Raw genomic sequence first — 138,630 nt, 5'->3', positions numbered from 1 at the left:
TGGAGGGCTCTCAGTGGCCACACAAGGCAACCCCCAGCTGGCCCAGAATCCCCTCTCCATAAGTGGTCATCCAGCCTTTGCTTAGAGACCTCCAGTAAGGGCCAACCCATTGCCCCCTGAAGTAACTTGTTCTGCTTCGGGATGGTTCCAGTTGTTAGGAAGTTTGTCCTGTTGTGTCTCTGTCTGACTCTTCATGACCCCATTTGGGGTTTTCTGGGCAGAGATGCTGGAGTGGTTTGCCATTTCCTTCTCCAGCTCATTTTACAGATGAGGAAACTGAGGCAAACAGGGTTAAGCGACTTGCCCAGAGTCACATAGCTAGTAAGTGTCTGAGGGCAGATTTGAACTCAGGAAGATGAGTCTTCCTGACTCCAGGCCCAGTACTCTGTGCAGTATGGCACCGCCTAGTGGCTCTAGTTTGTCATGACATCAAGCTAAAATTGGCTTTCTCTGTATCTTCCGCCCATCCGGGGATACTGGTCTTGCCCTCTAGGGCTAGGCAGAGTAAGTCAAGTCCTTCCAGGCCCAGGATGCCTAAAGACGGTGTCCTACACCCTCTAAGTCTTTCCCTTCTCCAGGCATCGATAGATCCTCATCTGGCAGATCTGGGGGCCCCCACTCTTCTCTCCAGACCATCCGCGTGTCCTTCCTAAAGGGTGTAGCCACAAACTGGACAGAGTGTCCTAGGTGTGATGAAATGAGTTAATATCTAGAAAGAGCTTTCCAAGCCCTAAAGCTCCATGTAAATGCTGGTTATTAATCATTTATAGTCATAATCTGCCCAGGCAGGGGTGTTGGGGTCAATGCTTCCCTTGTTCTGAGCACCCCCATACCCCAAAGAATCAATAATCTTGTGGATGAAAACGTTCCCTGCAATGAAGCAGAGTGTCTGCCCATCCCACGCTGCTCTTGTCTGTGGCCTCTGAGAAATTCAACCCCGTGAGTCCTCATCACATGTGTGTGTGGGGGGGGGCGCAGCTTCCCTCTGGTTTTCACCAGGAGTCCCCAGCTGTACATCAGCAAACACCTGGGCACTGCACCTTGCTCCATGGACCCTCAAGTGGACTCTACTTGGTTGACAGCCACACTGTCATCAAGGCTGCAAACCGCTAAAACCGCCAGGTATTTTTAACCTAAATTAGCTGTGTCTCCCCACCTCTTCCCTGTCCTGGGCCTGTTAGATTCCAGCTTCTTAGATTCAGGCCCTTGTTCTAGTCACTGGAGATGTTCTCAGAGCCCAATTCTGTCCTCAAAAGCTCTATCAACTCCTGTTGTCCCCACCCCACCCTCCTTCCTATTTTTCCTACAAGTGAGAGCATGAGGGGCCTGAGCTCAGGGCTCTGACTAGCCAGGGTCCATGGCTTTGCACAGGCCACGCACACTCCAGAAGAGGGTTCCCCCTAGACTCCCCTGCCTTCTCACACAGGAAGTCACCAAAGCACATTTGTTCTATTCCTGACCCCACCCTGGGTCTGCAGGCTGCCATCTCTTTCTCAGGCAGCGAAGTGGGGCAGTGGACGGAGCACTTAGCTTGGCGTCAGGGAGACCTAAGTTCAAATCCTGCCTTAGCTGGGTGACCCTAGGTATGTCAGCCTCAGTTTCCTCATCTGTAAAATGAGAGAGCTGGCCTCTAAATCAATGATCCTGTCCCTGCCTCCCGCTTGGATGTCCCAATGCCAGCCCTGCATCTGCCAGGAAGCAGTACACCTCAGCTTCAGTTACACACAGGAAGTCTCCATTACCGAATCTCCAGGTTCGAAGGTATCCCACGGGCCACAGGTCCAGCCTGCATCTAAACAAGGATTCCCCTTCACTGGCGCCTCTGACTGGAGATCTCCAGAGACGGGAGCCCCTCTCAGGGTCTGCCACACGATTTTTCTCCTCTGCCCTCCTCCTCCATTGCTAATGTCTCTTCTTAGCTCCCTGTCCTCAGCCTCCCCGCTCCAAGCCTCCCTTCTTCTACCTACTGGGACGCCAAGCTCCTTTTCAGTCCCATCTCCAGCCTGAGGGACCAAAGTCACGAGTGAGGGGCTTGGTCCCCTCACTTCCCTCCAGATACCCCGACATCTCCTAAAGACCCAGCTGTTCCATGGTGTCCATTTAAAGTGCAGCACTTCAAAAATCCTGTCTATACCTTCATAGCTACTTTCTTTGTACTGCCCATGGTGAACCCATCCTCCCAGAACCTCCAGGATATACAAGGGACTCCCTTGCTCCCAGACTCTCCCCTCCATTGTCCCTTCACACCCCATTGTGGCTCATACTCTGTGCCCTTCCCACTGGAGAGAAAACCCTTGAGTGTCCCAGGACATATGGAGGAAACGGGTGGGGAACACCGGGGCTGAAGGCCTGAGGACACTGGGTGGAAGATGTTCCACTTGAAAACTGATTGAGGATACAGTAAATATGAAATGCAGCAGAGGGTCTCCTCTTCCCCTACTTCAACCCTTTCACCTATGCCTCCTCCATGAACTCAGCCCTTGACCCTAGCATGTGATGTTATCTAAATATTGGAGTTCTTCCATTGGACAATCCTCAGTTTTCCCCCTAGTCTTCTGCCTTTGGTTTTCAGCTGGGCTTATCCTATCACCTCCTCCAGGAACCCTAGTCACTGGTCACAAGGCTGAAAGGAAGGGGCATAATGGCCCAGATTCCTCAGGCCTGTCCAAGTAGCCAAGCAGGCTCTTCTTGGCTGGTCACCATTTCTCCAGGTGTCCCTCTCACGGTCAGCCCCTACCCCACCTTTATTAAATGGCTTCATCCTCCTGGCTTCTGTGACCTCCTCCAGCTTCCTCACCATGACTGTGGTTCTAGGCTTTGTGAGTGGGGCCCATGGGCTCCTTCTCTGCCCTGGCAGGTTTCATATCCCCAGAGCCTGGCATGCTGCCTTGCTCACAGCAGGCAGGGCACACCTGCATTAATGTGGGTTGGATTGGATTCCAAATCAACTTTCATTTACAATGGGTATAACTTTGCTCCATGGCAAAGGGAGGCAGAGAATGTGAGCGTCTCTGAAGAATAGAAAAGAGAAAGCCCAGAGATGACAAGGGTGAGGTACCTGGCAAGCGGGTATGAGCAAGCTTCAGCAACAAGCATTTCTTATCAAGGAAGAAAAGATGAGCTGGACCCAGAGCTAGGCCAAGGATGATGGGCAGCCAGCCAGAGTGTCCCCCTGCTACCCTCATAATGTCAGGGGAAGTCAAGGAAGGCCCCCAGAGTATTGAGAGATTTCTAGGATGAAGTTACCGGAGCTGTGATTGGAAGAGTCCCCCAGGTTGGGTAGACATGGAGGGAAGGGAAGGAGCTTCCAAAGCAATGAAAGCAGAAAGCAGTGGAACTGTTTGAGTAGCATAGTGTTTTTATAATTTCTGAATCCAGAATTTCCTTAACCATTCTACAAGTCCTTGTTTGATTCTAAAAATAAAGATGGTGCTCTATGATTGGGCTGGGAATTGGGGGACCCACAGCACCTCAAGAAGCCGTCTACTAAGACATGGAAGGGTCTGTAGTTCTTTGATAGGAGACAGGAAGGACTGGGGTGGAGATCTTTCAAATTGCTGAAGCATTCAGGCGTCATTTTTATTTGTCTTTGAAAAAAGCTTTATAAAAATCCTCATAAATTGAATAGTAGGATAGTTGGTTTATTTTCCATTACAAACAAAGCTTTTTCATCAGAATGCCATGACCACAATGCTAATAATCATAAACCCATTTGCTAGGTTATAAACTGTTAGATGAGGCTACTAAAGTCTCAGTGGCAGGGGCCCACACAGGACTTAGGAGAGGGGGGAATTCCCAGAAAGGGGAAACAGGGTTATGGGGGATTCCCAGGGAACGGAGTTAGTTTGGAGCTCCCAGCTCCTGGGAAATCCCAAACACTTCCTCTCAAGCTGCCCTGGGCCCACCTCGGCAACTCCCTGTCAGGGAGCCAGGCTGCCTGGCTTTTCCAAGGACCAAGATGCCAGGACTTCAGGACAGCTCTTTCCTTCCCTTCCTGACCTCTGACCTCTCACTGAGGGCAGCTTTCAGGCCTCTGCCCCAGATATAACAGGCACCTCCACCCCTCTTTAAATCTGTGACTCATCATTGGGGCCTTTCTCTACCAAATGTCTTTTTGCTTCTGGGAAAGACCCAGGCTCCTTGGCCTCCAGAATCTGAATGCTGGGGCTGGAAGGGATCTCTGAGGTCCCCCAGGTCAAACCCTGGTGAGGAACAAAGACCCAGAGAAGTGATGGGATTGGTCCAAGGTCACACAGAAAGTCAGTGACCCAGCTGGGACCAGAGTCTGGGACTTCTCATGTTCCAAGTGAGATGAGATGCCCCAAGGAGGAAGTAGGGGCTGCCTGGAAACAAGAGGGTTTGTGACTTGGGCAGGCAGTGAGAATGCCTTGTGGCGGCAGCTCCCTTCTAAAGGATTGGGCTGGGGGGGAGCGCTCTCTGAACTTTCAGCCAAATTGAGGCATTTGTTCTGGTCCCAAGTCTTCCCAGCCCCTATCCCTACCTACAATGGGTTATAGGATCAGAAGAATGAGAATCTAAGTCTGTGGGCCTTGGAGTTGGCAGATGTATTTAAAAGCAGAATTGCTGTTTCCTGCCCATCAGGGCACATTTTGCCATATGAAAATCTCTCTCTCTGTCTGTCTCTCTCTCTGTCTCTCTCTCTCTGTCTCTCTGTCTCTATCTCTGTCTCTGTCTCTCTCTCTCTCTCTCTCTCTCTCTCTCTCTCTCACACACACACACACACACACACACACACACACACACAGAGTGAGCTTAATCTCTGTTGGAAAATATGTACAAGGGAGACAGGAGGAGAAAGCACACCCCTTGTCCCCAGAGGAAGCTCAAGCAGGATTGGGGAGATAATACTTACTCAGATACATGTTTGACACTGACCTAGCGCTGTGTCCCTTAAACACCCAGTTGGGCAGCTGGCCCCGTTGAGCTAAAAAAGCCAAAGGGATCGAAATGACTCCAAACATAATATTTGAGTCAGCCACCAGGTGGCGCTCTGCTTAAATGTTCCCTTCCTCACCCGCACATCTGTGGCGACAATTAGGATTTCTTCTTTTTAATCTCAATTTCATTTTGAGTTTCTTTACTTTCTTTACTTCTCTCCTGCTGAGCCACTCATCCCTTGTAATAAAGGTTTTAAAAGCAAAACTAACCAACACAGACTCAAGGCATGTCTGGCTTTCCATTCCCATGGTCTACAGTGAAGCGGGGGCAGGGAGGGGGGGGGCATTCTTTGTGACCTTTGTCGCTTCGGTGGGTCTGAAATGACACGTCAGACTTGTTTTGATTTATACTTGCCTTATTATGAGTGATTTAGAACATTTTTTCATTTGGCCGTGAAAGGGTCGGCCATTCTTCCTTGGAGAATTCTTCGATCCTACCCTTTGACTACTAATTCCGCTGGGGAATGGCTCCTGGTCTTACGTCCATGAGGACGGCTGGATGGCGCAGTGTATAGTGACTCTGGAAATTTTCTAGCTGTGTGACCCTGGGATTAACCTTTTTTGCCTCAGTTTCCTCATCCACAAAAAATGAGCTCGAGAAGGAAATGGCAAACCACTCCAGCGTCTTCGCCAAGAAAATCCCAAACGGGGTCGTGAAGATTTGCACACAGCTGAAAACAGCTCGATTTCCATCCCTGTATTAGGATTAGGATGCGCTACCCCTTCTAGCCACGAGAGGGCGCTCTGAGCCCAGTCTGCTCCCTTCAATGGCCACTGGCCAATTTGCCTTTTACTTTGGGTCATTGGAGAGCTGTTCCCCCTCCCCCACCCCGACCTGCTGCCCCCGGAGTTCACGTCTAAAGGGTGATTATTAGCATTAATATTAAATAATATTTTAAATAGCAATGGATTCAGTTGTCTTGCCTCAGTCAATAAGTCAGTCAACAGGCATGTCTTCCCTTGGAATCATCTGCCTCTCTCCCCTGCCCCCAGCCCCAGGCCCAGGCCCATGATCCCAATGAATCCTGGCAGGAAGCATATAGGTTCCCGTGGTTTAACATGAGTGAAAGTGAACCCAACGCATTCCCCCCCCCACCCCACCCCCCACCCCCCCGCAGCCAGGAGCTGCCGATGGGGCTGGGGCAGGGGCTAGGGCTCAGATGGCTATCTCCGTTGGTTTGGGCTTCTTCGCCCCACCCATTCCCTGTGCCCGGAATTCCCCACACCCTCCCTTAGTTAACAGGAGCAGGGGGAAGAGAAGGATGCTGGGAGGATTCCTCAGGGGCCAGGAAATGGAGGAGCCCAGACACTCGGGGCGAGCTGCTCACTAGACAGGTGTTATCCCAGCAGGGCATGGATTTTGGTCATCCCATCTTCTCCCCCTAAGGTTCACTTGGACAAGGGTGGTCCCATCCATGGCTCCTCCCTCCTGGCTTCAGTGGTGACCCATGCCCTCCTGGAAGCCCCATGATATAAATCACCAGCCATGGCCACTGCCATAGGGTAATGGTGGAAAAGTCCCAGGTGCTAATTAGCTTACTCAACTCTCAGAATTGCCCCGGTCCTCAAGGAATCCAAAGAGTCAGAGTCGAGGAAGCAAAAAATTCCCCTGGGTTACCCATGGAACAGTAAGACATCAGAGGGCGATATCTGACTAGAGGATGACCTCAGGGCTCCCAGAGGTGGCCCATAAGGCTATTCTACTCTAAGGAGAGCAAAAGCAGGAAAAAGAAGGGGTGACCGGCCAGTCACTTAGCACTGATCTGTGTGCCACGGGCCAGCCTCTAAGCTCCATACTGAGGTCCCAGAGACTGAAGCAGAACAATCCCTGCCTTCAAGGAGCTTATACTCTCTTAGGGCCATACAAGATGCCTAGGGAGTGATGGGCAGGGGCAACGAGTCTGGTTGGGAGTCCTGGGGAATAAGAAAGCAGTCCTGGGGCAGAAGGTTGTCACGCCCTTTCCGGGAGGCATGGGAATTTGGATTCGATTGTTTCCTGAGAAGGAGGAGATGGGAGGAGTTGGTGAGGCTGAGTAGAAGGAGGGCCAGAGGCCCACACTCCCTAGGCCCTAATGTTCTGGTACGTGGGGTTAGGGTTCAAAGGCTCATAGACCAGAGCTGGAAGGACCTCAGTCCTGCCACCTCATTTTATAGACTAGGAAACTGAGACCCAAGGAAGTTAAGTTATTTGCCCAGGGAAACACTAAATATCTTAAGAGGTAAGATTTGGGGCTGCTAGTTTTCATGGTAGATAAGAGCTGGGGATCTGACCTAAGACACTTCCTAGCTGTGTGACCCTGGGCAGTCACTTAATCCCATTTGCCTCAGTTTCCCCATCTGTAAAATATGACTGGAGAAGGAAATGGCAAACACTCCAGTATCTCTGCCCACAAAACCCCAAATTGGGTCAAGAATTGGACACATCTGAGAAATGACTGAATAGCAACCACCAACCTTCCTCTGCCTCTATTTACTGCCCTCTCCACTATAACACACTGCCAGAGGATGAAGCATGTTCTCTTCCACAAACGAGGCCCTCCCTCTCATCTCTGGGCATTTTCTCTGGCCGTCCCCCAGGCCTGGAATGCTCTCCCTGCTCAGCCCCAACTACTGACCTCCCTGGCTCCCTTCAAGTCTCAGCTCAAATCCCACCTGCCGGAGGAAGCCTTCCCGGTTTGATTATTCCCAGGTTATCCTGCATATCACTCGCTTTTGTATATATTTGTTTGGTCGTTCTATTGTTGTCTTCTCCCGTTAGATTTCAAGCTCCTGGAGGGCAGGGACTGTCTTTTGCCTCTTTTTGTATCCCTAGCATGTAGCAAAGTATCTGGCACATAGTAGGTGCTTGATAAATGTTTGTTGATTGATTGGAGGGGCGGAGGGTCTGGGGTCAGTTAGCTACAGAGAGCTGAGGTAAAGATTGATTCACTCAATCTCTAATCTGGACAGATGAGCCTCAAAGACAGATGGAGCCTCCAAGCAGAGTGGGTGGTTCGAGGATGGGGCAGGGAGGAAGTCAGCTAGGGTGTAAGAGGCCATTTGATCTTTCCTTGGCCACCAGCTACCACGACTCTTCATCCTGGGTCTCCCTGTGAAAGATGTGGAATGGGTCCCCAGGCTAGTAACATCATGTCATGACACGGCCCATCCCCAGAGGCTGTCCCACAACTCCACCCAATGACCCTGAACCCTGAATCCTCAGGGAAAAGGAAGAAAAGGAAGAGGGAAATGTGGGGAGAAGGAAATATGAGAGAAGCATTAACGATGATGACGAGAACCTGGAGCTGAGTAAGAGAGCAGGTGTGTCTCCACTGTATGAGAACAGCAGGTCAGGGGATTCCTGTGGGGAGAACATGCATTTCTACCCCAATGTTGGTGCCTGGGACAAAGGCCCAGCCACCCACCCCTAGTTGTACAGCTGGAGTCCTGTCTCTGCTGCTTCCTCTTTGTGTGACCTTGGGCCCATCACTTTACTTCTTCATCAGTAAAATGAGGGAGTCGAACAAAATAATCTCTTCCAGTCCCAACTGTGCTTTATAATTAGTCAATCAGCAAGCATTTATGAGGAGCTCGCTGGCACAGTCCTAAGTGCATGGGATACAGAAGAAAAGGCAAAGCATTGTCCTGCCCTCGAGGAGCTTAGGGGAAATATCCTATGTGTACATACAAGAAGTGGGCAGTATAGATGGGAGATGATCTCAGAAGGCAGATACCAGCAGTGGGGAAGAGGCTGAGGAAGGCCTCCCGCAGAAGGCAAGATGTGAGCTGAACCCTGAAGGAGCAGGGAGATGGAGGTGAAAAGGAAGAGCATTCTAGGCAGGGGTTGGGGGGAGCCTCTGGAAGTGCTTGGAGTTGGGGAGAGGGCGTGTCTTGTGCAGGAACAGCATGGAGGCCAGGGTCCCTGGATCAAAAAGGGCTTGCTTTACAAATCAAACAGAGGATTTTGTAGTTGATCCCAGAGGTAAGAGAGTCATTGGAGTTTATTTAATTCCTTGGAAGTGACGGGGCCAGAAGGGAGCTTTGGGATTATCATTTTGATTAGTCCAGTCAAGGATGGACTAGAGTGAGGAGAGGTTTGAGGCAAGGAGACCCACCAGAAGGCTGTTGTGATGGTCAAGGCATGAAATGATAAAGGTCCGCAACCAAGATAGTGGCATTGTCAAAAGAGAAGGGGGCATATGAGATTCTGCAAAGGTAGAAACAAGATGGCGACCCAATGGAGAGGAGAAGGGGAATTTGGGAGAAGAGCCCTTAGTTTGTTAGCCTGGGGGAACTTAAAGATAGTGTTGTCCTCAACTGTGACAGAGAAGTTGGGAAGAGGGAAGGACTTGGGGGGAAGTGCAACTTAACGAGCTTCTTTTTGGATGTGTTGAGTTTGAGGTGCTAAGGGCCATCCTATCTGAGACATCAAGGTGGTGGGGGGCGGAGATGAGCTAAAATGATGAGATGTCATTTCACAAATGGGCCTCTTTGGAGGCTCCGACCAAAAAGCTTATAAGGTGAGAGGAGAAGGGCCATTCCAAGCCTCGGTGCCAGCCTTGAAGGCTAGACTCCACCTCAGAAGCTCCCTAGTCACGTGTCATTTCATTTATCTGCTTCCATTTCGTCATCTGTAACAGGTTTAAATGGGATCACTTTTGTCAAGGTCTTTGAAAACTTCGAAGTTTGCTTTCCATCCATTCTACATTTCTAAGTGCCTGCTAAGTTAATGGATCCTCCCCCACTGGACTGTGAGCTCCTTGGGGGCCTCTACAGTAGTTTGTTTTTTTCCTTTCTTTCTTTTTTTATTTTTTTTTTTTTGTTGCATCCCTAGAGCTAAGCAGAGAGCCTGGGACACAGTAGGTATTTCAGTGTTTGCTGACTCCCTCACTGACATCAAAATTCTACAGAAACCCCATCTCTGATTGTCACCCTTATTATTAACCCTCTGAAATTTATGAGAGGGGGGGAGAAGGGGAGAAGCAGGGGATCTTGGGGGCAGAGTCCAGTCATTGCCCTCCCAAATCCTCGTGAAGCCCTCCACAGGGCACAACATTCCCACTTGGGACCTCTGCTAATTAAAACTGGTCTCTGGACAGCAGCCTAAATGAGCCTCCCTGGAACGCCGAACCTTTGTTCCTACATCTGCCCTCTGGGGTCAAGCAGAGAAGTCTAATCCATCTTTCTGAGCCCAGCAGTCCTTCGAGCTGGCTCTCTCGGAATCTCATCTTCTCCGGAAGGCTAATTGTGAAGCTAACCACTCCCGATTCCTTCGGGGAGGCTTTGTGAGACACGTGATTTAATAGGGAGAGAACTAACTGCCTTTGGAGCCAGGAACACCGGGGTGCCCCAAGCACTCTCTGTGTGACTTCACCTCTCTGGGTCTCAGTTACCTCATCTGTAAAAAGAGAAGTGGGTTGGACTCTATGACCTCCAAGCCCCTTCCGGCTCTGAAGCTCCGAGCACCCTGCTCGCCCCTCCAGGCCAATAGGCAGAGAGACTAGACTTGGGATTTCATCAGGAAAGGACAGGCATGGATGAGGAAACTCATCTGCTATGCTTATTGGCACCTCCTCTGCAATGCCTAGTCTTGGGGGGTTGCCTGGGACATGAGGAGGTTAAGTGACTGGCCCAGGGTCACCACGCTAGCCTCTGCCAGAGACGGGATTTGAATCGTGGCTGACTGTCCTTCCGTGGGGCCAAGAAGTAGCACTGCCCTCAGGCTGTGGTTCACCCAGGGCAGAGGGGACGGCAGGACTGTGCCCTCCCTCCATCATCAGGACACATCAGACTGCTATAAATGCAGCCTCAGCCCTAATTAGCTTTTTTTGGCCTCTGAGTCCCGTAGATGACTCAGATGTAGCTCAAACAGCTGTGGTTTCGGTTTCACTTCTCAGGCCTGCGATGGGTGAGAAGGGAGGAGGCAGAGGAAAAGTTAGCTCATAGGAAGATCATAATATTTAGTTGGAGGAGGGACTTTGGAGATCACCCAGCCCACAGCCTTTATTTTACACGAGTGGAAACTGAGGCCCACAGAAGGGAAGTGACTTAACATTGACTCACACTTATAGAGTTATAAAGTTGACAAAAGGGCTTTCCTGCCAACCCCTGGGTGCGGCAGGGAGGGCATTATTATCCCCATTTTATAGGTGAGGTAGCTGAGGCTCTGAAAGGTAAATCACCCACTTGGCATTCAAACACAGGTCCTGACTGTAATCCAGGGCTCGAAATGGGCTCTTTCTCTGCATCCTGGACTTGGCCTTCCTGGTCCCAGAGGCCAACCAAGATGGCACTCCAGAAGGGCTGCATGGAGTAAAAAGCTGGAGGGCCTTTGGCAGGCTTTCTGGGGCTCAGTTTCCTCACTTGTAAATGAAAGGGTTCACAGACTCATAGATTTAGAACTGGGAGAAACCTTAGAAGTTCTCTCTCAGATGGAAACAGACTCGGAGGGAGGCTGGGTTTTCTCCAAGGTCACATATGCCCACATTTGAACTCAGATTCTTTGACTCCACATCCAGCCTTCTTCCCATTGTTCTTGGGGGTCATCCAGATCATGTCTCAGATCCCTTTCAGTTCCAAATTTCTGGTTCTATTCACTCTTGGCATTCGGGTCCTTATCGGGAAGTGGCCAGCAGGAGGTGCCTGGTTTTTTCTCAGCAATCAGAGAATGCTTTGGGGAAGTGTGTCCTCTGAGCATCTCAAATTCAACATGTCTAAAAATAGAACTAAATTTCTTTCCCCTGAAAACCACTCCTCACACCCTGTAGGGAAAGTATGCTGCAGCGTAAGGATTTCTGGATGCCGGCTCAAAAGACCTGGATTCAAATCCTAGCCTGGTCACTTACCCAAGTGTCCTGGAGCATGTCACTTACACTGCTGGCCTCTAATTTCCCCATCTGTAAAATGGGGGTGGGGGTGGGGTGGACCAGATGACCTTTCAGCTCTGATCTGTGACCCTTTTGTTCGACCTTGAGTTGGTCACTTAACCCCCTGGGACTCAGTTTCTTCATCAGTAAAATGAGGTTAGCCTCTGGTCATCCTTCTAGGTCCGAACCACTTCTTACATGTGTGATACGCCTCATTTGGAGTTAATGTTATTTAATAAAGTGGTTTTCCCCTCCTCTTTCCGCATTAAACCTACTCAAGGACCACGTTCAGAAGTACATTTGTGCATGGGACATTTGTCCTTCCCCCGCTGCACTGCTGAGCACAAGTCCCGGGATGGGTAAATTGTAAACGTCTCCTAGGAAACACTCCCCACCCCCCCCCCCGCTCGGGGCGGGGGGGGGGGGCCTGGGTGAGGGGGGCGGGCCACCACGGAGTCCGGCCCCGGCCCGCTCGACCGCAGGCGCCCTCCTCCCAGGCCGGGCGCCGCTCCGGCCCCGAAGACTTTCCGCCCCCATCCTCGCCGGCTGGCAGCTCCGGAGCCGCGGCGTTCCAGGCGCGATAGTCACCGTGGAGACGGTGACGTCACAGAGGCATAGTGATACAGGAGGTTCGGGGCGCGGCGGCTGGGGACCCGTTGCTAGGAGACGTCGGGAGCGAAACCAGCCCTTGGCAGGCGGCCCGCGCCGCCGCTTCCGCTGTCCCCGGGCGCCTGGACACGCCGTTCTGTCCTGTCCTGTCCTGCCTGTCCTGTCCCCGCGCCGCCATCCCTGGGCCCTGGCAGCCTTCGTCATCCGCCCGGGCGCCGAGCCCTTGTTTGGCACCCAGCGCCGCATTCCTGCCAGGACCCATCCCCAGCAAGGGACAGGACGTCCAGGGAGCTGGGTTCAAATGCTGCCTCTGCCCCATCCTGGCTGTGTGGTCCAGGGCAAGTCACTCTCCTTTTTGGGCCTCGGTGGGCCCATCTGTAAAAGGAGCAGGCTGGATTATAGCATCCGAGCTGGAGGGGGCCTTGGCGGCCATCTGGCCCGCTTTACAGAAGAGGAAACAGGCCCGGAGCCGTAAATGACTTGACTTAGGCCACCCAGGTAAGAAACAGAATCAGGATTCAAACGCAGGACCTCGGACCACAGTCCGAGAGGGAAAGTGTTCCTGCCCCATTGGAAATCTAACTGATCTCTTGGAGAGTCAGCAAAATGCTAATTAAGCCGAGGCTGAGATCCCCCCCCTCCCACCCATCCCTTCCGTGAAGTCTGGAGACCAAGACTCGATAAAGTGTATTGTCAGGCTGCAAAAAGAAAGACAGACAGAAAGATGGAGAGAAAGAAAGAAAGAGAAGAGAAGAGAGAGAGAGACAGAGAGAAAGACAGAGACAGAAGGAGAGAGACACAGAGAGAAGAAACAGAGAGAGGGGGAGAGAGAGAGAGAGAGAGAGAGAGAGAGAGAGAGAGAGAGAAAGAGAGAGAGAGAGAGAGAGAGAGAGAGAGAGAGAAGAAAATAGGAAGTGAAGAAATGAGTAAAGAGGTAGGAAGTGAGGCCCGAAGTTTGTAGAAAACAGACCCAGCATTGGTCCAGAACAGGGAGCTGGGGAGCTGGAGCAGATCTGTTTGTAGGTTAGAGGGGACTTGTGCTTCACCGGAGCAAAGGTTTGGAGGTAGAAGGAATCAATCTTCAAAGCCAACAATCCCCACCCCCCCCCACCCCCACCCCCCACCCCCATTTACAGATTTGCAGAAATTCGGGCCCCACTGAGGTGAAGTAAGTCACACATGGTCATACATGGGATCATAGAGGGCGAATCCAAAGGGACTTCAGAGGCTATCTCGTTCAGCTGTCCCCTTACAGATGGGGAAACTGAGGCTCAAGGAGGCTAAGGGACTTGGACATGTGGTGTTTACTCAGCTACTTATTGAGGGTCATAAAACCATAGATTTAGAATTGGAAGGGGCCTCAGATTTCATCTAGCCCAAAGAAGGAAGGAAGGAGGGAGAGAGGGAAGGAGGAAAGGGGAAGAAAGGGAAGGAAAGAAGGAAGAACATACTGTGGTATGATAAAAAGAGCTGTGCAGTCAGAAGGAACCGGGTTCAAATGCTGCCAGATATGTACCTGGTAAAGGAGTAATGTTTATTAATAAAATATAACACAATAAAAATATAACGTACAAGGATAAAATGTATAATCTATGAATGTAATAAAGTCTGGTAGTATTTATTAATAAGCACTGATGAATGTTTGTTGCCTGACCACTCGCCCCCTTTCCAGCTCCCTTTTATCTCTTGTCTTCCCACTGGAGAGTGTGAGCACCTTGAGGGCAGGCACTGCCTTTCTTTTTGTACCTGTGCCCTCAAGCACTTAGCACAGTACCTGGTACATATTCAGACTTTAATAAATCCATCTTGCTTTGCCTGGGCCTCAGTTTCTTTGTCCATTTGTAAGATGAGATGGCCTGTGAAGCCCCTTCAGGCCCTAGGGCAAGGATTCTCAAATTTGGGGGTCTCAAGACGTCTTTACAACTCTTAAAAATTATCGAGGACCTCAACGAGCTTTTGTTCATAAGGGTTGTATCCATCAATACTTACCATGTTAGCCATCAAAACTGATCAATTTAAAATACTTATTCATTTAAAAATAGCAACAGACCCCTCTCATACTAACAAAAATAAGGTTTTTGTGAAAAACACCTTCTCAAAAAATAGAAAAGTGGCAGTGTTTTGCATATTTTTGCAAATTTCTTTAAAGTCTGGCTGAAGAGAGGACACCTGGGTTCTCCTATCTGTCTCTGCATTCAGTCTGTCCTGATCTGGTCTAATGGGGGAGACAACATACGTATAAATAAGCCACAGTCAGGATAAATGAGAGATAATCTCTGTGTCTCTATACATTTCTGTGTCTGCTGCTTTGTCTCCCTATCTCTCTACTGTCTCCAGGTTCCCTCCGTGTGTCTGTCTACTTGTCTTATCTATGTCTCTTTCCAGGTTCCTTTTGTGTCTTGTTTTTTACCTTTATCTCTCCAGATTACTTCTGTCCCTATCTCTCTCTGTCTCTTTCTGTCTCTCTCACTCTCTCTCTGTCTCTGTCTGTCACTCTATCTCTGTCTGTCTGTCTCTCTCTGTCTCTCTCTCCTCTCCCTCTCTGTCTCTCTGTTTCTGTCTCCCCTCCCCCCATCTCTAGAATGACTCTATTATAACTGCATCTGGTGTTTTGTCTGGTCTGCTTCTCCCTGTCTAGAAGAGGCAGGGTGTTTGTTGATGGAGCCTGATGTCTCAGAGTGCCTGGAGATGGTATGGAAACACATAGGAAAATGTGTATGCTGAGAAAGGTGAAGAAATTTGGAGAGGATGAGGATGGTAAAAAAAAATTTTTTTTGATTTTTCTCCCCATCCCCCACTTTGGGGGCAGCTGGGTGGAGCAGTGGATAGAGTTCTGGACCTGGAGTCAGGAAGACTCCTCTTCCTGAGTTCAAATTCAGCCTCAGACACTTACTAGCTGTGTGACCTTGGGCAAGTCACTTCACCCTGTTTGCCTCAGTTTCCTCATCTGTAAAATGAGCTGGAGAATAAAATGGCAAACCGTTCCAGTGTCTTTGCCAAGAAAACCCCAAATGGGGCTGCAAAGAGTCAGACACGACTGAAAATGGCCGAACAACAAAGGTCTATCGTTTCTTTCTTGCTAATATCTCTAGGCTTCAGCTGTTTCTCCAGGACAGAAAATTCCAAACAGATAGCCCTGCCTCCGGTCTCTTCCCACTCCAATCCCTCCTGGTGCCCTGAAAAGAGCCTGGGAATTCTTATATCCTGGCTCGATAAACATTAAGCCCCTACTACATGCTAAGCCCTGAGGGGACAAAGAAAGGCAAAAGACAGTCCCTGCCCAGGAGGATATCACGGGTTTGGGGTGGGGGGAGACAACGTGAAAAGGGATGGGCAGGCAAGTTATAGACAGGATAAATAGGAAATGAGGGGCGGAAGGAAGGCCCAAGAATTTCGGGAATCAGGAAAGGCTCCCTGCAAAAGGTGGGGTGTTAGCTGGGACTTGAGGGAAGGTGGGAGACCTGGGTGAGGAGAAGAGCGTTCCTCAGTTTTATCAGCCATAAAGTGAGGGGCTTGAGAGGCCGCTTCCAGAGGCCACCAAACCCCTCCACCTTAGCATTCAAGGCCTTTTGTGTCCTAGCCCCTGTGTGCTGCTTCCGGGTTCTCTCCCACTCCTCTGCCACAGAACCCCTCCAGGTCAGCCAAACAGGTCATACTCCTCACAGGGGTCTACACACCCCAGGTGATTTCTCCTGGGAGGTTCCCCACACCTAGGGCCATAGAAAGTCAGAGGGGAAGGGTCCTTATCCACCCCACCCCCCATTTTATAGGTGAGGAAGCTCAGGCCCAGAGAAGTTAACTCTTTTGGCAGGAAGGGGGCAGGTGGCACAATAAGAATTCAAACCCAGACCTTTTGACTCGCAAAGTCCACATTTTTCTGGTCTTACGCTTCTTTATCTCCTCCTGAAACTGAGCCCTCCAGGTACCCTTGTTACAGAACCGGGCCAGGCTGGTGTATTTTCCCTTCACTACCCACCCTTGCTTCTGCCCTCATCATTCAAGGAAAGGACTTGGACATCCTCAGAAGGGAGTGGCAACCCACAGAACAGCCTGGCTTCGTGGAGAACAGGTCAGGCCAGACTGACCTCACTGCCTCATTGTCAGGGTTACTAGACTTACCAGCCTAGACCAGAGATGCTTAGATGCAGCTTTTACCTAGATTTGCAGGGAAGCATTTGACTAAGTCTCTCACACCAGCTTTCTAGAAAAGATGCAGAGGCATGGGCTGGAGATTCGAGAGTTAAGTGGATTCAGAACTGGTTGGATGGGCCCCCCAAAGAATAGTCCCTAATTACCTAGATGTCCTGTTAGCAGAAGGAGGTCTGCTGGAGGGCCCTGGAGGCATAGATTTAAAACAAAAAGGGACCTCAGAAACCATCTATCTCATTTTACAGAGGAGGAAGAAACATTGTAACTTGCCCAGGGTCAAAGAGCTCGTAAGTATCTGAGGTGGGATTTGAACTCAGGTCTTCCTGCCCCCAGGCCCAGTGCTCTAGCCACTGCACCACCTAGCTAGCTGACTGAAGGAAGAGCTCAGAGAGTAAGTTGATGAGTGAAGGCAAGAACCAACAGTTAGCTAAACTTTGAATCTCCCTAGAGCCTTGCACATTGCTTTGCACACAGTAGGCTGCTTCATAAATATTTGTCAGATGAATGAGGGAATGAATAAAGGTTTTAATGCACATGAGTCACAAGTATGCCTTGAGAACAGTAAAATCCTAATGGAATCCTGGTTGTGTTAAGAGAGGCCTGGAACTCAGTGTCCAGAACCAGGGAGGCCACAATCCGGCTGACTCTCTCCTGGTCGGACCACATCGGGACATGTTCAGCTCTACGGGGCCTAGGTTAGGAGAGGTGTTGCTGTGGGGCCATGAGTCAGAGGATGCAGACAGACTGGATGGGGAGATAGGGAATGCAAGCCTTTCCTCAGTTCATCCCAGAAATGGGTGATGGAACTGAGGTTTGCTCAGTCAAGGAAAGGCTTGGGGGAGACCTGAGGAATCTTGCCAACGGTCTGAAAGGCTGTCATTTTTGAGAGGGATTAAAGGAGATGGCTTGTCCTCCGAGGCCAGAATTAGGAGCACCTGAAAGAAGTGACCAGAGTGGCAGAATCCCTCCTGTGAGGACAGCGGCCCCAACGGTTTGAGCTGGGATGTCCAAAGCCTTCGGAAGAATGGTCGTTGGCTGGGATGTTGGCGTGGGCATTCATAGGCCCTGGAGGTGGGAGGAGGGAGCTTCCGTGGCTCTGGAACAAATAGACCAGGTGGGTGATTCCTCTTGTTACATCAACACCATTTCCAGTTGAACCCCCAGATTCTGCCCCCATAGAGTGTTTCCCTGTATCAGAAAAAAACAACCCAAATAATTGAACTTTGAATCCTGTGAGTCCATCAGCCAGCCTAGGACCCAGGCTGAGCTCTGGTCACCTTCTGCCTGGGTGGGCCTCTATATATCCCTGAGACATGGTTGCCTCAACTGTAAAATGTGGGGTAGGCCCCATCTCCTCTGCAGGCCTTTCTAGCTCCAAATGCACCACCTCTTGCTCCTCCCTCATGGCCTCACTCGTTCTGATGGACACTAGAGACAGTCATGACCAAGGGCTAAGGTCCCTGCACGTTCCTCCCCTGACACACCCATATCTCCATTCCCTCAGCAAGCCTCCCTGTGGCTGCTGACTGGCCAGTAGTGACCGTATGCGTAGACATGTGAGAGGGACACCTATGTCCTGTCACTGAAGGGCTTTGGGAAGGCCCCTCTCTCCTAAATCTCTTCCTGCACTGGGGCCTAAAATTCCACCATTATAGCTTCATTCCTTTAGCTACTGCATGCCTGTTTCCAGGCTCCTCTATAAAAATCTCCCACCTGCTGTAATATTCCAGCTTCAACAGCCCAAGTTCAGTAGGTTTATCAGAACCTCCTTTCCTTGGGTATCGCTTATATTCTCAATGGCTGGGAGAGGGGCTGGAGGGAAGGATGGAATTTTGGGACTCAAAATTTAAAAATGAATGTAACAGATTTTAAAAGCAGCTCCCTTCCTAGAGAGCATAGACTCAGGGCAGGGGCTGAGGAAGGCTTGCACTGGAGAGAGGCGTGCCGCCCAGCAGTCACCTAGAGCTTGGCCCCTGCCAAGCCGGCTGGACAGGTTCCCCCAGTTCTCAGAGCTGGTTCCACACCCCACCTGACCCTGCTGCCCTCTCCCTCATCCTCATCCCTAGGAGCCTAGAATCCTTAGCTCCCTCCTAGTACCAGGGCTGCCCAGTCCACAAGGTGGGGTGGATTGGGCCAGGGCACCTGAAGGAAAGAAACCGGGGCAGGAACAGGTCTGTCCACAAACTCCAGGCCCTGGGGCTGGGGATGATTCCAGGAGCCAGTATTCGATGGTAGGAAAGGGCAGGGCAGCAGCGAAGGAAGAGGCCTAGACGTTGCTCCAGGAGACCAGGGTTCAGATCCAGCATCTGATACTTACTCAGTGTGCTTCCCTGGGCAAGACACTGCACACCATAACCCTCAGGCTCCTTCACTGGGACAAGGAGATAAGGCCTGAAGCTCCTACCTCACAAAGTTATTGTGAAGGTCAAATAGATCGTGGCTGTCGAGTGCGACCAAAATGCGATTTTTAACAGCTGTCGTCTTATGAAATATTATCTCCCGATACCTAAAACACACTTAGAATGACAGCTCACGTCTGACAAAGGAGGCAGTCCTGGGGGGAAATGGCATTCTCCCCATTCCACAGCTGAGAAAACAGAGGCTCAGATTTGCCCAGACACACCTAGTTAGCAAAGGTCAGGCACAGGATTGGAATTCAGAGCTCCTGGCCCCAAGACCAGCACTCGTGATGGTACAGGCCTTACCAGGGCCCTGCCTGTGTGTCATCCTAGCAGGAGCCTGCATGGGTAGAGAGTAGAAACCGAAGGGGCCTCTCAGAGCAAAGCAGTCCACAGGGATGCTCTCAATTCTGCATTCATTCCATGGCAGGAGCTGAGAGCCCTAGTGTTAGCTTTCACTCAGACCCCAGGCTCTTCCTTGAACTCTAACACTGATCCTAACACATAATATGGACTCTAACACTGCAAAGGATGCAGCTGTGGACCTTGGGCTTGCCCACCTAAGCAGGTAGCACGCTGTCCTAGAGAGAGGGCTGGGAAGCACACTGGCTCTGGTATCAGAAGAGCTGAGTTCAAATTCTACCTGATTCTTCTTAATAAATGTTTATTGAATTATTATTAAACTTAACCTCTGTTTGCATTGGTTTTCTCATCTATGAAATGGGGTGATAACAGCATCTCCCTGCCAGGGTTATTGTGAGAATCAAATGAAATACTGTAATGTGGGTCAGGTGCCCAGCACACCTGGTACTACATCATACATGCTACATAAATGTTAGCTGTTACTATTAGTATTATGAGGAACTTCTCACCCCCAACCCTGCCTCCACACACTTCGGACTACATGAGGGAATTTTCTAGGATTTCTTTTTTAACGTTATAACAAATTTCCCATCTGTCAACAAAGACAGTCAGAATATAAAAACTAGGAAGAAGAAGCTTACCTTTGCCCAAAAAGGGCTGGGGTGGGGGAAGGGGGGGAACCAAACAGACTGAAAAACAGCAAATAAGCAAAGAAAACACTTTTGTTCCCAGTCCCCTTCTAGGTCTGCGGGAAGTTCTGCAATTCCTGCCAACTTTGGTCCAGTTTTATGATTTATTGACAAAGGAGAGAAGACTTACATAAATTCAGAAGAGAAACAGGGCACGCTTGCCCAGCAGGGAGAGGGCCCTCGTGTCCAGAGCACTGGAGGTTACACTCTGGTGGCACTTGGCCCGGAGTTGTTCATTTTGGGCACAATGTAAGTGTGGCTGGAGCTTGGTAAAGTGGACGGTGTCCAGAAGAAGCCACCCAAGATGGCGGAGAGCCCCAAGCACAGACCACACAAGGATGACTGGGCACTTAAAGGAACTAGGGAGAGAGAGGCTGGGGAAGACAAACGTTCACGGCCATGTTCATGGTCTCCAAGTATCTGTGAGTTTTCTGCTTGGTCCCTAGGGCGGAACCCGGAGGAATAGGGAGGAATTTCAGAAAGGCAATTTTAGGTATGATGTCAAGGCAAACATCCTCCCAGTCCCAGCTGTCCCAGAGAATGGGCTGGCCTGGGAGGTGATGGGCTCCCCTCACTGGGGGTCTTCAAGCCAAGGCAGATTGACCTTGTGTGGGCGAGTTCTGGAAGAAATTCCAGCTTCAGGCCCTGGGTAATCTCTTAAAGTTCTAACATATCATGTTCTTATTAATACATCCATGATTTCCTCCATGGGGGAGCTCCCTCCACCTACGTGTGTGGCAATCCTCAGTAACATATACAATAAATCGTAGAGAGTTGCCCAAGGCTCCGTTGAAGGGACTTGTGCATGGTCAAGGACAATACGTCAAGGACTTCTGATTTCCTCTTTATGGGATATCGAACAAGGAAATTCCCCTTGACTTGCCTAGAACTTAGAGTCTTAAAGAACCCCCAAACATTTACTGATAATAAATAATAAAGAAATTTATTTTCAAACAATTCTTTGGCATACGTATAATTTTACCATTTATTAAAGATGAAAGCAAAGCTGCTTACTAATGAGATGGATAGGCTTGCTTATTTTTACATAAAGAATTACATCTGGGAGGAATGTTTGATACTGGAGGAGCAGAGCATCTTTAATGGTTTTCAGAGTCGATGGACATTTTGATTTTATAACCATCAATGCTGAGAATGCCACTTCGCATAGATACATAGTATAAGATGGCAGAAGTATGTTTAGGGCCATTTCAGAAATTGTGGGAAATTCTGTTCTAATCCCAAATCAAAATTCACTTAACATTTTTTTTAGGAAACTGAAGTTTTAAACCTGCACCTCCTGACAACTTGGCAAATGCTTCTTGAACTTTTTTTTTTGAGGGGGGATGGCAGGGCAATTGGGGTTAAGTGACTTGTTCAAGGTCCCACAGCCAGTAAGTGTGTCACGTGCCTGAGGCCAGATATGAACTCAAGTCCTCCTGACTCGGGGCCGATGCTCTACTTACTGCACCACCTCGCTGCCCCCTTTTCTTGAACTTTTAATGGCAGATGACTGATGTTTTTGATTTCAACTGAGTATGGTTTATGAATCCCACTTAGTTTTTTAGAATCAAAATTTGAAGGGAAGCATTTCTGAAACTATGTCTCCAGGCACTTCAGATGGTCAATTATAACTCTTATAATTAAATCTCTGGGAAGGTTATTTTCAATTATAAAATCATCTGTAGTTGTAAACATTTTTAAAGAACCATTTTCCACCCTATTCTTCCATATGTTAACTTTTTTAGTAAAACTTTCAATTTTATCTTTTAACATAGGGATTACAATTTTTTCCTTGAAGCGACACGTTTAAATCAAGTTTTTGAAAAGATCTGACAACACAGTTTTGAAAGCCGTAAGTCATTATGGAAAAAATTAACAAAATCAGGTTTCTGCTCAGTCAGAGATATAACAATTTCATCTTTCAATTTCAATAATCTGTTTAAACTGCCCCCCTTGAGAACGACATTATTTGACATTTTTTTTCATGTCAGGTTAGGTGTACAACAGCCTGGTAGTGAAGACCCTGACACATTGACATCAATATTTTTACCTCTTCTCTCTAAATTTAGCCACTTATCCATAACCAAAAAATATTTTTGTCCCAAAATAGAAATAAATATTGCTAATAATTTCTCAAATAAATACTAGCTTTAGTTTATGAAATTATATTTGTTTGAACTTAATTTTAAAAATTGATGCTCACACATAGACATACAGAGGTGATGGTGGAGAAATATTATTAAAGGGCTTTTGTCTTTACTTGCTGCAATTAAATACTTATGTTTATGTAATAGGAGATAACAGCAATTTTTAAAATCAAACGTTCTAACACAATCCAATCCAAAGATATAATCATGGGGCAGCTAGGTGGCGAAGTGAGTAGAGCACTAGCCCTAGAGTCAGGAGGACCTGAGTTCAAATCTGACCTCAGACACCTGACATATATACTAGCTGTGTGACCTTGGGCAAGTCACTTAACCCCAATTGCCCTGCCAAAAAACCAAAACAAAGATATATTCATTTGATACTTACATGCAGAAGAATGATGGTAGGAAAATATTAAAAGCCTCTATTTTCTGTAATTAAACTATTGTTTCTGTAAAACTTTGTATGTACAGTAAAAATGCTGCAATTCATAACATACTAGTCTCGAAGCTGAGCCGAGGTGTTTCTGGCAGTGTGCATTGGTGTTGTGTGGCACGATGGCACGTGTGCATGTTGTGTGTTCAGAACCAAGGTTGCAATGAAGTCACGCCAGACAACATGGGTAAGTGCTGCCAGAAACACCGCGGATTCATTACACATTTGATTTTGAATTAATTTTTGGTCATTGGGTGTTCAGAAACCTTTTATTGTTGCCAAAATTTTCATGACCCCCATATTCAGTTATGTAACCCCCATGTGGAATCCTGACCCACAGTTTAAGAAGCGCTGCTTTAAACCAGCAAGTCACATTGTAGTATGAATACATGTCCAAATTATTCAGATAAAACAATAACTCAAAACGTGTCTCCCAATGAGACAGAAAAAAATCTCACAGAGACTGACATCAAATTCCGTGCCTACCATTCCTGCATAGATCTCATTCTATACCTCCCATAGAATTTGCTTAAATTTGATCATTTCAGGTGATCAAATCCAATTAGAATGATATGAATTCTCAGTTTTTATTCCACCAAAACCTGTAATTTGCCAAATCCACCTTTAACAAAATTGTACCTATAAAGAACTATGATTAATAAAACCAAAATGCCAACCATAGACATCACCCACTAACCAAGTTCCCCTTCTCCCATTTGAAAGAAGATTCAGATCCTCCTCGATTTCCTGTATAGCACCTGTTGCAATGAACTCATTTTTAGCCATGTGGCTCCCTTCTTTGCTGCTTTAGAGAGTTTATACTAAAACTTGGAATACAATCACAATTGCTTTGAGCCACCATATAAGAAAATTTCTAACATTTAGATAGAACTTTGTGCCTTAATTTACATTTATCTCTAGCTGTTCCCCAGGCTTCTTTATGGTTGAGGTAAAGTTGGGTGACATTTAGGTATAGAAGCCATGGTATATATTCTAGAGTCTGTTAATAGGCACCAGAAAGGGAAGTTGAGGAGAAAGCTGACTTTTTCTTGGAATTTCCCTTGGTCCCCGGAGAGGTGGCACCAGTCTGAGCTGCTGCTCCGAGATGTCCGTAGGGCTAATGGGCCTTCCTGACTTGTCCCTTCTCTGCCACTGCTCAGTCCTACTTCCTCTTTTGACCTATACTTGTTCCCATACTGCCTATTCTTTCCAGTCATTGATGTCTCTAGACCCTAGACATCTCTCCAGGTATGAGAAAGCTCTTCATTTTCTACAAACTCCTCGAGGCACGACCATATGCTTCAGTCAACAGAAGCAGGGATTGGATCATAGATTATGAATTGGAAAGGGCCTTGGAGGACAGCTCCAGAGTCAGGAGGACTTGAGTCCAATCTCTTCATTTTACAAACAAGAAGATTGATGTTTATAGATCCCAAGTGACTTCCCATGGTCACACAGTAAGCATCAAAGGCAAGACTGAACCCACGTCTGTCCCACTCCCAATCCAGCATGGTCCTCTGGGAGATTCAATGTCATCACCCATAAAGCATGAGCCCCTTTCTCATAATGCCCCCAACCAGGTCCCATAGAACGATGCCCTCCTTACATTCTGCACTAGAACACTTGGACTCCCCCTATGTCCAAAGGCCTTCTCCACTGGACCTATGATGAATTGTCCTGAGGATTCTTTTTCTCTTACCTATGGAGTTTCTTCCCAGGAATGTAGACAATCACTGTGTATTCCCTGAAATCATCCTGCCCAAAAATTGTTTTTACATGTAATTGGGGAAAAAATGTGAAAATAAAATCATCCCACGCAGACTCCTAGGTATTTATAGGACTTGAAAAATCACAGGAATAAAATAAAACTCCCCAGATTCTGAGCCAAATCCTGGCCTTAGGAGTTCCATTTGGTTCCTTTAATACTCAGCTCAAACACCACCAGGCCCCCTCACAAATGCTCAGGCTTCCCCCAAAATTACCAAATGAATTTGGGGTAGACGTGTGGACATGTTGACTCTCCCAATAGAATTGAGAACAGGGACTGCTTCCTGTTTGTTTTTATCTCTCCAGTACCTGGGGCCTAATGGGTAATCATTCTGGCATTTGGATGTGTAGCACCTAGCACTGTGCCGGCATGAAGAGAACGCGTACTAGCATACTACGGTGTCATCCTTCAAACCCGTGTTCCCACTATGGCCTCCCTCTAGCAAACAACAATACTGAAAATAACAAGTTGCATTTATTTAGATCTTTTTAAGGTTCGCAAGGTACAAATTTTATCCTCAGACAACCCTGGGAGGTAGATGCTATGATGACCTCCATTTTACAGATAAGGAAACTGAGGCTTCAGGAGGTAAACACAGGGTGACACAACTAAATAGTGTCTGAAAAAGAATACAAATTCGGGTCTTCCTGACTCCAAGTCCCAGGCTTTTTATCCACTGTGTTAAGTAGCTGGTGAGGTGAAATAGGGCCTGCCCTCACGGAGCTTACATTCTACTGGAGTCAGAGTGGAGGGAGGAGGAATAACAGTTACATAGAAAAGTAGATGCAAAATATATGCAAATAAAAATGTGAAATATTTTTGTAGGAGGAGGACCCTGGTAACTTCAGGGCCCGCCCAGGGAAGGTTGCTTGTGGGAGGGACCTCCTGTGCCTGAGCAGGGCTTTGGCAGAAGCCAGGGATGCTGGGAAGCCGAGCTAAGGCCGACCCTGACCACCCCTGCATGGTGCACATAAAGGCAGGGGATGAAAGGTGATCCATACATAGGGGGTAGAAATCAGTTCAAGCTCCCTGGAGTGTGTAGATCGAATGAGGAGCAGTCAGGGGCAACGAGCCCGGAAAGACTGGCTGGAGCAGATTGAGGAGGACTTTAAATGCTAAACAAAGGTGATTGTACTTTAGCTGAGAGGTAAGTGGGAGCCCCTGAAGCCTCTGGAGCAGGAGAGGAGATAAATCCAGGGCTCCCCTCTCCAAATCCAGTGCTCTTCTATCACAGCTTTGTGGACTCCACTTCCTTTCCTGGGAGATTTGGATTTTAACAGGCTTAAATCCTCCAACTCAAGGCCTGAAGTGAAAGAGATGTGTTTATGTAGATTGGGGGTCCAGGGAGGTCATCCTGATCCCTTGGAGCCATACCTGGCAGGTGCTTGCTGACTCAGTGTAGGCACGAAGCTGTCCCTGGGAAGGCGCCTGCATCTCCAGGCTCTTATCAGTGCAGTTCCCCAGCTAGGGGCAGGAAGGCAGTGAAGAGACAGCCTGACTTCCTCCTGGATCCCGGGAGATAACCTACCAGCATGGTTTCTGCAAAAGCAGAAGGTCATGTGGCCTTCTGCTCTTCACCCCTGTAGGGGTTGGAGGTGGGGGAGGGGAGCAGGAGAGGTAGGGGGAAAGGAGAAACCAACAGTCTAATATGGACTAGACCTCTACTGAGCTCCAACCTCTGATCTTGGGATCTCAGAATGGAGGCCCAGCCTCCTGGCCTTGGATTCCAACTTCACCTGGAGGGAGCCTCCTCCTGGGCCATACCTTCTAAGAGTGAGTCCTAATAGCCCTTGGGCATTCCATTGCCACAAAGGTTTCATCCCTTAGGGAGGCGGAGCCACTCACCTGGTGGTCAGGAGAGGGAACAGGACTACCGGCCTAGCTGTATCCAGCCTGGAGCCCTGTTCCTCTCTGGGCCCAGGTCTCCACTCCCTGGACCCTGATGAGTCCGAGCTCTCAGCCCTTTCCCGGCACAATCTCCCAGGAATGGGCATCATCAGAATGTCCTAGATCTAGGGCAGGAGCGCACCTTGGAGGCCAGCTAGGTCCCCAAGTGCAGTCCTTTGACTGAATCCAAACTTCACAGAACAATCCCCTGAATAAAAGGATTTGTTCTGTAAAACTTGGACTCAGTCAAAAGGCCGCACCAAGGACCGAAAAGGCCAGAGGTTCCCCACCTCTGGAATAGACCTTTCACTTCTGGTCAGAGAAGCAAAGGACCAGAGTAGGAGGACTTATTCTAAAGTCTGTCAGCTTGATATATAGATAGATAGATAGATAGATAGATAGATAGATAGATAGATAGATAGATAGCTCAATAGATACATATAGATGGAATGATAGATCAATAGATACAGATATAGAGATAGATAGATAATGGATGGGTAGATAGTTAGATGTATGGATGAGTAGATGGATGGATAAATAGATGGATAGACAGACCAATGGATGAATTGATGGATGAATAGATGGAGGGATAAATACATAGACAGATAGATGATAGAGGGATAGAGATCGATATTTGGACAGACAGACAGATATTGCAATGTAATTGGTTTCTTTTGTAATACTGTGTATTTTATTTTACACATTTAAGAATGTGATTCTGAGAAGGAGTCCATAGGCTTCCTCAGATGCCAAAAGGCACCATGAAGGTTATGAAGCTCCAGACTAGAGGTATGAAACCAAACCTGCATCCTCTGATACGCATCAATTTGCTTTGCTGGAATATATAAGTATATATGCATACATATATATGCATGCATGCACGCATATGTATATGGTCCATATGTATATACATATCCTTGTATATTAATGTGTTTGTGCAAGCACAAATACATCGGCATATTCACACATATAAATACATGTACCGATATTTAAGTGAGTCACACGCAAGTCAAGCCATCGCCTGCGATTTCATTGGTCCTGTTTGAAACAAAGGACAAACACCAACAATAACAACACACGCAGACAGGCGTGTGTACGTCTGTATATGCCTAAGTGTGTGTGAAGGAAGACTTCTACTGGAGGCAGTAGTGGGAAGGGAGGGAAGGAGGCTGAGCGTGCAATGACAGGGATAGGGAAAGAGATGATTAGTAAAACATTCGGTAACGTACGGGTCTTAAAAGCTTTGCTATTCTTGGTAATTGCTGAATTCACAATAAAAAACAAAATGCACAGAAGAAAACGAGAAGCTTCAGGAGTCTTCCCTTACCCAGATCTTGGACATATGGGTGTCTCTGTCTTTCTCCTTAGTTTTCAAGCCCTAGTCATGATCCGTTTCTTAGCCAGTCCTTTTCTTGTTCTTTTGTCTACTGAAATGGCTGTGTGTGCTGGGGATGATGGGGAGTGCAATAAAAGACAATGTTGGCATGGTTTTCCCAAAGTGTTCTTGTGTCCCTGTGAGACGCGGGTGCAATTATCATGCCCTTTGCACAGATGGGGAAATGGAAGCTCAGAGCTCAGTGGAGGGACCTTGTCTAAGGTCATTTAGCTCGGAGAGAGGCTGGACTGGCACCCAGTGCCCCGAGCCCCAGTCCGGGGCCCTCAGACCAGTACCCAGTGCCCCGGTCCGGGGCTTTCACCCTTGTCCCTGGCAGTCTCTTTAGGGAGAACAGTGTGGTGTGTCCAGGGGGGCACTGTGCCAGGGCTGGCTCAGAGCCATCCTCGCCTCGGCCCACAGCAGAGACCCGCTCCCCAGGAGTACATGAGGAAGCTCTGGCCGGCTGCCACTTCTCCCCCGCCTCCCTCTGCTGCTTTTCTTCCTGGCTGACTTCAAAGTGGAAGTATTTCTCAGCCGCTCCGGCTCTGGCTTCTTAGGGAAAGACAAGACCCTCAATTCCCAGAAATTGCCGGATGTGAAGTCACCAGAATCGCTTCCAGGAATGTGTCTCAGGAGGGGAAATGGAAGTGCTCAGGACCAGTCCTCCCCCGATTACTGCAAGGTTTACAAGTGGCAGCTCTTAGTGGGCTGGGCGGGGAATGGGGCCCGCCTCTCCCCAGGAAGGACAGCCAAGGGCCGAGGAGCAAATGTTTCTGAGAAAGGAGAACTGGCTGCCTTTGGGGAGCTGCCTCCCCTTCCTGGGAAGTGACTTGAAAAGGGGCCAAACTGGTGTCTTCACCCCTAGTGCAGGATCTCAGCATGGCCCTTCAGGGAAGGACCTGGGCTGGCCACCCCAGCAGGCCTGGGGCCTGCCCTGGGTACTACAGATCCTGATGTGCTGGAGAGAGGGGGTCACCACCAGGTCATGGAGGCCCTACTCTTTGCACCTTCTCCCCACCCCCCTCCCACCTCCCGCCCCGGGCCCATGGAAGCTCCTTGAGGCCCCTGATAACTTAGTGCCTCTTCTAGCCCAACATGTTTTCTTCTTACTGGACTTAGATTTTCAGTGATGTGGGAACTCTCTCTGGTATTGAGAGCCCACAAGGGTTGCCCAGACTTTGCGAGTTTAAGCGACTTACTTACTGTCACACAGCCTGTGTGTCTAAGACACAACTGTCTGTGCCTCCTAGGAGAGCTCCCTAGTCACTATGGCACACTGCCTGGCCCATAGGAAGTATATAATAAATCCTTATTAAATACAAAAAGGTATTTAATGAATGCAAGGAAGGAAGGAAGGAGGGAAGGAAGAGGGAGGGAAGGAAAGAAGGAGGGAGGGAGGATGAGGGGAAGGAAGGAGGGAGGGATGGAAGAAAGGAAAGAAGGAGAGAGGGAAGAAGGAGGGAAGGAAGGAAGGAGGGAGGGGTAGAAGAAAGGAGGGAAGGAGAGAGGGAAGAAGGAGGGAAGGAAGGAGGGAGAGAGGGAAGAGGGAGGGAGGGAAGGAAGGAGGGAGGGAGGGAAGAGGAAAGGAAGAAGGAAGGAAAGGAGGGAAGGAAGGAAGGAGAAAAAGAAGAAGGAAGGAAGGAAGGAGGGAGGGATGAAAGGAAGGAAGGAAGGAAGGAAGGAAGGAAAGAAGGAGGGAAGGAAGGAAGGAGTTGAAAAACTGGAATGTTTAACATGGAGAAGAGAAGCTTTGGTGGCAGGCACACACATGGTGGCCATCTTCAAGTATTAGAAAGGCTGTGTAAAAGGGATTTGATTTATTCTTCTTGGCCTCAGAGGAAGGAGAGGCTGATTTAGGCCTGATATCAGAAAACACTTCCCATCCCAAAGTGGAATCAACTAGCATTTCTTAAGCTCCCACTATGTGCCAGTCATCATACTAAGTGCTGGAGGGGGCTGCCTCCAGAGCTGGTGGGTTGCTCCCCACCTCACCTTGGAAGTCTTCCAGCAAAGACTGGGTAGCCAACTACCTGTCAGGTGCATCCTAGAGTGGATACCTCTTCAGGTAGGACCAAATGGCCTCTGAAGTTCCTTCCAACTCTCCAATTCTGTGGTTCTAGGTTGCAGCCCTCAGACCGCTTCTCTGGGCACCCCAGTGGTTCTTGGGAGCTGCTGCCCTTTGGAGTCTTGTCTTTGGCCTCAGGGCATGTATCTATCACTGCCTGCTAAACTTCCCTGATCTCTGGACTCTCAGCTGGTGGCCCAACTCCCTGGGTTCTGGGACCTGCTTCCTCCCCAATCCTCCTGATGTGGGTGTCCTCTTCAGTCCCTGCCTCCATCCTGGCCCAGGCTGCTCTGGGGTCCACTCCTCCTTCTCTTTCTGTGACCTTTTCCCACCATAGGAGTGAAGTTCTGGGGAGAAAAAAGAACACCCAAATGCAGAAATAGTGCAGCAGGATACAGTGATGAGAAAGGTTAAAAAATTATCTGAGCCCAGTGTCCTTGGTCACCTTACATTCATGACCCTCCTAGGCAGGAGTACTGGCTCCCTAGGGACCTTGTGCCCATAGCCCATCCCCTCCCACCACCTCGTTCCATCCCTTGGGGAGCTGGTCCAATCTCAAACTGACTCATGGTCCCAATGATTGGCCAGGCTTGGGGACACTCCCAATACCTTTCTGATGCACCCAGGACTATCCATCTTCTACCCTGCCCCGAGGAAAGACAAGGACATACAAGGAGATGGGAAGAGAGGATTTCCCATCACCTAACAGACGGAATACACCACGGCTCCATAGAACAGTCAGTCCAACCCCGGCTCCAGCCCCGAATCCAATTCCTGTCTTGACTCAGAACAGCTGTAGAAATAGAGCTTCAGGCAATAACCAACCCAATCCCTCTGTTTTATGGAGTTTGAAGAAACCAAGGTCTGAGGTCTTGTCCAGGGCCACCCAGCTAGCAAGGGTCAGAGATCTGAGCATAAGAACACAGATTTAGAACTAGAAGGGACAGTGGAGACCATCGAGCCCAACTCTCTCATTTTACAGCTGAGGAAACTGAGGCACAGGGAGGGGAGGAGAGAAGTCACTTATTTGTCCAAGGTCACAGGGATGATAAGAAGCAGAACCTAGGACTTTGTCTTCTGTCTGAGGTTGCTTCCAAATTATTCTTTATATATCTTGTTTGCATGGAGTTGCTTGCATGTTGTCTCCCCAGTTAGGTTGTGAGCTCCTTGGGAGAAGGGGCTGGGGATTGTCTGTTTTGTTTCACTTTTTGCCTTTCTTTGGGTCTGCAGTACAGTGCGTGGCATGCAGTAGGTGTTTAATAAATGCTTCTTGACTTGTGCCTGGACACATCTCACTAGGACGTGAAGGGCTCTGGCTCTGGAGTAGGAGGACCCACCTCGGAGGTTTACCACCTTGTGGCATTGAGCATCTTCATCGAGAACTAGAACTTCTAATTCTGTATCTATGATGTAATCCTATCAGCACCTCAGTCTTTTACTCCCTGTATGACCTTGGACAAGTCACTTTAAGAAGTGGCTCCTCTGTCCCTGGGCCTCAGTTCATTTGTAGAATAAGTAGCTGGCTTCAATGACCTTTGTCTTCCCTTCCAGCTTTTGAACCCAGGCCCTCTTATATCCTGGCATTTTTTTTCCATTATAGCACGCTGCTCTCTCATTTGACCTTGAATGGAAGGAGATGACTTTTCTGCCCTGGGGCCACTTTCCTGACCACCTTAGACCACACTGACCTCTCCCTCTTTTGACTTGATTCACGCACTGCAACCTATTTCAGGATATCCTGTGCTCTTCTCCCAATGTTAGGTGGAGGGGGGGTAGGAGGCCTGTTTAACAAAGCAGAGGATGGTGCCAGAGACAGGGTCATGTTGCCCCCAGGGGACAGAGGAACGGGCAGGGATCCTGGGACGGGAGTTGGGGCAAGACTGGTTGGAGGCCCGGTGAGGGTTTGGGTGCTGAAAGGGCTATGACTGGAGCAGGGAGGAGTTTGAGCTCACATGCCAGTTAAATGCCTCTGCATTTTGGCCCAGAGAACCCTGAAGAGCAGGTAAGTTCCACTCAGGCTTGGCGGCTGGCTGGAAGACACTCCCCTTCCCGCCCCCCACGCACACACAGACGTTTCTGCTGACAAGTGTTTGAGAAAAACACGTCATTATCGCAGGTCAGAGCTTCCCCCTCCAGTTACACAAGCGACTTCCTATCACTGAAGTGACTTCACCAATGTGTGTGTGTGTGTGTGTGTGTGTGTGTGTGTGTGTGTGTGTGTGGAATCCCGGACAGAGAAAGACCAATCTGATCTATTTATAGGCAAGGTGCTTCCCACTCTACAACAGGAAACCGGAGGGAGAAGCCAGGGATAATCTGCCTTCATCTCCCAGAATATTAGGGCCCAACTTTCATCACCCACCTGCCCATCTCCCTCCACCCCCACCCCCAGCCTGGGGAGCTCTATGTACCAGGAAGCCTGTGTCCCAGTTCCCTCTGATAAAATCTCACACTGACGCCAGCCCTGGACTGCACAGCCTGGCAGAGGCTAGAAAGCCAAGGTCTAGGCTGGAAAGATTCCTGAGCTTATCCCAAAGGGCAAGTTTTTGCTTCATTTTAAGGACCAGTGAAAACACAGAATTGTGTTGATTATAGATGGAACTGAGGACTGGTTGTTTACAGGATGAGATGGGATAGGATGGAATGGAATGGGATGTGATGGGAAGGGATGTGATGGGAAGGGATGGGAAGTGATATGATGTGATGGAAGGGGTGTGATGAGAAGGGATGGGATGGGATGGGAAGGGATGGGATGGGACAGGATGTGATGGGAAGGGATGGGATAGGATGGGATGGGATAGGATTGAGGAGAGCTGAGAGAACTGAAAAACCTGCTGGGCCTGACATTCTACCCAGAGACCTTCTTTCAGACAATCTCAAAGCTGCAAGCATCCTCTGAGGCCATTCATCTATCCCTGAAGTAAAATTTCTTCTCATACATCTGTGACAAATGGCCATACACCTTCTGCTTGCAGACCTCCAGTGGCAAGTACTCACCAGCTCCCCACTTGGGAAAAGCCCCAAATCTTCTCCCAATATCAAATCTCAACTTATATCTTTGCACCTCCCACCCAGTGATTCCAGTTCTGCCCTCTGGGGCTAAACAGAACAAAACCATTTCTTGCTTCCACCCCAACCCATCATTCTCTCTTCCCCAGGTTAAATACTCCTATTTGTTTGACCACTGATTGAGTGACAAAATCTCAAAGCCCTTTGCTATCCTGACTGTTCTTAGAATGCCTTCTAGCTTATGATGCCCTTCATAAATGGACTGCCCCAAACTGACCACAATACCACAAGTGTATCCTGACTATCTACCACGGGACTTTCACCTCCCTAATCCTGGACATCATCCGAGTACATTGGCTGCCCTACTATACTGCTGACCCATATTGAGCTCCTGGTCCATTGGAAGCTCCAGATCTTTTTCTAATATGTCGATATCCAGCCCCAAACCTCATTCATCTTATCATTGTAAAGTTGATTGCTTGAACATCAGCGTAAGACTTCATGCCTACTCCATTACATCTTCCTTGATTTGACCCAGGGTCTGAGCCTGCCCAGATCTTTTGGGATCTTGGGTCTGTCACCGGAGCATCCTCTTTCCATCTCAGCTTTGTGGCATCTGACAATATGACAAACAGCCCATCAGTGTCTTAATTCTTCATTGACAAAATTGTCAAAATGTACCGGCCGCAGGATCAATCCCTTGTCTCCAACACTAGACGCCTCCTTCCAAAGCAACAGCCAGCTACGAATGCCTTAGCTCTGACTATTCAGTCCCACCGTCCCATCTGTACTATCTTCTACGCTCAGTTGAGGTCCAGCAAGGTTAACTGTTTTGTCAAAGCTTGCTGGTTAAGGTTAAGATGAACCTAACTGGAGCCTTTTGTACAGCTAGGTGGCACAGAGCACCAGGCCTGGAGTCAGGAAGACTCTTCTTGAGTTCAAATCTGGCCTCAGACACTTCCTAGCTGTGTGACCCTGGGCAAGTCACTTAACCCTGTTTGCCTCAGTTTTCTCATCTGTAAAATAAGCTGGAGAAGGAAATGGCAAATCCATTATCTTTGCCAGGAAAACTCCAAATGGGGTCACAAAGAGTTGGACACAACTGAGAACAACAGAAACATGAGCCTTGATTTTCTTAATGTGCAAAATGAGGTGGCTGGATGGGATGCCCTCTGACTCTAGACTTGGGACCTCCAAGACGTCTTCTTGCTCTAAATTTATGATTTTTGGTCCCATCCACTGCTGTCTCCCAGCCCTGGGGAGGAGGAGGAGGAAGAGGAGGAGGAAGAGGAAGAGGAGGAAGAAGAGGAAGAGGAGAAGGAGGAGGAGGAAGAGGAGGAGGGAGAAGAGGAGGAGGAGGGGGGATCCCAGGAGGAAGGTCACTTTGAGGGTGTTACTGTCATAGCCATTTCCCCTCTCCCCCTCTAAGTCCCCTTCTTCCTCCCTCAGTTGCAGCCACACTGAGAAGTTGCATCACTGCCTGGGAAGGGGGCTGAGAGAGGGAAACTCTCTTGAGATGAGCTTGGAGAGTTCCTGGGTCAGAAGCCTCAGTCTTTAACTCTCTCCAGCCTCTCAATAAATCAACCAATGTTTATTAAGCACCCACTGTATGCCAAGCACAGTGTTCTCCTCATTTGCCTCTCTTCCTCTCTCTTTAAGGCACCAAGGGTGTTACCAAGTACCCTGGCTAAGGCAGAGTCAGAAGACCCAAGTTCAAGGCCCTTCTCTGAAAGTTATAATTGTGTGACCTCCCTTGGCAGGTTCACCCTTGAGTTTCAGTTTCTTTCTCTGAAAAATGGGATAATACTATCCGTATCTTCCTTACAGAGTCCGTAAGATTGCAGATTTAGAGCTGAACTCAGAAGTCACACCAATGGTGTCAAGCTCAAATAGAAATAGATCCCTGCCAGCCACATAGTGACTTAGAAAATCACAAATTAAACATTATCTATATTGTATTTTTATTTACTTTGTCAAACATTTCCCCATTGCATTTTCCGACAGCGCTCCAGAATTTTGTGTGGGCAACAGACACTTCTGTTGGTCCAATCCCTTTATTTTACAGAAGAAGCAGAGAGTGGAAAACTTCAAGTGACTTCTGCAAGGTCATACACAGGGACTAAGTGGCAGAACCAGGATTGAACCCAGGCCCTCTGATTCTGAATCCTGGGAAGGGTGAGATTTTTGACAAGTTTTTGTGCTTAGGTGTTAAGATCTGAAGCTCACAGGTGGATTTCAGAAAAACCTGCAAGGACTTACATGAACTGATGCTGAGTGAAGTGAGCAGAACCAGAACATTGTACATAGTAACAGCAATGCTGTGTTCTGACCAACTTCTCAGCAATGCAATGAGGTTGGACAGGGCTGTCCAACCTTAGGTTTTTATTGAAACAATAGACAATATATTTTGATTTGCCATTTTAGTGAGAGCTGTGCGGTAGCTCGGCTTCAGTTACTGAAGCATTTCTGTAAACTTCTGTGCTTGCAGGTGGGCCACATAAATCACACTTTGGGTGCACTGCTGCATTTCGGACAGCCCTGATCTAAGACAATTCCAAAAGACTCATGATGGAAGATGCCATCCACACCCAGAGAAAGAGCTGTGGAATCTGAATGCAGATCGAAGCAGACTCTTTGCTCTGTCTTTTTTCTTTCTCATGGTTTTTCCCTTTCATTCTGATTCTTCTTTCACAACACGACTAATGCAGCAGTATATTTAGTATGATTGTACCTGTATAACCTATAGCAGATTGCATGCCATCTCGGGGAGGGGAGAAGGCAGAGACAGAGGAAAAATTTGGAAATCAAAATCTTATAAAAGTGAATGTTGAAAACTAAAAATAAACAAACAAACAAAAAGATCGGAAGCTCACTCCAGCACACCTCTCTCCAGCTCTCTAAACACCAGGGAAATGCTGTTTTCTGACTTTCCCCTCCATTCTCTGTCTGTTCCCCTTCCCTCTTGGGTGTGTCTGTCCCTTCACTAGCCCATCAGGTTGGGTGTCCCGTAACAGCCTGACCACCCCTGCCTGGTGATTCACTGCTTGGCCTGGCTGGTGGAGACAGTGTCTGTCCCTCCACTGGCCCATCAGGTTGGGTGTCCCGTAACAGCCTGACCACCCCTGCCTGGTGATTCACTGCTTGGCCTGGCTGGTGGAGACAGTGTCTGTCCCTCCACTGGCCCATCAGGTTGGGTGTCCCCTAACAGCCTGACCACCCCTGCCCGGTGAGTCATTGCTCAGCCTGGCTAGAGGCAACTGGTCCCCAGCCCTTAGCTCCTGAGCAGTAAGAGTTGGGAATGTTTGCTTTCCACAGACCTGAGGCTTCATATCTTAACATCTTTGGTCATAAGCTTGGTGAAGATCGGAAGCTGGAAGGTCTTCAGGATAGTCCCCTCATTTTAAAAATAAGAAAACTGAGGGACAGAGAGATGATGAGATTTACTCCAAGGTCACACAGTTAGTAAGCGGCAAAAGCAGGATTTGAACCCACCTCTGAGTCTTGTCCTCTGTCCACTGCTCCAGTCTCCTTTCCCTGTCCACTAATTAACAGGGATCTGGAGAGGCTGTGTCAGCCAGGTATGGACCCACTGTTAATACAAGTAAGTACCATCTATGTAGCAATTTACATACAGTGTCTTATTTGACCCTCACAACAGATTACTCTGTAGGTGCTATTATCTCCATGCTACCAAGGAGGAAACAGACACAGACATTTACAAATGATTTACTCAGGGTCACACAGCTAGTAAGCGTCTGAGGCAGGATTTGAACACAGGTCTTCCCGACCCCACTCCATTACACAGTCTCTTTGGTGAGGGGGAGTCTTACCTCTTCTAAGTAGCTCATGCTAATAACATTCATTCTCATTTCAGATGCTTTTTATATTTTCCTGTGGCTTTCCCCATCTACTCTCACTTGATCTGGCTTACCTGTGGTGGGGAAAGCAGATAATAGAGCTGCTAATATCTCTAAAGCTTGAGGTGCCTGAGGACTGGCAGCCGGTTCCCACCCCCCCACCCCGCCGCCCCGAACTGTCTCCCTCCAACATCTCTCATGTTGAAAGGATCAATAGTTAGTTGAGCTGGACAGAAGCTCCCCACCAAGTGTGGTCTGACCCTGTCTCCAACCCAGGGTGGGTGAGATCCCATAGGAGAAAGGAAGTTATCTAGATGATTCCGTTTATGAAGGAGCCAAAGGGAAGGTATGAGAAAGCAGCTTCATTTCACAGCTCACGCCATGACAGATCAACTCCTGGTGACCTTGAGCAAGTCTCATTCCTTCTCTGAACCTCTCTTTCCCCATCCCTAAAATGGGGATGTGAGTAAATGCCTCTGCTTCCTACCTCATGGCTATTGAGAGGATCAAATGAAATCAGGTATGTAAGATGCTGTATAGATGTCAAGGAACATAGGCCCAGAAAGGGGAAATCACTGACCCAAGGTCATCTAGAGGTGCAGACCACATACAGACTGACGTAGGACTTCTCCAATTAGACACAGTTCTTTCTATGAGAGGGCACTTTGGCTTCCATCTTCTCTTGTCAGCCTTTGTAGCATCACACAAGTCTTCCTGGGTGGTCAGATTTTGAGCCTTTTACCATCTACACACCCTCCTATGGACACTGTCCAGTCTGCCAAAGTGACTACAAAAACGTAGACTCCCTTGAACTCCGGACTTGCTCAGACCAGGGCGGAATACAGTGATGGGGTCATAGGACCCCTGCTCTAGAGCTGGAAAGGAGAAATCTTATTCACACAGAGCCAAGATTCAAACTCAGGTCCTGTGACTCCTGGGTTCAACCCTCTTTCCATTGGCCCACTCTGCCTCATCACTTCCTGTGTTCCCTCTTAATGCAGCCTGGGATGGAATGAACATTTTTGGCTGCCAAGTCACACCGTTGACTCACACTGAGTTTGCAGTGTTCTCCAAAGCCCAGCTCTTTTTCAAACAAACAAATGCCTGAAACACCATTCTTAAGATGCCCTTCCTCCCCCAAACCCAGCCCCTTCAAGGAACAAACCTCTTTCCCAAATCCCACCCCCAGTAACTCTCACAAATGTGATACACCCAACTCTGCTTTCTAAAATTAATGAATGGATGGTGATCACCAGGCTCTACTTCCAAGAACATCCTCTCCATACATCTTTCCCCCACACTCCCCATGTTACTGAATCATTCCCACACCATCATCTCCCCAAATGCAAACTACCTCCAACACCATTCCTCCCACCCCCTCTGACAAATCATCCTCCTATGTTCTTGGAACATCCTCCCCCTGCCCCACTCCCCTCCACACACACACACGTTGGAACTGCCCAGGCATCAGGAGATAGCGGAGATCATGATGAACATCTGGGGAACATCTGGGGAGTCCCTCTCCTTGGGGTGGGGGAGGGGAGGAAAAGTCTGAACGTGTGCAATTCTAGTCCTTAAGGACTTTCCCCTCAGCTCCCCCCCCCCCCCGCCCCCAACCTCCTTCTCTTCCTTTACCCAGTCCGGCCGACCTCTCTCTGCTAGCTGATTTTGTACACCACGGAAGGAATCAGTGTCAGTCCCACGCCGTGGCTAACATCCAGCAGAACCCTGCTGTCTCCGCGGCAGTCTCATCTCCCCATTCAGACTGTAAGCTCCCAGAGGGCAGGCCAGAAACCTTCCTCTTTGATCTTCCTGTTTCCTCCCTCCATGAAGCCCGGCACAGGGTTAAAGGCACAGCAAAGGGAGGAAGGAGGCTCAGTAAGTGGCTGGTGGATTCTAGTAGAGTCTCTAATGGGTCCCTGCCAGAGCCCACAGATTATCTCCCTAGGACCGCTTTCTGCAGGGATGGCCTGAATAAAGCACTCCCCCCCTTTTTTTCTATTAGAATGCGAAATTCTCCATCTAGGAGAGGGAGGGAATGGAGCTCCAAGGCTTTGGAGAAAGTGAGATTTGGCAGAGAACTGCTCCAAAGATGCCCAAGGGAATGTCAGAATCTAACCTCCTCAGTGTGTGGCTGAAGGGGAAAGCCGTGGGGGGCGGGGTGGTAATCAGTATCTGGGGCAGAGAAGGTAGTTGAGAATGCCTAAGCTTCAGGGCTGGCAGGGGCCTTGGAGTCAAGCCTGCCGGTCTAATCACTTCATTTTATGTACAGATGAAGAAATTAAAGCCCTAGAGGTTAAGTGAATTGCTCAAGGTCACCCGAGTAGTAAGGAGCAGAATTTGAACTCAGGTCATAAGACAATAAATCTAGAGCTGAAAGGTCCTCAGAGGACAGTTAAGTGGTTTAACGGATAATGTACTAGACTCATAGTCAAGAAGATCTGAATTCAAATCCTGCCTTAGACATGAGCTGTGTCATCCTGGGCAAGTTAATTATCCATTCTGTCCCTTAGTTTCTCCATTTGCAAAATGAGAATAGCAGTGATGGCTGTCTACCCTCCAGGGCTGTCAGGAGGGCCGAATGAGATAACCTATGGAATGTGCTTTGTAAACCCTAAAGCACCAGATAAACGCTAATTATTATTAATTATATCTGGTCCAGATGATTCAACTGAGGCTGGAGAGGCCGTGGCTTCCTTATTACACTTCCCTAGGTATCAGGCAGCACTTGAATGTAGGCCCTGGAGCCCAAATCAGAATCCCTTTTTTGCTGTCTCAAGCTCTCGGAAACAGTTATTGGGAAAAGGGGGGAAGGAAGGAGGACAGGGTGACTGAGAGAAGGAGGAGCAGAGGGTCTTGAGAGGGGGAGGGTAGCCTTCCAACAACAATCTAGTCCAACCACTGCATTTTACAGATGAGGAAACTGATGCTCACAGGGGTCAAGTGACTTGCTTTTAGGTCACATAGCCAGCAAGCGGCAGGACCAGAATTTGAACCCAGGTCCTTTGGCTCCTAACAGCATAATTTCCACTGTCCACCACTCTGCTTCCTTGTCTTGTCCCACCTGAAGCGGTGGGCAGCCTGAAGGGCTGTCCCTGAAGTGGGCCAGATAGAGGCTGGTGGCAGTCTTTGATTTGGGGACACCCTTGACTTCTGTGGGGTTGTGGCTTTGGGGTGGGGAGGGAATCTCTAAGGTCATCCATGAGGATACTCTCTCCACCAGTGCAAATAGTGATCCTTCTCCTTATCCTCCTAGGCACCTGACCATTTCTTTCTATAAATTGGAATTTTTAGTTTCAAGGGACCTGAGTAGCCAACACCGCCCCCCCCCCCCACCAGTCCTTCCTTGCTCAGCTACAAAAACGAGACCAATTCTACCATTATGGCCACTGGACAGGGCCGTGACTGTCTCTGCCTTTGGAGTTCACCTCCTGTGACTGTGGAGACAAAAGCTCCCTTCCCTGACCCCCCTCACAGATGTAGACTGTATTTTCACCATAGGACCTGAGTTCTTGTCTTTGTTTCTCCAGCTCCCTGCCCAGTTCCTGGAGCATAGTAGGTGCTTAATAAATGTTGGTGGATTATTTAAGCAATACTGGATAAGTGGACGTTAAACCTCTACTTGAAATTCTGCCTAGAAGACACGGCTGATGCACGGCCTTCCCATGGTTCCCTTACTATCTTTGGGGTACCAAATGACCCCATCCTTCTGAAGGCCAACACAAACACAGAGCTAGACATGGGCTGCTGGGTAGTGTCTGGAGAACTGTCTGTTGGAACATCTTTGAGGAATCCCAGCCTTAAGAAAGGATTTTGGCTCCTCTATGTAAGGGGGGGGGGGGGCGCACGGGGCGGAGAAGACCAGAAGTAATTCAAGGAGAGGGGTTGATTTCTTCAGATCTGTCTTAGATGGCAAACCCCTGCAAATGGGTTTCTAGCATTGTGATTGATAAGTCTGTGTCTATGTCTCAAACCTAGGAACTTTATGGAGAAATTCAAGACCTCCTGATTTTGAACTAAAATTCACGGAAGAGGGATTGCTGTTGTTATCAGAAAAGCGTGTGATAGTGAGGAAAGAGGACTAGATTTGGAGCCAGAAGACTTGGGTTCAAATCTTAGCTTAGTTTGGGAAAGTCTTAACTTCCAAGGTCTCAGCTTCCTCATCTGTTTTCACTTTCAGAGACATTCGATGGGTCCATTTGTGGACATAGTCAGGCCCTGGTCTGGCTCTCAGGAAGCGTTGCCTCTAGGATGGTCCCTTGGCATGGTGGGTCCCCTTGTTGTCATTCTTCTTCTGCACTGGCATTCACTTCTGGAGGCCCAGCGGAATCATTCACCAGGGGCAGCCTCCCTGCGAGGCAGACCTGTCCGTTCACTGTGTGTGTGTCTGGGGCGGTACCCCAAAGCTCCTTTGTTGGACTCTTGGCTTCACTAAGGGTGTCCAGACCCCATTCTGGAATCCCTGCCAGCTTCTGGCCTCGCAGAAGCCTCCAGGAAGCCATGTATGCTGGAGGAGCCACGTTCGGTGTTGGAGGCGGGAGGTTGGGTGCCATGGACACAGACAATTCCCCATTGTATCTGTTCCTGTCTACTTGGCCCTTCCTTGATATGTGGGAGGGGTGGCATAGTGTGGCCAGGCTGAGGTAACCTTTAAAGAATTAATTATCTGAAAGAATCATCTAGTTAAGGAAGGGACCTTAAGAGGTCATCCAGATGAGGAAACTGAGTCTCAAGGAGGGGGAAGTGATTTGACTAAAATCACAAAAATAATAATGGCAGAGATAGAACTGGCATTAGGTCTTGAGGCTCCAACCTGACATTCTCTCCACTGCCAGACTTGCAAAGGGCGGTAGAGACAAGGTCCCATTAATCTTACTGAGTATAAATGACTCTGCAGACGGTCACCCAGTTAGCAAACTTGACAGCAGAACTGGAACCCAGGCCTCTGCCGGCTCTAGCTCCAAGGAGGTTGGACTAAACGACCTCTAAGGTTCTGGCAAATCTGAGATTCTCCAAAGGGCCTAGTCTGGGTCTGGTCTCAAGCCTGGTTCCGTGAGTGACCAATAATGTTAGTAAGGGACACATTCCTACTGGTAAAGCACGAGGCCCTCATCTGAAAGCCCACAAGGACCACAGATGTCACTGGCCCTATTTTATAGAAATTGAGGCTTAGTGAGTTTGAAGGGTTTATCCTTGGACCCGTATGTAGGCAGTGCCTGAGGCAGGATTCGAACTGAGATCTTCCTGACCCATGCCCTGTTGTCTGTCCAAGGACTGGACCATACATGCGGGTTTCCCCCTTAATATTCCCCGTACCCCACCCCACCCCCAACACCCACACTGTGATTTGGAGAAGAGTCAAGAAAGCAGAGACCCATGGGACAGATTTAGTGGGCCAGGCTGGATGGGGAAACTGCAAATTATGAAATAAAAGATCTTTGTTCTGGGGTGGGAGTTACAGCCAGGGAGGGGGGCCGAGACCCAGTTGAGGTCAGGCCTGGGGCGTCTTCCTTTGTGAGGAAGGGAACTGTACAGCGTGAGCCTTCCTCTCTTGGAGACTGAGCAGCTAGGATGTGTGCCCTGACTTTGCTGGCCTGAGCCTTGGGGGTGGGGGGAGAACGAGGAGAGTGGGGGGGGGGAGGAAGAGGGGGAGGAGGAGGGGAGGTGGAGACTTGGAAGGGGGAGGGGGAAGGGGAGGGGAGCTGGGAGGTGTAGGGGGAGGGGAAGAGGAGATTTGGAAGGGGGAGGGGGAGGAGAGGTTGGACAGGGAGGGGCAGTCCTGCTCGCTTCATGGCATCCTCTGCCCAGGTAGGTCTACCACAGTGAGGCCAGCTCTTTCAATTTACTGTTGAGGAAACTGAGGTCCCAAGTAATAATTGAAAGGATTTGACCCTAGGTCCTTGGACTCCACACCCAGAACTTTCCAGCCAACGACAGGGCCTTGGGCTATAAAGTTTTAATCTCTTCAGGGTATTGTTTCTTAATCTCTTGGTTCTTCGGTCACCCTACACCCCACCCCCGCCCCCACCTCACCCCCACTGGGTAGCCAGGTCGCATTCATTTTACCTCCCCAGCAGCCCTTCTTTGAGGTCTTTACCTGCTTTCTTCTGGAGACCTGGGCTATCCTCCTAATTGGGTTCCTGGCTTCTAGCGTCTTCTTTCCTCCCAGTGCAGCCTCCCACGTAGCTGCCCAAATAACGTTCCAAAGGCCCAGGTCTGGCTACATCTCTGTCCTGCTGTAGAGTCCCCAGGGGCTCCCCATTATTTCCAGAAGAAAACACAGAATCCTCAGCCTGGCCCTCCCCACGGTGCCTCTGCCATGGCCAGCATGCGTCCCCTGGACTTATATTGACTACACACACACACACCCCCTGTCTTCCATGTCTGAAAGGCCCTTCCTCCCTCACTTCCATCCTTTGGAATCTGATTTCCTTCAAAGTTCAGCTCCAATATTACCTCCTCCGCCAGGCTCCGCCTGATTTCTTCCAGCTGCTTCTATCTCCCCCTCCCTCGTCGCCCTGTTCCTAATGTATTTGTTTTGTATATACAAAATAACTTCGTGTACGTTTGTACACACACATTGACACACACCTGTCATCTCCCTGGTTAGCGGGGACTCTATGGCCTCTCATCCTGCCTCGGACCCTGCTTAGCTGTATTCTGTTCTGGTTTATGGTGGAGTACGACCATTCGTGTCACTTAACCTCCCAGCCTCAGTTGCTTTATCTGTGAAATGGAGTAGATAACATAGCACCTTCCTTACGGGATTATAGAAGACCAAATGAGATAACGTCAAGTAGAGTTAACAAAGCATTTATTAAGTGCCTACTGTGTGCCGGGCAATGTGCAAACGGTGGCATTTGAGCTGGGATTTGAAGAAAGGCAGTGAAGCCAGGAGGCTGAGACAAAGGCAGAGCATTCCGGGAGGGCAAGACCTAAAGCGCGCTAACGAGGCATTCTCGGGCTGGCCAACGCTGGTCCCAGTCCACTTGGACGCTGCATATTGGAGTCCGCCGAGCGCTTTCCAGGTCCTCGGGGCCACGCTCGGCGCTGGGATTATTGCCTAAGGCTCCGTTCGGCTCCAGTCGCAAACTCTGCCAGGGCAGGAACTGTTCCTGCTCGGTGTTAGTAGGCTCTGCACGTAGCAAAGGAGCGAGTACATCGAGGCTTAGCTCACTTACTCTCTGCCTGCTCAGTTTTCTTAGAGTGTGTGTGTGTGTGTGTGTGCGCGCGTGCGTGTGCCCGCGCGCGCGTGCAACCCTCCCAGAAGAATGTGGGCTGTTGGAGGGCAGCGCTGGGGTGGGTGTTTTGCCAGGATGCCATCAGCACCAGACCCAGGATCTTGCAAGAGAAATGAGTTGAGGGCGATGTTAAATAATAGAAACTCCATCTCCCGCCCCATTTCCCTAACCCCCGCCTGCCTGCAGGCTTTCTTAGTATGCCACGAGCCGGCGGAGTCGAGCGGCAATGAGCCGGCCATACAATTCACAGGTGTCCATCGTGGTACCGGGCAGGGCAAAGGAGGCACCTTCCACAGTAGCCCGGCAATCAGCCCCGTCCAGAATAAAGGGAAGCCAAGAGCCCTGGAAACGTTAACCACGCCCCCCCCCCCTCCCGTCCAACTCCCAGGCACCCGATGGAACACACCAATCTTGCACAGGCTAGATAAATAGGCCACCCCCCTCCCCCACCCGGGGCTGCTGGAGCTCCTCGGGTGTCACCCGTGGGGTGGGGGGCGGAAGGGAGGAAGATTGGCCTCTCCAGGATCTCTGAGCCTTTCCCGAGATCACGGCCTACTTGTCCCCTCTTCTCCACGGGAGGGGCTGTCTGGTCGCAGGGTGTCACCCAAAGTACTTTTGATTAAATGTTTGATTAAATTATCGCCTGGCTGTTAGCCTCCTGGAGCCTTTTCCCGAGGAGCCCCAGGACACAATCCCGGACCCACTTGCAGCTTCTGTTTACACGGGTCAAAGGTCCAAGTCACTTGAATTTGATTTCACCTTAGCCTTTCTTTCTTTGCTTTGCTTATTTTTCACCTCGTGTTGGATGCACGTGTTGGGCAGATCCTTTGGAGAAAAGTGATTGCTAGCTAGATGTGGTTTCGAGGTTAGGACCCTGGACACAAGTCGGGAAGACCTGAAGTTAAATCCCACCCTCTGAAGCCCCAGCTGTGTGCCCCTGGGCAAGTCACTGAACCTTCTGGCCAGCACTTCCCTTATCTTTGAAAGGAGGGGCTTGGACTCTGTGGCCTCTCAGTTTCTTTCCAAATCAAGGTCTAGGATCCTTAAGACCTAAATTTGGGAGCGACCTGTGAGGTCATCTCCTTGGAGGGAGTGGGGATCCCACTTAGGTAAGACTTGAGCCTCTTTGGGACCATCACACTTTTTAGGTCATTCCAGGTTGTCTTCCCCCCAGAGACTGTAAAGTGCTGCTATCTGGGAGCTCTGTTGTCCTGTTGTCTTTATCTCCCTAGGGTTTAGCACTTGTCTGAGACTTAACTGGTGTTTAATGAATGCACATTACCGCCATCACCGATTTAGAATGAATAAAAACCATTTAATAAGCTCTTTCCCAGTTCCCAGGAACTTCCTGGCCTCAGGTGGCTTATGTTCTAACTTCAGAGGACAGTTCCTATAGAACAAGGACAGCCAGGGAGAGTATTTTGGTGACGGTGAGTGGAGCCCTGTGGGAGTAACTTGACACACCCTTTTCAAGAGTGATAAGGGTGTGGGTTTTGGTTAGGGGTCCAGATCTAGAAGTGTTCAGGGAGGGGAAGCATGGCTGGGGCAGGGGAAGATTACAAGAATGGCCCGATTCAGTTGTTTGTCCTTTCTTTCCTTGTGGATTGGAATTCCTCTGAAAAATCAGCAGCCTCACTCTCTCTGAGTCATCCAAGACAAAAGTCAAGACGACTGGTGATGGCCCAGGAGGCAGTGGATGACCTTGGCGTCTTAACGTCTGACCAAGCTCTAAGCACCCTACATTACCTGCTTCAACTGCCTTCATGGCCTCTGGAACAAATTGTTCCCATCGGCCCATCCTGCAGGGGTGGGGAGGGGGAAGTCTTCGCATGCTTGGAATAGATACCCCAAGACTCACTGACTGGTTTGAGGCCTGTTGGTTACTCTCCCTCTGTTTTAGCCTGTCGGCCACTAAATATCCGAAAAGAAAATTCTCACCACCCAAGTTCTTGGCATTGCCAGATGGCTCAAAACCAGAAATGGGCACCATTTTATTAATGGAAATGGTATTAAAGAAGAGGCATCACCATCAGCTTTGTCAACTGACCCTAAGAACGGGGAATGGGGGTGGGGGGACTTTCTGCCTAATTTGTAGTAGAAAACTCCAATAGGTGCAGCCTTTCTATGTAGAATGTGGGTTCTGAGAGTTCAGATCTCTATGACCTTTATTTTGCATCACCAGGGCTTACAGAATGCTTGGCACATAGTAGATGCTATATCAGAGATTTTTGGTGCCATACACCCCTTTGGCATCCTAGTGAAGCCTAGGGACCCCTTCCTCAAGAAATAATAGTTTTAAATGCATAAAATAAAATACATGGGATTGTAAAGGAGACCAATGATGTCGAAATAGTTTTCTATATAGAAATATGCTAGTTCTATCTGTATGTCTGTCTATCCATCTATTTACAGGAAGTACAGGGTAAGAATTCTTCCTCTGAATAAAAGCTGTTGCTTTCTTTCATAGTCATGGAAACCTTCCAGTTTATATATTCAACACCTTTGAAGTCGAATCACTTAAAACCTGGGAATTACCCCCTAACCAGAGCAAAGGTCAGAGTCCAATAAAATGAAATCAATTATGATGAATGATAAATATAACCAAAACTAACACATATTATTAGTACTAATTCATGACATTTCATTTAAAGCCCTCTGAAACCCAGGTACAGCCTATGTTCCCTTTGGCTATTAATTAAAGCCCATCACCTCTATAGGCCATAAGCAGACCTACTATTCTGGGTGGCAATCTGGATTTGGAGTCTGGAGGAAATGGGTTCAAATTCCACCCCTAGTACTTTTTAGTTGTGTTATCTTGGGCCAGTCACTTCACAGGTTTAGGGATAATTGTACCAGAATGGCCATTCTTCCTCAGGTTGCTGAACAACTAAGTAACTCTTCTTTCTTGGCATCACACTTAGCAAGGTAAACTCCTTGAAGCCAATTCTTTTGCTCCGAGGGGCTTCTGAAAGTGAGTCCAGCGTGCAGTAAGAGCTTAATACATGCTTGTTGATTGATCAAGTGTCCTTAATTGGATTTTCTAAGTCTTAAATCCTGCTTAAATGTCATCTTTTGGTAATTATCACCCAAAGCCATCCACACCTAGTTCTCAGTATCTAAGGCAAGGATTCCCACTGCAGACCTCTGACATCGTTTGAAAGGGGGTGGGTGGGGGTGAGGTCAAAACGATTTTCATAATAATACCAGGACGTTTTCATTTCTAATGTGGTACATATTGGTAGAAATAATCCAAATTAAAAACATGTGAAGGAGGTCTCAATTTTCTAGAGCGTAAAAGGTCCTGAAACCAAAAAAATTGAGGATTTCTGCCTTCCTGTTGGGGTTCTTGGTTTTTGTGGCTTTTTTTGTGTGTCCCCCCCCCCCAGGCTGGTGACCTCTCAGAAGAATATTTTTAAATGCATAAAATAAAATACACAGGATTACAAAGGAAACGAAGTATAGTCAAAATATTGGGGGGTGGGAGTTCCTGGAGCCCTGGTTAAGAACACCCTGTGCTAGGAGCCTACCGGGTTAAGGTGGAATGATCTCCTGCCATTGGGCACATGGAAAGGGGCATGGAAATTCATGACTGAGTTGAGTTCTAGAGCAGGTGCTAACTCCTGGCAAGGGGTGCTAGGGCAGCATGGAGGGCAGCAAACTGATGATGGGTCAGGGTAGAACCAACTTGGGAAAAAAAAAGTCATACTCTAACCCGAGGTTGGAGAATCAAGTTTGGAGTCACGAGGTTGTGACACAGTGGGCAGACTGTGCCCCCTTTAGTCCCCACATCTGGCTCCTCTGGCCCCAACTTTGGGTTCTTCCGGTCTTGTCTCGGTGGGAGGTTGGAGCTCCTCAGCTTCCTCAAATAGAAGTAAAATATTGGGGGAGGGGCAAAAGGCTCGACCTGAAAAACCCCTTAGGCAGTTTCCTGGAGGGTTGGGGAGGAGAGAGCTTGGGAGGAAGGGAGAAAGCGACCGAGGCAGAGGGGCCGTCCCCCACCTGAGGCCCTGGGGACTGAGAGCCCCAGGCTCAGGTTCAGCCTCTGGCTCCCCCTCCCCCACCCGTGCCCTCAGCCCGCCGACTTTAGGAGACCTAGGCCCCGGGTTTCCGGGGTTTCAGGGGCTCATAGCACTGCCAGCCTCCGAGCCTCGAGATACTCGCCCGGCCCCTTCCCCATATTTGCTGTTGGTCATCCCTAAGTCTCCATTTCTGTAAAAGGGGGGTGTCTAGTTTGGGGACCAGAGAGTCTTATGAAGGGGGTGGGGGTGAAGTGGGGGGAAGGGGACAAGCAGGAAACTGTGGCTTGGAGGGGGAGGGAGGAGAGGCAGAAGGAAAAGAGAAAACTCAGAGAGACCCAGAGACAGGGAGGTGAAGAGAGCACTTAAGGCTGGCTGGGAGGCGGGGCCAGGAGAAGCTGGACGGGGCGGAGCCAGGGCGGGGCCGGGAGGAAATGGACCGGACAGGTCCAGGAGGAGCTGGAGGAGGAGGGATCGGGGAGGGACGGGAGGGGCAAGCAAGGGTCGTACTAGATGGGGCCCAGAGGAGCTGAGCGGGGCGGGACCTGGAGGAGATGGACGGGACGGGTCCGGGAGGAGCGGGGCGGGGCGGGGCCGGGGCCAGGGCCGGCCCCTCCGGCCCCAGGCGCCTGGGCTGGGCTGGGCTAGGCTGGGCAGGGCCGGGAGGCTGTGCGCACGGCTGCCGGCCCGCCCGCCGGCCTGCGTCATAGCCGGAGTTTTCCACTGACGGAGGCAGGAGGAGGAGGAGGAGCCGCGGGGGCAGGAGCGCGCAGCTGAGCTGCGGGCCGGGCGGGCAGACGGGCAGACGCGCGGGGAGGCGGGGAAGGAGAGCCACGGGCTGAGCGCAGCCGAGCCGAGCCGAAGCCTGAGCCCGAGCCTGAGCCCGAGCAGCGGCCGCCGCGCCCGGCCCGGGGATGCGGAGCTGAGCCTGCCGGTCCGGTCCCGTCCAGTCGCGTCCAATCCCGTCCCGGCCCTTGCCGCCGCCTACGAGCAGCTCTCCGGGATTGCAGGAGGTTAGCAACCCCCCCCCCCCGGCCGCAGCTGGGCGCCGGATCGTCTACCTTTGCCTTTCCCTCTCCCCGCCCTCTCCCCTCGGACCTCCCTTCCCCATCACTCCCCCTCCCCCTCCCCCGGGACTGCAGCCCTGGCGGGCGCCTCAGTACTCAACCGGACAGCCGCGGACGGACGGCGAGGGAAGGTTCCCGTTGAGTCCGCCTTTCGCCCCGCCCCCTCCCAAGTTTCCTGCCCCCCCCCCCAACCCCCGTTCCCCGGCCCGCCCGGGGATGGATTCCTGGGCGGGCAGGAAGCTGGAGTAGGTAGGTGGGGGAGCAGGATTGCGGGGGGGCCCCCTCCCTGGCTCCGTCCCGCGGGCGCCAACCGGATCTCAGAGCGCTTAAGACTTCGCTGGCCGCCGGGAAGTGAGCAGGCTCAGGGCGGGAAAGAGCGAAGGGGGGAGGGCAGGACTGTCCTGTGGGGAGCCCGAGCCCCCCCGAGCTAGCCCGTCTGAGGCCCCCGGGGCGGGGGCGGGAGGAGCCTGGATCCCAGGGAAGCCAGCCAGCCGGCCACCCGCCCTCCGTCGTGCGGGGCCCGGTTCTCCGGGGCAGCGTCACCCTCCCACTCTGGGGGCTCCCCCGCACGTGGGGCTCTCTCGTGTCACTAGTGGGTGCGGGTGCCAGGTGGGGGGGGTTGCGCAGGGTCGTATAGGGGGAGCAGGAGTGAGTGTATGTCTTTGACTGTGGGGGTCTGGGTGACAGCGGCAGCGGAGTCGTCTGTGTCACTGTGTGGGGCTCGGAGTGACAGTGACTATGGATGTGTCACTGTGTGTGTGTGTGTAGCTCTGTATGACTGTGTCTCTGGGTGAGTCAGACTTGCACAGGACGTCAGAGCGGGGAGGGACATTATGGGTCACCTCCCGACTCCCTGGCTCGGACGAATGAGGAAACTGAGGCCTCTGCCAGAGGGGTCAGGGGGCCAGCCTGAGGTCCGGCGGGCCGAGCGGTATGCCAGCGTCGGGCCTCTTCCATTAGGAGTTTGCCAACCTTTCGGAACTTCTGCCCTGGCTCTGCCTCTGCGGATGACAGTCTGACCCTCCTTTGCCCTCCCCTCCTCCCCACCCCCTTGGCTCCAATCCAGTTAAGGCCGGAGCCTGCCCCTCCCTTCTTTCCCCTTTGACCCACCTGGAGTGTGGGCCCATCCTTAGACACCCAGTCCGGGATCCCTTCCAGTTCCCCTCCAGGTTATACCTGGGAACTTGGGGGCTGGCCTTGGCCCAGGAGAAGGAGCTTGTGCCCCTCCCCCCTCCCAGGACTCCTGGATCCTGGGAGAGGGGGAGGGGAAGCTCGAGCAAAAAGAGAGGGATCTTGGGGATCTAGCACGGTGTCTGTCCTGGGGGTACACCTGCCTGTCAGACTCGGAGGCCCCCCCGCTGAGCCCTACATTCTTCTAGGCTTACAGACTCCTGCAGACCCACCGCTTCTATCCATTTGCCTAAACAGGCCATCTTTTCTTTATGGGTCTGATTGACTCTTGACTTTGACTCCTCCCCACCCGCCAGGCATGCTCTAGGAGCTTCATAAATGCTTGTCTGTGGATCTGCTCATCCTGGGCTTCTTACCTTCTTTTGTATCCTAGAACCTCTTCTCCAGTCATCAGCATCCAGCTGCTTCAACCGCATAGGATTGCCGAAGCCAGCTGATGAGACTGGAGTATTTTAAAATCAAGTGTCTAGCCTCTAAGTTAAGACCTGGGGAGCCCGTCAGATTGCTTTAGCCAAAATACCTAATGCTGTTCATCTGCCCCAAGGGAGGCAGAGAGTCTGTTTAACAAGCATTTATTAAGCACCTCTGGTGTCCTTGCCTTGGAAGAATTGATGATTGCCTAGGGGATCAGGAGAGGATAGACCGAGCTTATAAGGCCACCCTTCCTTTTACAGATGAGACCCAGAGAGGGGTGGTCCCAGTTCCCACAGAGATGTGAAGGTCAGAAGCAGGCTTTGAACCCAGGTCCTCTGTGCCCTGTGCTCTTCCCAGTGCATCACACTTCCTCCCAAGGGAGGCAGGCACAGTATAGCCGAGAGTATGCTGTGGGCACCAGGAGGCCATTTGAAGAGAGGATTGAACAAGGATTACTCCACTTCCAGCCGAGCAATCATGGAAGGCTTCCTGGGGAGGGGGGACCTGAGTTGACCTTTGAAGGAAAATCATAGCAGTATATGCATGTGTGTGTGTGTGTGTATACCTGTATGTATGTATATGGAGAGAGAAAGAAAAGAGAGAGAGCCACTGTACTGGAGCTTGGGCTGGAAGGGACATGTAGAGGTTGTAGAGTCCACCCTCTTTTTTTTGTTTGTTTTTTCTGTGACTTGCCCGGAGTCACACAGCTAGTTAGTGTCTGAGGCCGGATTTGAACTCAGGCCTTCCTGACTGTCACTCTAACCACTTTGTCACATAGGGAAGGATTTCGAAAGTCAAATTTGTTTTCCTGGTGTGGGGTCGGCCCATGTTAATTAATGTATGCAAATAGGAGAGGGTCAGGGCAAGACTGAAATCTGTCCTAACAGCCAACATTTATTTCTCTAGTGTTGATGGTGACATTTTTCCCTGGAAGCCACGGAGAGTTTATCAGGGCAGTAGTGACCGAGTCCAATCTGGGCATTACCAGCCAGGGAGATGACAAGCACCCGGGGTGGTGAGGGGCCTTGAAACCTTTTCTTATGCAAAAAACTTCGCCTGTAGAACCTGAACACGAGACTTGATAGCATAACCTCATAGCTGCCATCTTCACGGATTTTCACAGGGAGGAGGGATCCGCTTGTTTTGCCTGGCAGATAATAAGATAACAACTGTAAAAGACAATTCTGTAGCACTTTAAAGTTTGTAAAATGTTGAGCATGTATTATCTTGGGCCACTCAACGAGACCTTGACTAGGTAATATAGGAATTACTGCATCCATTTTACAGACTGACTCAGGAAGACTGAGGGACCCTCCCCAACCAAGGCTATTGAAGTACTCAGTGTTGGGGTCAGACTGGCTCCAGTCCAGTATTTCACTCTGCTTCTCTTCAGGGGACCCTATTCCAAATCTGTAGCATCTCCTTCGTTAAAGCTGTCCTAGACTGGATGAAGTTGCCTTGATATAAGTGGTGAGCTCCCCATGGTGGAGATGTTCTGAGCTGGTCAGAGGTATTGTAAAGAGGATTCCTGTTAGATTGGATGACTTCCAGTGAGGTGTTAGACCAGAGGAACTTCTGTGATTCATTTTGCATTTGAGGAAACTGCCCAGGAAAGTTGTAGCTTACCCAAGGTGTGGTAGCCAGTCAGTGGTGGAAACAGAGCCGTGTTTAGATGCACAGTAGGACAGGGGTTCCCTTGGAGAAAAGGAAATGGATCCCTGAAGTATGTGTATGGGGGGAAGCTCAGGACCAGACTCCAAGGCCTCAGTCACCCCTGTTCTCACTCTCCCACCCTCAATTCACATTCTTAGTGGTGTGGAGGATCAGGGGAGGTGTTAGGGAAGAAAAAAAATCGCTTCAGCTTTGGGGGAGAGGCCCGTAGAGGATGGAGATTCCCCAGAAGTTCTGAATTATAGAGCTGGAAGGGAATTTTAAGAGATTTTTTAGTCCCAAACTTCTTATTTGACAGGCAGGGAAACTGAGGCCAAGTGCTTTGGACAAGGTCACTCAGCGAGCTAATGGCAGTTAGAACTGGATAATAATGCCAACCTCCCAACCCTTGTTCCAGTGCTCTTTCTACGACTCTATCAAAACTAGTCCCGCTGTCTCTGGTTCTGGATGTTTCTGGAATCTGGTGAATTTTGTGCGTGTGTGTCTGTCTCTGTGTCTTTTTTTTCCACCAATCACACTGGGGACATTAGTGACTGCCCTCCCGCCCAGGCTCTTGTGTGGGACCTGCCCCTTCAAATTAAAGGCTGATACTCCTAATGATGGGGTCCCTCAAACACCCTTTTTACCAGCTGCGATGGGGGAGTGAGGGACAGGGTTTTGGGGCTTCCTGATCCCTTGGCTGTGGACAGAAGTAGCTTTGGAAGTTTAAAAGGACAAATTCCTGAAATTCCTGCCCAGGCCCCGGGGAGGAGGGGGGATGGGCTGCCAGTGGGGATGGGGGGAGGGGAGCAAAAAATCATAAAGCATCTGCTCCTGGTGACAAGTGATGGGTCCAGACCCACAAGAGCTGAGTTCAGATTCTGACTCTGCCTCTTAAAAGCTCTGAGACTTTGGGTAAGTCACTCCCCAGGTCTGTGAGTTTCCTTATCTTTAAAAAATCAGGGTTTGACTAGAGGAGGTCTTTATACAGTCATTTCTGGCTCAGTGACTGATCCTGGGCCCCCTCCCCCTTCCTGGCCCTTCTGGAGGAGGCTCTGTGGGAGGTGCCTGCAGGCCAGGGCTGGGATGGTCAGGAGGGGTAGAGGGCAGGGGCCTCTGAGGTCTGGAGGCCAGAATCCCAGAATCCCAGCCCAGGCACCCTCTTAGATGCCCTTTGCTCAGCAGCTGGGGCTTAACCGTTCTGATGCCAAGGCCCTTCTGGCAGTTCATGAAGCCCATGGGCCCTTAGTCCCCTTGGCCCGGGTTGAGAATCTTCTGCTTTGGCCCAGGATGGAAATGGAATCTTGGTCTGAATATGGGTGAAGCTCTCCCTCTCCCTCTAGTCACTGTCCTCCCACTGGCTGGGCCTGCTCAGGAAGCAGCTTTCTCCTCTCACTCTATGCCCATTAGGTGCCCATGGTCCATCCTGCGGATGGGCCTTTCCTTTTGTAATCCTATTTTCCTTTCTCTGTGGCCTTGGAAATCATGGGAAGAACAGCTAAGTGGGAGGCCCAGGGCTGCCTGGCACCGTGCCACCACCCCCCCCCCCAGTTCCTGATATATCAGTCTCAGTTGGGGGGGGGGGTCTCTCTTCTCTCTTCCTCTCTCTCCCAGGCTACCTCTTTATTCTAGGGCAGCCTGAGTCTGGATCCAAGGTGGGAGATAAAGCTGCCTTCTCCTGACTCCAAGGGGGGCTGGCTGGCCTGTATAGAGAAGCCTTTCCCAGGCCTCAATCTTAGCCCCTTCCCTCTAAGATGGCTCCCAAGTTAACCTGGGTGTCCTGTTGGTACAGAATTGTTTTGTTGGATATCCTCTCCCATGTTAGCCTGAGAACGCCTTGAGGGAAGGGACTGTTTTTTGCCTTTCTTTTGTATCCCCAGCACTTAGCACAGTGCCTGGCACATAGTAGGTGCTTAATAACCCTAGCACAGGGCCCGGCACATAGTAGGTACCTAACCTTAGCACAGTGCCTGGCACATAGTAGGTCCTTAACAACCCTAGCACAGGGCCCGGCACATAGTAGGTACCTAACCTTAGCACAGTGCCTGGCACATAGTAGGTGCTTAATAACCCTAGCACAGGGCCCGGCACATAGTAGGCACTCAACCTTAGCACAGGGCCTGGCACATAGTAGGTGCTCAAAAGCCTTCACAAGGGCCTGGTACATAGTAGGCACTCAATAAATAACAGCACAGGGGCTGGCACATAGTAGGTACTTTAATAAATGTTTATTCACTTTTCCCTGAAACTGAGTCTATAGGGGTCCCTCATGTTGCTGCCTGCTCAGCTGACATCTTTGACATCTTAGCCCCTCTGTCAGACGTTTCCCCACCTACCTTCCTCTCTCCAGGCAGGGGGACCCTGCACTTTCTGCCTTTACAGGGTGACTCATGCCAGATGCACCCTATTGTCATGTCAGAGGAGACACCTAGACCTGCCATCCAGAGAAGAGCCGTTTGAGGGTTCTTGGGTGCTATCCTGTGGGAATGGGAAAACACCTGAGAGCTGACAGTTGGCTAGATGGTCAGTGGGGGCCCTTTCTGAGGCAGGCACTGGGGGCACTTGGTCAGGAGGCCAACAGGGCAGAGGATGAGTGTCAAGTATCAGGCCAGGAGATTCGGGGCCAGGCAGGGATGTGGGGGGAGGGGCTTGGGGGCTTGTTGTTGTTTGCGGTTTGGTAGTTGAGGGGAACAAGAACAAGGCCAGCAGCCCCGGAAGCAGCTGTGCCCATCCCTTTGACACACAAGCTCCTTTCGTTCTCATAACCCCCTCAGTGGGGGAGTAGGAAGCCAGTGGGCAGGGATTAGCATTCCTATTTTACAGGTGAGGAAACTGAGGCCCACCAGCCTGGTTGGGTGGGTGTGATTAGTAGGAGGTCCATCAGATGGTTAGGAAAGGGGGCTGGGGTTTGGAATTCCAGAGCCCTAGCACTGATGGCTCAGGCTGGGGGAGCAGGAACGCTTCTCAGCCTGAGCTGCTGGAGGCTTCGCCCCTGCTAGGGGCAGTAGAAAGAGGGGAAGGCAGGTGGGAGGTGAGTCAGGTGGAGGCCGGGTGGCTGTGTGAGCCTTGCTCGGGACCAGGCACTAGGGCCATAGGCGGCTGGAAGAAATCCAACCCCCACCCTCTCCATCTGCTCTGGCCAGAGACCAAGGAAGTGCAAGCTGAGGCAACCACCTGCAGCCTGGGGCTGGGGCCCCTGGGAGCCAAAGATGAAGGGGAAGGAGAGGATGGTGGGAGAGGGGAGAGGAAGGAAGACAGGAGAGGCTGGGAGGTGGGCCATTGGCCCTTGATGGGATAGAAGGCTAGTAGGGCAGGTGGGGAGGCAGCTAATGGGCAGGAGTAGGGGTCTCAGTCATGTCTGACTCTCTGTGACCCTGTCTGGGGTTTCCTTGCCAGAGATACTGGAGGGATTTTCCATTTCCTTCTCCAGCTCATTTTGCAGATGAGAAAGTTGAGGCAAACAAGGTAAAGTGACCCGCCCAGGGTCACCCACCTTATAAGTGTCTGAGGTCAAATTTGAACTCAAGATCATTCTTCCTGCCTCCAGGCCAAGTGCTCTATCCACTTTGCCACCTAGCTGAGTCAGGGTTTAGGAGGCTGGAAAATAGGAAGGGATGAGATGGAGGTAAGGGAAGGGGGGTGGGGCTTTTGCTGTTCAGTAATGCTTCTAGATTTCATGTCTGGGGCCCAGCTCTTCAACCAACTCGAGATTTTGGATGTTCCGTAGCTTGGTTCCCTTGGTTCATTATCCACACCCAGGTGCTTCCTGTATTTTAAACTGTATTTCAGAAATAAATACCCCATTCTGAGAGATGCCTTCTTCTAAGCCAGCTGTTCACTTTCCAAACCCACCCTTCTCTTCTGACGCTCCTACCTTTTAATCATCAGCAGTGATGAAAACACCACCTGTGCCCCTATAAGCTTCAGCTTTTTTGGCCTAGTGATTAAATAGAGCCTCGGCCATGCTTTTCTCATTTCTTCTGATGGTCTCATTTGGCTACCATGTGAACTACCAGAAGTGGATGGTGGTCCTTAGGAGCTTCCCATCATTCCCTGGGAAGATGCCCCAACACAGGGAAGAGTTAGGATAGCTCACCAGCACAGCACGCATAACCTTCTGGCACCCATGCAGCTGCCTTCTTTCTTAGAACATTGGACTGCTGCTCTTTAAGGTGTCAGGCCCCTCTTCTTTGGGAGGAAGGTTGCCTCCCCAAATCCAGTGGTCCTCTTTTTCTTTAACATGTGAAATGGGGTTAGGAGTCCCCTCTGATGCTTAACTTTCATCTTCCATTCTCTCTTCACCTGGGGTTAGGGCCTGACTTGTTGGTTATTAGTTGATGCTGGCAGAAACACAAAGCTCATACCCATCCTTTAGGATCCCCCCTTTTCCACCTAGTTGTCCCAGGTTTCTCACTTCTTTCCTGTTCTTGTAGCTAACTCTTTCCTAATGCCCTTGGCATTAGTGATTCCTCCTCCAGGGAGGTTGGGAAGGCATTATTCTATTAGAGGAGGCCTTGTCTTATGAGAGGCTGCCAGTATGTGGCACTGCCTTGTGCCTCAGTGAGGTGTAGATTCTTGTGAAGTCTCTGAGACAAACAGAAGCTGCCCTCGGGGCAGGCCTCATGGGGAAAGTCCACTTCGGCCTTTTCTTAACACTGTCTACCTCCACTATCCTCACCCTTCCATCAGACTCCTCCCCACCGAGGGTCTTGTGCCTACTCTGTGCTAAGAGCTGAGAAGTGTTAGCTGAGAGCCCTCAGGCTTAGACCTTAACCAAGCTGAGAATGCCAGGGCTGAGTGTGGCAAGGGTGACCAGGCCTGGATGGAGCCAGGCAGGGAGATGCTGAGCTCTGGAAATCTGGATTGAAGAGTTGGGGCTGAGTCAGAGAGGGAACTGCCTGGCCAGTCTCTCTCTCTCTCTCCCTCCCTCCCTCCCTCCCTCTCTGCCTCTCTGTCTCTGTCTCTCTTCTCTCCCTCTTTCTCTCTTTCTCTCTCTCCCTCTCCCCCTCACCCCCCCACCCCGTTTCTCCCGATGCATCCGAGTCTTCTGTCAGAGCCTTCTGCTGAGGTGAACAGTTACTAATAATAACTTTACTCTATCACTGCTGGCAACCCAGCAACAAAGTGTGTGTGTTGGGGGTGGGGGGGTGGAGAAGAGAGGGCATGTAACTTGGAGGGCCGTGGGTTGGCTAAAGATATCACACAGACACACGCACACACACACTCCCACACACGCAGGCTGTGCTCACGTACTCACTCACACCCACCCATGTGGAGGGTGAGTCACAGACGGGCTCATCTTCCAGGAATCCTCCCCAGGCAGTCTTGCCATTCCCCCTGTGAGTGAAGAGGGAAGGGAGGCCCCGGCCCTATCCCTGTCAGGTTAAATCCCCATTTGTTGGAGAGACAGAAGGATGCTGATTCTCGGTTTGGGGTGCAGTGGAGGAGGGGGGGTCCTGATGATGGGGTCCTGTTTCTCAAAACTTTTCCCTTAGGGATTCCTTCTTCCTTGCAAGCAGGCCTCACTTTGAAAAGTTCAACTTAATCCAGGGCCCTCTAGCTTTGGGGGGGCTCTGGGTGTGGAAGGTGCCCAGAGGACAAGAAGCTCTAGGTGACCTGAGGTGTCACAGGGCCCCAAAGGCTCCTCCCTCATTTTACAGGTGAGGACACTGAGTCATAACTAGGTTAAAGTCACGAGTGGGGCAGGGAGCCAGAGCTGGAAATGGCCTCCAGGCTCACCTGGTCCAATTGTGTCATTTTGGGGATGAGGATGCTGAGGACTGGGACATGCTGTGCCTCACTCGTGGTCACCCAGCTCTTGGCCCATGTCTCCCACTTGGGAGCCCTTGGATCGCTCCCCAAGGGCTGGTGCTGGGGCAAGATCAGCGGGATCAGTGCCTCTGCTGTCTCAGCTAGCGCCCTACCATTCTCAAGAGACCGCGACCCTCCCTGTGTTTCACATCTTGGCTCTACGTGTCCTTGTAGGTGCAGGTGCCAGAATGAGCGGGCTTTTGAAGAGGAAGTTTGACCAGCTGGACGACGACACCTCGGCCTCCTCAGCCTCATCGTCCTTCTCACGCTCCTGCTCGCCGACCTCGTCCTCTGAATCCTCAGGCTGGGACTCTGATGAGGAGTTCCACCCAGCTGCCTTTGTGCCCAGGGACCTCGTTGGTGAGTGTCCCCTTCCTCCCCCTCCTGGATGTGGGCCTGGATATGGGGTGGCCACAGAGCCTTTTCCAGAGCCTTAGAGTTGGCCAAATGCCTTCCTCCTTGGTGCCAGCCCAATGGAAGAGTCAGTGCCATCTTACATCTCCCTTTGACAAATGAAGAAACTGAGACTTGGTGCTTGTTCATCAGATCATAGATTGTTTTGAGCAGGGGTTCTTCATACTTTTTGTGTCATGGACCCTTTGGACATCTGGGGAGGCTGAGGGACTTCTCAGAAATACATTTTTAAATGCATATAACCTGTGTAGGATGATGGATAGATACCATGTATGCAGAAATACAGGTATCACAGTATTAAAGAAAATGAACAGTCCCCAGGTTAAGAACCCCTGATTTAGAAGCTGGAAAGGACCCACCGGGTCATTGGAGTCTAGCCCTCTTGTTTTATGAGTAGGGAAACTGAGTCTGAGAGAGGAAATGGCTTGCGAGTTCATGTAGGTAGGAAGTAGGCGACAATGTCAGAGCAGTCTCAGGAGCCGGGTCTAAGGCCAGGCCTTTGTCCTAGCCTCTGTAAGCCCTGAGGGACGAGGGCCAGGTGGCCATTGGGAAGGGCTCCCAGAGGAGGCAGGGACAGGGGCTCAGGCCTCTGGGCCAGGACTGAGAATCTCCTTTCACCTCCAGCTCCGTCCATCCTCAAGAAGACGCGGCACTCGGCAGCGGGGAATGTGACCTTCGCTGGGGTCACTGTCTTCTACTTCCCAAGATGCCAGGGCTTCACCAGCGTGCCCAGCCGAGGAGGCTGCACCCTGGGCATGGTGAGGCGGCACCATAAATGCTGCCACTTCACGCTGGAAGAGTTTGCACAGGAGCAGGCCCACTCACGGAAGGAGAAGCTCCGAATGAGACTGCGGGAGGAGAAGCTGGAGGCCCTGAAGTGGAAGGTAGGGGGGATGCTCGATGTGCGTGCCCACCCACATGCACCATGCAGCGCAGCACACGTGTGCAAGCCTGTGCACACTATATACCCTGAATGTTTGTTCAGAAGTAAATGTCAATGGGCCTCTTGCCTGGTAGGAGGGTTGCTGCCCTTGCGGCTGTGGCCCTGGCAGAGGATTCCCTCTGATGTGCCAGGGCAGCCTGACACCTCCTGCCTTGTCCCTTTGGACTCTGGGTGCAGAGTATCCTCCACGCCCGTGCTTTCTAAATGCAGCCCAACAACGCCTTCACTTTTGGGCCGCTGGCTCCTCTCGTTGGCTCTCACTGAACTTCCTGTCCATAAAACTGCCCGGTATTTTTCAGATGGACATGATTTTCTTCCATCTTGAATTTGTGAAATTGGTTTTTTGAACCCCAGTGTGAGCTTTTCCTTTTTCTCATCAGTCTTTTCTGCCCCCCCCCACCCCCCGCCTGCCTCATGCCTGTGACGTGGGGGGCTGATTTTGTGACATGCTGTTTGCCCATCTTGCCCCCTTCCCTCGCCCCCTCCAGCTCAAGGCCAGTGGAATGCAGGAGCCAGAGGAGATGCCCCAGCTGCCAATGGAGGAGGCTGACGTGGAGGTGACTGACGAGGAGCTGGACAGTGGGGCCTTCCTGCAGCCGTACTCGGCCCGCCAGCGGCGTAGACTTCTCCGGGCCATGGGCGTGAGGAGGATCGACCGGGAGGAGAAGCAGGAGCTCCAGGCCATCCGGCTCTCTCGGGAAGACTGTGGCTGCAAATGTCAGGACGTGTGTGACCCCGAGACCTGCAGCTGCAGTGTGGCTGGGATCAAGTGCCAGGTGGGCCCCTGGGGGACCTGGGGGGCAAGGGGAGCAGGGCTGAGCCTGGGGTTGGGGAGGGGCTGCCATCCCTGGAGTTCTCATCCTCATTGCTTCTCTCTCCCTTTGGCTGCAGATGGACCACACGTCCTTCCCCTGTGGTTGTACCAAGGATGGCTGTGGGAACCCGGAGGGCAGGGTGGAGTTTAACCAGGCCCGAGTGCAGACACACTCCCTCCACACCCTCACCAGGCTGGAACTTGAGAGCAGACAGGAGAGCTCAGGGTCCGAGGCTGAGCCGGGCCAGGGCTATTCTGCTGCCTTTGCCTGCCTGGGGGACGATGCTGAGCCCCTGGGGCCTCCCCCGCCAACCCCGACCTTTCCATTCCCCCTGGGCATGGAGATTCTGGGGGACAGCAGTTGTAGCAGCGACATGACCGACTCCTCAGCATCCTCGGCCCCCAGCGAGGACCCCTCTGAGGGGAGGCCCTACGCAGTAGCCAGCCCCTCTGACAAGCGGCCGTCTGACCCGGATGATGACAGCCTGGCCCGGATCCTGCATTTTAGTGATTCCAATGCCCCAGAGGAGGAAGATGAGGAAGAGGTGACAGAGGAAGGGGGCATCCCCCCTGGCATCGCCCATTGCCAGGATAACCTCAGCAGCTTCTCCTCCATGGACCTCTTCAGCACAGCATCCGATGGCTACCCCAGCCACATGGCCAGTGTCGTCTCCAACTGCCTAGATGAGAACGCCAACCAGGATGCCCTTTGCTACCTGGATGGCCTCCCTGGCCGGCCAGCTGCAGGCAGTGGCTCCTGCTGTCCCCTCCCTCCCTCCACAGACAGTTGTAAGAGTTACACAGACCTAAGCCTGTCCTCTTCGGATTCCCTGGATCTATTCCAGTCCTTCTCTGACTATAGCCTGGGTCCCCTTTACCCCTCGCCCAAGGACTCGGAGAATGGGGACAATCTCTCTGTGCCACAGGCCGCCTTCTCCCCCTCCAGTGACCCCACTGCCTGCTTTCTGGAATCCCTCATTGGCCTGTCAGAGCCAGTCCCGGAGATGCCTGTCCCCTTCTCAGACAACCAGCTGCTGGAGGATGCCATTAAGTCCTCCCTCATGGAAATGGTGAAGGTCTAAGAGGGCCTGGGGTGGCTGAGGGACCTTGAGGCAGGGACATCGGCATTGTCACTCAGGGACTAACAGAGCTCTGTCGGAGCCGAGCTGACTGTATGTCTGTGGCTTGGGCGAATGGTCTGTACCTGTCCCTACAGGCTGTTTGTGTGATCCTGCAAGGCTGACGAGGCAGACCTCTTACCTATTTATTGAAAACTGAAGGGACAGGAGTGGCCACTAGAGCCTAAAATAATATAAGTCTTATTTAAACTGATCGTACGTACCTCAGATGTATTAGGCGGACGGCACAGTCCCATTATTTTTGTATTAGGATACATCTGTATTTATTATTTTTGTCTCATGCTCTGTACAGAGGAGAGCATTGGAGGTTTTTGGCATGAACTGAGCAAGGTACAGCGGGAGGACCCTGACCGACCGCTAAGAGCCCTGTGTCTGAGACTCCACGCCTCTTCGTTCCCCTCCAGCCAGTGATTTTTAGACAAGAAAAGGCCTTTGATTTAAACTTTGTGAGCTTTGCTGCCCCCATTCTTAAAATAGAGACTAAGAAACCTCCGGGGCTGAATCAGCGACTTCTTCAGTCAGCTCACCCAGCCGTCATTGTCAGGGCTGTCTCAAGGTCATGGGCACCATCTAGGCTCCGTGCACACAGGAAACTCCTCCTTTGGAAACTGAGTAAAGCTGAACAAAGCCCTTGTAAGTTATTTCCTGTAATTTATTTAGAAATTGACGAGGATTGGCCCCGAGCCCCGAGATGATCGGCTCGCCTGTGGCTTGCCGGGGTCCATCTGTCCTGCCATCTGCCGCTGAGAGCTGAGTCGATCTGGAGAATCCAGAATCTGGAGAGCTGCTTGCGCCTGGGATGGGGACCCTCTGGGTTCCTGGGTGGCTGGGCTGCTCAGCCTTGGCGGGCAGTCCGTGTTTCATATATGTGCTAGTATGTTATGATCAGAAGGATCAGCCTTGAAAGGAAACAATCTCTCTGCCCCCCAAATCCCTACCCCAACCAAGCAAGAGAAGTCATTGCTGAGTTAGCTATGGGAGACCCTTCCCAGAGATCCTCCCCTTTGGATTGGTCCCCTTCCCACTGAGCCCCCTGAGTTTGTTCCAGCCCCCCTTTTCTCTGTCCTTCCTTGGCCCACCTGTGACGTGACAAGGGGCCAGAGAAGAAGGGGAGTCTGGAAGGTCTGCTTTGTGAGAAAGGGACTGACCTGTGTGTGGATCAGCTGGCCTAGGTTGGTGACCAGCCTAGCCTTCTCCAGCTAGCCCTCACACTCCCCCACCCTGGTAGATTTACATGATTTTCAAAATGTAAAATAAACATTTTTCCAGGCTGTAGCTCATTTCTTCTGTTTGCCAAAAATCAGTGTTTCCTTCCTTGGTTGGGTGCTCGGCAGTAGATGGAATGGGCAGGTTCTGCCCCTGCCCCAAAGGAGTTCTTGGGTATCAGGATCACTTGGGTCAGCTGTCCCCTGTATATATGTCATGATTATTTTGCTTAAAGGTACAAGTAAAGAAAATGCTTTATTTTTCACGATTCTGTTTCTCTTGATTTGTCTCGCCAAAATAAAACCCTGAAGTTTGGGGATGGCAGCTGTCTCCCGAGCCAGGCCCTGGGGGTGGCCAGCAGAGACAGCCACAGAGGCAATGCTTAGGATGCCATGTCATTCAGAGAAACGTGGGCAAGAAACTCAGAGCCAGCTGGTGCCAGCTGCTGCATCCCAGACTGTTCTCCAAGGTACTTGATTATCTGAAAGTCTGCCCCAGCACCCCTGCCTTTGAGGAGTGGCCCCCCTGAGGTGGGGGCCACAGACACCTCCCTTGCCCACTGGAAGCCCCAGTTGCTGGGCCTAGCGTGGCAGGAACAAACCTGTTCTCTCACCCTAAAGGCAACTGAGGAGTTGGTCAGTAAGAGGAGAAATCACTGAAAGTACCACCAGGGGCATTTTTGTCCCTTGAAAAACACTGGGGAGAGTCCAGGCCCCAGATGCTTTTTCCAAGGGACTTCTTTACAGATCAAGGGCAGGTAGCCAGATAGTCTGAGTAGGGGAACACAAAGCCTCTGCATATACCAGACCAAGGCCCAGTAGAAGCACAAGCCTGAAGGAGGACCTATTCCTTGCAGAACTGTTGGAAATCTGCTAGCCTCTGGTCTCAGGGCTCTTGAACCCGAGGCCTGTTTTCCAAACATCCTTTTCTCTGTCCCTCCCTTGGATCTCAGCGCTGATGGGCAGGAAAATGTGGCATTCACTGCTGCTGCAGCCCTTGAGCTCCGGGCTCAAGGAAGCTGCTGGGCCCAGCCTCCCCCAGGAGCAGGTGGCCTGGGTCACCATGCTGGCCTCTATGTGGCAGGGATAGGCAGGGAGAGGTGTGTTTGTCAAGAAGCCCGTTTGGCCCCAAGCTGGGCTGGTGTCAAGGGAAGAGGGCCGGAGCTGGAGGCCGAGTGCCTGGGCTCATTTCAAGGCGTCTCTGCTTTACTACCTTCGTGACCTTGAGCTGGTCGATGGGCCTCTGGGTTGGACTTTGAGCCTCTGCCCTTTCCCCTGGAAGGTTCAGAGGCTGGGATTGCCAGGGGAGGGCTGGGAAGAGCAGGCTGGGGCTCAAGCAGAGGGTCACAGGATTAAGGACTTCACAGCTGAGTCATCCAGGCTGGGGCTGCCAGATGTGGGAAATGGGTTCTTCCAAAAAAGAAAAATGGTGATCCCTTACTTCAGTGAAATTGGTCTGTTTGCATTTTACACTTTAAAAAATGTGATTCTGAGAAGGGGCTGTGAGTTTAACCAGACTGCCCAAGGTGTCTGGGACACAGAAAAGGTTGAGTCTAAACGCCTCAATAGAGGAAGAAGCTGGCCCAGAGAAGGCATGAGATTGCCTGAGCTTGCACAGCTGGTGAGGTGGGGCCGATGCTTTTCTGTGTGTGTGGAGGCTGGACCTCCAAGAGGGCAAGTAGCCCAGCTTAGTCAACAAAGGCTGATGAGGCCCTTCTGTGCCTGGTCCTGTGCTGAGCGCTGAGTTACAAAGAAAGGCAAACGACCCTTGCTCCCAAAGAGCTCCCATTTTAATGGGGAAATTTGTTGTCCTTTTATAGTCATATCTGACCCTCCTGACCCCCTTTGGGGGTTTTCTTGGCAAAGATACTGGTTTGCCATTTCCTTCTCCAGCTCATTTTATGGATGAAACTGAGGCAAACAGGGTTAAGTGACTTGCCCAGGGTCCCACAGTTAGTAGAATTTGAGTATGAGATGATGAGTCTTCCCGACTCTAGGCCAGGCTCTGTGCACCATGGCACCACCCACCTTTACATGCCAATAACCACACACAAGATAAAAAGGAGGTGAAGGGGTGTTGTGTGGACAGGGACCTCCCATGTGACTGATGAATTCTAGCCAGTTACCACTGCCACCAAATCTGGCTCCCCAGAGCATTTTAACGTAATTTCCATAAACTGAAGCCTGTCTGGAGTCAATGAGCCTTCTGTAGGGAAGGCCTGGGCAAGGCTGCTGGACTCCTGGCTCCCCCGTATCTCCAAAGGCAGGTCTACTTGAGATGCCCCCTGCTTTCCCTGGGGTGGGGGTGAGGTGTCTCAGCCATCTTTCCCCTCTCCTCTTCATGCTCTCCTGGCCTTACCTGGCCACCCGTCAAGGTCCCATCCTCCCAGAGGACAAGCCCTGGTTCTTGATGTCCTGCCTTGGCTGGGAAGGACTTCTTTGCTTCTGGGGATGGCCTCTGCTGCCGGCAAACCTAGATGGGAGCCTGGAGCGAGGCTGGCCTCTCGCCCCCAGGAGGTCTCCCGGCCCTGGGAGCCAGAGACCTGGGCTTGGGAGGCCCAGAGGATTCCATGGTCACATAAACTTAGAGCAGCTCACAGGGAAGAACTAAAGAGCTCTTCTGGCTACAGCTCCCAACACTTCCTCCTGCCTTTGGTCAGATAGCTCCGTGGCCCAGGGCAGACAGTGGGTGCAGCCTCTGTTGGCCTGTTTAGGGAAACAGGTTGTAGCTAAGGAGCTACAAAATGGGGTTATGATAGCATTGAGAGGATGGAAGGATAGAGGGGGAATAAGCCTGCTATACAACAGGCCATGCACTAAGCACTACAAGTATCTCATCGGATCCTCCCCTTTTGAGGTTGGGACTGTCACCCCCATTTTAGGGTTGAGAAGACGGAGGCAGAGGTTAGGTGACTTGTCCAGGGTCAGACAGTATCCGAGGCTGGATTTGAACGTGAGTCTTCTTGAGTCCAGGCCCAGCTCTATACTCATAAAGTGTTTTGCAAACCTTAAGCACAATATAAATGCTAGCTAGCCATCATATCTCCTTGGCACGTTCACTGCAGAAGGTGGCCCGACAAGGAGCTTTTCTTCCTTCCTCCCAGATGACAAAAGTATCCACCCCCACCCCCCCCCCCCGCCCCCAGCAGTCTGAGGAGGGGTCCACGTCCTTGCCCTGCCTGCCTCTTTGGTTTGGATGGGGTTCAGCCTCTTAGGCCTTGGGGACCAGTGGAAATGCTGGCCCTGCACACACACTTATCAAGGGCCCTGGAAGTTCCTCTGGTATCTTGACTCACCTGTTTTCTGAGCTGTAAAGCCATGGGGTTTTTGTTTTGTTTTGTTTTTGGGGAGGCATTCGGGGTTAAGTGACTTTCACAGAGTCACACGACTGGTGTCAAGTGTCTGAGGTTGGATTTGAACTCAGGTCCTCCTGACTCCAGGGCTGGCTGTAATGCCTTAAGAAACTTCGGGCATCTCCTTCCCTTGTCCAGTGAAGTTCAATTAAACAGACATTTCTGGAGTGTTTTGCCTGGGAGAGGCCCTGCTACATGGCTGATAGGGCAATCCAGCCCCTTTGCCCCCGTCTCTCACGACCTCTAGCCTGGCCCTGGCTCTAAGAGCTCCGCTGTTTCCCGTGCCTGGCCCAGCACCCTGTCCTGCCCCACCTCCCCAAGTGGCCATCCCCGGATCCTGGGGACCAGACCCGAGCAGTGCTGTCTTTGTGGAGTACTGCTTCCCTCTGGTGGCGAACTCAGCTAATGACAAGTGAAATCTGCCTTTGGGGCTGATGAGACACTCCTAGGGTCTTAGGTGACCCAGAGCTGGAAGAAATTGAATCCAGCCCCCTTGTTTTGAGGATGGGGAAACTGAGGTCTAGAGAGGTTGTTAAGTCACATCAACAAGCATTTTATTAAGCACTTACTGCAAGCTAAGCTCACAAGGCAAGGGGGTGGGGCAGGGGTGGGGGGGAAGATGAGCCCTGCCCTCACAGAATCTACTTTCTATCGGAGGAATCCATCAAAGGGAACAGAAAATGGGTTGGGGGTGGGGAAGGCAAAAGTAGATCTGGAAGGGCAATGAAAGATGGCTGGGAGGCTGGGGAGGAACTCACCAATGGGAGAAGGGGGCAGAGGAGGGACCCTCCAGATTGGGAAGGCAGTTGAGAACCAAGTCTGCGTCTGCAGGGTCAGAAACAGCAGGGAGGGAAATGAAGGACCCACCATCTCAGATCAGAGAGGCTTATTCTGGGACCCACAAGCCCCTTGAACATGGAGAGAAAACAAGCATACCTTTCCTTATACCACTCTGGTTTCCTCTGTAAAACCTTTGCATTTCGCTTTTTGCATTTAAAAGCATCATTCTGAGAAGGTGCATTGGTTTCACCAGACTGCTGCCGAAGGGGTCTCTGACGGCAAAGAGATTCAGAGCTCCTGTGATAGACAATAAGATGTTAGGGCAGAGAAGGGCCTTTGGGGTCACTTAGTCCAGCACTTTCATTTTTTTTAAATTAAATTTTATTTTTTTTAATTAACAAGCATTTAGTTTTTCATTTATCCTCCTCCACCCTGCTAAAGGAAAAAAAGGAAAAAGAAAACCTTTAGAACAAAGCTGCATACTCAAGCAAAGTAGATGCATTGGCCCTCACTGGCCATGTCCAAAAATATGTGCCTCACTCTAAGTCTACCAACCCCTTTTTAGGAGGCGGCCAACAGGCTTTGTCCTCAGTCTTCTGGACTCATCTCATCGACCAAAATTCTTAAATCTTCCAAACTTGTTCCAGGAGTGCAGGGGCGCCTGGGAGTCTGTGATTCTGGATGACACCTGAACCCAATTTTAGTATTCATTATCATCGGGACCTTTGAGGGTAAGTCTCTTCCCCCTTCTCTGGAACTCAGTTTTCTCATCTGTAAAGTGGGGGCATTGGAACATTGTAAAAATAAACAGTTTGGGAAGACTTAAGCATTCTAACCAATGCAAGATCAACCAGTCAATACAATGACAAGGATGTGGCAGATTCAGGGCACAGAGTGAGGCAAAAGGTCTGGATGCACATTGTGCTCAGGAAGTTCTGAAGGTCAGCACAGACAGGTTTCGCATGTCCCCTGCCATGCCATGCTGGTAGCACCAAGCTAGTGGGCTTCTTGCTTCATGGCTCTGGAGGGTTGGGCAGACATTTGAAGGCGCTTTACAAAGCTTAAAGTGCTGTATAAATGCTATTATTAGCTTTTGCTAGCTATTATGAGCTGAACCCTGGTGTGGATAGCAGATGAGAATGGCAGAGCAGACCAGGACTTGGAAGCAATGAGATGTGGTGCTTGTAGTGACAGGCCCCAAAAGAGCTACACTGGCATAAGTGCGGGAACTCAAGTAAATGACCATTATCATCCTGTTTCTCTGGTTTGTGAGTAAATTTGGTCTTTGTTTTTAATCTTTGTTTTGTTTTCATTAAGTAAATGAACTTCCTGGTTCTCTCTCTGTCTCTGTCTCTCTGTCTCTGTCTCTACCTCTGTCTCTGTCTCTCTGTCTCTGTGTCTCTGTCTGTCTGTCTGTCTCTCTCTGTCTCTGTCTGTCTGTCTGTCTGTCTCTCTCTGTCTCAGTCAGCCAGAAGGGAGAGGAAGTGGACTTCCACTTGAGAGTTTGGGCTTGAGTTTGCCTTGGGGCTTCTACCTGGGAAGAGTTTGAGATGTCACATTTTATGATACAGGTGGCTAATGTTATTCTGATTCTAGCAAGCTTTAACTAGTATAATTAAACAGTTTAGCTATGACCTTGAGTTTTGATGACAAACTAGCTGAACCTGAGATAGGTGTGACTGGACACCTAAGTAACCAGTTGGGCTGTAGCAGGGGGAGGTATTGTGCCAGGACACCTTCTCTGGCCTTCTCTTGACTTAAGAGAACCACATACTAACATTATCTAGGTTTTATTGTATTTTACTTATTTTAAAAAATATTTCTCAATTACATTTTAATCCGATTCTCCTTTTGGACCAGAAGGGCCAAGGCAAATAGGGGAAAGCAGGGCCCTTTTAGGGAATTATTTTCATTTTAAAGGAGAAATGAGAGGAAGGAGCCCCAAACATTTCACCAAACAGCCTAGATTTGGACTGGAAATAAGATGGATTTGTTTTCCAGAAGGTTCAGCCCACCCCCACACTGGGGTCCACCCCAAATGGCTCCTGGAAGGTCACTGCAAAAACTCATGTTAGATAGGAGTGCTCAGTGATGCCTGCCCCTGCCCTTCTGAAACTCCATTGTTGTTTTTCCTTGGGACCCATGATGAGGGTCCTCAGACCACTGTGTTTTCTCTTCCTTTATCTTGGTCTCCCAAAGAAGCCTCACTCATAAGTTGTTCTTTGTAGGCATCAGCCACCCTGATTGGGGAATGTCTATCCTGTGCCCTAGTCGGTTTCCTGTTTGGGCCCACTCATCCTCAGCACACATGCTCACCCTTATGTGTACCTAGTTCATATCCTGCAGCCAAAAGAAGGCATTTCTCGTGATATTTCAGACACTGGGGCCCTTTGCCCTCCTAAATATCCTTTTGGGGATGGTCTGTTCCACCTATGTGGAGGGAGCACAAAGGGCCTATACATAAGGAAGCTTTGAGGGATGCAGTGGGTCCCAGGCCTGAAGAGCCCCAGGAAGTGGTTCCAGACACCCTCCCCCCTTCTCAGAGGTGAGGAGGTGATCAGCGCATCAGGTCCCGATCCAGCATTGTCTGATGGTCTCCCAGCCCAAGGCCCTCATAGTTACAGTACCCCATTCCTACAAGATCCCAAAGCCCACCTCTCTCCCTTCCCAAGCTGGCCAGGCTAAGTCCTCCAGGCTGTAGAGGAGAGGGGATGATGCCCTCCCCAGCAGGATGGCTTTAACCAGCCCCCTGTGCTCACAACAGCCAAAGCCCCACAGCCCCGGCAGCCACCATGATCCAGGGACCTGGTACTCAGGAGCCCTGCTGGAGCCGGGCCTGGGGCAACCTGAGAGATGGAAGTGTTCCAGAGCTGAGGCTGCTGGTGGCTGCCTTCAATGCCAGTGGAGGCTTGCCTGCCTCTGAGGCCTGTTGAGGACTTCAGATGACCAACGAACTAAGACTTTTCAAGGAAGGAGCAAAGTGAGCCCTGGACCACTAAGTGATTTGGGATCCACTTTGTGTTTAGAAAAGATAAGATGATCTCCCCCTCAGGTTGGCTCTGATAAATGAACTTTTCATCATGGGCAGGTAAAATAGCAGCAGCAGTGTAGAAACTGTCCTGGACCCGGAGCCAGGAGAGATACGGGTCTGACTCTCGCCACTGGCGTTTGCTGTTGAGAGACCAGAAGAGTCCTTTTTTGGCATCTGGAAGATGGGGACAATAATCCTCCCAGCAGCAGAGTTCTTTGTTCTGGACACCTGAAGGAGCTACAGAAACCCAGGTGATTAACATTGACGGGTAACATGGCAGGAATCATGGAACTCTAGATCAAACAAAGACACAGATGGGCAATCCAGAAATTGGGCTTTTAGTCATAAAGCGTTCCTCAAAACTGTGTGTGAAGCAGGTCCCTGGGAAAGCAAAAAGATGAAAGACTAGTTTTTTCCTGGGAAGGCTGTTATTACTGGGGTGGGGTGGGGGATGGAGGGGGGATAACCAGGCCTGGCCAAGGACTAGGCATCTGATAAATTGTAGGCAGGACCAACACTGTGGGTCTAAACCACCATATCTGGAAAGCTCTGAATCGGTTTCAAAGGGTCCTGGATCTAAGGCAGGAAGAAACCTTAGGGACCATCAACTCCAACTGCTCATTTTACAGCTGGGGAAGCTGAGTCCCAGGGAGTATCCTGAGTCATGCAGGTAAAACACATCAGTGGCAGGATGTGGGTTCCCAGAATCTGGAATTGGGTTCTGTCCTGGGTACCATACTCCTTTCTAATAATTAAGCTCTGCCTCGGGTCAGAGGATGTTAGACCTGGAACCTGGGATGGACCTTGGAGCCCCCCTATTCCATATAGGGAACATGTATTCCCTATATGGAATATATAGATAGGGTTAGATAAGGCAGTAAGTTAATGGGGTTAGATAAGGAAACGGCCCAGAGAGCCAGGGGTAGGTGGGGGGGACTGCCTGTGAATGAGAAGCAGAGACACAAATAGCCTTCGGATTGCCTGGCTCCCTGGCCAGTGATCTCTCCACTACAGCACGAAATCTCCCTTAAAAATGGTCCCTGTACATGAGGGGGCCCCTACAGTAAAGATGCATCAAGTCACGGCTTCATCACACCCTCATCACACCCACGTGTATCCTAAAAGTGACCCCAAATCAAGATGCTGCCAGAACAAATGTTCATTAACATGACACAATCAACACTAGTTACATACATAATTCACAGTCATTTTATTGTCTTCTCAGACTTTAGAAGCCATCTGAGGGGATGGCTTAAAGGCGCTGCTTTCGGTTGAGGGAAGCCTAACCTGCTTAAGTGACTTTGCAAACATCACACATCTGGTTAGCAGCAGGACCAGGATGGCTCCCCAGTGCTCTGACCTGTAATCTAAGGTCCTGTCCACTACAGCCCCCCTGCCACCTGCCTTAGCAGTATCTTATCGAATACTTGGCCCACACATTGGTGAGAGAAGGCAACCCAGGACAGTGGGCACATGGCACATGCAAACAGCTTATGGCTGGAGGAGCCTTCCTTTTCCCTATGGCCAACAGAGGCCAAATAGTGATCTCTCTATATATTTAATTCACTGCAGCATCAAACTACCCCAAGGACCCAAGGACATAAGTGGTGAAGGTTTGGAGAAGGTCTCAATGGTCCTCTGAATTAATCTCCTCCACTTCCCCAGCCCTCAACAACATGCAGGCACAGAAAAGCAGCACAGGAGGGCAGGCTGGGAGTAGAGAGAGGACAGGTGGTCCCCTTCAGGCCTATCGGGCTTTCCTGCTCCAACATTACCCCTTGGCTGAAGTGGTGGGGAGCCCCCTGCCTTCGGGGGCTGCCTCTACCCTTCTGGACAGCTCTGATTGCCCTCACAGGCAGCCAGGTCACTTCCTTCTTTCCAACTCTCCCTCCATCCTCCTGGTTCTGCCCTCTGGCCTCTCCCCCAACTGACCACCCCTGGCACACTTGGGGACAGCTCTGATGTTTCCCCACCCACCTGGCCCTGCTCCAAAGTTCAAACTCCCTTTCTTTCAACTAAGTCTCCATCCTCAGATCACGTGGTTGAGTTGATCTGAGGTGCATTCTGTGTTTAACACACCACTACCACCCTGCCAGAACTATTTTTCTCCCTCCCCCATTGCTAGGAAGGAGTGGATGAGAGGCCTGACACTTGAGAAGAAGGTGAAGGTATTGACAGGCAGGGGGCACCTAGACCAAGGGCTGCTTAGATTATACTTTCTCTGTTGCATTTCCAGATGTTTCACACTCAGAGCACATTCTGGATGCCACAGACAAAGTATTTTGGCAGTGGCCCTGGGTGTGAATCCCAGCTCTCTGATTTGTCCCCTGGGTGACCTTGGACAAATCGCTTAAACCTTTCTGGCCTCTGGTTTCCTCAAATGAAAAAGGAGAGTGTTGGGCCAGATGACCAGATAAAGGTCTCTTCCTCCCATCTATGACCCTGTGACCACATAATAAATTAAATGCAAGAAATGAGATGAAACTTTAAATTTTTGAATCTTGGACTGTGAGGAGACCTTGGGGCATTATCTAGTCCAATATCTCCTCCCCTCTGTCTTTTTCTTTTTCTTTTTTTTTTTTTTTACAGATGGATAAACTGAGGCCCATAGAGAGAAAGGGACCTGAAGCTCCAGGTCAGAGAATCAGGTCTCCCCACTCTTAATCCTGTGATCTCAAAAAAAAAAAAAAGGTTTAGATCTCCTAGTGACCAATTTTTTTTTTCACCTAGTGGAAAATACACCCATATTTTAGTACAGAATGAGAAAGATCATGTGGTTTTTGAAATTGAAAATTCTAATGGTGCAGGTGCCCCCAGAGCAGCTTTGATGAGGGGAAGGTCCTGTCTTTCTCCTTCCAACAAGGTCTCTGTACACCCCAGCCCCCACCTTTGTCTAGGCCAGGCCTCGTCCAGCAGGAAGATCTATAGTCCCCATTTCAGTGCCTACTGGTCCCCAGTGCCCAGCCCCGGCTCCAGCTAGGGCCGCAGGGACCCCTGGGCTTTTTCCAGAATGTCTTCTCTGATCTTCGGGTAGTTGGGGTGCTCCTTCAGTACCTAGGGACCAAGAGAGGGGGAGCCACCATCACAGGGGGTTCTAGGGACCAAGGGAGAGGGAGCTGCCATTGGGTGAGGGGGGAGTTTGCCCACTGGACGAAAGGCAGGAATTGGCCTTAGATCAAAGAGGCAGCTTACACTGTGGCAAACCTCGATGGCTTCCACAAATCTTTTGTCTTTCAGGTAGTTGAATGCAAGTTTGAAACCTGGAAAAGAAAGAGCAAGTGGTCCTGCCTGGTCACCAGGAACTGTCCACAGTCTCCCTGATCCTGCCATCCAGGCTTTGTGTGGCCCCTGGAGGGCTCAGGCTGGCCTGGCTCAGCCCTAGCCTAGCCAGGCCCAGCCCAGCCAGACCCAGCCCAGCCTGGCCCAGTCCAGTCTAGCCAGACCCAGCCAGACCCAGCCCAGCCAGGCCCAGCTCAGCTAGACCCAGCCCAGCCAGGCCCAGCCAGACCCAGCCCAGCCAAGCCCAGCCAAGCCCAGCTCAGCCAGGCCCAGCCCAGACAGACCCAGCCCAGCCAGGCCCAGCCCAGCCAGACCCAGCTCAGCCAGGCCCAGCCCAGCCAGACCCAGCCCAACCTGACCTCAGCCCAGCACAGCCAAATCCAGCCCAGCCAGGCCCAGCTCAGCCCAGCCCAGCCCAGTCAGCCCCAGCCCAGCCCAGCCAGCCCCAGCCCAGCCCAGCCCCAGCCCAGCCAGCCCCAGCCCAGCCAGGCTCCTCTGATGGTGGAGAAAGCTGATGCTGCTCAGGCTTCTCGGTACCCTCAGACTGTGGGGGCAGTCCTGTGCCAGCCCACAGCACCGCAGCAGTGGCTCACCAATGGAAGGGTTGGCCTGGTTGCTGTACTTCCAGGCCAGCTCATAGTTACTGGCTGCGTCCTTGTAGGACTGCTCCTTCTCCATGATGAGGCCCATGTACTCGTAGGCTTTACAACATGACTGCAAAGACAGCGCCTGTTACAGTGGGCCGAGGGTCTGCAGGGAAGGAGTGACTTTGACCCTGGAAGCCTGGAGAGCCCTCAGAGAGGGTCTAGTCTAAGCTGTTCATTTGACAGAGGCAGAAACCGAGGGCAGTGAGCTCCTGGCTGGGATTGGAACCCTGGCTTCTTCACTCTTGTGCTCTCCCAAGAGGCTCCTTGCTCTGACCCTAACCAGCCATAGGGCTGTGGGTAAGTCACACTTTCTTTTTGGTTTTCAGCTTTCTCATCTGTAAAGTGATGCCTGACCCTCTTTGTAGGCACGTGATTTGGATCAATGGGAGAGAGGCTGGGTGTCCACATGGATGGTGCTTAGAAATCTTCTGTTGGAGAAAGAGCCCCTCGGGACTCCCCCTACACCCCCACTTTAAAAGCAGGCAGCATGTTGTCGATGGACCCAGGAAGACCTGGGTTCCAGTCCCTTCTCTGACCTGGACTGGCTGGGTGATGCTGGGCAGATTGCTAGGCCTCTCAGTATTCTAAGTAGCATTGGTAGAGAGGGTTTCCCTCTGTTAGACTCCTTTACCAGGCAGGGTGCTGAAGGCTTGCACCTCTCCTTGGCCTCAGGCAGTTTGAGGAGCCCCCCTCACTCCCCTCTCCCGGGGCCCCCAGGCCCTCCAGGCCTGGCAGCCCAGCCTACCTTGTTGTACTGAACGCAGCGGCGAAGGAGCTCGGTGGCGATGTCAAACTTGCCACTTTGGCAGTAGATGTCAGCCAGGAGTATCCAGCTCTTCTCAAGGTCCTCTGCATCAGTCAGGGCCCAGGGAGCCTTAGCCAGCCTTTTGAGCTGAGTGCGGGCCTTGGGGATCTGTTTCAGTATCATGTAAGCCTGGGCCATTGCCAGGAGGGCTGGGACACTTTCTTTCTGGAAAAAAGAGCCCCCAAAGACCCCATGCTACTCCATCCAGAGAACCCAGGCCCTGAGAGTGTGGGATCTGGGGACACACCACGAGGCTTTCTTTGCCTCAGAGGGGACAGCCAAGCTGCCCAACACCCACTCTCACTCATAGCCTGGGTGTCCAGAGGCCCAACACCTTTGGTCAGCTGCCTAGGTCCCTCCCTGGGCAATGGCCTATCCTACAAATCTTCTCAGAATGGAGCCCCCTGACCCAGCATGCCAAGGCTGTGTCCTCTGAGTAACCCCATGCCATCCTTCAGAGTCCAGGCTGCTAACCCTCTGTGCCCAAAGGACTGGGGGAGGCCAGGTGGGCAGACACCTCCTGTGCCAGTGGAGGGCCAGCTTCTGTGCTCCCATCTAATCTTTGGGCATTGTATGCCCACCAAACAGTTCAGAGGGACATATGTTCACAGACAGAGAGCCGAGTGCATGAGTGTACACACACACACACACACACACACACACACACACACACACACACGCATGCACAAAGATACATACATGTACACGCATGCACGTGTGCACGCACACAGACATGCACATGTACATGCACACACACATGCACATGTACATACACACAGACACGTGCACGCCCATGTGCACACTCTCAGAGGCCTGCTGCTCCATATGTCTACTGGTCCTTTAGGGACTGTCAGCAGCAGAGAGCACAGGACTTTAGCTGCTTCTGGGATGGAGGGCAGATGCCTCCAGGGGAAGAGGACAGGCTCAGCAGCCCAGAGGCCATGGAGGGTCTGACAGGGGCCCTCTCTCTGGAGGACATGGGGAGGCCAAGGTGCAGTGGCCCCAGCAGCTCCTCCCTTTCCAGGCCAGGGCCCGAGTGCCTGGCTGAGGGCGTTTTGGCCAGTGCCACATCTGTGATCCTGGCCTACTCATACTCGGCCCGGACTGCTCAACAGGCACTCACTTCTGTCTGAGCAATCTCGATGAAGGCCCCGAGGGCTGTCTCCACGTTGGCCTTCTCCTTGGTGGCCAGGAGGCAGTAACTCTGCAGCATCTTCAGCTGGTCCTGCCCCTCTTTGTTGTGAGGGTAGAACTCCCGTAGGAGCTTCTCTGCGGTGCGGACCCCATGCTGCTCAGACTCCTTCTTCTCTGTGGAACTGCTAGAGATTGAGAATGAATGGTGCCCATGGGCCTCTTGCACCTGGAAAGGGCCCTGCCCTGGGGCTGCTGACCTGTCCCCAGGGTCCAGCCAGGTCTGCCCTAGAGGGGCCTGCTGGCCTGGGCTGGGGGACTGCCCCCCCAGACTGGGCCTAGTGACTCCTCTCCTGGGCCGGAGCCGAGTGGGCCACCCTCCTGGGCCGGGGCCTCCGAGACTGGGCCTAATGACTCCCCTCCCGGGCTGGAGCCGGATGGGCTCCCACCTCCTGGGCCGGGGAGGGGTGGGGCTGCTGGCCAAAGGGTCACCTGTTCTCCATGGTGAGGGTCTCCAGTGCCTCTCCCCCCATGATCTCATTGTCCGGGTTGAGGCAGATCTGCACCATGTTGTAGGTGGCTCTCTGGCCCCAGTCACTGTCCTTCCGGGCCTTGTTGAGGTACTTCAAGGCTTCATTGGGCTGTCCAACATGCCTGGGGGAGGGAGCAGGAGCAAGGGCGCTGACTGGCAATGCCAAGTCACGCAGATCTTAATGATCCAGGGCTTCCCCCAATGCTGCTCAGCGCAGGCCAGCAGACAGTGCCCTCCAATATCCTGTGGTGCTGTGGTCATTATTATCATTTACCCGTTACTATTGCCTGCTCTGGCAAGTCTGAGCCCTTCACTGGACAAACACATTCCCCTTACATGCTGGATTTCTCTCCCTGGGCTGCATGCCTTAGCCTCAGTTTCCCCATCGGGAAGCCTAGGCTCAAGTCCTGCCTTCTGACACATCCTGGCTGAGCAACCATGAAGTCACTTCTCAGGGCTCCCAGGGATGGTGGTGCCAGCCCGCATTGGTGGAGGGAACTTGGGACTTTCCTCTTTTGATAAAATCCCAGGCTCTGACCTTACCCCCTCTATCCCTACTGAGGTAAGAACTCCACAAGGTTGTTCTAAGGAAGAGAAGGGGCAGCCTCGAGGCTGCCAAGAACCTTGGCCTTGAGCCTGGTTAGTGGGCTGGGGGTGGGGGCTGTAGCCAGTTGGTACTACAGAGCAGACAGAGGCTGCCTAGTGACCACCCCAACCCCTGCCCTCGGCCCCCAGCCCAGGCCAGATACCCGATGGAAACATACCAACAATAGATGCCTTTGCAATAGTTAAAACCTGGCTCCAGTGGAATCCGACTGGACACTTTCTTAGACAGCTCAAAGAAGGCTGGGGCATCCTCAAGCTTGCCGCTCCGTCTTAGCAGGTCGATCAATTTGTTTAACACTGAAAAATTGTCTTAAACAAGAAACAAAAAGGGCAGGGCCACCATGGCTACCAAGGCCTGGAACTTGGCATCCTGGGTCACGAGGCTGGGGTGGGGTGGCAGAGAAGGGGACACCCAGCTGGGGCAAAGTTCCAAGGCTCCCCCTGGTGAGGGCTACGCAGTGCAGTGGAATCAGGCCTCGATCTGGAGTCAGGAGCCCTGAGTTCAAATTCTGCCTCTTACTGCCCAAGAAAATTTGGGTCAAGCACCCGATGAACAGTTTTCTCATGTGTAAAATGAGGGGGTGACCCAGACAACCCTAAGGGTGCACTTGGGCTCTAAATCTTAGATAACCTACATTGAGTTGCTTACTGTCTCCAGATGGGAGATGGGAGGGCAGGACTTGTCTCCCTCCAACCCCCAGGGAAGTTGCAACAAAAGACTCTGGGATGTCAGGTGGATAACTGCCCAGAGGCCAATAGACACCTCCCCCCAGCTACACTCAGTATTATAAATCATATCGTAAACATGACTTTTCCTGGGGGAGTGCAGGTGGTGTTGGCTGCATTGGTCCAGGTCCCCCTCCCCCTCTGTTCTTGATCTGCCTCTACTTCCTGGCCTGTTCTAGCTTCCCAGGATGCTCTGGGTGGCCTGACTCTCCTTTGTGACACTCTCAGAGCCCTGCTTCCATTCCCAGGCTTTCTAGCCATATGGAGAAGAGCCAAGGGATGGGAGGGGCTTGCAAAGGGCATTTTCCATCAACTCACTTTCACTTTTCCTCAGTGTTTTTTGGTGGGACTGAGGGAAATCAGGGCAACTTAGGCAGAAGGGAGAGAGCCCTGGGACAAGGGTTGGTAGTCCCCTTTCCCTCTAGTTAGCTGTGAGGCCTTGGGGAAAGTCTAAGTTCTCTGGACCTCAGTTTCCCCTGCTGTCACATGAAAGGGTTGGACTGGGTGGCCTCTGACAGCCCTTCAAGCTCTGCCATTTTGTGTCTGTGAATGGGGATTGCTTAGTGTGAAGACCTGGCTCAGGTGTTTTGTGGCTGGTGACCATCAGCTGTGTAGCTGTACCAAGAGCCATGGGTGACAGGAGGGAGGGAGGGCCAGAGAAGAGGCCTGGGAGGAGGGCGTGTCTGCACACCCTGCTGACTTTGAGACTGAAGGGATGCCACATGTCACTGCAGAAGGCTGGCCTGGGATCTTATCTTAAGAATTTGTGGGGGACAGGAGAGACAAGATTGGGGGACTCATCTTAGAGAAAGGGACCCCAGATGGCCCTGGCAAGGCAGACGCTGCTTCTGAAGGCTGATCCTAATGGGGAGGGGCAACCAATCCTGCCCTGGGGAGGGGCCGAGGTGTCAGTAAGCAAAATAAGGCCTTTGGGCAGAGCAGGGGGCACCAGGTCACAGTGAATTCTCTTAGGTGACAGATGGCTCTCTTAGTCACCAACAGAAAGAAATTGGCAGATGATGTGCTCTGGGGCATGTCCCTAGAAGGCTTTCAATGACAGGGAACTCACTACCTCCCACAGAAGCTCTACCCTTTAGGAAGCTTTTCCCCAAACAGAGCCAAAGCTTGCTCCTCTGGAACTTCTCCCCATTCCTGCCAGAGGCCGTGCCCTCTAAAGCCAAGCAGGCTGTGTTTGACCGCTTTTGCCCAGGCAACCCTTCACAGGTTTGAGAAGTCATCACTTCTGCCTCAGTTTTTTCTTCTCCATCCTAAGCCTCTGTGATTTCTTCCCCCAGCCTTGTATGGCACAGGTTTGAGCCCCCACCACCTTACCATCCTCGGTGCCCGCTTCTGCATGGGCTCCAGTCCTCCACGTCCCTCTACAATGCTTGGGGCACCCAGGACTAAAGGCATCCAGGTGAGGGCCTAGTACTGGGGGCTGCCACCTCCTCCCTGTGGACTCTGGACTCCTGTTAATACGGCCCCAGATCCCACTAGCCCCACTGGCTTTGGGGGCTTCCCTCGAACCCTTGGGAAGGGATTGTGATTTCTGTCTTACAAATGGAAACTGAAGCCCTAGAGGTCCAGGCATATATGGTACATCCAATATGGGTGCCCTGGGCCAGGGGGCAGAATGGGCTGGGGGAAGTAAGAGCTTGGTTCCTTACCTGGGGCCTTTTCGAGAACCTGACGGTACAGATTGATAGCAGTTTCATATTTCTGTTTTCTGAACATCAGGTCAGCCATCATCTATGAGAGAATGGATGTACCTTTCAGCATCCATTTCAACATCTGGGAGAGCCTCATTGGGAACGAAAGGCCAAGAACACAGTAACGTAAGCCCTGACCACCGGAGGCTCTCTGGGCAGAGGTGGCCTCCAGCCCACTGCCTCCAGCCCTCCCTTCAGCTGTCCAGTGATCAGAGCCAGGCTCTCTCCTGCAGCCTCGGGGGCCTCCAACGGAGGTTTCAGCCTCACTCCCTCCCTACCAGAGTCTTCTTTTCCATCATTCTGGTCCCAAAGGACCTGGCTCCTGGGAGCTGGGGAGAGTCTCCCCAGAGAGAGGACCTGGGGAGACAATGGAGTCTGAGAGAAGCTGGAGGACACTAGCCCTTGACTTCCTCCCCACGCTAACGATGAGATCATTGCAAGCAGGGCCCAGGTGTCCGGCTCTTTGCCTCCTTACTTCTCTGTCCGCTCCCTCCCCTGAGGCTGGGCAGGGGCAGGGATGAGGACTGGGGGCAGAACTCACAGCAGTTAGAAATTCTGAAACGGGTCTGCTGGTGAAAGGAGAGGCAGTGGAAGCGTGGCTGACATGAGGTCTTTGCATTGTCTGTGGATTTAATTTATTCAGAGGCTCATTAGCCAGCCCCGCCCCTTTTCTGGCCCTAGCGCCCAGCGCTGGGCACGCCTCCCAGCTGGGGAGAGTGTGGCTAGAGGGCCGGGGGAGCCCCTCAGGTGTCTGTGAGGACAGCATGGACTCCCTACTTGTCTCCTGGGTTTTTTTCCCTTATGGGATATCCCTCTTAAGAAATCGGGGGCAGAAAGTAGCCAAAGCATCTGCCTCTGCCTGGACGTTTGGTGCCAAGGGGAAGAACTGCCCGCTGTGGAGAGAAGAGAAAGGAAGCCTCCTCTGGCCCGAAACGGGAGCCGTGGGGGGCCCTTACCACACTGGCGGTCTCGTGGCTCTGGTCACTCTGCAGCAGAATGGCGCAGTGGTGCTCACAGGCATCCAGGTCCCCTTGGATCAGGTACAGCTGGGCCAGCTCCAGCATCACCTGGTGAGACAAGGGCAGTGGCTTGGCTGGCCCCTCGCTGGCCAGTGCTGACTGAGGATGCTCTGTGTCAAGATCGGGTGGTGCAAAGGGCTCACGGTGGGGGTGGGGACGCTGGGAGCTCTTGGAGCCTCAGTCTCCTTAGCTGTAAAGTGAGATCCCTTCCACTTCCACATTTGCCATCCTAAGATTTATTGGATGAGTGACTAGATGTCTGAGCCCGTGGGCCTCTGTCTGCTCATCTGTAAGATGGGGACGAGAATATTTATACTTTTACAGGGAAGAAGCGTGGCTGGGCCTGGTAAAGGCTTGTTGAATCCAATTGAGTTGGCTTTCTAAAATCAGTCCTTCAGGCCAGTCAATAAGCATCTGGAAAGTGCTTCACTGTGTGCCAGGCCCTGGGGATCCAGAGAAAGCCCTCAGGCCCACCGGGCTGGGTGTACTTGTCCACCTTCCCCCTAGGAATGCCATCATTGGGAGATCTCCCCGTCCTTCAACCTCTGGCTGCCGGCGGCTCCTCTGACTGTCCAGCAGAGCCAGAGACTCCAAACCGCCGAAGGAGGGAGCCGGGCCAGTCAGCCCTTCCGTGTTCCACCCAGCTGCACGTTGGTGGGTGCCTTCTCACTGCTCCTCCCCTCCAGCTCCCCCAGGAGAGGGCAGCCCCTCTTCTTCGGATTTGCATTCCCAGGGCTTAGCTCAGTGCCCGGCAGCTAGGAGGTGCTTAATACATTTGGATGGCATTCTAACGTGAATACTAGGGACAGCCTCCCAGAGACATTCAGAGTAGATGGAAGGTGGCGTGAGAGGGGAAGGCCTCCCTAGAGTTCCCAGGGCAGGCCCTGATTGGTTTGTTCAATCATACTCAGAGGGTGTTTTTCCTACACAAGAATGCTGTCTAGAATTACAAGGAAAGTCATTTCATTATGAAAAAAAAAAGCATTACAAACACCACCTTTCTATTTATGGCCCTTCTGGAAGGATTTCAAGGAACAAATTAGGACGAGCTGGAGGAGAAGGAACAGGCCCTTCCCAGCTCTGGCCCCAGCCCTGGAGCCACTTACAGTTCTTGGCAGAGGCCAAGGCAGAGCCCAGGGTCCCATCAATCTCCCCCAGCCCAGGCTGGCTTCAGCCACAGCCCTTACTCACCTTGTTGTCTATCGGGGAGTAGGACAGGGCGTCCTTATAGGCCTTGACAGCCTTAGGGTAATCCCTCTCTGAGAGGTGCTGCTGCCCAAACTGGGCACAGATCCAGGAAGCCAACTGCTTCTGGGAAGGAAGCATCTCCGGCTGCTCCAGGGGTACCCGCTTCAGTATCCTAGACTGGACGTCCAAGGCCTGCAGGAACCAGCAGGGCACATTCAAATGTCAGGCACTGACTAGCAGCCTGGGTCCATTCGCTTACCCCCTCTAAGTGCCTGCCAGTCAAGCATGGGCCATTGTCAGAAATAGTAACAAAAGAGGACATCTCTGTAACTTAGTAAGATTCACAAAGCATCCTGCATGCACCTCGCTACAGCTCTGTGAGGGAGGGGCAGTCATTCTGCAGAGGAGGAGAATGGCAACAGAGGGGTTGAGTGACTGGTCCAGGGTCACAGGACTAACAAGTATGGGAGTTGGGATTTCCTGAGTCCAAGTCACATGCCACCTCTCCAGGACCATCCACCAATTATCCACTCAGTCACAGAATCTCAGAGTGGTAGAGGACCTGAGAAGAGCCCCAGGCCACAAAGGAACTTCCCTTCCCCCTTGGGTGGTGAGTGTTCTGGACCCTCTGCTCTGCTTGCTCAAGCTGCCCAGCACCCTGCGCTCTGCTCCCCGATGCCCAGGTCCTTGTGAGACCCAGAACAGAGCTCGCGTCGATGTCGGTGCTACCTTGTTCAGAGTCTTCGTCACTTCTTCCTTTTTGTGATTCTTATACACTTTAGCGAGTAAAAGCCAGCACTTGACATCGTTCATCATGGAAGGGATGTCATTAACTAAAAAGCAGAGAAAGGTCTTCTGAGTCCCGGCACCACACGGGGGGTGGGGGCCGCCTTCCCTCGCAGGTACGGCAGCTGCCCTCGGGCCCTGCGGCGACCCCCAGGAGAAGCCGGCTGACTCCTCTCCTCTCCTCCCCCCCTCTCCAGACGGGCGAGGCGGAGATGCGGGAAGCCTCCTAAGGGGCACGCACCAAAGTCGCGGTCCAGGGCCTGCTTCAGCACCTTCTCCGCCTTGTTGAACTTCTTGAGCTTCAGGAGCAGCTCGGCGAGGTCGCAGCGCAGGAAGTCCTGCCCACTTATCTTCTGCGCCGCTTCGTAGTAATTGATGGCCTTAAGGAAAAGACCCGAGGCTTCAGCGGCCTGCCCCCGGAGCAGCGCTGGGAGACGGGGCTTGGGCATTGGAATGAGCCTGTCTGATATAAAAGGAAAGGCCCCTGGCTGGGCAGGCCCTGGTTTATGCATGAGCCCAAGCAGAGCTCTCTGCTTGCAGTCACAGTTCTTGGGGAACCCACTGGAGCCCCCCATGGGGCAGAGGTGCACTTAGCATCTTTCTCTTCTCTCCTCCAGACCCTCTGATCTAGGGACCCCTGTACTGGTACCCATCCCCATGCCCCACACTAAGCCTGGCTGGAGGAGGTCCTGAATGAATGTGTGTATATGTGTGTGTGCCCATGGGGATGGGGTTAGTCTTGGGCCGGAGGGAGGCTTTGCCCCCTTCTGTGGCCCAAGGTCTCCTTCCCCTCCTGATGGCACCATGTGCCTGGCTAGGGACTGGGTGGGGCCAGGGGCTCCCAGATCCCTCCCTCTGGGCACACCTGCTCCCTGTAATCAGCACATGAACAGGTGAAGTAAAGGGTGTGCAAGACTTCCTGGTGGAGGGATTGAATACCCACAGCAAGGATCCCATCTCCCTGAGCTCCTGCCCCTACTGACCTTATTATACTGGTGAGTTTTCACATAGGCTTGCCCAATCCTGCTGACCAGGGAGGCGTCGTGAGGATTCTTTCGATAAGCTTCGTCATACACCTCCAGAGCCTTCTCGGGCTGACAAGGGAGGGGCAAAGAAAAGAGTGTTTCCAGCACCCCTAGCCCCACCTCCAACGACAAAACAGGGGCTCTGGAGTGGCCAGAGGTAGTGGGCTGGGGACCCAGGAGAACTGCTCACCTCCTGAATATTCATGAAGGCATCACCCAGGAGGAGGCTGGTGTGGGGGCCTGGCAAGTGTTCACAGAGTTCTCTGCAAAAGAAACCCGCATGGATGAGAGAGGAGACCCCGGGCCAGGCAGGGCTGCACACCTAGCTCCCATTGGAATCCCTTTTGTTCCTATGGGGCTTTGGGAGTAGTCAGAGGGCTTCACACATAATACTTCATCCCATAGAATCCCCGAGCGTGGGCGCTCGAAGGAACCTTCCTGAGCACCTGTGCCCACAGCTCTATTTTACAGATGAGAAAGCCGAGGCCCAGGGGAGGGAAGGCACCAGCCGTGCAGGGAGTGAGCTTCCCAACACACCCGTGCGGGGCCGAGGGGAGCGCTGTTCCCATCTAACAGATGATGAATTGAGCCCCAGAAAAATCCAAGTTGGCCAACGATTATGGTTTAAACCTAGGACTCTCCTGTTAACTGCCTCGTCAGAGGAGGGTGGGCCATGTTTGCTCTTATTGGCCTGACCATGTCAACCCCGGCTTCTCCATGAACTCCAGGGCCAAAGACCAGAGTTACCTATTCATCTTCTTCCTCTACTCTACAGGTCAGTTCCACCCTCTGTCCATCCTGTGGTTCCTCACACACCATCTCCTACCTCCAGACCTTTGCCCTAGCATCTGACACACGTCTGGCACAAAGCAAGCAAACAATGCTTGTTGACCGTCTGATGTCTTTGCTTTCCAAAGGAAAGCTGCTCTTCGTGCTGGGAAGTTGAATTTCCTGTGCGAGGCTGGGAGAGGGACCAGAAGCCAGGTCACTAGCCCCAGCCTCCTGGTCACGCGTCACAGAGAGGAGGCAGGCCGCAGGGATGGGCTCCTCCACTGGGCCACCCTTAATAATGACTCCATTAGAAGGGTTGCAAAGCATAGGACACACCTTATCTCACTGGATCCTCCCCATGACTCTGTGAAGGGGAATTAGCTCCATTGTACAGATGAAGAAACTGAGCTAGCTGCTTTGCCCTTGGTCACACAGCTAGGAAGTGTCAGAGACAAGAGCCAAACACAGACCTTCCTAAGTCTAGTACCCTGTCCCTGTGTGCCAGGAAGGCCGCCTCCCTTGGCCACAGGAGTACAGAAACAGCGATCTTCAGGCCAGCGCAGACCGCCCCTGATGAGGAGGACAAATCTCCTCCTCCCCCAGAAGATGGGGTGTGAGGGATTCTGAGGGCACCTATCCTGGCTTCTGATTGTAGCCCAGGTCCTCCTAGCCCTGGAGGCAGCTGGGTGCTGAGCAGGCTCACCAGAAGGCAGAGTTAGAGCACAGAGGGTTACATTCATCCTCCTCTGATCTTCCAGCAATACAACCCCCAGACTCCCCATCACCAGTGGGACAGGGCCACACCCAACAATGGCACCTGCCGTGGCCCAGGAAGGCATCGCCAGTGGGACAGGGCCATGCCCGACAAGGGTGCCTGCTGTGGCCCAGGAAGGCAAGGCAAGCTACTTCCTCTGGCTCTTGACTCTCGACCAACATTATGACCCTGAGGTCAGTCTCTTCACCTTCACTTCCATTTATCACAACAGTCACCTCTAATGCGGTTATAATAAGGACCAAGAATGCAGAAGCCAGAGCTCTGTGGGAAATCCTGCCTGGCCCAGTGTATTGGGCCTTTCTTAGTGCACTGGATTCTTAATGGATTTGTATCAGGATCCCTAGCACTTAGCATGGCACCTGACAAGTTTTCATCCATCCATCCATCCATCTATTCATTCATTCATCCATCCCTCCATTCATTCATTCATTCATTCACTGGGGCTAGTGTGGGGTCCTTCAATTTAAAAAACCCAACCCATTACTGAGACTGTGGAGGGCCTGGAGAGGATATAGAGTGTTCTAGAGTCAGAGGCAGCTGGAGCCTCCTGGGGAAGGCCAGGCCTGTATCTTGGAGAAGAGCTGAACAAAGGTGACAAGGTGGGCTGGCTCTTTCTAGTGGTGAGCTGGGATGGGGAAGTGGAGGGTAGGTCTGTGGGACCTTTTTTATTTAAATATTTTGATAACTGTATTTCATCATAATTGGTTTCCTTTGTAATTTTATATGTTTTATTTCTTGCATTTAAAAATCCTCTTCTGAGATAGGGTCCAAAGGCTTTCCCAGATGCTGCCCAAGGAGATACCCCTCCTCCAAGACAATCAGGTACAGAGAGGTAACTATTTACATTGATGGAGGGAGTTTCCTCACTTGGGAGTCCCCTATGCCAATGAAATCACAGGCCTAATCTTTATCCCTTCTTGTCCTTAATTCTCTAGAGGTGAGAGAATTCTCTAGCTTGGAAGTCAGTACACAGTCCAGTTTCCACACCTCTGGAGACACCTCTGGAGAAACCTCTGGAGAATTTCTCCAGTTTCCTAAATCATCCCTTAGGTGGCAGTGGTAATGGGCAGAGTCAAAGAGGCTTCTCCTTCTCTGGCTAGAAGACAGGGTCTTAGTCTCAGCTCCATCATCCTAGAACTGGGCATTGTGGGGAGGAAGGCCAGGGTGGCTGGGCCGACCTCCTGGTTCTAGCCTTCACTCAGTGCCCAGTACTGTGCCTGGCCCTGAGAACAGACTTCCTGACTGTTTGCTCACTAACTATTTTGTCTTTGTGCTCAGTGACTCCCTGGTCCTGCCAAGGCACAGTTCATTGCAGCGTTGACCACCCAGATGCTTGCAGAGGCTCCCTGAGCTTTCAGGACACTGCAGGATGTCTACAGAATCAATGATAACTCAACCTTCTTCAGCTGATTCTTGCCCACCTTCCCCCCATTCCTAGTTTTGTCCCTGGTCCCAGCTAGGGGATCAACCCTCACTGGGGGATTTGTGAGGAGAGGGAGCCCATGCCAAGGAGTCCTCCGGGGCCTCATCATGCTGCAGAGGTAGGGAAATGGAAAGACAATTCCTCCTAAGGATGTTTCCAAAAGCTTTCCAAGGGTGAGAGGCTGCTGGCAGCACTGAGAATACCAGGGACCTGGATTCAAATCTGGCCTCAGAAACTTACTAGCAAGTCCTTTACCATCTGCTTGCCCCCATCTGTAAAATGAGGGGGGTGGGCTTGCCCTGAAGGGGCTCTTCTGACTCTAAATCTACGACCCTGTGTTGGTAACCAAAAACGTGCTCCTTAGCACTTAGTCAACAAGTGCCCTTGACTAGTTTGGCTTTTTCCCCCTGAACTGAATGCTGTTTGTATGTTGGATTGGAGTAAGCTTGTCGGCCCCTTCACCTTGCTTCCCTTGCTTAAGCAGATCGAAAGAACCTGTGCTTTCCCCGGTGTACCTTACACCCCCGCAGAAGCCAGATGGTTAAAAACAGCTTCCGTTGGAGCCAGAGGCTGCTACAGCCACAGCCACAGCCGAAGCTGAAGCAGGAGCTGCCGGTAGCAGAGCTGACCTACAGGAGGAAGCTGAACAAGGACTTGAGGCCAGTGGGTAATCTTTTTACCATAGAGAGGAAGCATGTATATGATTTTGCTGTACACCATCATGCTTCTCTGTGGCCTCCTGGTTACTCTTGTGAGGCGGACTTATTGGGCCTGGAAGCTTTTGATCAATATATCAAAATGGGGATGCTGGTTCATGGGTTGGTTACTGTGGAGCCTAAATATATGCTTTGATTCTTCTGCCTCCTACTTTGAGAATCCCTTATATCCAGCGGTTCCGAACCTTTCAGACATATATATGATCCTCTTTGAAATTATAAACTCTGCCCTCCTAATACAGACCCCCTACATTTGTGTGTTTTTACAATGACATCTCTAACTGGGTCTTGGAGTCCTGAGTTCAAATCCAGCCTTAGGCACTTATTATCTGTGTGATTCAGGGCAAGTCATTGACCTCTCTGTTTGCCTTGGTTTCTTCAGCTGTAAGATGGGGATTCTAACACCCCCTGCTTTTTCCCAGGCTTGTTGTAGGGATCAAAGAAGATAACACATATTCATGTATGTTGGGTTACTTTGGCACCTCTAAGAACTATAGAAATGCCAGCTAGATCATCGCTATTAGACAGAACCAGTGTTCCTGGAGCAAATGTTAATCCAATCAGGGTGAAGGAGGGAGGCAGGGCTGGAAATCCCTAAAGGGAAAATGGCAGCCCAGGGCCAGTCTGGCCTTGGAGGAGGCATTTCAGAGAGGCTGAACTACCCTGGCTTCCCCCCTCCCCTCTGCCAGGAGAAGGCAGGGCAGATGAGGGGGAAAGATAAGCGTTTACGTAATGCCCACTATATGCTAGGCATTGTGCTAAGCGATACTCACACCATCCCTGGGTCACACAGCTGATAAGCGTCTGAGGCCAGATTTGAACTCAGGTCTTGCTGAGTCCAGGCCCAGCATTGTGTCCACTTCAGCTGCCCCAGGAGAGGTTGGCTGTCCCATGAACACGCTTTTCCTCCAGTAATGGTGGGTGGAGCTCTTTCTGGTGAGGCTCCCTGCCCCTCCAGGCTGTGCAGCTCAGGGTCTGGGGACACTGACCCCTCCAAGCTGGTGCTGTGGCAGGAGCCAGAGCCGCCAGCCTGGGCAGCATGGAGCATCCCCTGCTGGTGCTGGGAGCACCTCCCTGGCCTCTACCACCTCTGGGCCTCCAGATCTTCCTTGGAGGTGATGCTGAGGGTGTCTGGCAGGGAGGACCCTGCCCCCCACCCCCCTGGGTCTGCTGGCGTTACCTGTAGCAGCCGATGTAGAGCCGGATATCTTTCCTCGTGTGAAGGTAAATGTGTGCCATCTTCTCCTTGGCCTCCGTGTAATAGGGCTGCTTGGGGGTGATGTTTCTCAGCATTCCAAGTGCCATCTCCACGTTCCCCTTGCTCAGAGCCAGGTCCACGTTGGCGATGGTGATGCGTATCTCCTCAGGGGTGCCACTGAACTCGTTAATAGCGTCCTGCATGATCTTGGTGGCTTCATGCTGGGATAATGAAGCAAACAAAGGCCTTCTGAATTAAATTAGTAAGGATAGGAAGACTGCTAAATACGGAATGTGTGTGTGTGTGTCGGGGTGTGTGTGTGTGTGTGTGTGTGTGTGTGTGTGTGTGTATCGGGGTATGTGTGTGTGTGTGTGTCAGTGTGTGTGTGTGTGTGTGTTCTGTGTTCTGTGTGAGTTCCTGACCCTCCAGCCACTATACCCGATGCCTCTTGTGCTGACAGAGGCAGGACTGGGGGGATTAGCAGGATGCTGCTGCCACAGCCCTGGTGTGAATGCATGAGAGGCATGATGACTGGGGTCATGAGGAGCCATCTCATGTCTGGGGGCCTGGGTGAAGAGCAGCAGCTAGAACTGGCCTGGAGCTGGGAGTCCAGAGGGATGGGGCCCAGGTGAGGAGCCTCCTCTGGAGGCAAGTGGAGCCTCCCTCAGACCTCATCCATCCTGAGCCCCTGCTGACCATGCCCCACCTCCCCGGGCTTCCAGGACACTCTGGTCTCTGCCTCCCCTCTTGCCTGTCTGCCCATTTGCTGGATCAACCATATTCCAGCCCCAGCTGGAGTGTGTCCAGCCGGGGTCTGCCCTGGGCCCCCTTCTCTTCTCTCTCTGTCAGCTCCCCTTTGCACGGTCGCTAACTCCCTGCCTCCAGCCCTCATCTCTCTCCCGAGTTCTCATCCAGCCATGTCAGTCCCGTGATGGCTGGGCCTCTACTCCTCGACATCCCAGGGCCCATTCAAATACCTCATCACCTCCTTTCTCGTCATTCCCCACAAACATACACACACAAAGCTGCTCTTCCTGAAAACATCCTTATTTCTACAGAGGGCAGCCTTCTTCTAGGCTCCGATTCCACAGCCTCAGGCCATCTTGGATTCCTCTGCTTCTCCTCCAGCACATGTCCACACAGTGGCTCAGTCTTGTTGATCAATCTTAGGGCCACAATGTCTCCACTCACATAGCCTCTATCCTGCTTACTTCTGCAACAGCCTCCGGATGGTTGGGCCTCCCTGCTGTGGCCCATCCTCCCCAGCGTCCTGCCCTGTAAGGCACAGGTCTCCCCTGCTCAAGAAGCACCAATGGTTCCTATTGCCTCTAAGGCCCCAGCTGGCTCTCAAAGTCCACCAGGCCCCAGACTTCCTTTGCCTTCACCCCCTCCATGCTCAGCCATACTAGCCTAACTGGCCTTCAGTCTTGTGAGATGCCCACCTTCCAGGAGACCTTCCCCAGGGTCCAGCTATGGGGCTGCCCATCAGTGAAGTCTTACTGAACCCCCAGCTAGGCATCTTCTCCCCTGCTGAAATGCTGCGGCCTGTCTCCCAGAGAAGGTAAGCTCCCGGCAGGCAGGGGCTGCTGGCTTGACTATCTTTGCACCTCCAGTACCCAGCCCAGTGCTTTGGGTAGAGAAGGCTGGTGAGAAGCAAATGGCTCCATCTTTCCTGGCCCAGCCCTATCACCTCTCCTAGCCGGGGCCCTGGACGGTGAGCCGAGCGGTGTACCAGGGCCAACCCCAGGGCTCGGGGTGACTTCTGAGAGTTCAAACTCCATAACTCTGGTTTAAGGAAACCTGAGAACAAGTTTGGGAGTTTGGGTTCGTTCTTTCACTCCCACAGGAAACGCCAGGCTTTACACTAAAGGTCTCTAGGTGGCAGCAGTGGAGAGAGCCCTGGGGGTGGAGTCAGGAGGCCCTGAGTTCAAATCCAGAGTCAGACACTTCCGAGTGGGTCCCTTAACTTGTCCGCCTCAGGTTCCTAACTGTAAAGTGGGGCTACTAACAGCACCCAGTGTTGTGAAGATCAAACATACTTTGCAAACTTGAAAGCGCTATATTAATTCTAGCTATTAAAGCCACTATTTTCCTGAGACTTTTATGACTGATTTTTTTTCCATTAGAAATCTGGCAGCAATTTTTGATCAATAAATTAAAGTCATTTCTAGAGTCACCTAAAACATGGACAGTCTCCCCCTCCTCTCTGGGAAGGTCTCTAGACCATCCCTGGTGGCCATCTGGCCCTGGCTGCTGCTGCTGCTGCTGAATGTGGTCACCGTCTTAGCTGGGGCTTGGACAAGAGTGCTGCTGGGGTGTCCCTATATCTGGGGAGACTGGGAGGCTGAGGCCCAAGGGGCTCCTGGAATGCCCAGCGATGGAGCCAAGTCCCCCAGTCACGCCTGGGCTTCTGCCCCCCATGTCTTTGCCCACCTAGTTGGAGAGAAGAAGGTTCCATGTCTCTTACCAGTTCCCCATTTAAGCGCAGCGCATCGGCGAGTTCTAGCAAGATGGACACTCGCTCGCTGGGCTGGATACAAGAGCTTCTCGTCTTCTTGTTCTCCCCTTTCTTCATTGTGGGAAGCTTCATGATCATCTTGAGGGTTTTGATGGCCTCGGGGTAGTCTCCTGATTTGTTCAGGGCTCTTGCTTTGATGAAGTGATACAGTGGGTGATCACGCACCTAGGAGGTAATGAGTGCCCGTGGTCGGCAGACAAGTTGGCTTCGTAGACGCCAGGGCTGTGACGGGTCTGAGCAGCCCATTCGGCCCTTCCCTGTTTTCAGGTAGGCTCAGTGGGGGGACACGGCTGGTGGCAGATGGCTAGCGCACCAAGTTAGCACCAAGACCCACTGTGAGGGATGTGGGACAGTCAGGCCGAGGAATCAATAAATCTTACAAAGTGGAAGGGACCTTGGAGGTCATCTGGTCCAGTTTTCTACTTCCTACCCCCATGAGGAACTTCCCTCTAGAGGAGGGGTTCTTAGCCTGGGGTGGGAGGTAGGGCAGGATTCTGTGAACTTAAAAAAAAAAGTCAACAGCTGTGTTTCAATATAATCGGTTTCCTTTGTAATCCTGTGTATTTTATTTCGTGCATTTAAAACATGATTCTGAGAAGGGGACCACAGGATTCACCAGACTGACTGCGCAAGGGGATCAGGGCCCCTAAAAAGGTAAGAAGCCTCTTTGATAGATGGTCCCCAGGAGAGATCATGTGCCTGTGGACCATGGCTGAAGCTGTCTCAGGACCCTTAAAGATGGCAAGGAAGGGGAGTGGTGCCAAACATCACTCTGAAAGCTTAGCATGGAGGTCTAGGGACCTGCAGGACCCAGGGCCCCCAGAGGAAACAGGGGCCCCAGGGATGTAAAGGTAGCACCCCTACCCAGGGCCTCCCAGATAAGACACCAGGGGAGCCTGGGGGATTTGAAGTGGATATGTGAACAATGTGTTTGCCCTTGGGCCTAGTGCAGCTCAAAGAGGGCAGAACCTCAGCTTCCTGGCCATGCTCCTTGCCTGACTCCCCACCTCAGACACCCACCCACCTGGAAGTTGTGGCTGACTCCCAGCTCTAAGGAGTGGGAGCACATGGTGAAGTTTCCCTGAGACAGGTAGATCTGGGCCATCAAGAGATGAACGTCCGCAGAGGTCGGGTCGAGCTCCAGGCATCTCTGCAATGTGCTCTGAGCATTCTCTAGTTCTCCTAGGGAAGAGCAGCACCAGGTGTATGGCTTTGAACCCAGCAAACTTTGTCCCGTGGACGCCATCTTGGAATCACCAACTCAGCAGATCCAAAACAGAACTTAACATTTCCCCCCAGCCCCTCCCCACTTCCAAACTGTTTTCCTTTGAGGGCGTCACACTCTGCCTGGTCACCCAGCCTTGTGTCTTCTCTGCTCAAAGCCCCACATCCCAACAGCTGCCAGATCCTGCTGATTCTGCCTGGGCCATATCTCTTGCACCAGCCTCCTTTCTCCCCAGTTTGGGGCCTCATCCCTTCATGCCTGGGCTATTGCCATGGCTTCCAATGGGTCTTTCTACCTGCAGGGTCTCCTTTTACTATAATCTCCAAAGGCAGGTGTCTGACCGTGTCCCTTCCCTGTTCAGAAACCTTGGATGGTTCCCTTTTACCTCTAGGATAAAACAGATTCCTTCAGAGGGCCTTGAGGGTCGCCTCTACAATCTACCTTTAACAGCTTTTCCAAAAATTAGAAAGTAAACTCCAGTTTGACCCATCCTCACCCAACTAGTGCCTATGAGAGATCCCTGCTGTGCCTCCTCTTGGGGTTTGAGGAAGGATGCTAGGGTGGACCCTTTCTGCAGCCAGTAGAGAAGTCACCGTCAGTGGGAATGCAAGAATTAAGCTTCATATGAGCATCAACAACCACTAATTGTAGATTTCATTCAACCATACATATTTGAAAAATACCTACTATGTGCCAGGCTCTGTGCTGTGTGCTGGGGACGTGTACAGACCCCGGAAGGACATAGAAATAGAAGGCCCGCTACCTGTTCTCGAGGGGCTCCCTAGTCTCACTGGGAAGACGGGATAGCCACATACACAAATAACCAGCAGCATGTGTGAGGATTCAGAGGAAGGCCCTCTGTGAATTGTGGGGACATGGGGAGGTCTCTATGGAGAAGGTGAGAGCCTGAGCTGGGCTCTGAGAGCTGAGCAGGGAGGATGCTCCTGTCTGGGGAGCTGGGATAATCTGTGGAAGGCATCCTGGACACACTAGCATTCATCACGATGAGTCTCTTCTGGCCTGTTTGAGACTGGCCAGTGTGGCCGAGGGCTCTGCTTACCTGACAGGTACTTGACCTGGGCCATGAGATAAAGCGGGTCGATCAGAGCGGGGGCCACTTTGACCACTGGGTTTAGGATCACTGCTGCTTGTTTGAGGAGAGGAGATACGATCTGGCCTGGGGATCTAGGCTGGGAAGGAAATTTGGTCCTGGCTGTCAACATCTCAGCATTGCAGGAAAGGATGAAAGCCTTCAGCGCCTTCTCTAGGGACTTTTTGGAAAACCAAAGCCAAGGACTCTTCTGGGAGAATCTGTAGGTGGGGTGGGCTGGGGGCTGGACATTGAATGTCCTGCTGGCTGCTGTCCAGTCCAGCCCAGCCCCAGCTGTCTGTGGAAGGAGACCCTGGGTGGGGGCGGGGAGGTGGTCACTATTTCCTTTTGCATTTGAAGCACCCAGAAACATGAAGTGAATAGTACAAAGAGACTGCCCAACCATAAATAGGCTAAGAAGGGCTTAATCCATGACCTCAGGGCCATGGAAGCCAGCTTAGAGATGACCACCTAGGCTGCAGGGGCATGACTTTTTGGCCACATCCCTTCCTGAGGACCCTTTTTGACCCCTCTATGATCTGTGTTGGTGGAGGGACAAAAGGGCAGATGCCATAGGCCTTGAAGTGAACTCCATGAGGGCCAGACCTGCCTCCTGTCCCCCCTCAACCTCCCACCTCCTTGAGCAGGGCTCTGTCCACACTGTCTGACCCACCTGCCTGGGGCAGAAGAACAGGTATTCTTTCACGATGTTCACCAGGAAGATGGGATTGAGTTTCTCGAAGTACTCAACGCTGAGGGGGAGGCCTTGCATGTTGGAAAAGTGAAGCTCTGCCGCTTCCTTGAGGAGAGCTGTGGCCACTTGCTCACTTTTGTGCTTCTTGGAGGCCAACAGCGCCTGGAGGAAGGTGAGGACCTGCCAAGGGGAGTGAGTTCTGGGTCCCAGAGACTCCCCTTCCCAGCCTTCCCTGGGGTCCTGGACACATGGCAGGGGGTCTGTGGGCTGGCTGGGCCTTGGGATTCAGTCTTACCCCCGCCCAAGAACCCTCCCACAATGTCTAGCCTTCTCAGGAAGACCCCAGCTGGAGATGGGGAGGGAGAGAATGGAAGGGAAGGAGTGGGAGAAATAAGGTGACCTCTGACCTCAGACTTCCCCAGGGACAACTGAACTTCCTTTAAGAATTCCAGCTGTTGCTCTGCCTCCTCCAGGTTGCCCTCCAGGATCTGGCACCAGATGATGCCTGCAGTCCAAGGACACAGAGGGAAAAACCACAGTTGACCAACTGATGAGGAGACCCACTGTGTGTTGTGGGTTGCTGAGCACAGCCAAATGCCATCCTTCCTGAATCCCTCGGGGGCCCTGGGCACGGGTGCTTCTAGCAGGGAGTTTCCATGTTTTGCTGGGTTCATTTAAAGCTTACAGAAGGTATAAGAGGAAAAGTGGGGGATCAAGGTGGCCCCCCTGCACCTGTCCTTAATATGAGAGCCCCTAGGACCTTGGTGAAGAGTCCCGCCAGAATAGACCAGCCTCTGTCCCTCCTTCTTTCTTTCAGTGTCAGCCCCCAATGGCTGCCCAAGGGGAGGCCCCCCAGTTGTACCAAAGACCGAGGGAGGTCCACATGGAAGTCCTGGGGATTGTAGGTCCAGGCTTGGGTCCTCAGGGACCACAGCCTGTATAAATGACCCACCTGGGTAAGTCTTCTTTGAGCCCAAACTCTGCCTGGCCATAGGGTGAACTCAACAAGCATCTACTGTGCACTTACCACATATGAGGGACAGGAAGAAAAAGGAAACACCAGTCCTCAAGCTTCTTACATTCTAATGAAATGAAGGGGAAGGAGGCTCCCCACTTCCTTGGCAGAGGCAGGGGTGGGGTGGAACACTGCACTGAATGTCAGGGACTTTCAATGTCCTGGCTGATTTCACCAAAAATTTTTTCTCTCCTTCTCTTTTAAAAGAAAATGTTAGAAGGGATGCCTCTCTGGGAGGGGGAAATGTAAGTCAAGCCAAAAGAATGGCTATCAATACGATTATTATTTTAAAAAGGTGTCCTGTCACCATTCGGGCACACATAATTATCAGCTCAGGACACAGACTTCAGAGCACACCCTCCCCCCAGGCCAGCCTGGACCTGTCAGGGCTGCGATGCTGCTCTCATCCAGCTTCATTGCTTCTGTGTACCACAGAGACGCTTCCTTCACTCTCTCCTGAAGGATGAGCTGGTAGCCCAGCTCATTAGCAAATTGGGCATCTGAGGGCGCTGCCATGAAGGTGTGCTCGATGAAACCATAGATTTGCTGCAGGATTATCTGGTGCTTCCCACACTACAAGGAGAAACAGCACAGGGCCGGCCTTAGGGAGTGGAGCTGACCGGGCCCAAGGGTCCTTACCAGCTGGGGAGCACCTGGCCCCCAGGCCAGCCAAAGAAACAAGGGGGCAGCATCAGGCCTAAGAGTCAGGGCCACCAGGAAGGCCCACCTAGGTCTAGGTTACAAGGCACGACCCAAAATCCAGGATCTCAGGGCCAGAAGGGTCTTCTCTGTCATCTGGTCCAGCCCAAACTGGGGAAAAAGTCTCTGCTACAACAAACCTGGCAAATGGTCATCCAGCCCCTCATTGAAGATTTCCCAAAAGGGGGAAGAGTGCTGGCTGGTGGGAAGGTTTCCTGACCCTGTGCTCAGATGTGCCCCTCTGCATTGCCCCCTTGGTGCCTGGTCCATCCCCTCCCCTACCCCCCCCCCCAGGTGGCCACCAAGAATGAGGCTGCCACAATACCATAGGACACCTCTGAGGCCTCCCTTGCTGAATCTCCTCCACTCCTTCCACTGATCCTTTAACCACCCTGGGTGCTCTGCTGCCTTCCCATGCCCAGAACTGAACATGGGCCTCCAGAGGAGGTCAGACAGGCACTATAGAGCTGGGCTGTTCCTCCCCCCTTCTTTCTGAAAGCTCCACCCCTTTGATGCAGCCCCAGGTACCCAAGATGATGCTCTGGTCTCATAGTGAGCTTGGGCATCTTGGGCAGCCCATGAAGAAGCCCAAGATCTTTTTGCAGGCATGCCATTCATTCATGAGGCAACACCATCTGGTGGACAGATGCAGGGAGGGGGGGATCAAGGACCTGCTGCTTCCTGCCTTTGTGAGGTTGGCAAGTCACTGAGCCTGTCTGGGACTCAAACTGAGGAGGCTGGGCTGACCCATTTGGCCTCTGCAGTCCCTGCCCACCCTAGATGGTTCAGGATTCCTTCTACTAGCAGTTACCATGTGTCCGGCACTGGGCTTGGTGCTGGCGGGGCCACAAAGAATATGGCCCAGCCCTGGTCTGGGGGAGCTCACGGTAAGGAAGCAGAAGCAATGCATTTCCCGGGGACAGATTAGGCAAGAGCTTGTACAAGTGAGAGCAAGAGAATCCTCAGAGAAGGCGTGCATTTAGGCAGGGGTCCTTGCTCCAGCCTGGAAGGCTGGCTGGGTCGTCAGCTTGAGCTGGGCAGAGAGGAAAGAGGTGGAGGGGGCCGTTTTCCCTGCTTACCAATCGACTGATGACAATGACCTTCTTGAGATGGAGGCTCGGGTTCTGGGGTTCCTTGGTCTCCAAAGCCTTAATCAGATTTCTCACATGATTGATCGCCTGCAGGGAAAGGAAAGAAAAGCCAACACACGAGATAGGCTTCACCCCGACCTTGCCTGGGACCCCCGGCTTTTGCTTTTTAAACAGAGGGCTTTGTTCTCAATTTTTTTCTACCTACCAGGTACAGAAACCCCCCAATCAAAGCCAATCAGTAACTGGTTAGTTGTGTCTGGGTAGGTTATACTTCATCAGTCAACAGTTAATAAGCATTTATTAAGCACCTGCTATGTCCCAGGCAAAACAGGAGCTTGCCATCCAAAGAGGGGGAGGGGAAGACTTTGTATAAGCAGTCCTTTGGGAAGCTTCACAGCTTAGTGTATAAGAGCCAGAAGACCTGGATTAAAATCGGACACGTGCAGGCTGTTTGACCCTGGGCTGGTTTCTGAGCCACTCAGTCCTCTGGGCAATTCTCTAAGCCTCCCTAAGCAAGTACTGATTGCGGGAAAAGAAAATAATTGGTTGTGCCTGACACTCCCCTAGTGAGGAGGCTGCTTCTCAAAGCTACAGAGAGAAGGGTGTTGTGGTGTGGGGCTGCACAGGGGAGACTGCTGCCAAATGGAGGAATGAATGAGAAAATGAGATGCTGTTTCGTTGTTTTCCAGGATGTTTGACTCTGTGACCCCAGTTGGGGTTTTCTTGGCAAAGATGCTGCAGCGGTTGGCCATTTCCTTCTCCAGCTCATTTTACAGATGAGGACACTGTGGCAAACAGGGTGAAGTGACTTGCCCAGGGTCACACAACTAGTAAGTGTCTGAGGCTGGATTTGAACTCCGGTCCTCCTGATTCCAGGTCCAGTACTCTATCTACTGAGCCACCTCTGCCCCAAAAAACATTCCTTAGGTGTTTATTATGTGTAAGGCACTGTATGAAGTGCAGGAGGGCACACATGGAAGCCTAGAAATCTCTCGTTTCCAAGGAGCTCCCCTCTGTTTAATGGAGATAAAAGACCTAGGAGGTTTCAGGGAAAAGTCTGATAGGAAGATCCTGGGGTCCTGAAGGTGCATCAACAAAGCCTCTGATGGTCAAGCATCTTGTTTAAAATCCAACAAATCATCCCCTTTTCTGACAATGAACCCTCTGAACCTGCTGGAGACTTGAGCAGAGAGACTTTACTTCCATGGGACATTGGCTGGGGAGCTCAAGGCTTTTTACAAGGCATGTTTTCATTGCCTGGTGCTTGGGGTGGGAGACGCTGGGGAAGGAAAGCACCAGGGGCAGGGATAGAAATCCTGAAGTCTGCTTCTCAGAGAGCCAGACCTCAGAGGCCAGGCCTCTTTGGCTACCCAGGCCTCACCAAATTGGATCCAAGACCCTGAGTTGAAGGGGGCCTCAGTGGTCTCATCTTGCCCAACTTCCATATTTTGCCAGTAAGGAAGCCTCCACCAATACTCTAACATCTGCCTCAAAGTGCTAGAACTTGGGGCCCAGGGGGTCGAGAGGAAAATGGAATTCAGAGGCAGATCAGCTGTGAAGCTGGCCTAGCAAGTGAAATGCCCCCAAGGCACAGGGAGTTGGAAGGAACTTCAGGCAGTATCTAGTCCAACCAGAGCTGCCCAGGAAGTCCTTTCTACTGCCATGGCAAGGAACCATCCAGCCTCCAGGGAAGGGAGCCCACTTCCTCTCAAAGTAGATTATCCTTCCCCTAGCCCGGTGCCTGGCACAGTGGTTGGTCCTTGGTCAAAGAGCCATGTGATGCTCTGCGCACACTCCTGTTGGTAGAAGTCAACTGAGGACAACTTTGTGTCTTTGTCTACACTGTGAGTTTCCCATGACTGAAAAAATTTGTCCTGCAGTGGCCAGTCTCCTGCTTGACCCCCAGAGAAGACATCATCTGTGGCTTTTTGGCTTGAAGCCACCATTTTGTTAGGCTCTGCCAATGCTCGTGCCCCACTGCCATGACCATTGAGAGTCCAGGGCAAGGGTACCGCCCTTGGGTCATCACCAAGGACTGTCCTGGAAGTATTCACCTCTTTCTAAAATGAGAAAATAAGACAGTCAGGGAAGCAGTGGGGTGGCCAGTGAATAGAGTGCTGGGGAGTCAGGAAGATTTGAGTTCAAATCCAGCCTCAGACACTTAACCAGCTGGGTGATTCTGGGCAAGTCTCTTTACCTTTGTTGGTCTCAGTCTCCTCAACTGCAAAATGGGTCTGATAGGAGCACCTACTCCCAGAGTCATTATGAAGATAACATTTGTGAAGTGCTTAACACGTGCCTGGCACATAGTAAGCCCTCAGTATTAGCTATTTTTCATCATTATTAGACTGTGGGGTTGACATGAGGTCTTTCTTTTGTGTCTCCATTTGAGATTTATTGTCATTGCCCTTTGGAGAGCTCCCAGCCCAGGATCCACACTAGGAAATCCCGTGGGTACCCCTATCATCGACTGACCAGTCTCTGATCATTCCTTTAACAGGATAGGGTGGCACAGAACGCCAGCCGCTAAGGAGCCGCCTTGGAGGTCAGCTAAGCCACACACCTCATCTTACAAATGACATCAAGGCCTTGAGGGGAAAGGGGACCCACTCAAGGTCACTTATATCTGCAGCATTATTGGCATCAGCCCCATTTAAATAATACCAAGTGTAGGGAAAGGTAGACAAGACAGGAGGGGTGGGGAAGACACAGGTCCGTGGCACCCTGAAATGGCTGGAGGCTAAGAAGCAGGGAGCTCAGACCAGGAGCCCATGTTAGAAAAGAAAAATTACCCATTATGCAAGTTATTAATGAATAATCCACAGGGCATTTCTTAATCCTCCAGAAAACTTACTTCATTGACATCTCCTTCCCTGGCAAACTCGTGCACAGCCAGAACCTGACGGGCATCGATGTTGTTTTCATCTTTTTCTAAGATTCTGAAACAGGAATAGGAATTCCTCGAAGTTAAGTGTGGCCCAACAACCTAGGCTGGCAGTCGATCTTCCGAGGGACACCTGGCCTGCTGCTCTAAGATGAGTAAACAATCAGGTGAGGCAGGACGATGTTCTCGAATTAGTGGAATGCTTTGTGTTGGTCTGTTGTGGCTGGAGAAGAGTTTGTACGTTGGGTTTTTGTGTTGGACCCCTCTCACAATCTAGTAGCCCTGGGACCCTGCTCAGAATCATGTTTATTTCCTACATTCATAAGTAAAGAAAATGCTAAGCTTCAGGAAGGGGTTGGGGACCATTTCCCCCCCCTCCCAACCCCCCCCCCAATCTCTTCACAGAACCTTGAGCCCCAGGTTAAAGGTCACGGAGCTAAGTACTTGGGTCTGCCCAAATAGTAGCCACAGTCTTCATGGCCCAATGGAAAGATCCAATCTTGCCAGCTGCATGACCCTGGGCAAGTCACTAACTTGGCTTCTGGCTGTACCACCTGGAGTGCTGACCTCACAGGGATGTCCTGAGGCTCCAATGGGAGGAGTCTCAATATCTTACCTTATCAAGAACGCTGACCATTGTCCTCCTGCTAATAATAGTGTTAAGGGAGTGATTTAAGGTTTGCAAAACCTCATTTGATCCTCAGAACAGCAATGCAAGGTAGGTGCTAATAATAACAGCAGCATTTTACATTTTACAGCTGAGGAAAATGAGGCAGAGTTAAGTGACTTGCCCAGGGTCATACAGTTAGTAAGTGTCTGAGGCTGCATTTGAACTCAGGTTTTCCTGATTCCAGGGCCAGTGTTCTAACCATTGAGCCACTTAGCTGCAGAAACATCTGATTATTTTGAGGAAAAAAAACTGGAGCCCTTCTTAAGTCCTATTTGCAATAAAAGAAATAGCATGATATAGTGGATGAAGGGCCTGGAAGATCTGGGTTCAAGCCCTGCCTGTGACCCTTCATGGCTGTGTGACTCTGGGCTAGTCATCGAACCTCTCAATGCTCTGATTCTCCATGGCAGAGCCAGGGTCAGCCTGTATTACACAGGGAGATCTCCAAATCCTTCACCAGGAGCTCTTTATCCTTTAATTGGAAAATGCTGAATTCTGGTTAATAGTGACTCTTGCATCTCACCCCCAAAGGCTGATTCCTAGGACTCGAGTGTGCTAACACAGCTTTGGGCATCCGGAAGGCACAGTGGGGTCTCTGAGTGCCTCGGGCTCCTCCAAAATACCACAGGCCTGCATAAGGCTCCATCATCATGGGATGTCAGACCCCTTATATGCCCTGGTTTCCCTGGTGCTCAGTGGATGGATCCCTGGCCCAAGGCTCTGCCCATCATACTCTGCTAAAGACACAGCCCAGGGCTGTGGAAGCCCCCGGATTTAAGAGAGGATCCAAAGGTGAAAGGAAGGGGAAGGAGGTCACTCCTTAAATTGTCACAAATTTTACTCCCTTGGCAGAGTTGAATGAACAGGAAGGGAGGGAGAGAGGTTCTCTGTGAGACTTGAATGTGAGGTGCGGGTTGGAGGGCTGTTTTTTTTTTAAAGCATTTCCAAAGTATTTCTGATGCGGTGCTTGTGTGCTTGTGCTTAGACCCTAACTCTAACATCACATTTCTCCTTAGCCTCTGCTTGGGTGCCTATGCCTGGATCCCAGTTCCAAAATCACATCTTTCCCTAGCCTCAAAACACTGTCCCTAGCAGTTTCTCTCTAGCAAAGCAGGACAGCATGCCCTGCGGCCAGCTGTACCTATAGAATATATTAGTCTGGACTCCCTGTGTATGTGCTGAACCGGCTGTGTACTGGGTCATGGAGATATTTACTACTCATTTGCCTATCATGTGCGTGCTAGACCGAGACCTATGTATACTCCCTTACATTCATGTTGTCTAACAAGACATTGATGGCAGCAGCCTGGATATTTCCAATTGGCCCTGACCATTAGTTGACTTAGTGATGTTTCAGGCCTAATACTACACCTCCATGTAGCCCCGCCTTGGGCTATTTCCCAGTGAACTCTGGGTAAGATACCTGAGCAGTAGATACAAAAAGTGTATGTTCCTTTAAGAACTGACCACCCCTTAACTACTCCCTAATCCCTCCCCAAAACAACTAATTAACATATCTAGCATGTTTTACCCCCAAATAATCCTATATAAACTTTATTTGCACTCCTTTTAGTTTGTAGTTTCCCTAAGAACTCTTGCCGCTGTAAAGCATAATAAATCTTTGCCACCTTGACTTAAAGAATGCTTGAGTCTGTGAATTCATTCCAGAAGGCCCTGACCTTCTCCATTATGTGGGTCCTTGAGGGTTACTCCCCCTCAACTACCCTGTCTGGGAACTCCAGTCTTGGGGTTCCTGGACCTTGTCTCTCCAATCCTCAACATTTCCAATCTACAATCCTGGGGTCCCCTTCCTTGGAGCAGTCAGGCCTCGGGGCAGGCCCAGAGGGCTGTGGAGAGATGCAGGGAAGGGACTTCCCTCAACCCTGCCACCCCTGCACCAGAGGTGGATGATGGTTAGGCTTGGAAAGCAGGCGGGTGGGTCTAGAAGAATTCAAGGCCACCTCTGACTGCTGGCTTTGGCTATGCCATGTCTGTTGGCTTCCCCACTAGTACATAAGCTCAGGGAGGGCAGGACCTGCTTCCCTTTTTCCTTTTCTTCCTTTTTATTAATTAATTTATTTTTAGTTTTCAACATTCACTTCCACAAGTTTTAAATTTTCTTCCCTTTCCTCCTCCACCTCCCCTGTAATCTGATATAGGCTCTACATATACATTCCTATTAAACATATTTTCACATTAGTTGTGTTGTATAGAAGTATTAGAACAGATGGGAGAAGCCATCTTTTTCATTTTTCTCCAAAGTGCCTGGCACATATTAGGTACTTCTAGTGGCTGGTTGGAGTAAGACACGACAGAGAGGCTGAGGGCTGGCCCCAGAGGATCCCCAGGGCATGGGACAGCTTCTCTGGGGCACCCTGGGAGGAGGCAGTGGGAAAAAGCTTTCTCTCCATGTCATTGGGTCAAAGTCTATTGGAGGAAAAATCAAAACCTTCCAAAAATACAGCATCCCTCAACTACAGCAGCTTGTGACTCTCCCCTTACCGGTGTCCTGTTTCGACAGTTTGCTCCCAGTCTTGCTGGGCCAGGAAGAGTCTCATCTTCAGGATAAGTGCTGGGATGAAGTTAAAAAACGTAACTGTTATTTGATTAACCACTTCCAGGGCGCCTGAGTAATTCTGTTGTATCATGAAATAGTTTGCCTATTGAGAAAAGTTCAGAGAGACCACTTAGCTCAGACACCCCTTGGACTGAGCTAAGATGAAATCTGCTGATGGGGGATGGTTGTCTGATCTGTTTGCTACCTAAGGAAGATCCTGGCACTCTGCCTAGAAGAGCCCAGCTGAGGCCCGGCCCCCTGGTTCCTTCCAGTCCTTGTGCCTTGGTGACAGCTCCCTCTGGGATCTGGCTTTGTCACCAGCTGACAGCCTGGGAGGCTCTGGGGCATGGCTATCAGGGAGCTATGAGCCTGAGTACACACACCTTTCTCCAGCCTTGAGGCTTTTCAAGGCTTGGTCTTCACACAAAGGGAGCAGGGCCAGGAAGGCCCATGGGTAGATGGCCTGATTCAGGACTGGGAGCAAGGGGCACTCAGATCTAGCTGACACTGGAAGTTGAGAGGTCCTTAGGGACCATCTGGTCTGGGGGCTTCGTTTGGCACAGGAGGGTGAGGTGCTGCTGGGAGTGAGGGGTCAAAGTGGGGATGAGAACCAAGGCATGCTGACCATGCTCCCTACCTTCCCCATCAGGCCCAATACATCCTTGGTGTCTCGAATCCCTTGATCAAAGTACTTGATTGACTTCTTCACGGTGTGCTGTTTGTCAGAGGTAAAGTCCACCCAGCCTCGGAGCACATAGCCCTGGAAGAGGGAAGTGGGGGGCTTTCAGAGAGCTCACCTCTGGCTTCCAGGCTGCCCTAGGGAGGGCTGCCTAAGCGGTGTGATGGCGGCACCAGCACCTCAAATTCCCCACCCTAGAGCTTCGGTGTGGGGGGGGAAATCATGCATTGCCAGGCTTGCCTTTTAAACCTGGAGCCCCTCCCCCCTCCCCCAGCTCCATGAGCCCAGGCTCCACCCCAGGTGTCCAGGATCTGCTGCATTTGACCCCCTGGCTGGCTCCCCTCACCCGCCTTGGCTATGGAAGACTGTCCTTGGTGCTTGCTCTGGTTCTCCCCTTCCTACTTCCCCGCCCCCATAGCCCTTGGCCCTTGGCAATGGTCTGGCCTCACCTCTTTAGATCCGCTGGATACTTTCAGCATTCTGTCAACATACTCCTTGGCTTTTTCGTTTTTACCCATCAGCCAAAGGAACATCCCCGCATAATACAAGGCATTCACGCCGGCAGATTTCCGGGTTTCCTTGAGGCAATTTTCAAGTTCTGAAATAGCCTCCCGATCTGCATCCCAGGGAGAAAGTCACATTGAGGAAGGGGAGGACCGAGGTGTGATCCTACTTGAGCAGCAGCCTAAGGAAATCTTTATTTATAGCCCCCCTCCCCGCAAACCCCCAAAAACTAGATGGCGGGGCAGCTAGGTGGTACAGTGGATAGAGCACTGGTCCTGGAGTCAGGAGGCCCTGAGTTCAAATCCGGCCTCAGACACTAACTAGCTGTGTGACCCTGGTTACTTCATCCTGATTACCTCCAAAAATAAAATAAAATAGGAAAAACTAGATGATGATTTCATCCATCTAGGGAGCTCCAGGTGAGAAGCTTCCTCTCCCAATGCAGGCAAACGACTTCCCTACCCTCAGAGTCTTCGAGAATTGTCTGGGCGCCCAAGAGGAGATGACCTGCCCAGGCAAGGCTGGCATGTGGCCGGGGCAGGGCTTGACCTCCAGTCAGCTTCCCTGGGGCAGAGGCCAGCTCCCTCTCCTCTGCCCCGCTGCCTCTCTAAATGCTGTTTTCTGAACCTTCTCTGTCTTCAGAGGGCAAATCTGGGCAATGTGAGAGCTCTCCACGCCCCAGGGGCTTAAAGGAACACAAGCTTTCTCTGGCCTTTGCGAGCTCTCTGCTCCTGCCGCATTCCACAGGCAGCTCACAAGAACAAGGGGGCAAGAAAGGGCAGGGGCTGCGACTACGATTTCATTGGCATGGGAACTCCCAGATGGGGAAACCCTCCACCAGCGCACGTGGGGATGTTCTCTGCCCCTTACAGTCTTGGAGAGCTGTGCAAAGCACATTGAACCACACTGCCTCCCAGGGGGATTAGACTGTAAGCTCCTTGGAAGCGGAGTCTGTAGATCTTCGAATGCCTTCCCATCCCAAAACTTAGCATAGCAGATGTAGGAAATGGTCAGTAAGCACTCAATGAAGTGGATTATTTGCGCACAGATTTCATTCCCCCTCCAGACTGTAAAGTCCCTGAGTCTGATTCATCTCTGTGATTACAGGGGAAGGTCTTCCCGGCTTCTGAGGATCCTCATTCCCCCTCCCCTCTCGGCCTTCCGCAAAGGCAGATTCTTCACAAAAGTTTGTCTGCCTGGCTAGGTCTTTGCTGCTTTTACCAAGCATCTGGCTTCTTTTGGAGCTTCCTCCCAGGATCACGGTTTAGGGCTGGAAGGGACCACTGAAATCATCTGTTTCTTTACCAGGTCAGGTAGGTGGTCAGCTAGTGGAGTCAGGAAGACCTGAGTTCCAATCTGGCCCCAGACACTGACATCACCTCCATCTGCCTCTATTTCAGAAGAGGATAATAAGAGTGCCTGCTTCTTAGGGTTGTTGAAAGGATAAAATAATATTGGTAGACCACGTGGCGCCGTGTTTGGCGCACAGAACTTCTTTCCTTCCCTTTTCCCCTTATTTTTGAGGTAAAGAAATTGAATCCTAGGAAAGTGAAGTGAATTGCTGAGGTCACATGGGAAGCAGAGCAGGATTTGAGGCCAGATCTTATGCCAGCTAAAGGTTTAGGTTTGAGGAAAATTCTGGATAGGCCCAAATGGGATGGAGAATTCACTGGCACCTCCATAAATACTTATAAATTTGAATCTTTATAACTCACTCTCTGATAAACTTGATGGTTGGAGGCTCGGTCCCAGTGGATTCTCCATTTGGGCAAACCCCCATCCTGGCCCGGCTGCACAGCCATTCGAAAGGGGCAGTAAGCAGGGGAGGAAGGAGGCGGTGGAAGGAGTGTTAGGAGCCCCCGGAGGTCCTCTGGGCACTGTGCATCCGAGAAAAAGACCCACAAACCAGCACACACACACACACACACAGACACACACACACACACACTCGGGGTGAGCCCAGGAGGGTGAAGGCCCTGGGAAACGCAGCAGGGGAGGGACAGGTGGAGTGCCAGGAAAGGACATGCTTAGCTTGAGGAAGAAGACAAGCTTCCCTGCTCCTGCCCAACAACAACAAAGTTAAAGATAAGGGGGTTTGGGAGGGAGGGCACAAGCAGCTGGGGGGATGGGGAAAGGGTCAATACAGGAAGTGACTCCTGAGCTGCTAGAAAGAGAGAGACTCCACGGGACAGAGGAAGGAAGGAATAATAACTACTGAAGTAAGACAAGAAAAAGAAATGCAAAGAGTAAGGAGAGGCAGAGAAGAAACAAAGCTCTCACTTTCTGCAGATGGTGGGTGGTATCCTTAGGAAACCCCAGAGATTCAAATAAAAAAGGTAACTGAGATGAGGGACCGCTTTGGCAAAGTTACAGAATGTAAAATGAACTGACACAGATCATCCACATTTTTGTATATTACCAACAAGATCCAGCAGGAAGAGATAGAAAGAGAAATTCCATTTAAAATCTCTACAGACACTATAAAATACTTGGGAGCTGACCAGCATGAAACACATCAGAACTACATCAGCAAAATTACAAAACACTCTTCGCACAAATAAAGGCAGATCTAAATAGAGAAATATTAATTGCTCATGGTTAGGCTGAGTCAATATAATACAAATGACAATACTACCTAAATTAATTTACTTCTTCAGTGATATACCAATCAAATTACCAAGGGACAACTTTATAGAGCTAGAAAAATAATAACAAAATTCACCTGGAAGAACAAAAGGTCAAGAATATTAAGAGAATCAATAAAAAATGAGAAGGAAGGGGACCTGGCAGGGCCTGATCTCAAACTATACCACAAAGCTATAATTGTCAAAACAAACTGGTGCTGGAGAGAGGTTGATCAGTAGAATAGATTAGGTACCCAAAACATAGAAGCAAATGATTTAGTGTTTGATAAACTCAAAGATCCCAGCTATTGGGGAAAGAGCTCAGTATTGAAAAAACACTGGAAAATGGTCTGGCAGAAATTAGATACAGACAAACATCTCACAACATCTGCCAAGATAAGCTCCAAATGGGTACATGATTGAGACATAAAGGTTGAGATCATAAACAAATTACATCATAAACAGAAGCGCAGAAGAAAGTTCCTGTCAGATCCATGCATAGAGAAAGAGTTCATGACCAGAAAGAAGATAGAGAGGTTCACAGGAAGGAACAGGGACAAACAAACCAATGTAGCTAAAATTAGGAGAGCAACAGGAACTGGGAAAAAAATCTTTGCAGCAAATTTCTCTGATAAAGGTCTCATTTCTAAGATACATAGGAGACTGAGTCAAATTTATTTCCAGTTGACAAATGGTCAAAGTGTATGGATAGGCAGTTTTTGGAGGAAGTAATCCAAGTTATCAATAGCTATATGAAAAAAATGCTCTAAATGACTAATAATTAGAGAAATGCAAATTAAGGCAACCTTGAGGGACCACCTTGTACCCATCTTATCGGCCAAGTGAACAAAGAAGGAAAATCACAAAGGCTGAAGGGTTTGTGGGAAAACAGGTACTTTAATACACCATTGGGGGAGCTGAGAACTAGTCCAACCTCTCTCAAAGGCCATTTGGAATGAGGACCCCAAGGCTATTGAACTAAGCTTATCTTTTGATCCAGAAATATCACTACTAGGTCTATGCCCCGAAGAAAATAAAGGAAGAGGAAAAGGACCCAAAATATTCATAGCAGCTCTTTTTGTAGTGGCAAAGAATTGGAAACTGAGGGATGCCTTTCAATTGGGAAATGGCTGGACAAGCTGTGGTACGTGATTGTGGTGGAATACTATTATGCTGTAAAAAATGATGAGCAGGAGGATTTCAGAAAAACCTGAGTAGATTTGAATGAACTGATGCAAAGTGAAGTGAGCAGAACCAGAAGAGTAACACAAGCTATGCATTATTATAATAAATAATAACAACATTATAAAGACCATCAACTCTGAAAGCCTTAGTAATTCTGATGAACACAATGACCAACCACAATTCCAAAAGACATATAATGAAACATGCTGCCCTCCACCAGAGAGAACTGATGGAATCAAGAGAGCAGATCAAAGCATCTTTCTTTATTTTTCTTTCTTTCTTTTTCTCTTTCTTTCTTTTTCTTTTTCTTTCCTTCTTTCCATCCTTCCTTCTTTCTTTCCTTCCTTCCTTCCTTCTTCCCTCCCTCCCTCCTCCTCCTCCTCCTCTTCCTTCTTCTTCTTCTTCTTCTTCTTCTTCTTCTTCTTCTTCTTCTTCTTCTTCTTCTTCTTCTTCTTCTTCTTCTTCTTCTTCTTCTTCTTCTCTCTCTCTCTCTCTCTCTCTTCCCCCCCTTCTCCCTCTCCCCCCCTCCCTCCCTCCCTTCCTCCCTTCCTTCCTTCCCTCCCTCCTTTTTGCTACTGTGGGACTGTTTTGCATTTTGCATACATAGTTGCAATGGGTTTTATTTATCTTGCCTTCTCAAATGGGAGAAGGGGCAAGGAGAAGGGAGGAATGGGTGAGGAGGGAAAAATAAAAATAAAATTGAATTAAAATATTTTTAAAAAGAATATAAGCCCTATGAGGACAGGGGCTGTTTCCCTCTTTCTCTGTGCACCCCCAGCACTGAGCACAGCACCTGGCACATAGAAGGTGCTCAATACACTCTTGCTGATTGGCTGGAGAGGCAAGCCCAGGGCACAAGCTTGCTGGAGCCCAGTTTCCAAGAGGATCAGGGAAAGAACTTGTAGGAGGGCCACATGGTTAAGCACAATGATTGAGCTGGTAAGGACAGCACCAGGAAGGAGCCTGACCACCCAGACTGGGCAGAGACATGGGAGCAATGCCAAAGACAACAGACAGGCTTGTGGAGGGCTGGATCTGAACCCGGGAGAACAAAGACAGGATAAGGCAGTGCCTCAGATGCCAGAGAAGGGGATGGGCCTGATGCAGAAAGCCTCAGCTTCCCTCATCTGTAAAATGGGGTCAGTAACGCTTGCTGTCCCTCACTCCCAGGGCAGCTGCAGGGCATCACAACAATCCCATCACAGCCCAGAAAGGCTCTGAGGAAGCTTCAGAGGAAGAGGAAGCCAAGGGCCCTGGCTGGAGCTGGCTGAGTTTGGGGTATCATCCCTCCCAGCCCCTCCCTTGAGCCCAGCGGGTGGGGAAGGGGGCAGGCCTCCTCAGTTTGGCCCCACTCACCAATGGTCTCACAACGCTTGTGGGCATAAATGAGGGCCATCATGGAGCACAGGGACACATCCGGGTGGCTCTTCAGGGTCTCTAGCTCGCCAATAGCCTCTTGTATGTGCTCTGCAGAGAAATTTCTGATCGTTTACTCACACAGACATTTTAAACCAAAAGGCATCCCAGTTACACCAGATGCCCGGCACACAGTACATGCCCAATAAATGCTTGCTCGCTGACTTACAAAACATTCTTTCATATTTAATAAACTCGTTCTGGTTGCCCCGAATGAAACCCTTTCCAATTTATATTCCATACTGTGCCCCAGTAATCTTCCTACATTATTATTTAAATAAGTTTTACTAATCCTTTTATTTTTTCACCGATCATTTCCAGATAGATCCACTCTCACCCCAAATGACCCTTCCTTTACGGTATTAAAGAAGACCATTAGGAAAAGTATTACCAATACAGTAACTAGTGTGACAGTGTATGCAACATTCAGCCCTCATAGACTCCTGCCTCTTGACTTGAGAGAAGTATTATCTTATTGTATTATTCTTGGTTCTCTGAGCATTTCATTGATTTATCAGTTTCTCAGTCATCGTTTCATTATATTCTTGTGGTCACGGTATTTATTCTCATCACCCTGTATCAGATCGCCCAAATCCCCTCACTTTCTCTGAACTCCTCATATGCGTCTTTGCTTCTGACACAATATTTCATTGTATTTCTGTACTACAGTTTTTTCCCCAGTGATTCCCCAATAAATGGGAACCCACTTTATTTCCAGGTATTTGTGATCGTGAAAGTGCTGCTGTGAATACTTTGCGAGTACTTGTTTTCAGTCTCCTCGGTGTATATGTGCTGAGGAGTGGAATTGCTGGGTCAAAGACTTTTCTCACTTAATTCCAAGTGGATCAAATTGCAGTTCCACCCACAGGGTATAAGTGCACATGTCTTTCTGTAGCGCTTATACTCTGATCTTTCCCATTTTGGGGTCATTTTTAATCATTTTCAGGTCTGACGTGACTCATAAGCTTCAATGTGCATTTCTTTAATGGTTACTGATTCAGGGCAGGTTTTCCTATAGCTGCTGGCAAAAAAATGACAGAGAAAACAAGGACTGGTCTGGTTTGCAAATTCCAAGTTTGTATGTCAATTACTTAACATTCTTGACTGAAGCTGGGAAAGTGCCCAAGTCTGCTCTGGGTGAGCTTTGAAAAGCGGAAAGTGCATGCTTTGGGCTCACTGTCCATGAGCGATTCTGAGCCTTCCGCAGAGAGGCAACCGGCATTTATTAAGCAGCAACTTTGTGCCAGGCCCTGTGCTATAAACACTGCTATGTCGCAGGGAATCACATTTCTGGTATTTCTTTTTAAAAAGCAGTAGGACAAAGTATTTCTAGCTTTGCTCCCTGTGCTCGGGACAGCTGCATGGCACACTGTGCTCAGCCCTCTGCCAGCTCTCCTCCTCCTCCTTCCTCGATAGGAGGGAGCCAAACCAGAGGCTGCAATGATTCTATGTTAGGAGTGCTTTGTGTCACTATTCAAAGTATGTGTGCAAATATATGTAAATACATGTCCATTCACACATACAAAAATACACATCCATATACACATATCCATGCAGACACTGACTGTCTCTCCTTGATGTACAACATCCATCCATACATGCATACATGTATACATTTACACATCTTATCTTGCACGTATCTCGTTCGTACAGGGTTATATGCATGCTGTCTTCCCTATTAAGACTGTGATCTCCTTGAGGACGGGGCCTTTCTTGGTATTCCCAGCACACAGCACACTGCTCGGCTTACAGCAGGCGCTTAATAAATGTTGGCTGGCTGGACTCGCTGTTTCTGTCTGCCTGCTGGTGCTTTGGTTCTACGATTTACATGTTGTGGATGATGCCTTGGCTGTTATGACTCGCCCCATCCCCAAAGAGCCGGGCCCGGGCCAGAGCTTATTCGTTACCTTCTCGGAGGAGTCCGTAGGCCTTAAAGAACTGCAGAACAGAGTCGTTGCTGAATTTCTCCAGACCTTCCGCTGCAGCATTCTGCACATGTCGGAAGTACTTTTCTCGACAATAATAGATTATTCCGGCCTAATGGAGAGAAAACCATCCGTACGGTTACTACTGCAGCCGGTGGAAAGAACCTAATCCAGTGAGGGCATGGAGATGACGCTGCATATTTAACTCGTGGTTAAGAATTGGCAAATCACTTCTTGGGGACTATCTGTCATTGCTGGGTCAGCCACACTATTTGTTAGGGCCTCAACACTTTAATGGAACATGCCCCAAAGAGGCCCAGGAAAGCGGAAGAAGACTCGTTTGTAAAAACACATTTGTAGCAGCTCTTTCTGGAGGAGCAAAGACTTGGAAGTGTATGGGATGCCCATCGATTAGGGGATGACTGGACAAGTTATGGCGGATGAACGTAATGGAAAAGCATCGTGTTGTAAGAAATGAAGAGGTATCTTCGGAAAACCTGGGCAGACTTGTACGAACGGATGCAGAGTGAAGCGAGCAGAACAATAATAACCACAATGTAAAGACAAACAACTCGAGAACACTTAGGAACTTTGATCAAAGCAGTGACCAAACACAGTTCCAGACCTGGGATGGAACATTTCCCGCTTCTTGATGGAGAGGTGACAGATACAGGGTATGGACTGAGACGTATATTTTTTGGACATGGGCCAGGTGGAAATTTTTCTTGACTATGCAGATTTTTTAACAAGGGTTTTTTCTCTACTTCAGTCAGAGAAAAAAATAGTTTTATTAATTGAAAACAATTAAATAAAACTTAAAAATACTTTAGTGGGTTAATGACCTCCTTGATGGGCATATCCCCTCCCTCCATCAGTGCAGATTACAACCCATTCCTGCCTTTTTTTCTAGATTCTTGTTAAACAGCAAGTGATCAGCCTTGTACTCAACACTCCTCAGGACCCTCTCTTGCCTCTCCCTGCTGATTGGAGGGAAAGCAACAAGCTCCCAAATGTTCCCTTAATAGAAGCCAACTCTTCAGTCCCCAGCAGCTGCTCTGCTTGGCCCCAAACATAATTTCTCACCACCCCCCCTTCTTGGCTTCCTTTTAAGTACTGTCTTTCCTCATTAGGCAGCAAGCTCTTTGAAGGCAGGGACTGTCTTTTTTTTTTCTTATTTGTATGCCTGGTGCTTAGCACTGTGCCTCGAACATTTGTTGTTCAGTCATTTCAGTCGTGTCTGACTCTTTGTGACCCCATTTAAGGTGTTCTTGGCAAAGATACCAGAGTAGTTTGCCATTTCCTTCTCCAACTCATTTTTCCAGATGAGGAAACAGGCAGAGTTAAGTGACTTGGCCAAGGGTCAAAAGAGGCCAGATTTGAACTCAAGTTCTCCTGACCCCATGCCCAGCGCTCTATCCACTACACTTCCTAGCTGCCCATATGCCAGACATATATTAGGCACTTAACAATGTTTATTCACTAATCAATGACCATTCACTAAGAATCTATTATACACACAGTATTTTTATATAAAAATACAGAAGTCAGATAGTCCTTCACCTTAAGAAGCTTACACTCTACTAGGGGATATAACACCTAATAGGGAAGTAGTCTGGGAAGTCACTGCGATGCATTGTCACACCTTCTCCAGAAGCAACAGTGCATTGATTTCATTCATGTTCCCTGGGCAAGAGACGGAAAGGGCTGGTTGGGATGGAGGGTGCTGGCAAAAGCATATGCATGATGGCTGGTGAGAGGCAAGGTGCCAGCTGTCCTCAAAGATGGTTGGTCTCTTGTCAATCAAGCAACAACTCTACCCTTGAAGGAGCCACACAAACTTGGCTGAACCTCCTGGAAGGTATTTGTGATCATTCAGAGGAGTCTGGCCTAACCATCTACAGGGAGAGACCAAGCGGATGCAGAGCATTTATTAATAAGCCCAGAATGCAAAACTCATCTGGATGGACACCCTATGGCACTTGTCCATCGGTACATATTGGACGAGCTGGGAACCAAGTGGGTGGCAGAAAGGGCTGGATTGCTTTCAGGGAACTGCCAAGCTCCTTTCTTAACTCTGAGCTTCACATGAAAGTAAAGACCCATCTTTTGAATGCCAACATTCTACCAGTGTGGCTGTACGTCAGTGAGATATGAAATCCAACCGTCTCTAGGTATCACTCAAAGGGCCACGGAGAGGTGCATGGTGGGGGTGAGCAGGCTGCTCCATACAAGCAGGGAGGAACTCGCAAGAACATGAGTAGATGTGGCATCATGGAACCGTAGGGTAGAAGAGAAGATAGACTGGGCACGTGGCAAGAAGGAAGCCCAATGGGTGGACCTTGGTGTGGTATGCTAGTACCCTGTTGATGTCAAGAAGAAGGGAGGAAAAACTCCTCTGGCTTGGAAGGATTTCCTGTCCTGCATCTTGGAAGGATGTGGGCAAGAGCTGCTCAAATGGGCAGATTTGCACCACTGGTGGGCATTTCCAAATGGATGAATGCACACATCCATTTGAGAGCTTTATCCTCTGTGTCCAGCCTGAAACCTGGCACACTGCACGAGCTTAATACCTGTTGAGTTAAATTGAAGACTGAGGCCTGGGAAGAAGCCACTAGGTATGGGAAGTTAGGAAGTGAATGGCAGCCTTGGAGAGCAATTTAAAAGGATGGCAGCAGCAGAAGCTGGACTATGGAGGAATTTGAGGAAATGAAAGATTTCAAAGCAGTTTAACAAGCATTTAAGTGTCTAATATGTGTAAGGCAATGGATATACAAACACACAAAACCCCTCCAACCCTGAAGTAATCCCTGCCCTCAAGGAGCTTTCCCAGGTGCTGACTGTTCTTCACTCTCCCCCCGGTCCCACCAGCTACTGAAAGGCCAACTCTGTAAGGTTAGGAGGCCTTGGGGAAGTCACGGAACACCTTAGGAACATGGGGAACAAAGTGCCTGGCCCACAGTCGTCACTGAAATGGCTGTTAAGAAGTTAACTGTTAATAAACTGGTTAAGAAGATGATGATTCAGACAAGGATCTAGATTCCTGGACCACAGCTTAAACTAGAAGGGATGAGAGACTGCTGATGGGGAATGGAGTATAGTATGCAGTCTTGCAAAGTGAACCAAAAGGAACCAAAAGGAAAACTGAAAAGCAAGAGGCAGGAAAGTGCCTGTGTGCACCCACTCAACTTAGACACCACAGAGGAAGGAGGAATAGAGGTCGGGAGAAGAAAAAGTTAGGGGGCAAAATCCAGGAAAGGAGCCAGTTATTAAGCTCATGGTCTGGGATGCCGTAGGTATGGGAACGTGTCAAGTGCTGTCAATAAGCAAGGTACACTGGAGAGGTCTTCACACCAGGAAGCCCCCTTGACTCATGGTGTGCCTGAGGCTTGGTGAGATCCGACTCTACTGAACCGAAAGGGTCTCTGGATAGGAAGACCTCATGGAAAAGAAACAAGCCACAGGTCCAGGGCTATGACTGTCTACTAGGAAGATGCCCTAGGCTAGAGTAAGACAAGCCAGGGACCACCCACCCCTCTTCCCATCGCCTCCCCTCCCCACTCCTCTTTCCAAACCTGTCTCTCCCCCCACCCACCATGAGGGCCGAGTCATTGCTGCTCATCTTGGGGCTGGGGGCCCCAGGCTCGGTCAGGCTCCGGAGGCAGCAGCGGGAGATGAGCGGGTTGCACTACGGGGGAACCGAGCCCGGGAGGCCAGGCTTGGGTCAGGGGGCCACGGGAGTCCGAGGGTCCGGCCCCCGACGGATCAAGGCTGGGAGGCCCAGGATTGGGGTCAATAAAAGGACTCGTTGGGAGATTTTGGCTTCGGCCAGGCCAAGGAGGGCTGGGGGCAGGGGTCAAGGGTCAGACTCAACAATTGGGGAGGGGGCTGGCCAGGGCAGGAAGTGGGATCAGGGTCCCAGAAGGGAGAGGGTAGGGGTCAAGGGCCCGAGCTGGGGTCAAGGGCAGGGACAGGATCAGGGTCAGGGTCGGGGTCCAGGCAAGGACAAGGCCGGGGCCAGGGGCCGGGGTCAGAGTCAGGCAGGATCCGGTCAGGCTCCGAGTCGGGACCGCGATCCAGGCTCCCCGCCGCCGGGAAGCTCAGCACCTTGCGACTGCCTGAGGCTTCCGGGGCGTCCTTAGCAACTTTGGTGTCGCCTTGGCAACGGAGCACTTTCCCTGGGCGGGGCTGCGGGCCCCAGGCGGAGTAATCCATCCCGGATAGGTCGATTGGCAATAGGCGCTCGCCCCGCCTCCAGTTCGGCTTTCCATTGGATCCCCTGCCGCGCTGACAGCTGCGCCTGCGCATCAATTTGGACCGGGCCGGGCCGGACCGGAGCCCGCGGAGCCGGAGGCAGACGGTGGCTGCCTGGGGACACGTGTGGCCATGGGCCTGACGACCAGCGCGGAGCAGCCCGAGGGCGGCGCGGAGGGATTCCACCTGCACGGGGTGAGTGACGTGGCAGCCGGGCGGGGGTGGGGTCGGCGGGGTCCGCGTCAGCTCTCTCCGGGAGGGGAAAAAAAAAAAAACAAAACCAAACCTACCGAGGCCTCAGTGTCCCCACCTGTCCAGTGAGGGGGTCGGACAAGGTGGCCTCCCAGTCTGCTTCCGGCTGGTGCCCTGTGACCCCGGATAGATCCCCGAAGCCCTGGGCCTCAGTTTCCCCATATGTCAGAACGAAGGGGTTCATCCTGAGCGCCCCACCCCAGCTGTGTGACCCCAGGGCAGTGGCGCCCCCTCTCTGGGCCCCGGGGTGTGTGTGTCCCCCATTTCTCGGGCTGGAACCACCCCCACCACCCCCGCTTTATTTTTTGTCCATTTTAAAAGAACATTTCTGACGTCATCGTGGTCATCCCTGGGACCCCTCCCCCTCCCGCTCCAGTTGCCAAAGAGAATGTTTAGAGGAAACTGCGCAGCAGATGGAAAAGCCCGGGACGGTGCAGTGCGGGGGTCCCGCGCAGGCTTGGGGGGCCCTCCCCCCTCCCTCCTCCCCGGGCCCGCTGCCCCTGGACAGTTTGGCTCCGTCCGCGTTTACTTTCGTGCCCGCCCTGGGCCCTTCCTCGGTTCTGCCTCTTCCTCTGCATCAGTTCAGTTAGCTCTTCCCAGTCTTCTCCGCGCCTCCCTCCTTTCTTACATGCTGAGCCCATTACATTTATGCACATTCTGCACCGCCAGGTGTTTAGCCATTCCCTGACTTTGTCTCCACTTCTTTGTTACCACAAAAAGTGGTGCCATAAAAATTTTCATATAGATGGACACTTTTCTCATCAAGAGTTTCCTTGAGGTATGAGTCCAGTCCTGGAGTCTCTGGGTCACTTTATTTGCATAATTTCAAATTGCTTTCCAAAATGGTTGTACCATTTGACAGCTCCACCAACAATGTATCAGTGTGCCTATCTTCCTACAGCCTCTCCAGCGTTTACTGTGGCCATTTCTTGTCATCTTCGACAGTTTGCAGGGTGCGATGAGGCAGAACCTCAGGGTTCTTTCGGTTTGCATTTCTCTTATGGCTAAGGATTTGGAGCAAGACTGCTCCATGTGGTTGTGCACGCAGAATCCTCTTAAGGAATTTCAAGGATACCCCGTTGAGATCTTAGGCCATGCCTTGGGATATTACTGCTGACGTTCGGTTCCTCTGACACACCTTCTGCTCAGGCCTCTTGCCAAAGCCAAAGCCATCGTTGGGGTGCAGGAACATAGTGGAGAATGTGCTTTCTCATCCGGCATCTTTAAAGGTCCCTTTAGCTGTGGGCAGCAGGATGGGCCGTCAGTCACGCGTCAGGAGACCTGAGTGTTAATCCTTCCTCTGCCCATCACCCCGTGGCTCCCTGGACTCCCTCCTCTTCATGGGCCAGCTGAGGAGTTGGGCTGGGGAGGGCCTCGAAGGTCTTCCGGTCTCCAGGAGCCTCTGGAGGTGTCTTTTCAGAAGGGCCTCAACCCAACTTAGCTTTCGATGACCAGCCTTTCTCCCTGCGTGCAGACTGCAGTTCTCACACTCATGATAGTGGGATCAGCTGTTGTTGTTGGGAGTGAGAAGGCGCCTGGGGCTCTCTGCTCAGCCTCTCATTTTAGAGATGGACAGACTGGCCCGCAGGGGCTCCTGCAGAGCCAGGCTTTGGGCCTCCTTCCCCCAACTCCAGCGTCGGCACATTCAGCCTGATGAGGAGGGGTTCGTGCAGAACAACTAAGAGAAATTGTCTAGAGATGTGAATGTTTCTCCAGTGCACCCTCAGTTTGGTTTTAAACCCTCTGGAAGAAGCTTCTGCGCTGCCGGAGAGAGAATCTCTGTCAACCCCAGGCAAGGATATAGCATGGTAATGTTTGTCTTGTAGCATAGCTGACCAGCTGTACTTCTGAAGATGGTCCTCAGCTGACTTCCTGTTAGTAAGCATTTATTAAACACCTGTTGTATACCAGGCACTTTGCTTGGCCCTTGGTTCAGAGTCAAGATGAATTTCATGGAACACCATATCAATAGTCAGTCAACAAGCATTTTTTAAATAATATTTTATTCTTTCTCCCAATTACATGTAAAAACAAATTTTAATATATGTACATGTATGTAGATGAAGATATATTTTAAGTTTTGAGTCCCAAATCACTCCCTCCCCCCAGGTGGTAAGCAGTCTGGTTGAGGTCATCCATGTGCAGTCATACAAACATATTGCCGTATCAATCAGTCTTTTTCACAGGTATTTAGTAAGTGCCTGCTTGGCCCTAGACAAAGACAAGAACGCCCCTCCCCTCAAGGGGCTTACACTTGGACACACAGCAGGCTGCACCAGAGGCTCTGCAGGGTTATTGGATTCTGCATCTACTCAGATTTTCTTTTCTATTACAAATAAGTTTATAAATGCCCTTTGTTTTTACATCATGAATTCTGGATCAAGATCCTCTCCTATGTCCTAGCCACCTAGCAGTTATGACCCATCTACTGACCTCGCCTGACAGTGTAGGGCCTGTTCTGACCTCAGGGCCACGAGCTGGAAGGAGGGACCCCAGAGAACCTGCCATAGAATAGGAAGGTGTGACTTGCCCAACCAAGGTAGGAGTTCGGTGCTGTCAGGTCCTCTAAAGGCAGTTTCTTTTGTATGGGTGATGGCAGTCTCAGGTACATTGTAGACTATTCCTGTTAGCTTGGCGTCCCTCCATCTCCAGAGCTTTTCCTGGGGCTTTGCCACCAGCTCCCTTCCTTTAGTCCTTCTCTATATGGTGCCTCTGAATGTGGCCCTGTAAACCTGGCCATGATGTGGCTGACACTCATCTCCATAGGCTGGCCACTTACCCTTTCCCAGATTCTGCCAGTGTGTGGCTGGCCTTGTGCAGACCTCAAAGTGCGCCATGCACATGATCTTGTCCCTCTAGGTGGGCTGTGCGCCGTCTCCTTGTGCCTCTGGGTCCTCACGTCCCTAGGAATGCTTTCAGATGTGTCCCTCGATTCTTTTACATGCCCTGAACACACCTTGTCCTGTTCTGTGCACATTGCTGTTTCTTTTCTTGATTCTGGTTCCAGGCTTTTTCCTGCTTGACTGATCAAAGTCCACACTGTTCTCTTCAGAACAGCCTGGTTGGGTTTGCTTGCCTTAGTGGACCAGGACACCTGGAGCATAGGCGACTGTGTGTTGGGCAGAAGCAGGGCTAGGTGGGGCTGTTGGTACCCTCTCAGGACCAGGCTTAGGGCAGCCCATTTCCAGGACGCTCTTCTCCAAGCTATATTTGGCTAAATGTGGTTTGACGGCGGTCAGCCTCAGTGGAAGGGGGAAACTCAGCCAGGCGTCATGGGAGTTTTAATTAGATTAATCTCCCCGGACCAGCAGACCGACCCATGATCGCTCCCTTCAGCTGTGTTAGGTGGAAGAGAGAGCGGACTTGTGTATGGTTCGTGGAGCCACACTGAGGAACAAAGGGTAGAAGGTACTAGATTTCATTTCCACATAATGAACAACTTTCTAACATTTGGAGCTGTTCTACAGTGGAAATGACTGTCTTTGGAGATACTGAGCCCTGCGTCATTAGAACATGCAAGGAGCGGGATGCCGTGGAGAGAACTAGAACTTTCTGCATTCCTTGTTCCGAAATGATCTCTGGCCGGTTCCTGCTGGTCCCCAAGGCTTTTCCTATTCAAAGTCCTTGTTTCTTAAAGCCCCAAAACAAAGGGAATTACACCCTCCCTTGGATGTGTCCTATCTTTCAGAGGCAAACAGAATATTTATTATATACTTTATGTTTCCTGTGCCATGCTATGAGCTGGGAAGACAAATACAAAAGTCAAGATAGCCTCTGCTCTCAGGGAGCTTATGTTCTAATGCGGAGACAACCCAGCAGGGGGCTGGGGAGGGGTATTTTGGTGAGTAGATTCACAGAAGGGTAGGTTGCCGTACCCTTTCCAGGAGCAATGACCGCTGATTCGATTGAGTCCAGACCTGGGAAGTGGAATGGGTGCGAGAGCATGGCTGGCTGGCTGGCTGGCTGGATGGCCAATAGGGAGTAAAGTACAGCTGGAGCCAGGCCTGTGTGTAGTGGACAATGTCCAATCAGGACAGAGCTCCTCAGGATGGGCATTGTCCCCAGAAGGAACCTCTGCCATTTCTCTTTTCGCTTAGGTGGCTGTGTGACCCAATGGTTAGGACTTGGAATCTGGAAGACGAGTTCAAATTGTACGTCAAACACTGTCTTCGTTATTGTCATCTTCGCCACCTTCATTGTTACTGGTGTTCTTAGCTTAGTACCCAGAGGCAAGTCCTCTGCTCTTATGGGCCATCTGTCTTGTCTTAGCTTCTGGATGAAGCAAGTAGTGATGGAAAGGCACAGGGCCAGGATGGTCATGGTCACCCTCAGTGCTGTCATCCAGGAAGAGACGCTCGAGTGCAAGTCATCCATCTGCCAGAGAACCCCCTGCTTTCTTCTCTTGGCTGAGGAGAGGGCTCCAAATAACACACGGAAGATTCCCTTGGCCATTGCCGTGATAGACATCTCAGTGTAGAACGGCTCCCTTTGGGGCTTCCTCCAGGGCACTGCCAGGTGTGGGTGCCATCTCTGCAGATGTACGTGCCAGTCAGAGACCCTGGATTTCCGTACTGTTGATATGTTTATGAGGGGTGGAGCCTGTGTCTGTCACGTACACCTGGGGTTCCACTCCTTATCTGTGGGTGGGACACCCAGGAGTGAACCTCATTGGGGTGAGAGTTGGGACAGAACCTCAGAGCCACATTGGCCACTAGAAACGTTCTCTTGAAGAATCGTGTCCTCCCCTGGTATTCTGGAAGCTGTTGGGGTACAGGAGTCTTTTTGTCTTTGTAGAGAGACCCTGGTTTTGAAGAAGGATCCCACAGACCCACCTCACCTTCATATGCCAGCTATCCTTATGGATGATGAAGCAGCTGAGGAACCTGGTCTCTGCCAGGCAGAGATTGGCTGTTGTTCCATCATCCCAACAGAGCCTTGCAGAGCTATCTCCTCAGTGGGGTCACCACTCACCACCAGCCGTTTGGGGAGCTGCCGCTCCACCCGCTTTGCCCATGAGCTGATCTGAATCCGTAGGCTTTTGCCTGGCTCTAGTGAAAGGAAGGTGGAGGGAGCCACTCACATGGGGGGCGCACGTGGCTTCGCTCTCTAGACCATTAACCAGCAGGTGGAGGGAGAGATGAATTTTTTCATGTTGTCATGATGTTTTAAAAATTATTTAATTATTATAGTTTTGTACTTAAAGGCTCAAGTGTATTTAAAGAGATGAGTTTAAACAAAACTAAAGATAACAATTGTCATTTCGAAATGAATTTTTGCATGTAATGTATTCATCCCAGCTCATTAGTCGTTTGCTCTGTCCCCTTTGGAGTGTGTGTTTTTCACAAGTAGGGCACGTAATGTTCTTGTGGCTCTGATTTTTGGGCTTGCATGATTCTGTATATCTTTCCAAATTGTTCTGTCTTCCTTATTCTTAATTTTTAAAGGCATTGGCACGTCTCATCATGGTTAACACACTGTCATTTATTCAGCTGTTGAATATTTAGGCTCCTTCTACTTTTTTGACATTAGCAATCACACATACATTTTTTTTCTTTTTTCCTTTTTAGAAGTATCTAATTTGTTAAACCTTTGTAGGAAGCCATAGACCTATTTGGTTTAAATAGGTTGTAGTCTTCCAATGTTCAAATAACAGTGACTTAGAATTATTTCTAGTCTCTTCTTTAAGTAAAGTTTACATCATTTGTGACTAATGTACAAGCCCACAGCATGATTTTATTGACCAAGTACTGCATTTCTCATGACTGCTCATCCAGGGCTCTGCCACGACCGAGCACGTAATAGTATCAGGGACGTAGAAATTCCAGGTTAGCCTGCTCTTAGCTGCCAGCAGCAGAACTTGGACTTGGAGTTGTGTGAGTTAAGTAGCATTCTAAATTACTGATTAAATAAATTATCTAAATAATTTTATGATGATCTAAATTTTTGTCTCCCTCTCATACTCCAAGGCCTTGACGGATGTGTTGGTTTTAACACGGGGATGTGGTGTGTATCTCTGTACTTGAACTTTTTAAGCACTTCCTCTTAATCTGCATGTTTATGACATTGTCCATGTGGTGATCCCTTCACTGAAGCAGATTTCAATACTTCCTTGCCTCGGGAGGTTACTGATACTGATGGTCATGATGAAAACCGCCGTCATCCCCTACTGGTCAGACTTCTGGGGATGAGCCCTTAGCTAGCCTGGTACTTCAGTCTTAGGCAACCAGTTTATTTCTGTGACTGTACTTGAGACCTGCCTAGCTTGGTCTGACTTTCTTTGTTTTTAATTTGGTATTTGATTTTTTCCCGGTTGCACGCAAAAAGCATTCTCAACTTTCGTTCTTAAAACTTTGGGTTCCAAATTTTCTTCCTTCCTCCCCGCTTCCCCCATTGAGAGATCAAGCAGTTGGATACAGATTATTCATGTGTAGTCATGCAAAACATTTCCGTATTAGTCATGTTGGAAAGAAAACATGGTTGGTCTGGCTTTTCCAGAGCTCACATCACTTTTCGGTTTTGCAACTATTAAAGGTATTTATGTAATAATTATAATGAGGATTATAAGAAAGAATTTCGAATATCATAGTTTTCTTTTTTCTTTTCAAAAATTCCATATATTTAAAAAAACTCACATAGAAGTTATCATCCTCGTCATCAAAAATAAAAATGTATTGAACGCGTCCTCTCTGTGGGACTGTGCCCAGGGGCATTCTTTATAATCTGTTTTGAATTTATGGAATTTCCATAACATAGTGTAATAAAAAAGATCGTGAAACTCGTGAAACTGCAAATCTGTTATGTACGAATTGCTATTCTTTTAAAATATGTAATAAAATTATCCTGCGCATTTCTTTGCTTTTCCTTTTTTGCTTCCCTTCCCCTCTCCCTGCCCTATCATCAGACACTCATGTGTACACATCTGTAAAATCGTTCTAGACATATTTCTGTTTATTAGTTCTCTCTTTGGCTGCAGATAGCATCTTTCTTCATATGCCCTTTGTTATTAATTTGGGTATTTATAATAGTCAGAATGACTTATTTGCTCAAAGTTGTTCATAAAACAATATTGCTAGGAGCAGCTAGGTGGTGTAGTGGTTAGAGCATCGGCCTTGGAGGCAGCACCTAAATTCAAATCGGGCCTCAGACTCTTGACACTTAACTAGCTGTGTGACCCTGAGCAAGTCACTTAACCCCAATTGCCGTGCCAAAAAGAAAAAAAAGGACAACAAAAGCCAGACACTACTGCTGTGACTACATACAGCGCTCTCTTAGTTCTGCTCATTCTGCTCTTCGCTGTTTCGTGCATTATTTCTTTTTTTCTTCATAATGATACTCTTTGTAGTGTCTCATTAGTACGATTACTGGATCAGAAGGCATGGTGATTTTGTGACTGTGTATTGTTAGGTTGCCCACCAAGCAGATTCAGCTAATATGCACTCGTGCTTTCTCTGGCCCTTAAATCGAGCCCTTCTCCACCTGGCTCCAGCCTGTCTTTCAGGATTGATTCAATATTAGTTCTCCATGCCAGCCAGACTGGCCCCTTACTGCCGGCCTTGGACCCCAGTCCATGGCATTCCTCGGGGCTTTCAGGTGGGCTGTTCTTCCCTGCTCGGGACTCTTTTCTCTTGGTTCAGCCTGAGGACCAGCTTCTCCTTAGAAACTTTCCTGAGCTCCAAAGAGCTCCAGTGTTTAGTGCTCTTTCTGCCCCGCCCCCCCCCACCTTTGTATTTATTTAAATCTAATTGTAATGGAGAATGTAAGGAGAAAGTAAGCTCCGTAAGGGCAGGGGTTGTTTGTGGTATTTTTGTCTCTGACTCTCCAGAACCTGGCCCAGTGCTGGCACACAGTAGCAGATTAATCTGTGCTTTCTAATTCGAAGTTGCCCTGCTCTGTGGATGTGTGCCAGACCAGCAGGCCCTGCTTTCCCGGGGCTGGATCCAGCCTGAGCTCTGTGGGCCCAGTTTCTCTCCATGGTGAAGAGTCCTGTTAGATGACCTGGCCCATTACACCCCTTGGCACATGATCGCCTCTGGGGTTAGAGTCTTGGCCTCTGCCCAGGGCCTCTTCGGGCTTCCCTTTCAAAGGACTTCTCCAGTGGTTCCTGATCTGCCCTGCGCCCCTGTTACCCGACTGCTTCCTTGCATGAACCCTCTCTGTTTCTTGCAGGTTGCAGGGACACACCATGCACATGCTGTCCTTGCCTCAAATGACCTCTCTCCTCTTCATCCAAATCCTCAAGGCTGGCAGCAGCCTCACCCCTTCTGTGAAGGAAACCTTCCCTTTTCCCCCACTTTGGCTAGACTTGCTTGCACAGCTGTGTTTGGTGTTCTTTAACCTGTCATGTGTGTGAATGTGACTGCCCCAAAAGCCCCAGGTCGCTGGACCCTTCTCCTCCCATCTCGCCCAAACTGGCATGTCTTTGGGAACATAGGAGGGACTTGGGAAGTACTTGCCGAAGGTTTTAGGAATGAGGTACTTACTTTCCAAGTGTCTGCTTTGGATAGTTAAAGGGAAAATCGTGGATGAATTAAAAAAAAAGGGTGAGTCTCCCCGATGTACATCCTGGATCCATCTCCCGCCTTCAGTCTCTGCCCAGCCCCCGACCTTCCCCTCTGGAGCTCAGTCGTCAGTCTCTGCCAGTTCACTTTGGACTCACTGATCCAAGCAGGTGAATTTTTCCTTGGGTTCTCTGGGTTTAATGGGGTGGAATCAGGGGAATTTGTGAGTCAGAGCTGCTAAGCAGTCTGGTTGTTCTGTACCAGGTGGTACAGTGGGTAGAGCCTGGAACCCGAGTTGGGAAGACTGGAGTTGAGTTTGTTGAAGATACTTCCCAGCTGTGTGACCCTGGGCAAGTCACTTTACCTCAGCTTATTTTCATCTGTGAAGTGGGGATAATAGAACCTACTCACAGTTGGTAAGAAAATTCCTGTTGCGGGCCCTCAAAGTGCTATATGAATCCTAGTTACTATCATTGTTACTACTAGTTTTAGTACTAGTATGAGTACAGTACTACCACCGGCGCTACTACCACCACCACCACCACCACCACCAGTACTAGTCCTACTCCTTCTGTGTTAGAAAGCCTTCACTGACATGGGGCGCGTTCTGGGCCGGGCACCGTGCTGAGATCTGGGTGTAGAAATGTAGGCAGATGGGCCAGTCTGTGTTCTTTAGGTGCTCCCCTTCTGATGGGTGAAGACAGCCCCACAAGGGGCCTCAGAAGCAGGGGAGAGTGGGGAGAGGGTCCCCACGCAGGGCCTGCTGGCAGAGTCCCAGAGGAGGAGGAGGGGTGACGTTCAGAGTGCGTGGTGGGTTTCCTCGGCCTGAAGCCGTGGACTTAGTTCTTGTTGTCTGGGTTTTTGTTTTCCAGGTTCAGGAGAACTCTCCAGCTCAGCAGGCCGGCTTGGAGCCGTTCTTTGATTTCATCATCACCATTGGCCATTCGAGGCTGGTGAGTGCAGGGGCAGACCCTGCCCCTCCTGCCCCTCTCGGTGCTGGTGGTGAGAGGCCTTTTTCTGGGTGGGGGCCTGTGGCAGAGGGCTGGGGCGGTTGCTCTTGTGGGCCTCAGGATATGTTAACAGGAAGAAGCTTTGGGGGCCCCCTCCCCACTTTCTCTTCCCAATGACAGAACAAGGAGAGCAGCACGCTGAAGGACCTGCTGAAGGCCAACATGGAGAAGCCGGTGAAGCTGGAGGTGTACAGCATCAAGACCCTGCGGGTGCGCGAGGTGGAGGTGGTGCCCAGCAACATGTGGGGAGGCCAGGGCCTGCTGGGGGCCAGCGTGCGCTTCTGCAGCTTCCAGAGGGCCAACGAGCACGTGTGGCATGTTCTGGTAAGCAGATGGTGCTGGCCTGCACTGTGGGCCTGCCTCGTGGCCTCCTCCTCCATGTCTCCCCGAGGCTCCCCTCATGTACTCATGGTCATCCACTGACTCCTGACTCACTACCTAAAATTCCTGGCTTCTGGGGTTCCACTGTTCCCAATCTGCAGTCCTCTGCTTCGCTGGGCCCCCTCTGCTGCCCAGCAGCCCCCCTATCTACCCTGCTTGACTCCTGCTCTCCTCACCTGGAGGGCCCCTTCTCTGCCCCCAGCCACCTCTCCAGGCCAGCAGGCCTCAGGCCTGACACCATCCTCTGGGCCCACCTCCTCCCTTCTTCCTGTCTGTCTCAGAGGAGGATTCTATAGCGGCTAAGGTCTGCAGAACCCTTTGTAAATAGTTCTGTATCTCAATTGACTCTCACAAAGCCTTGTGGGGTAGAGGTTGTCATGAAGAAACTAAGGCAGACAAAGTGCCTTGTCCAGGGGTCACACAGCCTTAAATGTCTGAGGCAGGATTTGAGCTCAGATCTCTGGGACTCCGGGCCCGCCATTCAGGCCATTATACTGCTTAGGGACCCAGCTGCCTTTCAGTCCTTCCCACCTCATGAACCAGATGGTCCCAATCCTTTTTTCAGGTGTCTTTCTTCTCTTGGGGCTTCTTCCCACCTGGCTGTGAACATGCTCAGGTCTCTAGCTGAGAGGCAGGGCAGCCTCAGCCTTGTCACCTGTGAAATGGGGATTGTATCTTCTGTGGTATCCACCTCGTCGAGTTACAGTGGAGGTTTGAAAGAAGTAATGTCTGCAAGACACCTTGCAAACGTCAAACGTCTGCTGTTACTGTTGTGGTGACTCTTGGCCGTCTCCACAAAGCTCTCTCTGGCCTTTCTTCCACGTCCATCTGGTCCCATTTCTTCCCTCCCCTGACTGTCAGGCCTTTTGAAAGAGTCGCCGACACACCACAGTTCTCCCCAGCTCTGGGGACTTTCTCTGCCAAGCCTAGCAGTGCACGGAATCTCCTCTTCCCCTTTTCCCTAATAATTACAACTTTAAAAAACCTCATAATCCCGTGTCTTTCCCTCACCTCTTTTTTCTCAATAAGAGCGTTCTTTCTTGAAACAAGAATAAGAAAGAGAAAGGGTGAAAGCTGATTTGGAGAGTAGGTGCTCAGGGGTCTCCCTGCAGAGAAGGGAGAGACTGGCATGTTGGGTGTCTCTGCCCCAGCGTGGCTGTCATTGACGTGGGTGTGGTCAGCGTGTGTTACCTGACTTTGCTCGGCGGTGTGGCCCCTCCAGTGTCTCTTTGACAATGGGGCGACTCCTCCTTGACACTCATTTACTGCCCTGGTTTAGTTGCTTCCCCCATCTGATGGGAGTCTGGTTTTTCCCCCAGATCATAAGTATTTTAGGGGACTTTCCTGCAGTGTGTTCCTGCAGTGACCTCTTGGGATCAGAGCCACAGTCAGCTTAGTCACTTTCTCTGCGTGAATCCGCTCTGCTCTCCGGAATTGTTTGGCCTTTTCTCAGCTCCCCCAAAATGCCAGCACCCCTTCTCTCTGCAGCCCCTCCAACAGGGACCATTCCCATCTCATCCTTCTCTGCGTTCTCTTGTTGGGAACCCGAGTGGCCTTTCATCTGGCCATTGACATTTGGAGTCCCTTGCCCGTGTTCTCCCGCAGGCCTGTGTTACTGTTCCTGCCTTCCCTCTCAGTCTTCTCGGCTGGCGCCCCCTCCATGTAGGTCCCACATCGGTCCACACTCCCCATGGTTGTGTGTCCTCTTCTCTCCTCCCAGAATATCTTGGGCCGAGCCACTTTGTGTAAGGACAGCTACTGAGAGGCAGCTTTGTGTGTTGGGGTGTCCATGGTTCGGTGCTCTTGTCTCGGCTGGTCTTCACTGGAGATTAGCCAGCCTCCTTTGTTGTGTGTCCCCAGTGCCTCCAGCAGCCCTGGCACATGGCAGGCACATGACAAGTGCATGTGGCTTGGTTGGACCACTTGGCCTGGGTCAGCGGCTTGCCCGTGGACCTTTTTCTAATCCTCATCTCAGAGAATTCCAGACTTTTGAAGGGGGCCTCAGGGACCACTTAGGCCAAACTCAGGCCTGGGGAAGAGTCCTGCTCACCCAGGCTTAACACATGTCCTTTGCTAAGAGCTGTGGTCACCCTGGGGCGTGACCCAGGACCTTCTGAGCCGCCCTTTCCATGGTGGGGGGCTGGGCGTGGAGATGTTCCTGAAATCGTCCCTCAGCTTCTACCCCCTTATTCTGGGGGGCCAAGCAGACCCAGTCTTGTTCCCCTTGGTCAGCCAGTCGATCCGCCAGTAAACACTGGAGTCTTTTCTTCATTTCTTCATCCCATTTGTGTTGATGGGGAGAGTCCTCATGCCTTTAGAATCTCAGAGTTGGAAGAGACTTTCTTCTTCCTTCTTGTGAGTCATTGATTAAGCGCTTACTGTGTGCCAGGCCCTATGTTGGGTGCTGAAAGTGCTCTGGTCCCTGGTGGGGGGGGCGGGAGACAGCACGTGGGGGTTCTAGCTCCTTTCTCCCTTTTTGGTGCTTGTTTGGGATTCCTAGTCCCCCAGGAGAGTCTAGGCTCTAACTCTTAGCTGGTCAGTGCACCAGTGGCACTAAGGGAATGCCTGTGCTTCTTCCCCTAGGACGTGGAGCCTTCATCCCCTGCAGCCCTGGCTGGGCTTCAGCCGTACACCGACTATGTGGTTGGCTCTGACCAGATTCTTCAGGAGGTGAGAAAGCCCTTGCCCCTGCACCCCTGGACCTGTGCTCATCTGCTCCCTGCCCAGGGCCTCCTGCCAAGGTTTGGGTCCATTTCCCTGGGTGAGCAGGAGGCAGACTTGGCCTTGACTCCAGCTCCTCATCTGCAGGCTGGAGGGTGTGCCAAGGGTCTGGTTAAGAACTTGTCCGCAGTCCCATTTTGGTCCCCCCACTGAGGAGAGTGAAGCCTTGTGGCCAAGGTGTTGATGTATGCCATTTTTCATTCAGTCAGAGGACTTCTTCACACTCATCGAATCCCACGAGGGGAAGCCCTTGAAGCTGATGGTTTATAACTCTGAGACCGACTTGTGCCGTGAGGTGGTTGTGACTCCCAATGGCGCCTGGGGTGGAGAAGGAAGGTACTGCCCTGTTGGTGTCCCTGCCCATGGGTTCTTCCAGCTTCACTGCCAGGGATGGGTGAGGTCTTTGACAGATGCATCTCTTGGCTTACCTCCTTAACTCATTGTCACATGGGCTTGTGTCTTATTGATAAAGTTACTGTGCCCCGATGACAAGAAGCTGCAAAAAACCCCACTCTTCATTTGACAGGTGCCACCAAGTGACCATGGGCATCTAGTAGACTGTCTGGACTGTGGCTTGGTCAAGCTGGCCTCTGCCCTTCTTAGGCTGTGGCCTGAGCCAGACTTCCAGGCTGCTGATTGCCCTGAGGAAGCAACAGGAGCTGTCTCTTAGTTTTGCAGGCTAGGGAGGGGAGGAGAACCAGGCCAAAAGCAGGAGGAAATCCATGGAGTCAGAGCTGGGCTAGAAGAGAGCCCTCCATCTCCTTAGAGAGCTCAGCCAAGGGTTGGCATCTTGGCATGCATTCATCTGTTCTGGGCAAGTCATGAGTGTAAAAATCTGCTCAGGCCAAAGTGGTTAATTTCTAGCAGCACACATTGGACTGAATTAGGGTTCTGGATCGGGCCATCTGTTCTGAGCATCAGCCCTGCTAACCAGGTGGGGAGAAGGCCCTGCTCCTAGCAGGCTGATGAATTGAGGGAGAGAATGGAGGAATATGGACCACAGGGAGAAAAGTCTTGTATTCCATTGTTTTTTCTGGTGTCCCACAGTCTAGGATGTGGAATTGGATATGGGTATTTGCACCGAATCCCGACTGTCAGCCCAAAGAAGCCGCTGGACGCCGCTCCACCTGTGGCCCTCCCCACTGAAACCCTGTTGTCCAGCCCAGGCCAGGGAGGCTACACAGAGGTAGGATAAGGGTCTTCCTATTGGGGTCTGTCTGGTCAGGTGGGCAGCCACATGGGGTACCTTGGGTTTTTCACATTTGAAATATGTCAGATGGATATTTTTGTGGCGCATTGTGTCAGTCGCCTGGTAGGATGGATAAACTTCCATGTCAGTGGGAGGGATGAGAGCGGGGCTTGGAGGACTTGCTGCTCTTGGGGTGTTGATAGAGTGGCCTGGGAGAAGAGAAGGGATGTTGGAGAATCTTGGATTTCAGATTCATTGGGGCAGGGGTGGGGCTTGGAAAGGCCCAAGTTCTCCTGGAGAACTGGCTGTTAGAATCTTTGAAGAGCCTCTTTCATTTATGGGACTATTTTAACAGACTTTAGGAGTACACATTAGCCGTTTATTTTATGGTTAAGGATGCTCCATATTCTGTGATGTCCTGTTACACTTTTTAATCAAAGTAATAACTGCAATTTATTCCTTCTATGTCCACTCCCTTCTCTGTCTTTTTACCTAAAAAATATCATGAACTTGTTAAATATGCACATTTCCACTCATAATACTGTATACGAAACCATGCATCTCTGTTACAGAGAGCCTGTTTTTTAAAAGGATAGATTAAATTTAACACAGTAGTGTTAGGGTTAGGCCTGTCACTGTTTGCTTAGACTGTGCCTTTGGGAAAGGAGTAGTTAGAAATCTGGGCAAGGAAAATGGAGGAGGGGGAATACGACTCCCAAGGTGCCCTAGGGAAAGCTGTGAACCCAGGCAGACTACCTAGCATTGGTCATCTGCCATTGTCTGGGGCACGTGGCTTCATGTTCTGTCTGTCCTGGTCAGCACCAGACAGCTATCTTTGCTGCAGGCCTTTCTGCTTGGGGTTCTCCAGTGTGGGAAAGTCAGGTGGACCCTGAAAGTGCAGGGGGGTGGGCCTGGCTTGGCTGTGGGTGGAGGGAAGCTCTCCTTGCCTTGTCTGCAGAGGTGGCCTCTGATGACACATTCAGAAAGGGCTGCCGCAGCTTTGCCTACAAGCACATCTTGGGGGCTCTGCTAGGCTCCCCTTTGTTTTCTGTGATGGTAAATTTTACATTTGGATGCTCATCATTGTTCTTGGCAAGGCCTGCTCTGAGGGGGTGATGGGGTGGGGTTAGCATTTCTTGTGATCATTACTGCTCCAGCATCGTTTACCTCAAAGGACAAAAAAGGGACAATGGACCCATGGACGTCGCCGTAGCTGTGACCCCATCAGTAGGAAGCAAGACTCATGCTCTCTTGGGTTCTTGGTATTTTTAGGCTTCGCTACAGGCACCGGATTCCCCATTTGATGGGGCTATGGATGTCCCTGATGTGGACCAATCCTCAGCCTCAAGGAGGGATGCTTATTCTGTGGAGACATCGCTTCAGCCACCTCCCCCTGTCCAGAGAGTAATGGACCCAGGTATCTGTAAAGGAGATGGGTAGACGGGAGTTCTTCCTTCTTTTAAAAATAATTTATCGATGTATTAGCTTTTTATATCGTAGCCACTTCCCCCATAAAGGGAACCCTTTGTTATTACAATGCCAGCAATGAATAGTTAAGTAAAACTGAGTGTCATGACAGTGTCTGATAGCTGGGGCAACAGTCCCTGCCCATAGGGTGTCATTGCTATTGAGATGAAGGAAGGGGAGGCGAATTCATGAAGAGGGCTCTTCTTAGTGACATCCCTGAAGATGCTGTGCCTCAGAGTGGCTTCTGAAAATAAGGAGCATTTCGGATTAGACTGTCAAATTCAACTCTGTGCTGAAAGAATGTTTCTGAGGAAATACTCTGTGCTTTCAGTGCATTTGAGATGCCTAGGGGTAGGCATCCATCACGCTTAGTCAGTTTTCTTTGGTGGCCTCACTTTGACAGATGGTAGCCACCCCTTGGAGAAATGGGGGTGGGTGGTCACCAGCCTATGACCTCCAGTTCCTACTGTCAGTCCACCAGGCCACCGTGTTTCTTTTCTCCCTCACTTACTGCCCTGCTCTGAGCTTCTGCGGCGGAAGAGGTAGATTGCTGCCTTCTCTTACATCTTATCCAGTTTCTGCCTCTCCTTCCCAACAGCTTACAGTGTCCAGAGTCTGGATGGTTTGGCTGGTCTGCAGTCAGGGCTTGTCACCGTGCTGGAGTGATGAAGCCCAGATTCCCTCTTCCTCACTGCTGAGTCCCTTGGTCTAGTCTAGACTAATGTGGAAATTAGCTGGATAGCAAAGAATTTCAGTGTTTGGGGGAAAGTGGTTGTGAGGAAGAAGTCGTTCAGAAATGGCTAAGGAAAGACAGAGGCTTATGAGGAGAGGGGGAAGGGTTGGGTTCAGTGGGATGACCTCAAGCACTTGGATTGGGGGCAGCGTTTCCCAGTGGTGTCTGAAGGAGCCCGTTCCTTTTTCTCCCCAGGGTTTCTGGATGTTTCAGGTATTGCCCTTTTGGACACCACTGATGTCACACCCCTGCCCAACACAACTTCCTCTGTCTCCCTCCACTCTTTGGAGGAGTCTGTGATGGGAACTGAGGATGCCCTCCCCAGCAGAGAGCCACTTGCATACAAAGGTGAGTGCTTCCCCGAGCCTGGCATGGCTACCCAAACTCCAGTTCTCCCTGGTTGATAGGAAAGGGGTAGGAATTCTTTAGCCAGCCCACGGGTGACATGGACGGCCGTACCCACTGGAGGGGAATCCCTTGCTGCCCTGTCTGTGGGCCCTGGCTGTAGGCCTGAGCCACTTGAACTCTCAGCCAGCATTATCATCACCCACAGAAGTGAGGGCTGCAAGGTACGTCTGTGGCCACATCTGAGAAAGTTTCCCCAACCACATACGTGACAAGGAGCCTTTGCTTGGAAGCCTCCAGGGAGTGGAGCCCCTGCCTCCTGAGGCAGCTCCAGTGGTGGGGAGGGTCTTCCAGACCTCCCACCTCAGATGGCCTCTCAGCCGCTTTGACCTCTCACTCCTGGTGCTTCTCCCTGGGGCCGGAGTGAATCTCCCTCTTCTGGGTGACGGCAGTGACCCCATTCCTACTTAGTCCTTTCTAGGCATACAGCTACTCAGTCGGTCTTTGTATGGCATAAAATGAGCCTTTTAAGGCCCTTTCCCACCCTGTGTGCCCTCAGGCTTGCTCTCCACCATTATAGTGTCTTTCCTAACCTGGAGTGTCCAGAGCTGTGCTTGACATGTGATCTGACCAGGGTAGAATAAAGGAGGTCTCCCCATCATCCCCATCTTTGGTGCTGTGCCTTTTGTAAGGCCACTCATGATTGCATCACCCTGTGGGCATATGTTAAGCTTGTGGTTCACTAGTCCCCTCAGGTCTTTTTCAGACAGACTGTTCTCTAGCAATGCCGTCCCCATCTTGGATTCATGAAGTTAGTTTTTTGGAATTCACATTTATCCCTAATTGGTGTCATCTCATTGGATTTGGCCCAGCATTCTATCTTGCCAAGATCTTTTTGAATCCTGACTTTGTCACCAGTGTATTAGCTATGGTTTCCAGCTCTTTTGTTATCTGCAGACTGGATGAGTGTGCTCTCTGCCTTTATTTGGGTCATTGACTGAAGTGTTGAACAGCATGGTCCCACCCAGGGCTCCTGAGACCTTCCATCAGAGACAGTGCACTGATGACTGTTCTTTGGGTCCGCTTGGGCCACATCTCTCCATCTTTTCCATGAGAATTAAATGGAAGACTTCCTATCGAATGCTTGGCTAAAATCTAGATAAACTCTACTGAAAGCATCTTCCTGATCTGCCAATTCAGTCACCCTGTCAAGAAGGGGTCAAGGTTGGGCTGGCAGGTCTTTGTCATCCCTCCTCTATTTTCTGGGAGTTCTCTAACCACCCCTCTACTAATAGGTTCTAGGATCTTGGCAGGAACTAAGAGTCAGGTCCAGTGGTGGCTTCGAGCTGGTAGACAGGGCCATTTGTCCTGCAGTTCTTCAGGAGCATGTCTGTTGTCCAGGACTGTTTTACAAGCTCTGATGGGGTCTGCACTCATACCTTCCCCTCATCCTAGCACCAAGGCCGTTGTTGGCCTGCGATAGGGCCTGTGAAGACGTCGAGGCAGTGTGGTGCTCCCACCATCCCCCTCCTTAGCTGGTTGGCTTCTCTCTAGCAGAGGGAAGCAGCAAACGAGATGAGCTCTCCTATGCTGTCAGTTCTTGTCTGCCCACGTGCCCAGAGCAGAGCTCCTAGCCCTTTTTGGGGAACCCTCTGCTCCCCAAATATCCCCAAAGAGCCCTTCTTGTTGACCCTGGCTCTCATTCTCAGTCCCAGATTATTCTGAACTCACTCTAGCAAGATGCATATTGGACCATGCTACGCTGTGGGGTCTGCCCAGTGATCCCCCCCTGGCTTTCCTCTTCAGTGAGTGAGCTTTGTCTGTGTCTGCCTCAGGCTCTTAGGGAATTCCTCTCTTTCCTACTTATTGAAGTTGTTTTTATTTGTGTCTTCAGACCTTCATTCTTGACAGAATGAATCCCCTATAGGCTGATTTAATTTTACTGGAATTCATTGCTGTCTCTACACTGACCATTCTCAGATTTACCTATCCTGCCCAGTCTCTCTGCTGACCTCCAATCTTGCATCTCCGACTGCCTTTCAGACATCTCAAAATGGAGGTCCAGTAGACATCTTAAACTCAACATGTGCAAAACAAATCTTATTGTCTTTTCCCCAAATCCTTTTCTCCTCCACACCATGTTTCCAGTCCCTCAGTCTCCCAATCTAGGAGTCGGCCTGGATTCCTCACTTATCCAATATGGAGACAAGGCCTCTTGATTGTACCTCTACAACATCTCTTCTCTGACACTGCCTTCCCTGGTGCAGGCTGTCATCCCCTCACACCTGGACTGTTGCAGTGGCTGCTGGGGGGTCTGCCTGCTTAGTCTCTCCCCACTGTAGTACATCCTCCACTCAGCTACTAAAGGGATTTTCCCAAAATGCAGGTCTGCTCCCCATTGCCTTTAGGACCAAGTACAAAATGCTCTGTTTGGCATTCAGGGCTCTTCATGAGCTGCCCCCTCCCACCTTCCCAGTTTTCTTACACCTGACTTCTCAGCACAGACTCTGCGGCATCCAGGGGGTCCTGTGAATAAGACCCTCCATGGCTTAGCTCTGGGCATTCTCTCTGGCTCTCCCTATGCTTGACATGCTTCCTTTCATCTGCTCCTGGTCTTCCTGGTTCTCTGTAAGTCCCGACTAAAACTCATGTACAGGAAGTCTTCCCTGACCCCTCTCAATTCTCATGCCTTCCCTCTATGAATTATCTCCTTTTATCCTGTGGGGACCTCTCTGTATTTAACATGCCTCCCCCATTAGACTGAGGACAAGGACTGTCTTCTGGCTCTTTGGGTATACCCAGTGCTCAGCCCAGTGCCATGTACATAGTAGGAGCTGAGTAAGTCTTTGTTTGATTTTATCTCTAGAATTTTAATCCTGAACCCTTTGAGATGCGCTGTCCTAAAATCTCGGCTGCTTGTTAGACCCTTCCTAGTTTTCTTCTCCATCTCAGTCCTACACTCTAACATGGAATGGTGCCTTGTGGTTCCCACCCCAGTTAACGGTTCTTCCTCCCTCATGGGTCAGAGTCAGGCACAGACCTTTAGGAAAGGCATATCAAGTCATTGTTGGTGCTGTGAGATCAAGCATTGACTTTCTCTTTCCACCTTCCCCCCACCCCCAGTAGCTGCTCTTGTAGCGGATGTCCCCGTGACTGAAGCCTCCCTCCTTTGTGTCAAGCCCACCACCTTGTTGGTCTTTGGGTCAGCACAGGCTGTACCACCTGAGAAGCCTGCATGCATTCATGCAGTCTCTGCCCCTGTTGACCGCTTTGTTTTTGCCTTTGTACCCCCAGTGGATGGCAGCGTGTAGGGGCTTACTGACCTTGGCATTCTTAGAGGGCTGATAGAAACCCCTGATCTAAGCTGACGTCTGGAGGAACGAAGGTGGGGCAATTTTGGCCGGATTCTGACCTTGTGGCTCCTTGTACATAGTGGGTACTGAGCATGTGACCAAGCAGAGAACAGCCAGTGCTGCGTCAGAGTTCTGAGGGTTGGTCTCTGATTTTCAGGCCAGAGTCGCTGACGGTGCCCCATCTTTGACCAGAGCCTGTCTGTTGAGGCCTTGATCTCCTGAGGCTTTTCTGGCTGCAGAGGTTGTGGTCCCAACCGTCCCAGGCACTTGTGGTCAGTGGGCCCTGCCCTGCATCTGACCCCTCAATTAGGGTATCTTTCTTAACTGTTGCTTCTGTATATATGGTGTCTTGTCTTTTCTTAATTACTGAATTCACTGTCTTTCAGATGAAGTCACAGGGTTTGGGTCGGATCGTGAGGACTCTGACCTGGATGGCTCAGGGCCACATTTGCAGCAGACGGATCCTGGCTCACCTATGACCCTTCCCAATGACATCTGCTCCAAGGCAGCGCTTGAGACCAGTGAAGCCCCCAACCTTCTCCCAGCCCAGGCTGAGGTGCCACCTGCTGGGGAGAGCAGGGTGCAAGCTGAGTCAGACAAGGCAGGCACTGTCCTCAAGTAACACACCTTCATGGACGGTCCCCCGCCCCCAGAAGACTTTCCTCAGCTTTGCATCCTCCCGAATGTCCTCACACCTGCCTGATTGGATACTGGTGACCCCTGGTGATCACAGTTCTCACTCTAGATTGGGAGGCTGATGGTGTGTAAGGTCAGGAGTCCACGGCTCCCATGGCTGTCCACAGCCCTGCCTTGGCTTCTCTGCTGACCTTTGGAGCCTTGGGCCTTAACGGGTCGTGAAAGAGATGTGGACTTGGTGCAGTCAGAGCCCCCTGAGCTCCTGGATCTCTGGGGTAGGAAAACAAGGGAGAAAACCTTGTAGGCATTTCCTGGGAGGCTCCCCTCTGAGCCACAGATAGCAGGGAGCATTAGAAGCCTGGCTTAGCTGTGGCGTGAGTGGGAATTTAATGTCTAGGCCTAATCAGTTTTCTTCTATCTGGAGGTGATTCTAAGCAGCGGGCCCATGAGAATGGCCTGGACAAGAAGCAGCAGGTTGCCAATGAGCTCTTGGGTGGATAGTGGGGCCTTCAGGCACTGTGGGTTCAGGAGCATCCTGAGGGGCATGGGGCCTCACCTCATCCCAGGCACAAGGTTACCCAGACAGGACTGGTGCCAGAGGCTGTTTTTGTCTCACAAGGAGGCTTGCTGTCATTCACTCTGGGTCTAGATGAATTATTTATAGAGAGTAATAGAGGCAGAGGCCCCCTGGAGGGGATGGGCTGCATGGTGCGATGGTTAGGAGCAGGGAAAGGGGGAGCGGCCGAGCCGCACATCCTGATAGGAGGGACCCTGGTGCAGGACGTGGGTGAAGGCACTCCTTTTAGGGGTGGGGGATTCCCATCCTGCTCACCCTGGGCTGGCCCACACTGTCGGGTTGATGCCAGTGCGTATTTGGGGCATGAAGGAAAGGGACGTAGGGGATTGGGGGACGACCAGTGGAGGGATCAGCCCTTTGTTCTCCCCAGTCTGAGAAGCACAACTAAGCCTTAGCCTTGTGACCAGAGCACCGGGAATACGCCCGTGCCCGGACGGATGATGCTGTGGGTGGGGGTGGGAACCAGCGGAAGGCTCCTGTTGTTCATGATTCCCAGTTTCGGGGTGTTGCTGTGTGTGTGTGTGTGTGTGTGTGTGGTGATGGTTAACACTAATCTGGGTCTGAGTAGATTCCTTGGCCTTTTGATAAAGACGTTTTCATTTGTCGGGGATTGTCTTTGTTTTCTTCCTTGTTCTCTTGCACAAAATCCAGTGGGGCCCATGGGTGGGAGGGGGAGATGGGAGGGAGACAGGAGGGTGAGCTTATTCTGGGCCAGAGTAAACCAGGGGAGCTGTGGATGCCAAGCAGGCATGAGATGAGGGAGGAGGCTCAGAGACAAGGATGAGAAGTTGGTCAGCGGAAAGCACGGAGGCCGGAGTGGACTGTGTGAGGCGGAGAGCGTGGCGAGCCTCAACTTAAGTCTGTTCCTTATCCAAGGGAGTTCGGGAGGCACTTTGCTGCCATAGTCCCCTTGGTGAGGTCGCTGCAAAACGCACAAGAACGTGGGCTCCCATGGTCCAGCTCAAGGTGGCCGTCAGCGTGGGGGCCTCCCATGATGAAGAGTTACCTAGCCGCCATCTGTCTGTTTCCTTGGCAGCCCCTGCCTCCTCCCAGGGTGATTGTGAAGCTTGGGTGACATCCTCTTTGTCACGCACAGGAGGCAGTCCACAGATGCTGCTTCTCTCCCCTTTTCCCAAATGCTTGATTGCTGTGGGACCCCAGGCTTGTCACTTTCCATGCCTCAGTCTGTTTTCTCACCTGAGAAATGGAGGGCTGGACTTGATGGTCTTTAGAGTTCCCCCAGGCTCCAGTGACCTTAGAAATGGACCAAAGAGCAGAGTGGAGACAGGTTTGAACCTGGTCCTTACTGCTAATTAGTGCCTGATCCTAGACTGAGCTGGAATCTTGCCTACATGCCTAGCTAGTTAGTGACAAGATGTGGACCTGGGTTCCAATCTCACCTGTCACTAGCTGTAAGGCTGTGGGCAAATCTCAGTGAACGTCCTCTGTGTGATGGGGATACAGGCTAAGGTGATGCTGCTGTGAACATCCGCGATCCTCTGCCGCTCTTGCTGCTTTGTGACTGACGGGAACCCCCACAAGATGTTTCGTGTGAAGTGGAAATTTGGGGGGAGGGGGAAACGATCTTTTCTGATTCATATGGTAGAGATATGTGCCATCACTGCTGCCTGGCGTCCCCAGAGCCCACCTTAGCCTCTGGTTTTGGTGCAGGCCCCCACCAGGGACCCTCCACAGGGATGTGGTCATAGCCTTGGTCGCTGCTGTTGTCAGCCACAAATGCACCACTTCTCCCTTCATCTCTGACACCCCTTTATCTGATCCCCATCTGCTGTCATCCCAGCTCCTCCTGCCTGGGACTTTTCATCCTTCCCATGAGCTCCAATCTCTTCACTGTCCCCTGCACTGAGTACACTTGTCTCCTCCAGTGGATCGCCTCCTCTACCATCTGCACACAGTCACCTGTCTTCTGTCTCTCTGTCGGCTGGTTCTTTCCCTACAGCTTGCAAGCACGCCCGTCTCCCCTCCTGGCTGTCCTGCCCCTTCTGAGTCTCCTTTGGTGGGTCTTCCTCCATACCTTCTCACAACTGGTGATCTCATCAGCTCCATGGGATTCAAGAATCATCTCTGTGCCATTGACTTTTAGACCTATTTGTCCTGCCCAAATTTCTGCCAGCCTCCAATCTGGCATCTCCAACTGCTATTCAGATACTTCTGAAAACTAAATGTCCAGTAGTTGTGTCCAAAGCTGAGCTCATCTTTCCCTCCAAAGTCACTCCTTCCTCCCTTCCCTCTTATTGTGCAGGGAAGGTGTCATTATCCTGTGACCCAGACTCGCAGCCTTACTGTCACCCCCCGGCCCCTGCTGCCCATGATGTTGCTAACTTGACAAACCTCTCGTGCTCGGTCCCTACGGTCTTCCAACACTGCCCCCTCATCACCTCACCCTGCTGGTGGGGCTGCCTGCTTGAGACTCTCCCCCTCTAGTCCAACCTTCCTTTACTCCATGTCCAAAGTGTCCTGTC

The 138,630-nt window shown here is 51.0% G+C and overlaps 3 protein-coding genes across 4 annotated transcripts; 2 read left to right on the top strand and 1 right to left on the bottom strand.

Moving 5' to 3' along the window:
• Positions 1-48,550: 48,550 nt before the first annotated feature.
• Positions 48,551-62,727, top strand: CSRNP1 (cysteine and serine rich nuclear protein 1). Its single transcript, XM_036739506.1, has 5 exons — positions 48,551-48,823; positions 58,118-58,303; positions 58,982-59,241; positions 59,789-60,076; positions 60,192-62,727. The coding sequence occupies exons 2-5, from the start codon at positions 58,132-58,134 to the stop codon at positions 61,194-61,196; spliced, it is 1,725 nt and encodes a 574-aa protein (XP_036595401.1). The 5' UTR covers positions 48,551-48,823; positions 58,118-58,131; the 3' UTR covers positions 61,197-62,727.
• A 9,871-nt stretch (positions 62,728-72,598) lies between these two features.
• On the bottom strand, positions 72,599-114,353 carry TTC21A (tetratricopeptide repeat domain 21A). 2 transcript variants are annotated; one of them, XM_036738838.1, is made up of 29 exons: positions 114,327-114,353; positions 110,717-110,846; positions 108,750-108,860; positions 103,530-103,696; positions 103,039-103,161; positions 102,347-102,504; positions 99,145-99,229; positions 96,279-96,377; positions 94,881-95,073; positions 93,893-93,990; positions 93,465-93,665; positions 92,762-92,891; positions 91,501-91,658; positions 90,426-90,641; positions 87,941-88,179; positions 83,266-83,338; positions 83,034-83,144; positions 82,292-82,430; positions 81,994-82,097; positions 81,268-81,456; positions 80,014-80,124; positions 79,016-79,097; positions 76,781-76,931; positions 75,977-76,138; positions 75,477-75,669; positions 74,294-74,518; positions 73,495-73,615; positions 72,815-72,882; positions 72,599-72,676 (listed from the first exon to the last, which is right to left on the bottom strand). In XM_036738838.1, exons 1-29 carry the CDS (start codon positions 114,351-114,353, stop codon positions 72,599-72,601), a joined length of 3,942 nt encoding a protein of 1,313 aa, XP_036594733.1. The 2 variants fall into 2 exon arrangements, with proteins under 2 accessions (XP_036594733.1, XP_036594734.1); XM_036738839.1 differs by lacking the exon at positions 103,039-103,161.
• A 591-nt stretch (positions 114,354-114,944) lies between these two features.
• GORASP1 (golgi reassembly stacking protein 1) lies at positions 114,945-136,757 on the top strand. The gene is made up of 9 exons (XM_036737518.1): positions 114,945-115,180; positions 124,608-124,688; positions 124,866-125,069; positions 127,710-127,796; positions 128,053-128,183; positions 128,895-129,033; positions 130,309-130,453; positions 131,432-131,584; positions 135,321-136,757. The coding sequence occupies exons 1-9, from the start codon at positions 115,118-115,120 to the stop codon at positions 135,554-135,556; spliced, it is 1,239 nt and encodes a 412-aa protein (XP_036593413.1). The 5' UTR covers positions 114,945-115,117; the 3' UTR covers positions 135,557-136,757.
• Positions 136,758-138,630: the final 1,873 nt, after the last annotated feature.

Source organism: Trichosurus vulpecula, chromosome 9 (genome assembly GCF_011100635.1).
Source record: "Trichosurus vulpecula isolate mTriVul1 chromosome 9, mTriVul1.pri, whole genome shotgun sequence".
Classification (NCBI taxonomy): domain Eukaryota; kingdom Metazoa; phylum Chordata; class Mammalia; order Diprotodontia; family Phalangeridae; genus Trichosurus; species Trichosurus vulpecula.
Note: the sequence above shows the minus strand (reverse complement) of the source record. Positions and strands in the feature narration are given on the sequence as shown.

Coding starts and splice junctions, on each gene's coding strand:
- TTC21A (XM_036738838.1), bottom strand. CDS start 114,353: ATGAGCAGCAATGACTCGGCCCTCATG. Junction 93,991..94,880: donor CAGCATCGCAGCCCTGACAG/GTCCAGGCTGGC, acceptor CTTGGACTGCAG/GCATCATCTGGTGCCAGATC. Junction 72,883..73,494: donor CCAGGCCAACCCTTCCATTG/GTGAGCCACTGC, acceptor TTTCTTTTCCAG/GTTTCAAACTTGCATTCAAC.
- GORASP1 (XM_036737518.1), top strand. CDS start 115,118: ATGGGCCTGACGACCAGCGCGGAGCAGCCCGAGGGCGGCGCGGAGGGA. Junction 115,181..124,607: donor AGGGATTCCACCTGCACGGG/GTGAGTGACGTG, acceptor TTTGTTTTCCAG/GTTCAGGAGAACTCTCCAGC. Junction 129,034..130,308: donor GCCAGGGAGGCTACACAGAG/GTAGGATAAGGG, acceptor TGGTATTTTTAG/GCTTCGCTACAGGCACCGGA.
- CSRNP1 (XM_036739506.1), top strand. CDS start 58,132: ATGAGCGGGCTTTTGAAGAGGAAGTTTGACCAGCTGGACGACGACACC. Junction 59,242..59,788: donor TGGAGGCCCTGAAGTGGAAG/GTAGGGGGGATG, acceptor CGCCCCCTCCAG/CTCAAGGCCAGTGGAATGCA. Junction 60,077..60,191: donor TGGCTGGGATCAAGTGCCAG/GTGGGCCCCTGG, acceptor CTTTGGCTGCAG/ATGGACCACACGTCCTTCCC.